Source organism: Ascaphus truei, chromosome 6 (genome assembly GCF_040206685.1).
Source record: "Ascaphus truei isolate aAscTru1 chromosome 6, aAscTru1.hap1, whole genome shotgun sequence".
NCBI lineage: Eukaryota > Metazoa > Chordata > Amphibia > Anura > Ascaphidae > Ascaphus > Ascaphus truei.
The window spans coordinates 66,304,721-66,446,862 of NC_134488.1; the positions used below are offsets into that span (position 1 = coordinate 66,304,721).

General features: G+C 44.8%; 2 protein-coding genes across 8 annotated transcripts; both read right to left on the reverse strand.

Annotated features, from left to right (window-relative positions):
* Positions 1-32,978: 32,978 nt before the first annotated feature.
* SPOCD1 (SPOC domain containing 1) lies at positions 32,979-85,710 on the reverse strand. 5 transcript variants are annotated; one of them, XM_075604654.1, is made up of 19 exons: positions 85,581-85,710; positions 83,375-83,479; positions 82,689-82,863; positions 80,880-80,932; positions 80,573-80,698; positions 71,144-71,524; positions 69,218-69,271; positions 67,022-67,180; positions 65,976-66,114; positions 61,371-61,530; positions 60,644-60,803; positions 59,551-59,667; positions 53,568-53,699; positions 51,394-51,505; positions 50,602-50,761; positions 50,247-50,385; positions 49,735-49,824; positions 40,700-40,886; positions 32,979-34,659 (listed from the first exon to the last, which is right to left on the reverse strand). In XM_075604654.1, the coding sequence occupies exons 6-19, from the start codon at positions 71,501-71,503 to the stop codon at positions 34,148-34,150; spliced, it is 2,481 nt and encodes an 826-aa protein (XP_075460769.1). In that variant the 5' UTR covers positions 71,504-71,524; positions 80,573-80,698; positions 80,880-80,932; positions 82,689-82,863; positions 83,375-83,479; positions 85,581-85,710; the 3' UTR covers positions 32,979-34,147. The 5 variants fall into 5 exon arrangements, with proteins under 5 accessions (XP_075460769.1, XP_075460768.1, XP_075460772.1 ...); XM_075604653.1 differs by adding an exon at positions 85,280-85,341 and having other exon boundaries at positions 80,573-80,932; positions 85,581-85,701; XM_075604657.1 differs by lacking the exon at positions 69,218-69,271 and having other exon boundaries at positions 80,573-80,932.
* PTP4A2 (protein tyrosine phosphatase 4A2) lies at positions 85,536-103,676 on the reverse strand. 3 transcript variants are annotated; one of them, XM_075604659.1, is made up of 6 exons: positions 103,522-103,676; positions 93,019-93,721; positions 91,634-91,726; positions 87,600-87,730; positions 86,686-86,760; positions 85,536-85,836 (listed from the first exon to the last, which is right to left on the reverse strand). In XM_075604659.1, the coding sequence occupies exons 2-6, from the start codon at positions 93,112-93,114 to the stop codon at positions 85,728-85,730; spliced, it is 504 nt and encodes a 167-aa protein (XP_075460774.1). In that variant the 5' UTR covers positions 93,115-93,721; positions 103,522-103,676; the 3' UTR covers positions 85,536-85,727. The 3 variants fall into 3 exon arrangements, with proteins under 3 accessions (XP_075460774.1, XP_075460775.1, XP_075460776.1); XM_075604660.1 differs by having other exon boundaries at positions 103,528-103,667; XM_075604661.1 differs by lacking the exon at positions 103,522-103,676 and adding an exon at positions 101,626-101,763.
* Positions 103,677-142,142: the final 38,466 nt, after the last annotated feature.

The window sequence follows — 142,142 nt, forward strand, 5'->3', positions numbered from 1 at the left end:
CGCCTGTATGGTCACTTAGTAGGTAAGAAATTCATTAACAAGGACTTTTCCTATAATAATTGCCATGTATAACATACCATTTCTGCATTCGCATAAAACTGACATTTAAATGTAAATGTATTTTTTTAAATACTCACGTGTGTAATATTTTATTGTATTATAAGTTATGTCCATGATCAATGTTATTGTGCTGCATATCTAAAGGCAGGACAGCATCATCGGTCAAAAGAGATTTGTGAGAACAGATTAGAGTTTCTGTGTCGGCATGTGGCAATTAGGTCAGAACTCATAGTAACTGCCGAAAATGATTTGATGATATAAAATGGAAATTGAAGTCGAAATTGCAAAGAAGCCATTTACATGCTTCAGGCACTGTAGAAGGACCTCCTGCCCCCATTGTAGATCTCACTCTGTTGAAGGAGCAGCTGAGTGCTCGTTTGACGCCCATCATGGTTGAAGGCTTGTCTGGGGATAGGGATATTGGTGTGTACGATCACCAGTTTCCCCAAGGTCAGTACTTTTACCCTAGTGTAATTTTAGTTCGTTAATTTTTTACATGTTGGCAAATTACACTTACTACTCAATTATGTTAGGATGTCATTATTTAATAGTCGATGCCAGTGGAATAGTGAATGTTAATTTTATTATTTGAGTCAACATTAACACTAATACACACACACACACATTCATACATAGATGCATTCACATAGTATGTAGTAATATTAACATTGTATTGGTACATATTTCATTACATTTTAAATATTTAAATTAATGACATACCATAAACAGCTGATGATGATCAGTGTAAAACTTTCCCATATACAAAAACTCAGTCATTAAATACTGTTATGTAGTAATCTAACAGATAATTGAACTTACAAATACGTTAACTAATTAACAACAATATTCTCTACATTCTACAACATAGCGGCCCCTGCATCCCATGTCGGCTCACAGGTGGCAGCAACTGCATCCCGTGTCGTCTCACAGGTGGCATCCCCTGCAACACGTGTCATCCCAATTAATTGAAGGTGAGCACATCAAATAATATGATTATTTTTTTGCACCTTGTATGCCACAACAACACATTCAATTGAAAATGTGCCAATTGCATATGTGACTGACAATAGAGTTATGTAGAAAAATTACACAGCTGATGTTGCAGTCAGCTACAAATTGTGCTTTTGTGTCAAATGAACAGCATTAATCATTACAAGTACATCCCAAAAATATTCTATGTCATGCTGCATGGCATACTCAATAGTTTAAGTTTCCATGTTTCCACAATTAGTGAGACACAATTGTCCAGCAGCAATGTAATTTTGTATTTGTTCTACGTCATAACTGAATGTGTTATTTAAATGTAATCCTCGCCCATTTTTCTAACACAATGAGAACGTTAGTAGTTCTATGAGAATCAATAAAAAAATTTTTTTGAGATATCTATCTCATCTCCTGGAATAAGCTCGGGAATGTCTGATTCTCCATCGTTATTGTTATTAATGTATACAGATCGTTTGGGATTAAGCCATCACCAACCTCCTCGTGACCATCATGATTGTGCCCATTAGTAACAGTTGGCTTCTATAGAGCAATCGGAAGACCGTTTGTTGCAAAGCCACATATCACGTCATCAAGAATTGATGGGGGTTCATGAGCAAATGCTCATTGAATTGAAAAATATCAAAGAACGTTTGCTAAAAAATTGTCTGAAATTTCAGATACATAATAGTTGTATGCAATCAATTGCTTCCAGCTTCATGAAATATAATGAACTTCGGGCCTCTGCAGTTGCTTCACAAGTATGCTTTACAGGCCCATCATCTGTAGGTTCATTAGATGCTTGTGTGTTTTCTCCAGAGACTTCTATTCCACATTCTCCACAAAGAATAATTAAAGTGTCTACGCCCAAACCAATGCAATTGTCACTGTCAAAAGGAATGCAATTGTCACCGCCAAAAGGAATGGAATTGTAACCGGCAAAAGGAATGGAATTGTCACCACCAAAAGGAATGGAATTGTGTGATCAAAAACTCAGTGAACCTTCTCCAAAAACTGTATTACCAGATACACCTTTGAAAAAAAAAAAAAAACAGTACATAAGAGAAAAATACTTAGGAAATACTGGTGGAAAAAACGTGGGGAAAAAATCAGACGAACACAAAGTATGAAGCCAACAGGCAACATTTCTGTACCAGCCTTTCAACAGCAACCTGCTATTAGGCATTTTCTTTTATCCCTTTCCCAAAATTCCAAATTCCCCACACTAACCAGATTTGAGTCTTTATGCATTAAAGGCACCTACCAGAGGGGTCTGATTTCGGAGATCTAAAGAGGGATGGAGTCGGCATCCGACCACCCGACCCACCATTACATGCAAAAATGGTCCGAGGACCTTAACATACCAATAGATATGGACAACTGGGAGGATGTCTAGGAGTCGGCCGCTAAAACTTCAATTTGTACAATAACAAAAGAGAACATCTCCAAAATTTTATTCCAGGGGTACCTGACCCCGGCTAGGCTGATCCAGATCTACCCCGGCATGCATGATCTGTGCTGGAGGGGATGTGGTCAAAAGGGAGACATGGCCCATATTTGGTGGTCATGTCCAGAGATCCAGGGGTATTGGACCATAATCCAGGCGCTTCTCCAAGAGACCTCGGGGCTTCTTTTCCCCCTGGTCCCTTTGACCTTTGTGCTGAGCAAACCTATTGATGACCTTCCCTCGCCACTATCCAGGTTGGTCTCATCCATTCTGACTGTGGCCAGATGCTCGGTCTGGCGGCCTGGAAGCAGACCAATGCTCCTGCGAGAAGCACGGTAATCAGAAGGATAGACAAAGTTATGTCTATGGAGAAGCTCACAGCCATGCTCCACAAAAAAATGCCGCAGTTCTGGAACACTTGGGATCCCTGGCTCGGACCGCAGGGTCTGGGCCTGCACTAGGCCCAGAGTGTGCGGACGCCAATGGGGGGGAGAGGTCGGAGGCTCCCAAGGACTCTTTCATCCTCCCCCCCCTTCCCCCCTACCCCTCCCTCTCTGTTCGTCTCCCCCCCTGCCTTCCTTCCTTCTTTCTTTCCTCTTAAAAGGAAAATTCTATTGGCCAACACCTCGCCGAACCCAGTTAAGTTATGTTGTCATGTGCCCATGACTTCAATGTACCCATGTCTGTACGTGTTTGTTGCCAATAAAAAAGATTAAAAAAAAAAAAAGGCTCACAAATAATAAGCAATACGAGTCCGCTCAAAAGAGTCCATGCTTAAAACATATGTAAGAGAGTTGCATTTTTTTCTAAATCCCATCTTGCCGTGTCTCGGCAGCTTCTGACCACCTTCTTGACAACTTTTCTGGTGAGGCGATTCGGAGAAGAAATCTCAATTCTACTAGGGCTACTAGAATTGAGCGAGTTTGAGAACTGCCGATAAGTGGCAATAAGTGGCTTATCGCCGTGTGCTTGGCTTTTTTTTCTGAAAACTTTTTTGCTGAAAATTTCTAGTATTGCCAAAATATCGGAGCTTACAGAATAGCAGTAGGCTTTTTTGATGAAAAGCTGTCGATAACTGACTTATCAGACCTTTCTGCATAGGCCCCAAAGTGAGAAATCGTTTGTGCAAGCCCAATATTTTCGTGAAGGTTTCCATTGGAGGATTGCGATGTTCGAACGGCACAATGAATAATTCACAGTTTTGGAAGATATCCGGTGTGTAGCTGCATCTCTATTGAGAACTGTATGATGGCGACTGGGAGAGAGCTGACCAGCCCGTTCACCCTAAGCAAAGACACATGTATGCGCAACCTAAAGGGTCACCATAAAAAAAACCCAGACGGCCTGACCATCAAGGATGTGGAACTGGTCCCAAATAAGCGAGGAGGGGACTCTTTCAACAAATTATGTCGCAGATAAACATACTGGATTCATAGGTTGGCAGCCCGAGTTCCTTGGGGTCTCTAGCTATATTGATTTAAGGGCATTCATCTCTCCGCAGAGATATACAAATACATATTTTTATCTTTACACAACATAACTATCTTCCTTTCTTGCTCCCCACACATTTTATATTATCTTCCTCTTTTTTTTTATTATTATTATTATGGTTTCTGATATTTTATATTTTATGGTTTATACATTGTCATTTTGTGATCGCCCTTTTTTTATATAGTGGTTGGTTATGTGCAAGTTATTTTTTTAGATTTTTTTTCTACTAGATTTTTTTCTACTAGGGAGTCTGTAGGGTTGGTCTTCAATTATTAGTTTTTATTTTTTTAGATTTCAGATGCCATTAAACCCAAAATACAATCTATATAATTATGTGTCCTGTTTAATATCCTATATTGAGAAATTGTGATTAGGGACATACATAAAAATCTCATAGGGAAGAAAAATGAAAATTGTCACGAAAATTATAAACGGAAGTGACGTCATTGTTGTTTGTTGGCTGCCTGCTGGCTGGGAGATGTAGTTTGGGTGTGGATGCCAAGCATCCACAGGCAATCAGAAGGGAAGGCCCAGTGACTACAAATCCCAGCAACCCCTGCTATAGCAGCACTTCAGTCTCTGTAAGCTGTCTCCTACAAAACACACGCACACACCCACTATATATACATATATATATATATATATATATATATATATATATATATATATATATATATATATAATATACACACACACACCCCGGGTATAAAAGCTGACACTCCACCAAATTGAGTTGTGCTATGATTAGGCTCTGTGGTGTGGTGTGATACCCTTTTCCCTACAAGAGGGTAAAGGAGCTAAGGAGGGACTCTTGGGGACTCAAGCCCCTGGGGTCTGCTCCAGGGAATGGAGATGATGCCATGCTGTCTACCCTATAAACATGCCGTTGTACCAGCTATAATGTGTGGTCATTGTGAAGGAGAATTACCTGTGGGGACCATCCTGCTGCACCCTGAGAAGGAAAAGCCTGCCCTGTTGCTGTTCCAACATAACATCCGTGGAGGAAGTCAGACCTCCTGTAACCAGCAGGTGAGCTACAGTACCAAGGAAATACCCCTGTAGTAGTCAGATCTCTCGTTGCAGGGGAAACAGGTGCTACACATTATGAGTCTTATGCAGTACGCAGCAATAAGCCACTTATTGCCAAAAAAGCCTACTGCTATTCAGTAAGCCCCGATAAGTTGGCGATAAGAGAGCTTTTCGGCCAAAAAAATTGTCAAAAAAAAAATCGCCAAACGTGTGGCGAGAAGACACTTAGTGCCGCATATCATCAGCTTGTCAAACTCGCGCTATTCTAGCTTATCAAGGCTAATCGCTGCTCTAGAATTGCGATTTCCTCTCCAAATTGTCTTGCCAGGAAAAGTTGGTGAGAAGGTGGTGAGAAGCTGCCGATATATGGCGAGACGGCACTTAGAAATAAAAATGCATTTTTCCTGCATCGGTTTGATGCCGGATATCAATTAATATCAGCACCAGAGACCCTCGGCATCAATCCCATGCAATAAAAATGCATGTACAGTCAACTTCATTACCTTAGCGACCAACCGCTATGGCAATGAAGGGGTTATGGGACCAACAGCAGCTTTATTGGGGGCGGTAGGGTTGAGTGAAGGGGGTACTTGGCCTTTCACTCACCTCCTCTGCCTCGAATAAACATTACAATATATATTAAGCACCAATACATAATCCACCCCCTGAACCCTCACATAAAATCATTTTCATTTGATTTCACACAGGATTGATAACATAGGCTGGCGGGTGTCCCCGGGTGGTCCCCATGGGTGTCCGGAGGTCCTCAGTTGGTCCCCGCGGGTGTCTGTGGGCCCTCGGCTGGTCCCCTGGTGGGTCATCAGGTGGTCCCTGCGGGTGTACGAGGGCCCCACAAGGGGTCCCCGGGTGGTCCCCGCAGGTGTCTGGGGGCTCTCAGGTGGTTCCCACGTCTGTCTGGGGGCTCTCGGGTGGTTCCCACGGGTGTCTGGGGGCCTCGGGTGGTTTCCACAGGTGTCCGGGGGCCCCAAAGATGTCCCCGGATGGTCCCCGTGGGCTTCGGGGAGTCCTCGGGTGGTCCCTGTGGGCATCCAGGGGTCCTCGGGTGGTCCCTGCAGGTTAAATCCACTATCCAACACATCACTTAAAAGCAAGGAGCCAACACAAGAAATCATTCCTTAAAAACGCTAATCAATTCAAAACAAAAATACAACATAAGCCAGCACAATGACATAGAAACACATTCACAGAATAATCACAAATAGAAAAAAGAACACTCAATACAAAGCAAGCATTTGCCCAAAAAAATGCATTGGCTAATAATGTATTTATCTGTACCCTAAATGGGTACAGATGAATACATTATGAGATAATGTGCAATGTAAAACATAAACAAAAACATATCCAATCGAAAAACCTGGAAAAAAATACATTTACATACATTCAATATTTAACTTCCCTTTAGAAGCGTTGGCCCTCCGAATCCAGGGTTATCAGGAAGCTCGCGTACCGTGACATCATTGTGACAGTGAGGGGGTACACAGGCCATTAATAAAGGTATTTGGCCCGGCTGGGTGCCCCTGAGCCATATGGGGGAATTGTGATTGTCAGGTCTTCAACCCAATCATGCATGTAACTGCATTTGTAATAAAGGTCTATGTGTATTGTTACTGTTCCCGGAGTGCCAACCAGCGGAGATGTGCAGGGCGTGAGTTTCAGGTGTGATTTTACAGTAAAATTACGTCAGGGTGTGTTTGGGTAGAAGGGGGCCAGTGTTGCGGGTTACCCGAAACATGTACTTAGGAATCCCCCCAGATTCCTGAGGACATGACCAATACAGACCACCGGATAAAATCCTCCATAGAAAGCAGTTTGCAGCTCACCGCCAAATCTCCCTGCTTCAGCACAGACCAGAACAGTAAGAACGGGCAGGGAACTGAATTACATTACAGGTCCCGGTATATGCCCAAACCCCAGAACCCAGTGTGGGGCTCAGTACATCTCTCACCAAGTATAAGGTGTAGAGAGTTATAGTTGTTTTAAGTTAAAGAGTGTTAGTTCTGTGACCCAGTGATGGCTGTAATACTGTAATTGTATTAAAAACCATCTGTGTGTCTCCCACCAGGGATAAGGTGGCGAGAATCATATCATGTTTTAAATATATGGGTTACTGCAACAGAGTTTCCGTGTAAACCGCGCAAAGTAAAAAAGGTTTTAAAAAAACAGCAGCTTGCAGCACAGCGCATAGCGTTTAGCTAACTTCGGCTAGGAAGGTCCTGGAGCGCTGAGTTTGGCTGTGAGTGCTGCTGGAGTAAAATCATTAAAAAGGTTATGCTGCAATTTTTATAAAGGTATATAAAAATTGATGTATAAAAGTCCTCAAGGGTTATGTTTTGTTAAAGTAATGTTCAGAGGAAGTCATTCAGTGTGGATGAAGGCCCATTTGCATGGGAGCCAGCGTGGCTACTCTGCCCCTAAGCTTCAAAGGACCAGTTTCAAAGGCCGTCCAAGATATGAAGGTGTTAACCATGTGTTAGTAAGGGTATGGAATGTTAGACCCTGTGTTAGCAAGAAGGGGTGAAGGAAGAGACTTCAATAAGCCATCCTGCCAAATGGCTGCTCTGTCCAGACTTTCCGGCGCCGAGCCGGCAGGGGGTCTAGCATGACAAATGGGGAAATATGGCGTTTCTCGCACATGTCCAGTTGCTATGCTGAAGCTCCCAGTGCCAGGTTACACAGGACTGGCAAACTCCAGGATAGGTGGGATAATTTATTCCCACACAGAGATTGTCTGGCCAGGTTAGGTATAGGGAGTTTTAACCCTATAATAATCCGTGCAGCCCATCAGGAGGCAGTTCCATCTAAGTTCCATCCTGTAACAAGACTTAACAGCGTAACTAGTAAGTGTATTTTTCGTTGTAATTGTAAATCAAGCTGTGTATGTTTATTCTGTAAATAAATCACAATTTATTTTATCTCTTGCTTTGCTCAATCAAAGGATCCGGATATTTTGGTGTTAAAAGCATTGGTCTCCCGTGACAATCATCCAACTCAATCCGACGCCATCCACCTTGAAGATCCTGGCCAGGTAACAAAATTCTTCTTTCTTTGATCTTCTAATATCTTCTTCTTTCTTTATCTGTAATTATTTATTGCTTCTCTTCATCTTCAATCTTCATCTGTTAATCCAAAAACCCCATGTAAGATCCACAGCACGATGTTGTCACGTCGGCTTCTTGAGCTCAAATGAGGCGTCAAGGCCTTAAATATGGCCTATGATGTCACATTTTTGGGTCAGATGGTACAGCTCCAATCTGATTGGACGCTGTATCATGTGCCCGCCTCTTTTTTTTTGGTGAAGGGTGTGACGTCATCTGCAAAGGAGGTATGTCACATCCTTCAAACCCCATGGCCATATCACATGGTATTACAGCCAATTTGATTGCAGACAATCCCAGCGGTTGCTGTACCATGTGATAGGTTACCTTAGTTCAAAAGGATGTGACATCATCCCTTAAAGTGACGTCACATCCTTGTGAACGCTGGCCTATGTTATCAATCCTGTGTGAAATTAAATAAAAATGGTTTTATGTTGGGGTACAGGGGGTGGGTTATGTATTGGTACTTATTATGTATTGTAATGTTTATTGGGGGCAGAGGGGTTGAATGAAGGGCCAAGTACCCGCTTCACTCACCCTCTCTGCCCTCAATAAAGCAGCTATTGTGCCTTAACCCCTTCACTGCCTTATCGGCTAACTGCTATGGTAATGAAGCTGCTTTAATGTAATTTGTATTAATACTGTGCGGGAGCAGGGGGTCTCATGAGCTGAACAGCATTGATTTCAGGCTCGGGGAACCCCTACTTCCTGAGTTACAGGCCCAGACTACCAACTAGCATGCAAGTTGACAAAAAATGTAGTAATTTTTGGAGATAACATCTCCAGTTTTCCTTACCACTGCTTGATGTATTTGGGCCATTGTGTTTCTAGGAGAAGTGTTGTTGCAATGTAGGTTGTGATATGTTTGAATGGGCCAACGTTCATCTTTACATACTGTATGTAATAAAGTGTAATGCAGTAGTTGAAGTGCCATTAAAAAGTAGTGGTACCGAAGAGACTTGAAACCTGATACACATTGGGATAAAGCTCTGAACCTAATTTGGGGAGGTTTTGTACAATATTTACATGCTGAAAACAGTAAATAATTTTTTTTAAAAAGGAAACAAAAGTGATGGAGCTTTTTTAATACAAATCTTCTTGTACATTACAAATTAAGTAGAACAGCAAGTTATTAATTTAAAAAAATAGTGGCGCTCCAGGTTTGCAAATGAAAAAGTATTACTACCCCATAATTAAAGCCATCATACTTCCACCATTGATTTGCAGATCTTTTCAAATCTCACGGGTCTCTTCTTTATGTATACATTGTTATTACATAAAGAAGAGCCAAATGCTGTTGAATTTTCAGACTGCAAGATAGAAATTTAATTTTCGTCGGTACGTCTTCTATGTAAGAATCTATCCATGCCATACAAGAAAAGATTATCTACCCTGCCCGTTCCATGAATGTGGCTGCACCACACTTTATAATGCTCCTCCTACAGATAATATCTAACCGAACAGCTCTGCTAACCATGCATTTCACAGGCCTGGATCATCGACGGGGTTGGGATCGATTGTTCAACAGGGAGTATTTACATCTAATAAACTTCACACTATGGTTTGCACAATAGAGAGGGATAAGCGAGGGTCTGGCTTGGAATTTGTATGAGCGGCTGGATTAAAAGATCAGCGTATCCCACGTCAGAGGCTGCAGCTGGCATTATCCATTTGTTGGAAGTTGTGATCCCCTCACAACGCTGATTTATGTACACCCCCCTAATCTACGGAAATCCTTCTTCCAGTCAGATGGCACTCCGTGTTCCAGCTCTAGACATGCATGTTTCTACATAGCGCTTTGTTGGCCTCACTCTACTGCCTGGTCTGTACTCCCTCCCGTCTTCCAGGATGCCTCACCAGGTCTTAGCAATGACTAATGAGTTAGCAAACAAGGGTCCGCACACAAATAGCTGCTGTCTGTTTTAACCTCAAAACATAGTTCAGGGGATAGCGTTGAAAACCATACTTCCAGAGATTGATTACACCCCACACTTTCATTCTCACGTAGTGTGATGGGATACCCCTGTGTGTTCCCATCCATGGTAGATAATTCATAGAAGAAAAGATACAAAAGGATGCTAACACATTTAAAAATTAGGCGTCATTTATTAATTATGTTAAAAAAACAGGTTTGGTCAAAAGATAATGTTGTTAAAACATCCCCATGTGAATGAGATTAAGAATCAGGGCAATGAAAGCTCCAGCGGGAAAGTTATACATGAGGTGCAGCAGAAACACACGCCACTTCTTTTGTAGTGAAAAGAAGGATTTTGTGGATGTACAGGTAGCCATGGCTGGTTCAGAATATACTTTCTGCCTCCTGACATATAAGTCCTAGTAGCTAAAGGCAGTGTCAGGCTATCCTGTGGGGTTGGGGTTGGGGTTACCCCCCTCCCCCCTCCCCCCCCATGCTGCTTCTCTGAGTGACAAGGGTGGAGGTGAAACTGGGTCTGTGTACAGCCAATCATGGTGCAGACCTTGTGCCCACCCCCTCAGTGCCTTAGAGAGCAAGTGTTCCAAATTATAGTCAGTCTAGCTCTCCCCCTCATGGGGTAGAGGAGTAGCGCTCCGAGTCTCTCCCGGCTGTGAGAGAGAGACAGGCGTTCAGCCCCTCCTGGGGTTGTTTGCCTCCCCAAGTTCTGAATAGAGCACAAGGCCTGAAGACTGCTAGAAGGCCGGTACCATACAGAGGTCTGGGACACATCCTAAAAGATGATGAATGCGCTGTAATATCAACTGCAGTGGCTGCCTCAATAAAGAATCCTTTCTATATACCCCTGCCTAAGTAACAGTCTATTGGGTAAGGGTATGCGAGAAGTCTGTCATGGTGGGGACTGTCTCCAGGAACGCTGGAGCCTGCCTACTGGAGGCGCTGACACCACGAGAAGAACCTGAAGGATCACCAAAAGCCTGTCCTGTTTCCCCTTACTATAGCGGAAGCTCATCTCTCCTAGACCCTCACAGGTAACAAGCACCAACACATCTGTAGCAATAGCAAGATCTCCCAGAGGGAGGGGGGGGGGGGGAGGTTAGCAGCGCTACATAAACATGACCCGTAATATTGGCTACAGCGATTCCACAACATATCACACATTCTGCACGCCATTTAACGGCAGTGATACCAAATGTCACAGATCTGCCATAGTGTCTAGACCCAATAAACTTGCACTGTATGTCTCAAGATACTCGGGGGCCTAGTTTTATTACAATGTTTATACTGTAAAGTTAAACGGAAGAAACGGTATGCTAGGGATTTTTCTAGTATGTGGCACTGCATCAGTAACAGACCTCTGTGTGTAACGTCTTTCATTGCCTTCCTTTTAAGTTTTATTGTCTGTGCATGGGGTGAGACTTTGGAATTAAAGCAGCTGCCCACACTCATCACCATTTTTTCATACTTTTTTTTAATTACCTTTAACGCACCTCTTCTTGTCAATTCCAACGCTGTTTTTATTTTCAAAATGTGATGCTTTGTTCAGGAAATAGAAGTGTTTGAAATATCAAGTAATCCGGGAGGTTAAAATGGAGCCCTCTCCAAGAAGGTCTAAAGGTTACCATGCTTATCTCAGAAGCTAGAGCTTTAAGAAAATTACTTTTCATTAACACTGGAATTTTGGGGGGTAATGAGCAGGAGGCAAGATACCAACATTTTATTTGTGAAGCTTCTGTGGGGATTGCAGCTTGAAAACAGCATCTCCCACCCGCAGCAGAAGTCTTCTGAGCCCTGCCCACTTCCTAAATTGCAAGCAGCAGAAGAATCTTCATCACTAAAATTACAGTTAACGAGGATGCAAATGGCTCAATGGTTTTACCATCGCTCCTCTCCAGATTCACAGCCAAGAAATCATAAAAAAAGATTTCTTACACTCAGCGACCGAGATGTCTCTGGCCCTCTAACTCAAACAGATGCTCCTGTCAGTGTCCTGCAATCACTAAACTGTGCCAGTGACATAAGAAATGCCGCAGCAGCTCTTGGCTGCAAAACAGGGCTGAAAATGCAACGCGGGAGGGGGAGAAATGGAAATATTTGAGGATATAACTAGATCTCTCTCGACAAAGAAAAAACTGTCTTCATAATAATGAAAATCATAAACAAAGCGAATAATTACGTGGTGTAAGTAAAGCCTATAGGTATAAGCAGGGAGTAAAGGTACCGTTGGTTTTACTACAGCAGTAAATAAAATGGGCAGAATGCTCCTAATTTGCTGTCACTTTGTGCATCTACGTAAGTTTCTGCGTCTTTTTATGTGTGTATTTTTTTTCCAGCTGAAATTGATCTGTGTTCAGATGGTGCTCAGTCCCTTGTTCTTTTACTTTGCTCTGCTCTTTAAATTGTTTTCAGACAGGCTCTGAGCCTGCGGCGGCCTTAGAAACCCGCTGAGAGTCCTTCTCTCCCCCTCCCCCCGCCCCGCGTACACGTGTATTATTATCTCGCAGAAATCAGAGCCGGCTCATTCTCTGGGGAGATCACAGCAATAACCAGACGCCCGCGCTCGTCACACTCCTGACACCGCTCCCATCTTCCCGAGCAGGATATTTCCAATTTTCCATTTCCCTTGGACACTGCAGATCAAATTCATACAACCTCCTCCTACAGAACACAGGGATGTGATACAATTTGCAACATTGTGCTACAGGGGAAACCTGTACAACTTGAAATCTGCAATAAATTAGATTGTAAGCTCCTTGGGACAGGAATTCCTATTTCACAATGTTTATGGCTTTCACTGGTGCACTGAGCTCTGTTGCATGTTCTGTATACATGATTGGCTCTAAATAATTACAATAAGCTCACATAGAGCAACCAACAGAGCAATAAAACCTGCAGGAGTTAGGTTACCGGGTGCTTATCTTATCTGACCCTTTAATTTTACATTATTTTACAATCATTTGAAGAAACAAAAAACGACATTTGTCTCCTTATTATATTACTGAAATCAGTGTTTATTAAGGAAAACCCATGCACATCCTAGTGCACCCTTCTTGGTTAAATTGTAAATAAAACAATGAATCAAACATTTTAGCGACACTGAAAATATATATATTTTTGGGGGGTCACGTAGGGCGGTTGCGAGGTCTTGGACATTTTGTCACGGCCTTTTCACGGTGACTAAATGGCCATCGACGCTTCGCCGCGACTCACCACACCGCTGGAAACTGCCGCAGCTAAGGTAAGTGCCTTAGGCTGCGTCCATAGGACTGCAGCCGTGCGGAGGCTGAGGGAAAGCAGGTGCTTTCCCTGGCCTTGGTCCGCGCGCCGTCAGGGGGGGGGGGGCGAACAGCTCACGTGACCGGCCCTGCACTCCCGTGAGCGCCAAATCTAAAAATGTTATAAGACGCACGCTTGCGGACGCGTGCGCGAGCCCCTGCTAAAGCCGCTCTCATTGCAGCTGCAGGGGCTCAGTGCCGAGCAGCAGCGCGCCCGAGGCCTTACCCTAAAAACCCGTACCCTAAATAAACCTTAAATTATCTCCCTACCCTAATCGCTAAAAGCCTTAAATTAACCCCCTATCCTAATCCCTAAAACCCCTTAAATTAACCCCCGACCAATAACGTTAAAACCCCTTAAATTAACGCCCTACCCTAACCATTACAACCCCTTAAATTAGCCTCCCTACCCTAATTGCTAAAACCCCTTACCATAGAAGCGGCTTGCGGCGGGGATTCCAGCGGCGGATCGACTGCGGCGGTGGGGTGAGTCGCGGCGAAGCACCGGCGGCCATTTGGTCGCGGCCACTGTCCCATTCCGCGGTTGCCTTCTTATCCCTATTACTTTGCACATACTTGGATTGTCAGCTCTTAGGGCAAGGATTCATGTCTCCCAGGACTGTCATTTCATGTGCATACAACGGGGAAAAGACAGATGTTCATCCTGTTTCCATTTCTAATTGGGTGAGATACTCATCCTCTACGTATAGATATATTGATCCAGAAAAAGGAAGAAAGGCAGAACCCCCAGTGATTCACTTATGATCATTTTGTACCAGATTTTCCCATCACTATAATGTAGTCTACAACTGTACATGATGGGCACTGCATATTTATAGCACAGTGCACAGTGACACGCTGCGCTACAGGATATTACTGGATGCTGGTACATGGATATGCTGCCCCCTGCTGGGCATATGTCAAATACTTATCAAAAGAACAGAAATACCTGTCAGTTCTTTACCGCCCGCACCCTATTTAAACAAAAAACAAAAACAAGCAAGAATGTCCAGAGACCTTCAAAGTAGTAAGAATCCCTGTAGGCCACATGAAAAGTGCGCGACTGAAATTACTGGTGGGGTTATTTGTTTCTTTTTTAATTAAATATTCACTTGTTCTCTTTGCAACAAAGGATTGAAGGAGGCATTGGACTATTTGTCCAAGTCCCGCTGCGTGAAACTGTTGCAAATTGTGATGCAAACACAGCATCTGATTTACACACTGGAAGAAATGGTTTTCTATACATCTTGTAGTACTTTTCGCTTCAGTGTTTCCCATTAATCAATAACCACCCCTGTGCCCTTAAATGTTTCTCGGACTGAAGGGAGTGCAGCGCAATGATTTCCAAATGTAAAGATGTTTTCCTCAGTGTGTTATAGATTGCTTTGAAAGTTGCAGATATATTGATCTGCAAATTATAGATGTATTGCTTGCATGTTGTAGATATAATGATCTGCAAATCATAAATATATTGCTTGAAATGTTATAGCTATATTGATCTGCATGTTTTACATACATAATATGTTGCAGGCACCTCTGGCAGAGAAAGACAGATGGATCGAGCAGAGACTTTCACCCCATGTATATCAATCAATACATACCTCTGTCATGTGGGGCACGATTCATTGAACCCATTCTAATAACTTTGCTAACAACAACAACCAGCTTTATCCAAGACACCGCAGACTTCCTTGGGGGGTGGGCTAATAGCCTGCAATCATAGCCACCATGGATGCCAGCTCACTGTATACTAGCATCCCTCACAAAGATGGTATTGCTGCCTGCCAGAGATTCCTACAAATAAGCACTCACAGAACATCCCTGACAAGACATTACACTCAGTATGTATTCCCACTCACAACTTCTCTTTTGGTGATAAGACACTTTCTGCAAATAGTGTGCCTTGCCATGGCACCACAATATGTCAATCTCTTTATAGCCAGCCTGGAGGAGGACTTTCGGAAAGCACAACACAATCCGCCAATGTACATGCAGATACATAGAGTACGTATTTATTATCTGGATAAAAGGTGAACATTCTCAGATAGTCCCACAAGGACTTCCACAGCTTCCTCCCCTTTATAAAACTGACCGTGGGATATTCCACTGCTCCAGTCAATTTTTTGGATAAAATCACCATAAACGAGCATGGTTACATTGAAACAGCTACCTACAGAAGACCCGCAGACCAACATACATTACTAACATAAAACCAGTTCTCATCTCAGCCACACAAAACAAAATGTCATTTTTACCCCGACCTCCAGGTACCACAGAATATGCCACTAGTACAAGGGACAAACACCTCAAAATCACTTCATAATACATTAATGTAGGGGTTCTCAACTCCAGTCTTCAAGACCCCCCGACGGGTCCGATTTTAAGGATATCCCAGCTTCAGCACAGGTAGCCCAATCAGTAGCTCAGTCGAAGAGCCTGCTTCAGCAGATGTGTCTCAAACAGTGGCTCGGTCGCAAACTGAGTCACTGATTGAGCCACCTGTTTCAAAACTTGACCTGTTGGGGGGCGTGGGGGTCTTGAGGGCTGGAGTTGAGAACAGCTGCTTTAATAGAAAAAGCCCACCCTAACTGCTAAATAGACAACGATATACAGGTCCCAAGAGAGAGGTTTCTACAGTACAAATGAATAAGGAAAACTGGAGAGATTGAGTCAATAACCTACAACCCCATTCTCACACGACTCAAAGGCATCATCAAAGATCTGCAAACTCTGCAATGTGGTATATCCTTTAAAATATATCACTATGTACTATGTTGGAGAAACCAAACAGGCCCTTTAGACCAGGCTGAATCACTACAGATTCAACGTTTCAGGCACCAATACAAGAAATACTGTTGGCCAGCCCCCTTTCCTAAGCAGGACACCCGCTGTCATTATTCATACCATTAGTAATGCAAATTTAACAAATATGTCTGGCCTAAATCAAGATACTGGATTCAAGACACATTATGGCAGGGGCGGCCAACTCAAGGGGCCACCAACAGGTCAGGTTTTAAGTATAACCCTGCTTCAGCACAGATGGCTCAATCACTGAGCCACCTGTGCTGAAGCAGGGTTAGCCCCAAAACCTAGCCTGTTGGTGGCCCCTGAGGGCTGGAGTTGGCCACCCCTGCATTATGGCAACATTTTATCCACGTCCTGCTCCACATTTCAGAGAAGTGGTGAGTGTAACAGCCTTCTTCAACACTTCTTCACACCTCAGTTATCCACTTACCTCTTGACACCTTGCATACTTAGCCCCTGCTAATTTATGCTAATCGTCTCACTACTCCACTTGAATAATCCCTTCAGAGTTTATCTCCCCTTCTCATGACTTTAGGATATACTGTATATGTTTCCTTCTGTGCTGCCACAGTACAGCTTCATTACTGCGAACACTATAATTTCATCTATGCAGATCTGTGATATTAGTCCTCTAAAAGGTATTACAACCTACAATAAATCTGTTTTTCTCCGGGACCAATAAGACCACTACCCTGGAAGGACCAAGAGACTCAATATATTTGGCTTCATCTTCCTATGCCGTGTTTCGCGGTGCTCAGAGTGACAGCAGAACTGGGCAGAGGGACCACAGGACAAGAGCATTTGTTTACAATTCTACTGGTAAGAGCTGAGTGCCATTTGGCTGCAGTACAAGGGATAGAAGGAGATTTATGAAAGGGGCCAGGCAGCGGATGTAACAAATAGCAATCTTGAGTGTCACACATGCCAAAAGGTACACAGTGTATTTTCTGTGACACACTGTGCCAGTATTGCACATACCGCCACTGGCTATCACTGGACTAGAAGCTTGAGTATACATTTCAACCTAGTGTAGGGAAGCATAGCAGGGGCAGGCACAACACAAAGTCATCACATTTTAAAGTGAACATTTATGTTTATGAAGTTATACAGGAGTTAAACAATAGGTGGGCTGGATTATTCAGCAACTTCATCTGCGTGAGGATATTACTGGACAGCTTTCGCTCTACCATAATATTGTACACTTGTTAGCCTGCACTATTAACACCCTCATCCCTCACACACTCATCAACCGCTCTCGCTCCCAAAACCTCTCCTTGTTCGCATACTCATTGCACCTTCCTCCCATCCTCCAATTCACTCTGCAACCTCTTTTAACACACTCAGGCACAGCCTAATCCTGCAAGCTTTTGGCAGTAGCCGAAGGGTACACACCATTTGCTGTTTGTGTACTGCACAGAGCAGCTTGAAACACTACAGCTTCATGTTAAGTAATTACTTCAGTCACCTCTCAGTTTTGGACTATAATTACTAAAGTAGTTCCCCTATTTGCCTCTGCTCCCTCACTTGCCTTTTTGCCTGTATCCCTAGCACCCACTTTCACCCCTATACCTTCCTTCCTAATTTCCCATTCTCTACTGCCATCTCCCTTAGGCTAAGGCCCCGGTCACGCCACTGTAACGCGCGCCCGCGATATTGGCGGTGCGTTCAGCCAATTCCCCAGTCTGCAGCTCACTGCAGGAGGAGACCGGGGGGGGGGGGGGCGTGGCGGGGGAGTGACGGGGGCACGGCCATGACGTCACCCGGCAGGTTCGCCCTCATTGGCTGAACCGCCAGGGGGCGTGCCTAATCGCTCGACGCGAGTCCTGCTCTCAATTCTATTGAGAGCAGGAACAGCTCTCGCCCGAGCGCTGCAGCCCCCCCTCGCAGCGGGCCCGGCGCCATTGAGGGGAGGGCTCTCGTCCGTGCAGCGTCCGCCACAGCGGACGCTGTAGTAGGCAGCGGGGGCAAGGCCTTACTCTGCAGCTATCAACTCCATCTGCTTCTCACATCAGCCCCTTCACCTCCTCCCCCCCACCCCCAAAAAAACAGACTCTTCCTTTCCTTACTATTACTCCTATTATGTGGCAACATGTACCCTAATCCTGGCCCTATCCCCATACCAATCCAGTCATGTCCTATACCCTACCCAAAAGTCTCCTTTTCACCATGTACTGTCCATCATTCCATTTTCCTGTACCCTATGGAACGCACAATCTGTCTGGAACAAACTTATTGCAATACACGACTTAAACATTTTCAACTCTCTCCACCATCTAACCATTACAGAAACCTGGCTCAACCCCTCAGACACCCCCTCTCCTGCTGCACTCTCCTATGGTAATCTCTCCCTCAACCAAACTACCAGACCAGGGAATAGACAGGGAGGAGTATTTGGCATACTACTTTCCCCCACGTTGCACATTTCATATCATACACCAGCGGTGCGCAAACTGGGGGGGGCGACCCCGAGGGGGAGTGCGAGACTGCCGGCGGGGGGGCGCGGGGTTTACAGAGGCCCCGCGCGCTTCCCGAAGGCACTTCAATTAAGTGCCGGGGGAGCTGCAGGGCCTCTGTAAACCTTCACTTACCTAGGCTCCGGCAGCTTCCTTCCTGCGTCGCCATGGCAACGCGGCGTCAAAATGACGCCGCAAGGTCATGTGACGTCACATTGCCACATCATGACGCCGGAGCGCAGGTGAGTGGGGGTTAGGGGGGCGCAGGAGTGAGGAGACTGCCGGTAGAGGGGCGCAGGGAAAAAAGTTTGCTCCCCCCTGTCATACACCACTCCCTCTCCTTCTCATCCTTTGAAGTCCACACTGTCAGTCTCTTTTCCTCCATTTCCCTCCGTGTAGCTGTCATCTATTGTCTCCTTGGACCTACATCTCAATTTCTTGACAACTTTGTTGCCTGGCTTCCTCACTTCTGACACACTTACTGTTATCCTGGGAGACTTTAACATACCAATTGACAATCCCAATGTAACTTCAGCTGCCCATCTTATCTCTTTAACCTACTCCTATGGTCTCGCCCAGTGGACCACCTACTCATTGCAATGGACACTCCCTTGACTTGGTTTTCTTCTGCTCCTGCTCTGTCTTTAACTCCTCCAACACAACCACCCTTTCCTCTCTCTGATCATCACCTTCTAACATTTAGCCTCACTCTACCCTCTGCACCCTCCACAACACCTATGTCCACACGCACATACAGAAACCTACATGCTTTAGACCCCCTCCAATTTTTAAGATTTTCACCTCTGCTCTCTCCCATCTCTACCCTTTCCTGCCCTGCCCTAACAACCCATCTATACGACAGCACACTATCTATCATTAGACTTAGACAGGACGGCTTCTGCCATCACACGTCTCTGCTGATAACCCAAGCCACAAAGTGGCACACACACTTTACCCGCTACCTCCAAAAGTGCTCACACACTGCGGAACGTTACTGAAGGAAATCCTGCTCTAAAGAAGCCTTCCTCCACTATGAATGCACCCTCTCGTCCTATAACACTGCCCTCTCCCTTTGCCAAGCAAACCTACATTTCTTCACTCATAGAAACTCTAGTCCTCAACACCTATTCACCACCTTTGACTCCCTTCAACCCTCACAGCCCGAGACCTTGCTCCCTACTTTAGCCAAGATTAAGTCAATCAATCAGACATGACATCTCTTCATCTCAAGCTCCACATGCAACACCTCTCAGGTTGTGTGAGAGGTGTTGCATGTGGAGCTTGAGATGAAGAGATGTCATGTCTGATTGATTGACTTAATCTTGGCTAAAGTAGGGAGCAAGGTCTCGGGCTGTGAGGGTTGAAGGGAGTCAAAGGTGGTGAATAGGTGTTGAGGATTAGAGTTTGTATGAGTGAAGAAATGTAGGTTTGCTTGGCAAAGAGAGAGGGCAGCTGGACCCATCTCCACGCTATGTAACTCCACATCCGCAAACCTCAATGGGATCAGCTTTCGGGCTGGACCATACTCCAACCTAAGCTTTACTCTATCCAACAGCCACTTTACCTTTTTGTTTCAACATTGCCCCTTATTCCCTCTAGATTGTAAGCTCTCAGGGGAAGGGCCCTCATCACCTCCTTGTATCTATTTGTCCTTATTCGTATTTGTATGTAACTCTGTTTTATGTAATTATCAAATCTCTGTACCCCCATTGTACAACTTGCGGTATATGTTGGCGCTTTACAAATAAACAATAATAATAATAGTGCTAAGAACAAATGTCTTTAAAGTGGTGAGCTTGGATCAAATTCAGTCTTCTAGTGTCCTTGGTCAGGTCACTTTATCTGCCTGTACCTGGATTAGCCAAAAGAAGAAGCGGTGCACTGAGGTAAGTAGAGAACCACACGCAGCTCTAACAAAAAACGACTAATTTATTGCAAAAAGGGAACAAACATCATGAAGCTAAGAACTTCTGACGCGTTTCATTCCGCAAGGGACTTTGTCAAAGAGTGACAAAGTCCCTTGCGGGATGAAACGCGTCAGAGGTTCTTAGCTTCATGATGTTTGTTCCCTTTTTTTCAATAAATTTGTCATTTTTTGTTAGAGCTGCGTGTGGTTCTTTACTTACCTCAGTGCACCGCTTCTTCGTTTGGCTGTTCCGGTTACCTTTGCTGGTTGCATGTGGACCCCAGGACACACATCACTGCAGGCATTCACTCAACGGTGGCTCACCTTTATCTCTTTGGTTACACCGGATCAAGCAGCGTGACAGCAGGTATTGTCATTGGCAGAGTGGTTGGTGGGTGACTTAGCGTCAGCCTGACTGTTCTCTGGATGGTCGGCGACTCTTAGCGTCACCTTACCTCACCCCACTCCCCAGCCTGCTCCACTGGGTCCGCTTAATACGCTTGTTTAGAGTGATAGTTATATGCTGCAGACGTGTGCCATTATGTTCTAAGAATAAGACATTCTACGCTTGTTGGCCCTTGAGCACTGGCAGCAGAATTCTTCTGTGTATCCTCTGTACCTGGATTAGACTGTAAATAGTTTGGTGCAGGGACTCATTGGGGGTTATTCGTTAAACTGTGGTTGGGTCATTATCGCACAGATACGCCAATCGACTTCCATGGGAGTTTCGGTGCAAGAGTGCCCCAATCGGCACTATCGCGGCACTACTAATGGATAGCCCATATTATGTTTGCGATATTGTTCAATTTCAAGTAAATTATGACATTTTTATTTCCATTAGAAATAACGTAATCGTTGCATATGTAGCACTCGCCTGCAAATGAGCTGCAGAATGGTCTGTTCAGCGCTAGTATTCAGCAAACATTCACAGAGAGCTGTGACCCCAACATGTATTGTAGCAATATTGGAATTGCTGACCAATAGGGAGCGTTGCATGAGTAAGTACCTTAGGGGCTTATGCAGAGAGGATAGAGAAGGGAAATAGCGCCATATTTTGGAGAAAATACTTCCCAGAGAAGCTTCTCCTGCAGAGAACATGGAGAGATTCATAAAATTCTCCACAGCAGGTTTCTTTACTTTAAAAATTGCCAAACACGTGGAGAGATTGGTAAATTCGCCATGTTAAAATAGGGTGGTATGCAGGTAGCATAGATGCACTGCAACTCGCCATTCTGCCCTATATTATAGTGAGTTCAATCTAGCCAGAAAAACTTGGCAATTTTGAATCTCATCAGAAAAATTAGGTAACGCAGCTTTCTGCATACGACCATAACTTGCTCCAATTCTGTGGCTATTTTCTTGCCGTTTTCACATTAAATAACGTTCCTCTCTGCATAAGGCCCTTAATTTTATTGGAAATCTAGCAAAACCGGCTATGAAGGTAAATTACGTTGCTGGCCTCTCTGGTATTGAAAGGGTTAACAGAGCAAAGCATTGCCACTTCTAACACTAGCAAGAGGGCTAAACATCCAGCAGCGTCCCCAACCCTGCGGCTGCCCCTTAACTCAGATACAGGAAGTGTCTCGTAAATAAACTGAAATAAAACAAAACTCTGTGCTAAGTAGAAAATCAATTCCTCCCTGACCTGTGACAGGCCAGGCGCAGCCTTAATGCAGAGCGAGGGGAGAGACTCTGCCTTTGAGCAATGAGTAGTACAGATCTGATACAAAAGATGGCTCAGCTGGGACAGTGAAAAAAAAAAGAATCATCTATTTACAGAACAGAAGGTCAGCGGCAGGCGATGTGAGCAGAGACAGCCTGCAATCTGCTAGGAGATGTTCTAAACTGCTAGAACAGATCTCCATTTCAAGCTGCCTTTTGAAACAACAATCCTCACAGTTTGTGGTTTTCTTTTTCTTTCCTGATCTGAGCCCCCAGGGCTGTCTCTGAAGCAGCAGTGACCCTCAGTCCTTTGCTTCAACAAATATTTCCCCCACCCATCCTGGAATTTTAGGGAAATGTTTCTTAAACTGCGAGTCACCACGAGTAAGAAAGATGCAATTTTTCTTCGGGAGACCCCAAGTTTAATAAAGTAAATATAATACCCAAGCTGTGCTCAAAAGCTGTGCCATGCAGAAAGCATAAGCTTATAGGGGACCATGTGATATGGTTTTGAAGCAAAAGGTGGCACTGTGTGCTCATTTGCATGTCATTTCCCTGAATACCTTGCTGCAGTGGAAGCACTGTATGCTGGGTGATAATGGTGAAAGTCGGGGTTGCAGACCTGTCTAGGAAATGCAAATGAGCACACAGTAATATTTCCATTTGATATATATATATTGAAATATATTGGAGCACTCCACCAACATATATATGCAAAAAACAGGTAAAATTGGTGATCTATAGAGAACTAGTACAATAGTGCTCGGAGTGGAATATTAACCCGGTACAAAGACTAAAGTTGTAGTCCATCCCTATTCTGAGTAGCTGCTTCCGTCTGAGGTCCGACACTAGGTCCTCAAAAGGGACAAAAATGCTTATATGGCTGACTGAAGTACTAACTCAGGTAGGTGGAAAGGGTGAAAAAAAAATCAAACGTTGCTGTTCAATAAAACGTGCTATGCAGTAAAATATTGTGTTATTTTAATTCAAAAAGAGTGAATTGTAGAGAATACCAAGAAGATAAGGGATGGAATATTCCGCTCTTGGAGTTGTGGGATGTTTAAAAAGTTAAGCAAATCAGAGTGTAGTGAAGTACTGTAAATATGTTTACTACGCAAAAAAAGGAGAGACACTTATAATTTGGCAGCTAAAATAGGCATGTTCGGGACAAATCCCAGCATACGAAGCAGCAAGTAGTGGTGCAGCAACAGGATACAACCAGGCTATATATAGGGAGAGTCAGTAACAAGAGTCATCACCCCTGACAAAGCTCGGTTAAAGTGAAACACGGAGGGTTAATTCCTTGGAGTTGTGACCAGATCCCAGAAGTCAGCTAAGTACAGCCCAATTGCTGTGAATGTCGGAACAGCTGTAACACCTCCTAGTACCTGCGTCATTCCTTGATGTCATTGGGTTGAGATGGGAAAAAAGGAAGGAGAGGAACGAGGGATGAGACACGCCATGGATAACGCTTTGTGCTCGACACGGATTTCAGTATTCTGTTGCTGCACCACGACCATATAAAACACAAATATATATATATATATACACACACACACGTGGGTGTAGTATGTGTGTGTGTGTGTGTGTGTGTGTGTGTGTGTGTGTATATATATATATACAAAGATCAAAGCAACCTCTTGTTACATGTGTGTATATGTGTGTGTGTGTATATATGTGTGTGTGTGTGTGTGTGTGTGTGTGTGTGTGTACACACACACACACACACACACACACACACACACACACACACACACACACACACACACACACACACACACACACACACACATACATACACACAATCATTGGATCATTAAGGAGGCCTTTATCCAGCAGTAGATCGACAAGGACTGAAGAATCAGTGGCATTTGTGCATCAAACTAATATCTTGCGCCAATGTTGCTGCTAAATTTGGATGCACAATAACAGGCACTTGTGGTTGTTACAATGAAGCAAAGTTAGTTAAATACATCAACGTTTCAGTCTGCGGTGGAATTATTACACATGTATTTTCAGAAAGGTCATAGTTTCTGATATAACACCGACAATGTATTTAGCGCTGCATGTGTAATTTTGCAGGCATGAATCCCTGCCTTGCAGAGATTACAATTTAATTCTGCTGCTTATGGCACAAGGTGATATGGTGACTTGCCCACGGTCACTAGTTTCACCTATTTCAAAGACAGTCACATTACACTTGAGTTAAGCATTGGTAGGCCCTGTCAGTTAACCGCAAGGACAGAAACCCTTCCAAAGCAGACATGGGAGCTGGAGGTTCAGGACTCTGCTATCACAGCCTATCTTTGGAAGGTTACTTTGCTTCTGCTTTGGTTTGTAAATGGACGATGCCCAGACAGCCTTTAACACACATATATATATACATACTAGCTGAGAGACCCGGCGTTGCCCGGGATGTAATGTTCCCGTTCCTCTCTCTCTCCTCCCCCCTCTCTCTGTTTGTCCCCCATTCACATCAATCCAGTCCCCCCCTCCCTCCCTCCTTTACAGCTTCATGTAGTGTGTGTGCGTCAGTCACTGTGTGTTTGCGCGCGCGTCAGTGAGTCTGAGGCAGAAACACAAACACACACAGACTGACTGACGCACACACAGTTAGTGTGTGCCTCAGTCAGTGTGTGCGTGTGTGTGTGCGTCAGTCAGGGTTTGTGTGCGCGTCAGTCAGTGTGTGCGTGCGTGCGGCAGTCAGTCAGTGTGTGTGGGGGGGCAGTGGACAGGAGGGGGGGGCAGTGGACAGGAGGGGGGGGGGCAGTGGACAGGAGGGGGGGGGGCAGTGGACAGGAGGGGGGGGGCAGTGGACAGGAGGGGGGGGCAGTGGACAGGAGGGGGGGCAGTGGACAGGAGGGGGAGGCAGTGGACAGGAGGGGGGGGGCAGTGGACAGGAGGGGGGACAGGAGGGGGGACGCAGTGGACAGGAGGGGGGACGCAGTGGACAGGAGGGGGGGGCAGTGAACAGGAGGGGGGGCAGTGGACAGGAGGGGGGGCAGTGGACAGGAGGGGGGGGCAGTGGACAGGAGGGGGGGGGCAGTGGACAGGAGGGGGGGGCAGTGGACAGGAGGGGGGGGCAGTGGACAGGAGGGGGGGCAGTGGACAGTGACACACACACACACACACACACACTTCAGTTGATGCGCCCTTTCTCAGTTCCGTTTGGCGCCGGAGGTGGGGGAGCGACACCTACCTGTACTTCCGGGCGCCGCCATCGTCTGACTCAGCGCCGCGAGGGAGGAAGGGGGTCCGCCATCTTACGCGCCACGTGGCAGCTGCGTTCCCCCGCCGGGGGGGGGGAGAGGTGATGCCGCTGGGGAGGGGGAGAGTTGAGTTTGAGCGCCACTGGGGAGGGGGAGAGGTGATGCCTCTGGGGAGGGGGAGAGGTGATTTGGAGCGGGGAGAGGTGATTTGGAGCGGGGAGAGGTGATTTGGAGCGGGGAGGGGGAGAGGTGATTTGGAGCGGTGAGGGGGGAGAGGTGATGCCGCTGGGGAGGGGGAGAGGTGATGCCGCTGGGGAGGGGGGAGAGGTGATTTGGAGCGGGGAGGGGGGAGAGGTGATTTGGAGCGGGGAGGGGGAGAGGTGATGCCGCTGGGGAGGGGGGAGAGGTGATTTGGGGAGGGGGAGAGGTGATTTGGAGCGGGGAGGGGGAGAGGTGATGCCGCTGGGGAGGGGGGGGAGAGGTGATTTGGAGGGGGGGAGAGGTGATTTGGAGCGGGGAGGGGTGTGTGTGTGTGTGTGTGTTTTTTTTTTTTTTTTGACCTTTGGCCCGTCACTCCGCCTCAGGCCAATGAGAGGTGTGGGGGGCGGGCCAAGGGGGTGGTGTGAGTGTGTGAGGCCAATGAGAGGTGTGCGGGGGCGGGCCAAGGGGGTGGTGTGAGTGTGTGAGGCCAATGAGAGGTGTGCGGGGGCGGGCGGGCCAAGGGACCAATGAGATTGCCCCTAGGGACACCGGACATCCAGGCAGGCAGGCAAACATACAGTGCTTTCACTAATATAGTATAAGATATATACATGTATACACACACACACACACACACACACACACACATACACACAATCATTGGATCATTAAGGAGGCCTTTATCCAGCAGTAGATCGACAAGGACTGAAGAATCAGTGGCATTTGTGCATCAAACTAATATCTTGCGCCAATGTTGCTGCTAAATTTGGATGCACAATAACAGGCACTTGTGGTTGTTACAATGAAGCAAAGTTAGTTAAATACATCAACGTTTCAGTCTGCGGTGGAATTATTACACATGTATTTTCAGAAAGGTCATAGTTTCTGATATAACACCGACAATGTATTTAGCGCTGCATGTGTAATTTTGCAGGCATGAATCCCTGCCTTGCAGAGATTACAATTTAATTCTGCTGCTTATGGCACAAGGTGATATGGTGACTTGCCCACGGTCACTAGTTTCACCTATTTCAAAGACAGTCACATTACACTTGAGTTAAGCATTGGTAGGCCCTGTCAGTTAACCGCAAGGACAGAAACCCTTCCAAAGCAGACATGGGAGCTGGAGGTTCAGGACTCTGCTATCACAGCCTATCTTTGGAAGGTTACTTTGCTTCTGCTTTGGTTTGTAAATGGACGATGCCCAGACAGCCTTTAATGCAATATTCATGAACGATGGAGCTGTGTGTGAAACGTATCCCAGAGATCACACGCATAAAAGCAGCAGCTCAAAACTCAACAAATGAACAACGATCAGCAGCAGTAAGGGACCGTGGTAGCTACAATCCCTCGCCACACACAATAGATCTTATTTATTTAGCTTTGTCTGTTTATTTATTTATTGCACTGCTGGGCCCTCCATTACAGAAGGGGTTAAAGGTTTTCTTAACTCGTACACACAAAAAAACAACAGGCAGATACTTGTAACAAGAGGTTGCTTTGATCTGCGAGCCAGAGGCTCCCATCTATGTCTGTAGCAGTCACTCTTATGTTCTGACTCAGTCAGTCGTATTTCATTTCGCACAGCACTGAGTACATGTTCAGAGCTACTGTATATATGAATAATTATGTATATGTCTCATGTCACAATGCAGGAAAAAGGCGAAATAAAGATAATTTTGCCTCAACAAATTAAATGGGACTGATAACTTCACGCCAGCAGGCCTCTCTGGCAGCAATGGGGTTAAGAAGGATACTTAAACAGCTAAAGACAAAGAAAGTGTGAGGTGAATAACCAGAGTACATATACAGAGCTATAAAATAATAATGTATGTATCGCTGGGACTGTAGCTTCTGCTCTTCTGCTGCTATATGGATGACAGGCAGTAAAACACATCCAAGTATTAATAGGAGTCATTACAAAATGAATGAACAAACAGTGGGCTACCGATGTGTGTTTATTGGCGTCTGACTCTCCTGGGCACGCAGACAGATCACTGGCACAGTAAAGACAGTCATAATTATTATGTCCCAGGTGGCACTCAGCAGACCGAAGAGAGGCAGGCCAAGCTGGGCAGACGGGGGCGGAGGGGACCCGTTTAGTGGATATGGGTTGCCTTATCAGACACGAGGCTGGAAGCTGCCCGCCAAGTGACTCTGCCAAGCAGAGCATTCCCATCCGGCCTCAGCTGGGTGCAACAGGTTGGAAGGGGTGGGTGTCACACTGGGATGTGGACTCATGCAAATAAGGGGAGTGAACGGGAAAGGGGCATATGGAAAGGAGGGGGATGTGAGCGCTGCAGAGATCCAAGCATGACAGTGAGGCACTTGTCATTGTGATAAGGTGATAGGAAATGTTGAAAGCAGTGACCGGAACAGAGCAGCAAGGAATGAAGTATGTGACAGCCTGAGAGGAGAAGATAAGTGTATCTTCCTCTGCAACTGTTGCAACACATCATGCGTGCGATTGTACTGCGAGGTACTTTATTTAGGATGATAGCGTGGGCCAGAGCTCTTCAACTGGGGACCCGTGGTACGCAAAAGGGTCTTGAAGTGGTCCTTGGACGGTCTTCTTCTTCTAATTTCATTGCACTTGCCCAGGCAGCCAAGTGCAATTTTGTTCAGACTAAAACCTGCTTCTAAAATAAAAATGATTATACATTTTGCAAGCATGTATACGTATTTAATTGTATCCTAAATTATATTATGCTACTCTTGTGGTCATTCAACTTTTAATTTATTTTGTAATCTAGCTCTTTAGGAAACTGGTTGACGAGCCCTAATATAGGCTTTGGCACCATACAAAGGAAAGTGGCAGATGAGGAGGCGGATGGGAGGGGAGACCGATTATGGAAAGTAAGGCCTCGCTAAGGCAGGCTGCTACATCCGCGCCTCCGCCGCGCGCTCCTGCAGCCCAGCGATCTGCGCTCATACTGCAGGAGTTGGGTCGCGGCGTTTGGGGGCGTGGCGGGGGGCGTAACGAACACGTCACAGATCTGGTTCGCCTTTATTGGCTGAACCAGCTCACGTGACGCGGCTGCAGCCCCAAATTTCAATTTGGGTTGTGGCGGCAAAATGTCGCAGTGTCAACGCTGTAGTTTGCTGCCACAAGCACTTTCTAGTGTGACAACAGTCATCCTCTAGACTGAAAGAGTGACGATTGTGTGCGCGCTTATGTCGCAACGCGGCCTGTCTGAGTGAGGCCTAATGCAGGCATGAAAGAGCGGTATTTATCGGAATTAGATGTTTGGCCGCAACCAAATAGACGCCGGTGCTCTGCCAAAATGGCGGCGGCACGCAGGTAATTTAAAAATGGCGGTGGCACGCTGGAAATTAAAAAATGTGTCCTGGCTGCTGTCGGTTACCGGCAGGCGAGCTGTGTCCTGTTAGATATTTAAAAATGGCGTCGGAGTTGTGGGTGCACTCAAAAATGGCGTTGGAGCAGTGGTCCTGAGGACATTTAAAGATGGCGGCATCATCGCACCAGCCAGCAGCGAGTTGCCCTGTGGCAAGGTGTCCCTGCGTAAACATGCATGGTGGCGGAATCAATTTGGCCACGGCCAAAAGTCATAAACCGGGTATTATGAGGTGTACACTTCCCATCATTGTAAGCTATTAAACTGTGGACTCTCCCTGCACTGAGAGGCTGCTCCATGCAACAGACATCACATAGTTCAGCATTATTTTGTATCACATATAGCAATATACAGCAAACTTTTTTTCCCCTTGTCATGCCCTTAGACCAGTTACTAAGGCCCTACAAAGCTTGTTAATGCAGTAGCTACTGGTGTAGTTCAGACGTAGTCACATGTCTATTTTAATGGAAGTCACAGGGCAGGAATACTGGCATCACGTCGCCTTGAATGTGTTTAACTGCTGGCCCTGCACTATATGGTGTCATGTTATATCTCCTCATATGAAACGGTGTCCCATCCAATCTCTATTAACATTACTATTAGTAGTTCCAGATTAGTTTTTCTCTGTTACTCAAGCTCCTAGATTCTTGCCTTACATCACAGTTTTCAGTTCCATTCTGTAAGTATTTTTTGTGATATTTTTATCTTGCTTTTACTAGTAATATTTTATTTTGTTTTGACTGTTTAGATTGTGTGCTGATTTAATCTCTCATCTCTCCGTTATTCATATTGAATGATTTCTATCAGTTCTTTTAGTTTGGTTAACATTGATACATTTTAGATGTTAATTTGTTACATTATATAAGTATATTGAATTCTTTTCATATGCTTTGAGAGACAAATCTAAATGTCTCCCACCCAGCTAGTCTTATACGACTTTAATTAATTGTTTTGGTGCATTTACATGCTGTACTATATAATATGATACGATGTTATGTGGTTTAATACATTTCCCACTTCTCTTGTTTCAGTATCGCATTATGATTGATTATTGCCAAAAAAATCTTTTGTTTTTTGATAAAATTGTATTTTTAACATGATTGTATTAAACTGCATCTATGTCTGATGTTTTTAATTGAATGCTATCAGCTTCACCCCATTTCCAATTACCAGAGTGCTTCTGGATTGGCTTTTATGTTTGCACCTATCACATATTTGGACCAATAGGATCCTTTTAGGGTGTTTAAATGTCAGCTTTTCTCAGATGTTTATTCCCTGATGAAGTAGGTTTACACATACGAAACGCGTTGCATATAACCAGATACCTGCTTTACTTACCAAATCTATGCTATTCTATGGTACTTTTGTATCACTCTTTGAGCCCCTATCAACGGCGACTAAGAGCAGCTATTGCAATTCCTGTGCTAATACATCTGTGGCTGTGCTGGTACGTCTTCCATGTTTACTGCCATGTTTACTGCACAGGTGAGCTTTGACACGCGCTGACATTCAAGTAGCCTATTAGCGTCCTTTTGGCATTATTATCTGTGACTCGCGTCACTAGACATATGCTATTTTCCCACACATGCCATTTATGTTCTCCTAACACTGCTGTACCAATTGTGCCAATTGTTAGCGGCTGTGACTCCTGTGCGGTGTTGCCTGCGACTATACCAGTACATCTTCCCATTGGCTGTACACACAGCGCATAGGTGAAAAGCAAAATTAGCACTGCTCATCCTCTTTTTGAGGATTGTCTTGGGGCAGGAGTGGCCAACTCCAGTCCTCAAAGGCCACCAACAGGTCAGGTTTTAAGGATATCTCTAATACCTGCCCTGTTGCTGGCCCTTTATGAATGGAGTTGGCCACTCCTGCCTTAGGGGGTTATTCTATATATGCCGAAGTGACCAATTGGGCTGTTTTGGACTGAAAATCCTCATAGACTTGAATGTGGATTTTCATCTGGAAACGGCCCAACCGTTCATTTTGTCGTGTGTGTGTGCGTATGCGTATGTGTATATATATATATATATATATATATAAAAAAATCCATAGGGTTTTTATCTATATTTGCTGAAGTGGGCGAATGTCCCCCATTGAAATCAATAGGGAGTCTGAGCGGGAAAATGACCAGATTGGCCGCTTCGGCGACTATAGAATAAAGCCCATAGTAGGTGGTACTGTAATAGGTTTTCCTCAGAGGAGCTTAAAGCATTAACCCCAGAAGCAACCCACTTAGCAACACAGGATTTGCAACACAATGAAAGCTCCCCTTTACTGCCTAAATCTGCTGAAGTAGCCGTTTTCAACCGAAAATTCCCATTTGTCTATGAGGATTTTCCTCCAAAAACGGTCTGAATGGTCGCTTTGGGAGATATAAAATTACCCCTTTACTGTATTTCATACTTCAGAAGATAAGTAGCGTCTCACATTTAGGAAAATGCTACAGTATATTATACAAATTTAGGGGTTCAGAACCATAATAAGGCACGAATTGTGCAGAGATTCATAAGCTGCAGTGATCTGAGTTGCGTTATTGGATAATTACAGGGGCAACCATATAGCTTTAGAAGTGGAAAGTGCAGGAAGAACTAACGGCGAAGAACAAAATGCAGGTTTTAAAAGAACAATAAGGGTTTGGCCTTCTGAGTGAGACATGTACCTTGAGTGAAGCAGCGGGTCCCGATCAGAGAGAAGTTAAGTGTTTCACAAGACCATGGGTTTGTCAACGTGTTCTGAGAATAACAGCTCTTCCCAGGGCAGACACACAATAGCTTTGTTTCATACGTCCGCAGCCAGTGCACACCAATAAGGGAGAACAAGGGACCCTTTCTCGGTTAAGACAAGGGATATACAGAGCACAAAAGCCCAGGAAGAGACTGTATCCCTTTGAATAAATCTGTGATCAGGGTCACGTACAGCCTCAGGTAAGCATCCACAAGCACAACAGGCACATGCAATGGAACAAAACATGCGCAACTAGGGCGCCACGTGACCCAGTGGTGCCTCAGACTAATCTACAGGGTGCCTTGTGGAATAAACTAAATATATGTGCTTTAGTGTATTAACTCAAATGCTGCAACGTTTTCTAAATGTATTGCTGATGAAAAATTTTGCATTACATTTAAAATAACAGAAAAACTGAATTTTACAAGGAGACCACGAGAACACTGTATTTGTAAGTGTAAAACTATATTGTAATTAGATTCAGTTTCTACTCAGTTTTACAATGGTGGGGTACCCCAACAATTAGATCATCTCAATAGGGGTCCCTGTGGAAAATAAGGCTGAGAAACACTGATGTAGTAAGAAACATTATTATAGGATTACTATGCGAGTGGGGAGGAATTGCCGGTCTAGGACCTTTCGCCAACACCGGCAGCACATTTAGCCGCCGTACGTTTCGCCGTCAAAGTAATGTATACCGTAACCCCCTAACCTTACCCAATAAGCCCCTAACCAGAACTCCTTGCCCAACCATGTTAAACCCTTACCCTAATGCCTTACCCTAACCTTAAACCCTTACCCCTAACTCTCTAACCTTATTCCTTACCCTAAAAAGCCTAACCTTAAACTCTTACCCTAACCCCTTAACCTTAACCTAAAAAGCTTAATCCCTTACCCCTAACGCTAAACACTTACTTTAGGGGCAAAACATTCAGCGGCTGACTGTTCTTGGCAGCTGAATGGCAGCGGCGGCGGCGAAAGGTCCCATTCCGGGAATTACCACATCTACGGACAGAAGAGGTCTGACATCAAAGCAGAATATACCAACAATAACACCTCATACTGATGTGTACTGTTATATTGAGATTAAATACACAAGGCCCGGCAAAAGGGAAGGATTGTTGCTATAAATTTTGCTGCAAATATGCAGATTTTAGATCTCCATCTATAATAAGGGAGTGAGAGAAAGGGAGAGGGAGGTGAGAAAAAGAAAAGAGAGACAGAATGAGAGGGAGAGAGTAGGAAGAAAGATGAATAAGAAACATGAATGAAGAGAGGGAGGGCGCGAGAAAGAGAGAAGAAGAGAAAAAAAAACACATAACAAAGGTTAACTTGAAAAACATGAACTTATATTGTTATTTTCAACATATTTTGTATCACATAAAAAAACCTGTAAAACGACAACATAACAGACTGCCATTGCTCAGATGTCACTTGCTGAACTTGCAATCCCAAGCTCCTGGCACAGGCTGCAGGAGGGATATGCGAGGCAAATGTACAATACACATCAGTGGACACTAGCAGAGATGGTCGGATCTCGGCTGCAAAATAGGGCAGAGAGATTACTGCAACAACCAAGCATATTTTCAGCCCACAGCTTGTTATCATTAAACTGATTTTCTGAAGGGTCACCTTTGCTTTCCATATGGGCATTTTTAACCCCTTTGCTGTGCAATGCGTTGCTGGCCTCTCTGGCAGAGGACGGGTTTAACAATATCCCACCCCTCCCATTCAACAGAGTTCTGTTATATAGACCGGTGAGAGCATGCCAAGCAACAGCTGTGCACCCGTATACACCTCCAGGGCCCAGAAGTCTGTATCTGAATTTAAAAAGAGCTATAAAACATGCAAAGTACAACAACACAAACATTTAAATACACAACATTAAAAGTCAGAAATCTGAATAATAAAAAAAATAAAAATGCTCTTGCAACTGTATCTTAAGAGTGCTAGACCTCAGCACACCCCATGGCTCATTCACTTAAAGTGCACTAGGGTATAACACTGTTCAGTAAAACGTGTTCTTTAAAAATAAAATGCAGAAAGAAAAAGCCACATGTGCTTCTATGTAGCCGTTAAGTAGAAAACATCCATAACCCCCCAAAAATGCCCTCTGATATCGCCCTACTAGATGTTTAATGATTTTCTTTACATACTTTGATAAAGGAGACCACCATGATTAAATCTTTATAAGAAAAGGACCACTGATTTTTAAGTGGAAAAGGTTTTTTTTTTTTAAATGTGGGCACAGTCAATGCCCGCTTTGTGCTCTGCCACGTCGGAGCTCGCACATCAACTAGTGATTCACAGTATTGTCCCAACTCAGGCTCCCAGTAATATCTGCCAGCTATTTTCTTCTCACGTTGCCTGGGAGCTGCACCCAAGAAACCCGAAAGATCACTTTAGATAAAGCTGGTGTCATTTATCACAACGTGTAACAAAAATAGCGACATAAATCACACAGGGATAGTCTGCACCTTTGTAACGGGATGTGTTTTACATCACTGGGTGATTCATTGTATCATTACAGACAGACGCTGGAGGGTAAACAATGGGCATCTGAGGGATTCCATACATGTTGGGCACAGCACTCATGGCGCAACAAGGGAACGCAGAAAATGGGGGCATTGCTGGCAGGGGATTAAACTGGTGGGTAGGTTGCATAGCACTAAAGCCCTGAGCCTCTCCAGCCCCCCCAGGGTATTGTCCCAGAAGCTGTAGGTTGCTTCCGAGAACTTGCAGGATGTTCATGAGCTGGGACATGCCCACCTCATCTCCGTCAAGCTCACCGCTCTGAGGTCCCTGCTCGTTGCTGAGGACACAAGGAGGAGGGAGACCCTGCTCCCTCTCCTCCCTCTCTATATCTGCTAAAATGTCAGTGAGAAAATCATCAGAAATGTCTTCAACCCTTTTCTGTTTTTTGGTGCTTCTTTTGGGCAAAGCTTTCCAAGACGAATGCTTTGGCAGGAGCAGGGCCAGCAACAAACTGGGATGATTGGCTTCCAGTCCTAAAAAAAAGCAAAGGATGAGCCAGTAGGAATCAAAGGAGACAGAGATGGACAAGGAGAGAAGTAAAGACGGTGTCGGCGGAATACCGCTTCCTGAATTCCCCAGAATATAATGTCAATTGCCTTCGCTGCCAGAGCTTGGATCAGAGGGCCGTGACCATTTCTGCTTTGTCATCATGATAACAAAACCTGCCCTTGTACATCTGCCGTGTTCCACCACAAACATGACAGTATCCATACACGCGATATGATATTTACACACATTACCAGACATACAAACAGATGTATTTCAATTGTACAATGATTTTTTTCCTCAAGTCTTCTGCAGTTTAATCCAGAATAAAAACACTGCAGCTATCATTGAAGCAGCAGCTGTACATTCCTACTACCTCCTTCCACATTACTGTTGGAACTACTATCATTCACCCAGTAGCCCAAGCACGCTGCCTTTGGGTCACACTCGACTCCTCTCTCACATTCGCCCCTCACATTCAAAACATTTCTAAAACCTGTCGCTTTTTCCTCCGCAATATAACAAAGATACGCCCTTTCCTCTGTTGCTCGACTGCTAAAACTCTGACTCAGGCCCTCATTCTCTCCCGTCTTGATTACTGTAACCTCCTGCTGTCCGGCCTTCCTGCCTCTCACCTGTCTCCCCTACAATCTATCCTAAACGCTGCTGCCAGAATCACTCTACTCTTTCCCAGATCTGTCTCAGCATCTCCCCTCATGAATTCCCTCTCCTGGCTTCCTATCAAATCCCGCATCTCACACTCCATTCTTCTCCTCACTTTTAAAGCTTTACACTCTCCTGCCCCTCCTTACATCTCAGCCCTAATTTCTCGTTATGCACAATCCAGACTCTTGCGTTCTTCTCAAGGATGTCTTCTTTCTACCCCCTTTTTATCTAAAGCCCTCTCCTGCCTTAAACCTTTTTCACTGACTGCCCCACACCTCTGGAATGCCCTTCCCCTCAGTACCCGACTAGCACCCTCTCTATCCACCTTTAAGACCCACCTTAAGACACACTTGCTTAAAGAAGCATATGAATAGCACTGTGGATATTCTGAACACATGATACATAAAGCTTGGCCCCCTGCACACGCACTTACCAGAACTCCCTCCTACTGTCTTTGTACGTTCTACCTACCAATTAGACTGTAAGCTCCTCGAGGCAGGGACTCCTCTTCCTTAATGTTACTTTTATGTCTAAAGCACTTATTCCCATCATGTGTTATTTATATTATCTGTTATTTATTTGATTACCACATGTATTACTACTGTGAAGCGCTATGTACATTAATGGCGCTATATAAATAAATTAAAACCAGAGAGCGTTAGGGACCCATGATATGTGGTCTGCCTTGGCGTTGGCTCAGGGGCTTACAACAATTTTGGCCAAAAATGTCAAACTAAAAGACCATTTACTTATTAGATATTTATCCATATCCATATATATTTAGGCACTGTACCGTGTATGAGTCTCACTAGATGTGCTAAAAACTGAGCTTTGTCTGTGTTTTATGTTATGTCTCTGGTTTTAATGCATATTGCCATGCTCAGTAGCACTCCTCTGACACTCATATGCTTATATATATGTTGTGGGTATTTTGGGGGTTTAATAGGAGCTTGTTAGGTGTCCAGTATGTTTTACAATTCTTGTCCAGCTAGTCATGGCTGATTGGAGGTTGGCAACCTCCTACTTAATTTAAGCTCACCCCCTCCCACATTTAAATGGTTATGGGCTCACTCCATAGCATCTTCCACTCAGGGGAACTTGCCTGCTTGCAGTTTGGCTGTGACATCTCTAATACAGAGTGCTTTTCCTGGTAATGTACAGGTTAATAAAAGCTTCAGTCAGACAGAACTTTGCAGCTAATATTGACAGATTTACTATAAATCATTCTTCCTGTTATTAAACAGGTTATTAAGAATTTATATTAGCGTTAGGGACCCCTGATATGTGGTCTGCCTTGGCGTTGGCTCAGGGGCTTACAACAATTTTGGCCAAAAATGTCAAACTAAAAGACCATTTACTTATTAGATATTTATCCATATATATTTAGGCACTGTACCGTGTATGAGTCTCACTAGATGTGCTAAAAACTGAGCTTTGTCTGTGTTTTATGTTATGTCTCTGGTTTTAATGCATATTGCCATGCTCAGTAGCACTCCTCTGACACTCATATGCTTATATATATGTTGTGGGTATTTTGGGGGTTTAATAGGAGCTTGTTAGGTGTCCAGTATGTTTTACAATTCTTGTCCAGCTAGTCATGGCTGATTGGAGGTTGGCAACCTCCTACTTAATTTAAGCTCACCCCCTCCCACATTTAAATGGTTATGGGCTCACTCCATAGCATCTTCCACTCAGGGGAACTTGCCTGCTTGCAGTTTGGCTGTGACATCTCTAATACAGAGTGCTTTTCCTGGTAATGTACAGGTTAATAAAAGCTTCAGTCAGACAGAACTTTGCAGCTAATATTGACAGATTTACTATAAATCATTCTTCCTGTTATTAAACAGGTTATTAAGAATTTATATTAGCGTTAGGGACCCCTGATATGTGGTCTGCCTTGGCGTTGGCTCAGGGGCTTACAACAATTTTGGCCAAAAATGTCAAACTAAAAGACCATTTACTTATTAGATATTTATCCATATATATTTAGGCACTGTACCGTGTATGAGTCTCACTAGATGTGCTAAAAACTGAGCTTTGTCTGTGTTTTATGTTATGTCTCTGGTTTTAATGCATATTGCCATGCTCAGTAGCACTCCTCTGACACTCATATGCTTATATATATGTTGTGGGTATTTTGGGGGTTTAATAGGAGCTTGTTAGGTGTCCAGTATGTTTTACAATTCTTGTCCAGCTAGTCATGGCTGATTGGAGGTTGGCAACCTCCTACTTAATTTAAGCTCACCCCCTCCCACATTTAAATGGTTATGGGCTCACTCCATAGCATCTTCCACTCAGGGGAACTTGCCTGCTTGCAGTTTGGCTGTGACATCTCTAATACAGAGTGCTTTTCCTGGTAATGTACAGGTTAATAAAAGCTTCAGTCAGACAGAACTTTGCAGCTAATATTGACAGATTTACTATAAATCATTCTTCCTGTTATTAAACAGGTTATTAAGAATTTATATTAGCGTTAGGGACCCCTGATATGTGGTCTGCCTTGGCGTTGGCTCAGGGGCTTACAACAATTTTGGCCAAAAATGTCAAACTAAAAGACCATTTACTTATTAGATATTTATCCATATATATTTAGGCACTGTACCGTGTATGAGTCTCACTAGATGTGCTAAAAACTGAGCTTTGTCTGTGTTTTATGTTATGTCTCTGGTTTTAATGCATATTGCCATGCTCAGTAGCACTCCTCTGACACTCATATGCTTATATATATGTTGTGGGTATTTTGGGGGTTTAATAGGAGCTTGTTAGGTGTCCAGTATGTGCTATATAAATAAAGACATACAATACAATTCCTGACAATGGGACCAAACTGGTCTTGTTAGCTGCATTTTTTAGACAATCAACCTCAGATATCCTCAAAACCTCCTTTTAACACATCAAACAATATGCGGTTTATGTGACTTTTCATAAATCTTCATATATATCACTGGGACGGCCAAGGGCTGAAGATAATGATATATAAATACACACACAAAATATATATATATATATATATATATATATATATATATATATAAAATTTGTGTGTTATTTATATATCATTATTATATATATATATATATATATATATATATATATATATATATATATATAGCAGAATACTGTAAATGAGTAGTTCAGTGTTAGGTGATACCTTTTTTATTTGGACTAACAATTTATGTCATAGGACAAGCTTTCGAGAGTTCTACTCTGGTCTTAATAAAAAAATAAAAAAGGTATCGCCTAATACAGGCATACCCCACATTAACATACGCAATGGGACCGGAGCATGTATGCAAAGCGAAAATGTACTTAAAGTGAAGCACTACCTTTTTCCCACTTATCGATGCATGTACTGTACTGCAATCGTCATATACGTGCATAACTGATGTAAATAAGGCATTTGTAACAGGCTCTATAGTCTCCCCGCTTGTGCACACCTTCGGTACAGATAGGGAGCCGGTATTGCTGTTCAGGACGTGCTTACTGGCGCATGCGTGAGCTGCCGTTTGCCTAATGAGCGAGATGTACTTACTCGCGAGTGTACTTAAAGTGAGTGTACTTAAACCGGGGTATGCCTGTACTGAAGTACTTATTTATTCTGCACTATCGCAACTGGACTAACACAGCTATTTTCTGCTATATATATATATATATATATATATATATATAGCTAGAGAGAGAGAGAGAGAGAGAGAGAGAGAGAGAGAGAGACAGCAGCAGGCACTTCAAAGGCTTCAAGGAGACAGGTGCTTATTCAATAGAAATGAATAGTGAACCAGATGTCCCACCAGGAGACAAGAACAGCACTCAAGATATAATGCAAAAATTGTATTGAAAACATAAAGCAGGCACAAATAAATCCAACGTTTCGGTCCTGTATAGGACCTTCCTCAGGGGTGTGCTGGAGAACACTGCACAAGGAAAATATATATACCCTCCACCAACCTGTGTGCGCAATCCAAATCAGCTGTTTATAATTAAAATCGGGAGTGTTGTAAACGCATGGGAGCCCCGTCATCACCGCGCATCAGCCCGGACTCACTGCCCCTCTGTTTACATCCGGCTGCAGTGAAGCCGGGCTGATGCGCAGAGATGACGGGGCTCCCATGCGTTTACAACACTCCCGATTTTAATTATAAACAGCTGGTTTGGATTGCACACAGGTTGGAGGAGGGTATATATATTTTCCTTGGGCAGTGTTCTCCAGCACACCCCTGAGGAAGGTCCTATACAGGACCGAAACGTTGGATTTATTTGTGCCTGCTTTATGTTTTCAATACAATTTTTGCATTATATCTTGAGTGCTGTTCTTGTCTCCTGGTGGGACATCTGGTTCACACACACACACACACACACACACACACACACACACACACACACACACACACACACACACACACACACATATATATAGCAAATAGAAATATTACTGTATGCTCATTTGCATGTCTTAAGACAGGTCTGCAATCCTGCATTTCACCATTATCACCCAGCATACAGTGCTTCCACTGCAGCAAGGGATTCTGGGAAATGGCATGCAAATGAGTACACAATGTGTCATCTTTTGCTTCAAAACCATATAACATGGTCGCCTATAAGCTTATGCTTGCTGCATTGCACAGCTTTTGAGCACAGCCTGGGTTAAGATGCATAGCCAGTAAACCTACGCACAGACAGCTGTTTCGACCTTAATGGGTCTCATCAGTGTAAGGTTGGTTATACTGGCTTTGCAAAATGAAGCTTGGGATAGGATATATATATATACACACACACACACACACGCATTTAATATGTATGACATGTAGTATAGCAGTTATAACTCTATGGACATTAACATCTTTGTATTCTTAACTACTACTAAGTAGTACAGGGTTTCTCCAAGAACCCATATGACATGAGCCATGAGACCCAGTTACCTGGGTGAGAAATACAACTCCCTTGTATAGAATTCAGTGTGCAGGCAGGAGGTGGTCTCTAATCTGGGGATGGGCAGTGTAAGGCCTCGTCCATGCTGCTTGCGCGCTACATGCGCATTCAAATCAATGTAAATGAATTGGAGCGTCCATACAGCGCGGTCACGTACACGAGCATGGGTAGGCACGATGCGTGCACAGAATTTTTTTTGTCTTTGCCGCGTGAGGGGCCGGTCATGTGCACTGTTGCGCCAATGAGGGCGAACTGCGCTCGTGACATCACGGACACGACCCCGCCATGCCCCCCCCCCCCCATCGCACAACCCCGCTACTTCAAGTGAGCGTGACGTCACGGCGCTCCGTCTCGCACTTGCTAGCAGGCAGCATGGACACGGCCTAAGGAGGCTGTTCTGCATCAGTAGGGTGAGAACACATTACTAAGTCCTACCTGGCCCTCCCAGCGGATGCAATCTGTGAGGGATGGGCTGGAAGGCTGGCAGTGGCACCACAAACATCTCCATGCAGTCGCTGCTTACAATGCCGTATTTCTCCTTCCGGATCAGATAGGAATACAGCCGGGTGTAGCTTGTGGCATCACTTGAGCTCCTGGGACCAAACCGGATCAGGCTCATGTCCTGTGTGGACACAACAGCACTCAGCCCAACCCCATAGAAGAGTCCATCTGCACCCTAGGGATTACTGTCGCATGAGCCATTTAATTCTCAGCTGAAGGGGGGGTGATACACAGTATAACTCCAGGGCCAAGATTCTCCATAGAAAACAATGTAAATACTTAGGAGTTTCTTTACAGCTACCCAAATACAGTGGCCAAAGTGTTATGCGAGTTAGCGTGCCACTATTTTAGCTTTAACACCACTACTTTCTATTCACATACAGGCATACCCCGCATTAACGTACGCAATGGGACCGGAGCATGTATGTAAAGCGAAAATGTACTTAAAGTGAAGCACTACCTTTTTCCCACTTATCAATGCATGTACTGTACTGCAATCGTCATATACGTGCATAACTGATGTAAATAACGCATGTGTAACATGCTCTATAGTCTCCCCGCTTGCGCACAGCTTTTGTACAGGTAGGGAGGTGGTATTGCTATTCATGACGTGTTGACAGGCGCATGCGCGAGCTGCCGTTTGCCTATTGGGCGATATGTCCTTACTCGCGAATGTACTTAAAGTGAGTGTCCTTAAACCGGGGTATGCCTGTACTTACAATTCCCCTTTTGTGTTGAAGAGAATAGTATTTATTTAGGAAAGCTCCTGCTTCTTTCTATTTTTACAACATAATTATTTCTTTAATCTATCTGGAGGGTGGGCTGCTCAGGGGGAAATGTGAGAAAGTAATTCTTCACTGAAAGGTTAGTGGATTCATGAATTAGCCTACCAGCACAGGGGTAGCGGCTAAAACAGTTCAGGAACTCAAAACTGCCTGGGATCGACAAAGCTTTTGTAATTATGCAAGAAACCAAAAGGATCTAAAAGTGTCTGATGAGGTTTCACAGCGTTTAGAGGGCTGTGCAGAGTAGGGGGGTCAAGTGGTTCCTATCGGCTGTCAAGTTCTACGTTTCTATTTAAAAACACAGACCATATATCTCTGCTCTAATGTTCAATGTCATTATTTTAAATCAGGCACAACTACGTTTTACACCTTTATAGCCAGCGTCCAAATGCCAATATTAATTTAGCCCCATTGGACCCCTGCAGGGCTCTCACTCACTGAATGATCAGCAGCTCTATTTAGCATTACATCATACTCCACGACTTTTCTAACTTGTAAACTGCATGCGGGATGAAAGAGAGACGGATCAATACCATATTCCCTAGGACAGTCCCACCTGGGGAGGAAGAGCGCGACCTTGAGGTCTTGAAGAAATGTTTTCTGTTTAAGCGATATTCATATTAGAAGAGATGAGAGGCTCCGCTCTGCTAAGACAATCTCTGGATCAATATGTCTTAGAAAGCAAGAATCTTTCAGGCAGGAGGGCCGAGCTAGACCAGCAGCAAAACCCCAGAGGTGCTTCTAAAAGCCTGTTACAATGTCACTAACACAGTAATAGGCAATCATTAGCTAATGGATGTCCGAAGAGCCACATGGTAACAATATAACAACCACCGAGTTAAAACCACCAGGGATGGCAGCCCCAAGCTACAGTCTTTTTAATTCGTAAAGGCCTTTTAGCAGGAAAGATACATTGCAATATATATCTTGTCTTCAAGTACATCCTGGAACGGCACAGGGTAATCTAAATGATCTGCCCAGGATCGCATAGGGTGTAAGTGCCCTGCGCACTTTGCTGCTGGAATTTGTAATACAGATTCTTTCTATATTCCGATAACTCTATGGCCTCATAACACAGGTGATCCAGGCTCCCCAGTGGTCTCAACATCCAAAAAAAACTTTAGCAGTTAAAAATGATCAGCATAGGGGCGTGCACGTGATGTCAGGGCACATGCACGTGTGCTAGTGAAGCTCCGTGCATCCCGCCCGCTATTCTTCAATAGAGCCTCCGATCTGCACCTTATATTGATCTAAAAACCACGGCGGCAGGCGGGGGAACATCAGGAGATGACCCTGAAGAAAGACCGGAAAGCCATGGCCCCAGATTTTTCCCGATTCGGCCAGGGACCCTCCATATCAGCGTAGAAAAAGAAAGATGGCACAGAGACGCACGCACGGGAGCGCCCGCCATTGGAATCAGCACAGGAGGGGGAGAGAGACAAGGAGCCTGCAGAGAGGCAGAGGGACACGGCTAGGGGCAGAACACTTCAGAGGAATGGGTCAGTGGCACAGCAGGGAGAGATACTGCACTCACCAAGCAGGACCTTCAGGTCATGCTCAAGGAACTGCAAGCTGGGTTCCATGGATCATTGGATAAAGCAGTGTTAGAGTTTAAAGCAGAAGTTTTTTCACTGTCTAAAAGAACCACAGAGCTGGAAAACAAGATGGACATTACCTTACAAAATCAAGAAAAGACGGACGACGAGGTCCTGCGTCTTAATGAAGAGGTCAGAACAATGAGAGACGGTATGGATGATTTGGAGAAAAGGGAGCGGAGACAGAATTTACGAATTCGCCATATTCCTGAGACGGTGTCCGTGGAAGCCCTGCAGCCATATCCTAAGAGACTCTTCTTGTCAATTGACCCCCAACTACAAGACAGTGAAATGCTAATGGACAGAGCAGGGATGTGGTATTGAGGCTTCATCAATACGCAACTAAGGATAAGATTATAAAGGGCTGCAGAAATAAAGGATCAATCAATTTCGAAAGCGCCCCTACTCAGATCTTCCAGGACCTGTCCAGACTATAGAAAGGCGAAGAGGACTGCGACCGGTGACAGCGATTCTCCAGGAAAAGGGGATTCGCCATCGATGGGGCTTCCCGTTCCGTCTAATAGTTAACCACGGAAGGAAACAGGTTTCGATATGCTATCCTGAGAAATCCGCATCCTTTCTCCCAGCGCTAGGACTGGACGCCAAGGATAGATCGGGTCAGCAGCAAAGATATCGAGATGGCTGTTTCGAGGACGAGCGATCGGCCGAAGGGGCGATAGCCTGCTTCGTTCTTGAGAGGGCTCTGCTGAGCCCCTTTTTGTTGTTCACCCAAAACTTTTGAAGTTTCCATATGAGCCCGCGGCGGTCTCGCTGGCCGTCGAGTCGGCGATCCATGGCGGTCCAAAGAAATTGATGTCAGATCCGCAGCTTTTGTTTTTTCTCTCTTCTCTCTCTGTGTTTTTTTTTTTTTCATCTCCCTTATATCTTTAGGTTCTATTATATGTATGGCTCTGTCTGTGATTCAGGGTCACCTTCTGTCTGATTAGGCGATAGGCTCTCTCTGTGGAGGGGAGAAGCCACCTCGTGGTATCTCTAAAATCGATTTCTGCACAGAGCTGGGAAACGTATGGACTGAGGGGCTAGGCAGTGGGTGAGTGGGCCCTGGCCCAAAGACTCAAAAGACATGGTTTATTTGAGGTGTTGCGCGCCACACTGATACTCAAGTTACAGATATAAAGGTCATTAAATCTCTACTAAAGGACAATAGCAGCCCCTGCCTGTGAAATTAATCTTAACAGTTATTGAATGTTTATAAATGAGAAATATTAAGTGCGATGTCTATTGTTTACCAAGTTATTTGTTTTTCCTTCTCTCCAACTGTGCTATACTATTTTAAGACAAGCCGTATATGTTTAGGGGTTTTAAAATTGGCAGGAATTGACCTATTTCTTAAAGGCATATCTTGTGCAATCTATAATAAAGGTGCGATAGGAGGATGAGAGTAAATGGGGGCGGGGTGTATGGGGTGGAAGGGAGCCCTGTATGCCTGGCGTCAAGTCGTCCCCAGTAGGGCCATATGCCCGGCAGGCCATTTAGGGAATGGCCACAAAAGTCGGACGAATGGCTGGATACACATCTTATTTTTCAATGTAACTTTTGTTTGTTGTTTTGTTTTTCTCCAAGTTCCCGGTACGGGAAATTTCCCTCCCCACTTCTTCCCAGTTGTCCATTACAACCGTTAAAATTTTTCGAGCACAACTTTCACGAGGGATAGACAGACACGTCACTGGGAATGGCTAGTCAAGCGCCACTGAAGTTAGTCTCTCTGAATGTTAAGGGCCTTAATAGTAATGGTAAGCGTAGATTGGCCCTTAAAGAATTTAGGAAACTGAAAGCAGATATTGTTTTTCTACAAGAGACGCATTTTGACACCCAAGAGCCCCAGAACACTCTCAGCGGGATATAACCTGTAACATTCTATTCTTCTTTTTCCAGTAAAAAAAGGGGTGTCGCGATTTTGATAGAACACGATATCCCGTTCCAGATACTGGAGGTTAAGAGAGACCAAGGTGGGAGGTCCCTTGTGGTTCATGGACTTCTTTCAGGTCTACATATCACACTAGTGCGACAGGGTATCTATGAGGAGGAGTTCCCTAGATACACAAGATTCGAAGATTTATGCAAAACACAAAAGTATCAAAGGGGGCTGATATCATCTCTGTACCAAGGTTTAATCCCCAAAAAGGATACCCCGGTCCATAAGTATATGGAACTGGACTTCCAGACTGAAATAACAAGGGAGGACTGGGAAGATATATGGGAGAATACGGGTAAAACCTCTATGTGTACTGTAACGAAAGAGAATATATACAACATTTTGTTACGTTGGTATTACACCCCCAAAAGGCTACAGCAGATGTTCCCGGAGACCTCTGATAGATGCTGGAGGGAATGTGGACAGATAGGAGATCTGGCGCACATCTGGCGGTATTGTCCAGTAATCCAGACATACTGGAAGACAGTTTTGAAATTAATAAAAGATGTTACGGATATTAAGATCCCACTAGACCCAACCTTAATTATTCTAGCCAAACCTATGGAGAATGTGAATCATTATACACTTAAATTGATCTTGCGTATTCTAACGGCGGCTAGTTTCGCTGTAGCTGCAGCGTGGGAAAGACACTCCCGCCCTCCAGAAGAGAGGTTATTAGAAGGCTAAATGAAGTCCAACTAACGAAAAAACTCACTTCATTTCTAAATCAAACTACCAGAAATTATGACAGGGTCTGGGACCCCTGGGATGTTGGATAGAGGAATGATCTCGGAAGGAAATAGGGTTCGCGAGTGATGAGTGTCGAACGTGTTTTTCTTTTTTATACAATGTTGTTTGACATGTAATGTGATTGTTGTTCCCTGTAAGAATTCTGATATAAAATGGTTGGTTCCCCTCCACCCCCCCTTCTCATCATCCATCTTTTTTTTGTGTGTGTACCCCTCCGCTTCCCATCTATGTCTGTAAATTTCAATAAAAATATACGTTGCAAAAAAAAAAAAAGAAGATCAACGTTTCGGTCCAATTTTTAGGACCTTTGTCAAGATGACAAACCATAACAAAGGTCCTAGATTAGACCGAAACTAATCAAGTGCTTTTCTGTATCGAGACCACTGGAGAGCCTTAAATTCTTGTGTTATATGGATTTTGCACATTTCCCCGTTGGGTGAGGATATCGCTGGTTGTGCACCTGTCGCCAAAGAAACGTCAGTATCGCGAGTGCATCTACTATAGGACATTATAACTCTATGGCCCCAACAAAGAATGTTCTTCAGAGATGCAAGAGCCGCCGAGCCCCAAACGCATCTGCAATCCAGTATTTGTGAAGAACGAGATAAAGAAGAGAAAATAAGGTATCAGAGCCTGTAAGATATGGGATTACTACATTAATAACCCTTTACTTGCAGAGGGGCTGGAAACGCATTGCAATGTCCTTCTGTGGACCAATGTGACCTGACAGTGACGTGTTTAATGGGTTACCGGTTCAGTCCCATGTATGAGCAAAGTGACTGAATGATAGGGATTCGTTTAATTGGTTAAAAGGCCATTCCCAATTATTGACATCATAGACCACGTCCACCTCAACAAAACCCAAGCCATGATCCTAAGCCTTGATGCCGAAAAGGCATTTGACCGAATTAAGTGGTCCTTTCTCGACCAAACCATGCTTATTTTTGGCTTCTCAGGCCCGTTTCTTGAGGGGGTGCGAGCCCTTTACAACAACCCCACCGCTTTTCTAAAACTCCCGGGTGGACACTCAAACCCAATAGCAATCAAAAATGGAACCAGACAGGGTTGCCCTCTATCCCCATTACTATTTGCCATCTCAATAGAACCACTGGCAGCCCTGATCAGGTCCGAACCTAGCATAAAAGGTATATCCCAATTGCAGATAATGAGTATAAAATCTCCCTTTTCGCCGATGACATCATTCTGACCCTGGCTGACCCCCACATCTCCCTCCCCAATCTACAGAAGTTATTAGACCAATTCAGTCTGGTGTCCGACTATAAAATAAATATGGACAAATCTGAAGTGCTCAACATTTCCCTACCAGACCCCACATGGAAACTTTTGCAAGCCAACTTTAAGTATAAATGGAATAACTCCCATATTAAATACCTAGGAATAAAAATAGCTAGCTCATACAGCTCCCTATATCAAGCTAACTACCCCCCCCTGTTCCGCCAGATCAAAAGAAACCTGGAGACTTGGCACACCCACCAGATCTCCTGGTTTGGTAGAATAGTGTACGCTAAAATGAACATCCTCCCCCGCTTACTCTATTATTTTCAAACTCTCCCAGTCCCAGTCCCGCTAGTAGAACTACGGAACATACAGGCCCATATCCTCCGTTTTATATGGAATCAGCGTAGACCAAGGGTGCCGAGATCAGTGCTCTAGCCTCTAGGACGAGAGGGGGATTGGGAGCCCCAGACGTGGTCAGATATTACCAGGCAGCCCAGCTGAGGCAGGTGGTCTGGAATAACCCCCCGACCTCTAACTGCTGGTTGGCAATAAAGACCCACCACACGGCCCCCGCCCCCCCTCCCGGTCCTACTATGGTCACAGGCACACAAAGAAAGGAGGCCCCAGAGATTTGAGCTTGGGGTGATGAGATGCACGTGGTCTACTTGGACTAAAACTAAAGGGAAACATGGCCTAGCTTCATCCCCCTCACAACTCACCCCCATCTTTGGGAACCCGGACTTCCCACCCGGGTGCTCCCGTACCCAATTTGGTCAATTTTTGGACCTAAACATTAGAATGGTTGTGGATCTGCTGGAAAGTGATGAGGTACTGTCCTTCCAAGAGCTCAAAAATAAATTCTCCTCTCCAGACCTCCCCATCTTCAAATATCTACAGATAAGGCACTTCCTGCGAGCCCTATCCCCAAACCATAAATTCCCAGCGCGGACCAGATTCGAAACCCTCTGCCTAAAAGGGGAATATCAGAGAGGATTAATTTCCAAAATCTATAGAACAATAGAGGCCAACTACCCCCCCCCCCCTCGCATTCATATATGCAAAAATGGAGCGCCGACTTAAACACCCCAATTGATCTGGAAGACTGGGAGGATATCTTGGAAGCTGCCACCAAAACATCTATTTGCTCTATCACCAAAGAAAATATATACAAAATCCTATTCCAGTGGTACCTAACCCCGAGTAGACTGAGCCAGATCTTCCCAGGCACAACAGACGTGTGCTGGAGAGGATGTGGTCAAAGGGGGGACATGCCCCATATTTGGTGGGCATGAACAGAGATCCAGAGGTTCTGGACCAGGATCCAGAGACTCTTGATTGAAACCCTAGGACTGGAGGTCCCCCTGGACCCTCTGACGTACGTGCTGGGAAAACCAATTGAAGACCTCCCCGCCCCATTGGCCAGATTGACCTCGGCGATCCTAACGGCCGCAAGATGCTGTGTCGCGGCGGCCTGGAAACAAATAAAAGCCCCCTCCAGGAGAACAGTAATAAAGAGAATAGACATGGTCATGAACATGGAGAGACTGACAGCCATGCTGAAACAGAGAATGCACCAGTTCTATAAAACCTGGGAACCCTGGCCAGGCTCGGGCGCTCCGTCACTATTACAAGCCCTGATCCAGCTATGACACCACCTGGACTAAAGGGGCCGAGAGTCCCACCCAGCCCAGTCCTCACTCCCTCTCTCTCCCCCCCCCCCCTCTTCACCCCCATGTCGTTCCCATCTATCCACCCGACCCCTGTCGTTCCCCATCTCTTTTTCTACAAAAAAGGAAAAATAAAGGTTTATTGTGTCTCATTGTACTTCGCAGTCATGTGCCTATGACCCAAAATCATCTACCAAGCTGTGACTGTTATTCTTACCTGTATGAACCTTGCAAGATACCAATAAAGTAAAATAAAGATTTTAAAAAAGAAAAAAAAAAGGCCATTCCCATGTAGGCGCAAAGTCACCAAATGACAGTGACATGTTTAGTGGGTTAAAGCCTGACTCTCGTGTAGGAGCAAAGTGACCAAATGGCAGTGACATGTTTAGTGGGTTAAAGCCTGAATCTCGTGTAGGAGCAAAGTGACCAAATGGCAGTGACATGTTTAGTGGGTTAAAGCCTGAATCTCGTGTAGGAGCAAAGTGACCAAATGGCAGTGACATGTTTAGTGGGTTAAAGCCTGAATCTCGTGTAAGAGCAAAGTGACCAAATGACAGTGACATGTTTAGTGGGTTAAAGCCTGAAACTCGTGTAGGAGCAAAGTGACCAAATGGCAGTGACATGTTTAGTGGGTTAAAGCCCCATACTCGTGTAAGAGCAAAGTGACCAAATGACAGTGACCAGTTTAGTGGGTTCATGTTTATATGGGCTCAGTCCCATATAGGAGCAAAGAGACCCACTAAACATGTCACTGTCATTTATTTGACTGGCTTTTATTAAAGGCTTGGTCCCGAGTAGGATCAAACTGTTTGTTTTTTGCTATAACTTGTTCACTGGTACAATACATTAGATTCTAACACACTATGGCCTATATTTACTGGGATGGGCAGTAAAGTGTTTTCTACCGTGGGATGGGGTCTTGTGGCACACTGCTGCTTATTAAATGAAGAATTAAGTATGTGCCCCTCACCACTGCCACTCTGGTGATATTCAATACCTTAGTGCATGCCGGCCATATAAGGTCCACGTGTTCCCAGACAGACACAGGACGGGTTAGGCCTCTGGATGTGATAACGGATGGTAAATCCTGTAGAAAGCACAAACAGAGGTTAAAGACCCTTTCAGCCCAGCACTGCGACTGAATACACATGGACTGTGAGAGGAGCAGCCACATGGGAGGAATTGGGGAGGGAAGCTGAATATTGCAGGGCAACTCCATGAGGATTCTATCATAAGCAGCATCTGATAACTAAATGAATACAGCTACTATACGTCCTGCTTTACTCAGAACACTTACGATTTACATAAGGTCAGTAAAAAACATCAGTGAATCAACAACAACAAAAAGGCCTCAGAATATCTCGTGTGTCCCCCCCCCCCGGTATGCACACCCCTGGGTTAAGTGATCCCACATGAGTTAAAGGGACAGATGTGGGAGACCAGTAAAATTCAGACTCTGGGGATAGCCCCCTGGTGCCGGGCCTTGGGAAGAGCAGCCATATAACACACCTGGCAGAGACAGTTGCTGTAACCGGCTACAGGGAACGCTGTGACTCTAAACTTTTTGATGGAGAACATATGAATGAATCCTTTCCATATGGCTGGATTTTCTGACGGCATCTCTGAAATCCCAACTCCCGGCACGTCACTGGAGGACAGAGAAGAAGCAGGTGATATAGACTCTCACATGCACCTCTAATGAGGTATGGCTCCTAAAGACCTGCCAGCATCAAAAGCCCCAGATCGGAGGTTGTGCACTGGTTTCTGCACTGTCCACACTACTCTTCCTGTATAAAAAGTTAACGTGTAAATGGTTCTACTTATATCTGGGCTTGCTGTCTTTCACATTATTGCTTCACTCCACCTGTCTGCTTCACTGTTCCCTGCTCCCTCTCCGCTGAGCGAGGGAAGATCATTCCCATCCGTCAGGATCCCAGGGGTCTGTAGTCTACATATGTCACTATTCGCCTTCTTTCTGGTTCTGTGCTGACTCACTCCCCTCTCATCTGGGGGAGCAATCTGCCCTGAGGCACAAGACAAGAAAACACTATTAAGTCACTGCCAGAAATGAAATTCCTCCTGTCAAAATCTGAATACCTGCATTGATGGCACACTGCAACTACAGTAGTGAGCACACTGGGAACTTTGTATTACACAGGATATAAGGTAAATAGATTAAACCCTTCATGTGCCTGTAGCGCATTGTTTGGCAGTGGAAATAAAATGACAGCAATGCATGCAAAACATGATACACCTTATATAACACACACATCAAGTAATCCCAGTTACTTCTGTTACTCAGTATAACTGCTGCTAGGTGTTTACCAGCACAGGAGGGGAATAATAATTGCAGAGTCTCTTAATGTCCCTTAATAACAGACCTGAATTCTAAATGCTTCTTTTAATGTCTGTATTGAGCCAAAATGGTAGTGTGGGAGTTGCACACACAGATACGTTAATATTTAAATGCAAAACAAGAAATCAGACCGTGACGAGCCTCACATGGTGTAGGGTTTCAATCACAACATTGAAAGTTAGAAGCCTCAATCTCTTCGGTTTTGGAAGAAAATTCATGAAAGCAATGGGTGGAAGGATACGCTGCAGGGTTTTATTTGTGAGTCTCAGGAGACATTGCACCAAGATTTGCTGCTCTTACCAGTGCAAATGAGACAATTGGGGTCCAGCAGGTGACTCTTGTGCTGGGATGTGGTATCTCTCGTCCCAGCCGACGTGGGGTGAGCATAGAGAGACCCCTTCCACACAGAATCCTAGCGGAGGAGAAAATATTACAAGACACTGTGCAGCTACATCCCCAAAACCCGCCAGTTAAAAAAGCAGGTCCGACTGTACAAGGACGTGACGATGGGTGATAGGAAGCTACGACGCCACGCATTGTGGGGTATTTAAATACCAGGAAGTACCGGCGCTACAGTCAACGTAAAAATCTCTGGAACCAGGTACAGTTTAGTTCTGGGGATCCCCTGCTTCCACTTCCTGGTAATAAAAAAGGGAGAGAACTGCTGTTTTAAGACCCTTATTCCAAATACTGCTACCCTGTGCTGGGAAAGATTTTAGTCCCTTGAATGTGCTGAACCCTTCTCCAGCACTGCGAAGCAGCTTCACAGCATGTTGAATATTGATGGACGCTCTGTGTTTGTTATTGTGACATTCATAAGTCAGAAGACAAAATGACACGTTCAAAGTCGGTGGTTTAGGGACTAATTCACTCTCCTATGGTAAAACAAGTAAGCTTTAAAAACAAGTAAACACCTGCCTCTTCATAACAAGACATAATACACAGATTAAGAGAAAACACTCAAGGCCCTTCCAGAGATTAATTAATATTTTTTTCTTTAGGTCACATTAAAGATGGCTGAAAAAAGATTTTTAGTGTCACTGGTCGAGCTGCTGCATGTTTGTTTAACAGTGCACCTGTGAAAGGAAAATAGTGTTTCACAGATGGATTAGGGAGTTCCACCGCAAACCCAAAGAGGACAAGTCTTCCAATCTAGGTTTTAATGTAATAATGAGAAGCTGTTAACATTTCCCAAACCCAGTTACTGGAATGCAAATTATTCCCTGGTAACTGTGCCATACCCTCTTCTCACCACATCTGCGGGGTTGGAGGTGACTACTGATCGCCTTAGTATAGGTCAGGGGTGCGCAAACTTTTTTTGCTGCACCCCACCCTGCCTGCTTTCCTCCGTTGTGCGCCCCCCCTCCTTACCTCGAGCAGCGTGAAATAACGCAGCGGGGTCGTGTGACGTCACATCACCCGCTGCGTCATTTGACATCACGATATCAAGGCAACTGTGACGTCACATGACCCCGCGGCGTCATTTGAAGCCTCGTTGCCATGGTCACACGTCCTGATCCCGGTAAGTAGAGGTTGCAGAGGCATCGCGCGATGCCCCGGCATTTAATTTAAATGGCTTGGGGAAGAGCGTGGGACGTCTGCAACCGCCCTCACCCCCCCAAAATAAATCTACCAGGTTTGCACTCCGCTGGTCTAGGTTTTAAAATTATAAACCCCCATGAAGACCCCTGCATTGCATAATATCTTTTGTGATCAGAAGCTAGGTATAAACCCTAATGTGACATCTATTGTCTTCTGATAATGTTACAGGGTACAGGAAACCGTCTCCTTCACTGCAAAGAAGGACCTGTAAAGCATTATGAAGCAATGTGGTGCTGGGGTTAAGTTATTGTACAAAGGAAACCGCTCACAAACGTGATCAAAATTGGATGCCCCGGTAACTTAACTGTATCAGACATCGGAATACTAGGATGAGAAATATGTGCATAGTGTATGTGTATTTGTTTTATACCATTCTTTATTACAGCATCAATCCCCTACTCGTTTTATTGTCTTCTACAAGATTGGAACCGCGAGGTCCACCAGAGCTGGACCACGTTATTTCCTCCGATCATGTGACCCCTTCTCCATAGGAGCGCAGGACACTATCTCCCCTAAGAAAACAAGCATTTTCGGGGGATGTAGCTGCTATGTCATGAAGCACCCAGGGTGCCAGTCCCCATGACGTAGTAGCTACATCCAAGTACATTCAAAGGGTTAAATCTCCATCCAGAGGAAACAAAATGGCTGTGAGCCAATAGTCATCCGTTGCATCTTCCAGTTGGACATAAATGTAAACCCCCCTGGAGAAAGCAGGAAGTAACACTGGTAACTTCCCTGGTGTGTATCCGGGTTCCCAGGAGCTAAAAAAAACACCGTTTAGCTGCAGAGGACACCCGGTTTCCATCCTGTCAAAAAAAGGAGGGTAAAAATGGCCGCTTTCAAGTTACTTCCTTCCACATGTTTTCACTCACTGTCAGATCCTCCAGGGTGAAGTTCTGATCAGGCTCTGTATCGATTTCGATTAAACCTTTGTGTGTGAGTTTGGTGAGCTGCGTCTTGCGAGTTGCATCTTTCCTCTGCTCCCTCTCTATGATCTCTAAAGCCTGGGGAGGAAGGAGAGTAGAGGTGGGTGTGATGTGTCTTTCATAAAGAGCCCAGAGTAGTTCAGCCGGGGGCAAAACAAGTGGGAGATACTGTATAAAACCAGAGCTGGCTGACAGTCACATTTAACTTAAATGTCCCCATGTCATTGTGAAAACTGTGACAGTTTAGTTGGGGGGGTTCTCATTAAGGGGATTAAATGACCAGATATAGCATAATATGGAGAGAAACTAGGAGCTCAAAAGTTAGGTTGCTATTAAGCCTTACAACAAAGTGATTAACACCTCTAGTTCAAGAGGTGCCAGCAATGGATTGCAAACCAGATTCGTTTATCTATGACCCACGCAGCGATACAGATCTATAACACACACACACACAGTGATAACACGCAGCGATACAGATATATAACACACACACAGTGATAACAAGCAGCGATACAGATCTATAACACACACACACAGTGATAACACGCAGCGATACAGATATATAACACACACACAGTGATAACAAGCAGCGATACAGATCTATAACACACACACACAGTGATAACACGCAGCGATACACATCTATAACACACACACAGAGTGATAACACGCAGCGATACAGATCTATAACACACACACAGTGATAACAAGCAGCGATACAGATCTATAACACACACAGTGATAACACGCAGCGATACACATCTATAACACACACACACAGTGATAACACGCAGCGATACAGATCTATAACACACACACACAGTGATAACACGCAGCGATACAGATCTATAACACACACACACAGTGATAACACGCAGCGATACAGATCTATAACACACACACACAGTGATAACACGCAGCGATACAGATCTATAACACACACAGTGATAACACGCAGCGATACAGATCTATAACACACACACACAGTGATAACACGCAGCGATACAGATCTATAACACACACACACAGTGATAACACGCAGCGATACAGATCTATAACACACACACACAGTGATAACACGCAGCGATACAGATCTATAACACACACAGTGATAACATGCAGCGATACAGATCTATAACACACACACACAGTGATAACACGCAGCGATACATATCTATAACACACACAGTGATAACACGCAGCGATACAGATCTATAACACACACAGTGATAACACGCAGCGATACAGATCTATAACACACACACACAGTGATAACACGCAGCGATACAGATCTATAACACACACAGTGATAACACGCAGCGATACAGATCTATAACACACACACAGTGATAACACGCAGCGATACAGATCTATAACACACACACACAGTGATAACACGCAGCGATACAGATCTATAACACACACACACAGTGATAACACGCAGCGATACAGATCTATAACACACACAGTGATAACACGCAGCGATACACATCTATAACACACACACAGAGTGATAACACGCAGCGATACAGATCTATAACACACACACAGTGATAACACGCAGCGATACAGATCTATAACACACACAGTGATAACACGCAGCGATACAGATCTATAACACAAACACACAGTGATAACACGCAGCGATACAGATCTATAACACACACAGTGATAACACGCAGCGATACAGATCTATAACACACACACACAGTGATAACACGCAGCGATACAGATCTATAACACACACACACAGTGATAACACGCAGCGATACAGATCTATAACACACACACAGTGATAACAAGCAGCGATACAGATCTATAACACACACACACAGTGATAACACGCAGCGATACACATCTATAACACACACACAGAGTGATAACACGCAGCGATACAGATCTATAACACACACAGTGATAACACGCAGCGATACAGATCTATAACACACACACACAGTGATAACACGCAGCGATACATATCTATAACACACACAGTGATAACACGCAGCGATACAGATCTATAACACACACACACAGTGATAACACGCAGCGATACAGATCTATAACACACACAGTGATAACACGCAGCGATACAGATCTATAACACACACACAGTGATAACACGCAGCGATACAGATCTATAACACACACAGTGATAACACGCAGCGATACAGATCTATAACACACACACACAGTGATAACACGCAGCGATACAGATATATAACACACACAGTGATAACACGCAGCGATACAGATCTATAACACACACAGTGATAACACGCAGCGATACAGATCTATAACACACACACACAGTGATAACACGCAGCGATACAGATCTATAACACACACAGTGATAACACGCAGCGATACAGATCTATAACACACACACAGTGATAACACGCAGCGATACAGATCTATAACACACACAGTGATAACACGCAGCGATACAGATCTATAACACACACACACAGTGATAACACGCAGCGATACAGATATATAACACACACAGTGATAACACACAGCGATACAGATCTATAACACACACAGTGATAACACGCAGCGATACAGATCTATAACACAAACACACAGTGATAACACGCAGCGATACAGATCTATAACACACACAGTGATAACACGCAGCGATACAGATCTATAACACACACACAGTGATAACACGCAGCGATACAGATCTATAACACACACAGTGATAACACGCAGCGATACAGATCTATAACACACACACACAGTGATAACACGCAGCGATACAGATATATAACACACACAGTGATAACACGCAGCGATACAGATCTATAACACACACAGTGATAACACGCAGCGATACACATCTATAACACACACACACAGTGATAACACGCAGCGATACAGATCTATAACACACACACACAGTGATAACACGCAGCGATACAGATATATAACACACACACACAGTGATAACAAGCAGCGATACAGATCTATAACACACACACACAGTGATAACACGCAGCGATACAGATCTATAACACACACAGTGATAACACGCAGCGATACAGATATATAACACACACAAACAGTGATAACACACAGCGATACAGATCTATAACACACACAGTGATAACACGCAGCGATACAGATATATAACACACACACACAGTGATAACACACAGCGATACAGATCTATAACACACACAGTGATAACACGCAGCGATACAGATATATAACACACACACACAGTGATAACACACAGCGATACAGATCTATAACACACACAGTGATAACACGCAGCGATACAGATCTATAACACACACACACAGTGATAACACGCAGCGATACAGATCTATAACACACACAGTGATAACACGCAGCGATACAGATCTATAACACACACACACAGTGATAACACGCAGCGATACAGATCTATAACACACACAGTGATAACATGCAGCGATACACATCTATAACACACACACAGTGATAACACGCAGCGATACAGATCTATAACACACACACACAGTGATAACACGCAGCGATACAGATCTATAACACACACACACAGTGATAACACGCAGCGATACAGATCTATAACACACACACACAGTGATAACACGCAGCGATACAGATCTATAACACACACACACAGTGATAACACGCAGCGATACAGATCTATAACACACACAGTGATAACACGCAGCGATACAGATCTATAACACACACACACAGTGATAACACGCAGCGATACAGATCTATAACACACACAGTGATAACACGCAGCGATACAGATCTATAACACACACAGTGATAACACGCAGCGATACAGATCTATAACACACACAGTGATAACACGCAGCGATACAGATCTATAACACACACACACAGTGATAACACGCAGCGATACAGATCTATAACACACACAGTGATAACACGCAGCGATACAGATCTATAACACACACACACAGTGATAACACGCAGCGATACAGATCTATAACACACACAGTGATAACACGCAGCGATACAGATCTATAACACACACAGTGATAACACGCAGCGATACAGATCTATAACACACACACACAGTGATAACACACAGCGATACAGATATATAACACACACACAGTGATAACACGCAGCGATACAGATCTATAACACACACAGTGATAGCACGCAGCGATACACATCTATAACACACACACACAGTGATAACACGCAGCGATACAGATCTATAACACACACAGTGATAACACGCAGCGATACAGATCTATAACACACACACACAGTGATAACACGCAGCGATACAGATCTATAACACACACAGTGATAACACGCAGCGATACAGACCTATAACACACACACAGTGATAACACGCAGCGATACACATCTATAACACACACACACACAGTGATAACACGCAGCGATACAGATCTATAACACACACACACAGTGATAACACGCAGCGATACACATCTATAACACACACACACAGTGATAACACGCAGCGATACAGATCTATAACACACACACACACAGTGATAACACGCAGCGATACAGATCTATAACACACACACACAGTGATAACACGCAGCGATACAGATCTATAACACACACAGTGATAACACGCAGCGATACCCATCTATAACACACACACACAGTGATAACACGCAGCGATACAGATCTATAACACACACAGTGATAACACACAGCGATACACATCTATAACACACACACACAGTGATACAGATCTATAACACACACACACAGTGATAACACGCAGCGATACACATCTATAACACACACACAGTGATAACACACAAACAGTGATAACACGCAGCGATACCCATAACACACATGCACACACAGTGATAACACACAGCGATCCAGATATCTAACACACACAGTGATAACACGCAGCGATCCAGATATATAACACACACAGTGATAACACGCAGCGATACAGATCTATAACACACACAGTGATAACACGCAGCGATACACATCTATAACACACACACACAGTGATAACACGCAGCGATACAGATCTATAACACACACACACAGTGATAACACGCAGCGATACAGATCTATAACACACACACACAGTGATAACACGCAGCGATACAGATCTATAACACACACAGTGATAACACGCAGCGATACAGATATATAACACACACAAACAGTGATAACACGCAGCGATACAGATCTATAACACACACACACAGTGATAACACGCAGCGATACAGATCTATAACACACACAGTGATAACACGCAGCGATACAGATCTATAACACACACAGTGATAACACGCAGCGATACAGATCTATAAGGCCTGGGGCATGGTCAGCCCGTGCTGAGGCGCGTTTGTACTTACCTGTGAGCCCCTACAGCCGCAATGAGAGCAGCTTTAGTAGGGACTCGCCTACGCTTCCGCAAGAGCGCGGAAGCGTAGGTCTTAGGTCAATTTTAAAATCAAGCGCTTGCCGGAGCGCAGGGCCGGTCACGTGAGCGGTTCGCCCAATGAGGGCGAACCAGCTCCGTGACGTCACTGGCCCGCCCGCCGACACGCCCCCGGACGACGCCTGTCTAAGGCCAGGGAAAGCACCCGCTGTCCCTGAGCCTCAGCGCGCCTCCGCACGCCAGCAGGAACCCTGGCCGAGGCCTAACACACACACACAGTGATAACACACAGCGATAGATATGTAAAACGCAGTCATAACGCGCAGCGATACAGATATATAAAACGCACAGTAATAACACGCAGCAATACAGATATATAACACACACAGTGATAACACGCAGCGATACAGATATATAAAACGCACAGTTATAACACGCAGCGATACAGATATATAAAACACACAGTGATAACAAGCAGCATCCTCTGGCATCACACGTGTAAAACCCATTAGATATGATAAAATGGAGCAAGTCACTCACATGTCGGCTCTCCTGGTTCCTCCACTCGGCCAGCTCCTGCCGAGCCATCTCAGTTGGACTCATCATCACCAAATATTGAGGCGTTATCTCCCCAAGAACAACGCGTCTGAACAGAACCTGCAGGGTCCCAGAACACAGAGAGGATACAGAGCAGCCACCCAACTCCACGTCTGATATTACAGGCCGGGCTTGCCTCTATGCTGTCAAAGCTATCACACCTGCTAATGACAATAGAAACCCAGTCCTGGATCGTTATTAAACTGCGACCTGGATTTGTCAGAAGGTATGGGAATTTATTAAAGAGAAAAATCAAATTGGCAATAATTTTTTTTTGTGCCAATGAAACTTTGAGACAGTTGTTCAATAGAACTTTTCTGTTACATTTTCCAGGGCCTGTGGTAGAGGAGGAGCAGATGCTATTCACCTTCGCTCCACCTCAACAGGAAGCACAGAGCTGAGTCACCTGTGCCCTTCTGATAAGACTGTTCAGTGATGTTACGTCGTGGGAGAGCTTAGCAACAACTTGAAATCTCGTTCTGGACATGCTTTTTAGGAATAAAAACACACAGGGGTCCATGTATGAAGGCAAAAGTGGTGCAATTCTGGGGGGGGAAACATACCCCCAGATGTAGCAAAGAAAAAATCTTATTGCTTTCCATGCTTTTTACTTCACAATTGCTCCTTGGCTTTATAGGCGTTTCAAAATAATTGTGCAGGGGAAAAAACTACAGAGGTGCAATCGGGCACTATTCTATAGTGTGGGGAAAAGAGGTCCCTAAACCCTAAGCATAGGTAAATTAATTGAAATTGTTTTTACAAATCCATCTTTAAATAAGGAAATACGGCAGAAAAAGGACGCACAGCATCTCTAGCCCTCCCAGGCATTATTCCAACCATTCCTAATAACTTCTAATTCTCCACATGAGGTGTCTTCTTTATCTCTCCAAAAAGCTTCCTGTGCGTTCCCCCACAAATATAATCCTGCGTGTAGTATAGTACAGTGAAGAAATGTTAATTACAAATAAATGAGTATGGGGAAACGTGGCAGTTTGTAGCTGTATATACAAGCCAGGCTCGGTACGCGCCCTCTCACCTTGTTTTTGGGGTCTTTCAGATTGAAGAGTAGACTCCGGTACTTGTTCTTGTATCTGTGGTCAGCTCGCAGGAATAGCATGAACAGCTCACGCTCCACGTTCTCAGCCACGCAGCTGACCGTCTCCTCCCGCACGTCCAGATCCTGCGCCTCTTGAACTCTGAAAACGCAGAGGCTGCTCTCGCTAATCCGAACGTGGAAAGGGGAGATTCTGGTGATATGTGAAACCCTTAGATGCCAGAGGGTATACAAGTTAGTGGTATCTATGTCTATCGGGATAAGAGGGTGTCTACAGCACTACATTCCAGAAAAGGTCCATTTATAATCTCCTGTGTGCAGGACAGGAGTGGGTGTGAGAACTGTGAACCAGGGATGTATTGTACTGATGCAGCCACGAGTATTCGAACACTTGCCTGGGAAAATCTGGGGGAATACCCCAGTGATGCTGCAACATTTCTGTGACATTTCTGCAGACAGACTAATGGCCCATCGGATTAACACAGCGGGGGTCCCTGGCAGTCTCATTCAGTTTGAATGGGACTGCCAGGGACCCCCGCTGTGCTAATCCGATGGGCCATTAGTCTGTTTGCAGAAATGTCACAGCATTACTGGGGTATTCCCCCCAGATTTTCAAAGGCAAGTGTTCGGATACTCGTTGCTGCATCTGTAGTTAGACAGGAGTGACTCCGTCCACAGAGAACATTATGATTGGTTAAAGTGACGTTACCTTTTGAGCAGGACGTCACGCAGCGTCTGCACTGCAGTGACGCGCACCTCTTCAGGGAACATCACTGCAGCTGTCAGGGCAGAGCAGTACAATGCTTTCCCCTCTCCTTTATGAACGGGTTCCCTCTTTCTTTTATTTGCATGCCACTTTCTTTTCAGACCTGTCAGGAACACAAAACAACAAAAATACACAAAGATTGTAGATGTGACAAAAAGAAAACACTTTTAAAATTGTCAGACTCCGTGGAGATAAAATAAGAAAATATCTGGTGCAGTTTCTTGCACCAGAATTAGCCCAGTTTTGAAGATGCAGGGGTTTGATGACTAACCTACTTAATTGTGTAACTGGCACATATTGCTAAGTGGTACTGAGGTGTTAAGTGTTTACGCGACGTACTGGGACTACAGCGGTTTTGTAAATGAGGCCATCAGAGTTTCTATCAACACCCTGAGACACATAGAGATGTATTTACTAAAGACACCTGCCTGCAAAACTGGGGCAAACCCAGTACAAAGAAACGGCATGTAATTTATCAAGGAAAATGTATCCTATTGAAAGCAGTTGCAGATTTTCCCTTTATAAATCTGGCGCGGTTGTACTGGATTTGAGTCGGGAGACTTTAGTCAATAACCCCATTAGGGTTTTTTGTGTGCAGGAGAGTTGTGTGTGCATGCACCGGCTGGGGAGAGATTAAAAGGAGCCTTAGCATGGAAACAAATACATTCTGAGTTGTATACATTACAGTGGAAGGACAGAGAAGGGAGGCATGGTGGATAAATGTGTAAAACATTCTCTTTGCTCGTACAAAGGCCTTTGTTCCATGACTTTTATGAGCTGGAGAAGAAGAGGAGGATATATTCTGAGAGCAAAGCTAGTGAGTTTATTTAGGGACAACAGGGAGGGAGATCACATGGTCTGGCCACTTGTGGTTTAGGAACATTCTTTATGAGATATAAACACATCAAAACGACAAGGGAAATGGAAGACTTGAAACCTTGCCATCTTGACAAGGAGCGCGGAGAATACAAAAAAAACACCTATTAACAAATCACTCCGAGACACAGCAGCCCTCTCCAAATAGCTCATAAAACCACAATTCCTCTTTGCTTCCAGCAGTGACAGAAAATTATCCCTGGTAAATCCATTACTTTCTCACAACCTCGCTCGCCGTTTACCGAGGCAAAGAACTCCGGCACACTAAGGAATAAATCTGAGAGCAGCACGGGGGCAGAAGGTGAGCAGCAAGAAAAGCCAAACAAGGCATGGAAATGAATACAAATGAGTTAACAACAGCGATACTAGTGAAAAACACCAGCAAAAAAAGCTAAACTTATTCAAGCTAGTAGTCTTGCAAGGCCTCTCCTGTTCAGTGCTGACATGTTTCCTGTAAATAACACCATGCCCAGTTTGTGTTTACATTTCTCATGCCCTCCTTTACCCTTGTAGGTTTACTATCTCTAGGTAATTATCCCCCTTAAAAAAACGTGATCACGGCTGCAGAGGAAGTAAAATGCATGTCTTGCCTGATGTTAACCGGAAGTACTATACCTGCCATGATTAGTCTTGAGGATAATAAAATAAAGGAATAAAGTAAAACATGTACTTCCGTGTACTCCTGCCTCTGTACATCTCCAAACACACAAGTTAGATTGTAAGCTCTTCAGGGCACCCATTCCTATCTCCGCATGTTTACTTACATGTATTATGCACTTATTTGTAGTATGCGATTGGAAAGTGCAGCTGCATACATGCCTGGTGCTAGATACATGAAAAAAAACTCCAGATGTGAGCAGCAGAGCATAGTGCAAGAGAGGTATGAACCAGTGATGAATAGCAAGTATTTCTGCTCTAAGGCCAGTAACTTGGTCACCATAAAGCATGGGCGGCCAACTCCAGTCCTCAAGAGCTTCCAACGGGGCAAGTTTCCAGGATATCCCTGCTTCAGAACAGGTGGCTCAATAAGTGGCATAGCTAGATATGTGCGGGCACCCGGGCAAACATTTTTCCAGGGCCCCATTAATATTAATACGGACTGCAATTTTTTCTCCCTCCTTCCTCTCCATGATCCTCTCTCTGTCATCATCCCTCCTCATCAATCCCCCTCATCATCATCAGCTCTCTCCCTCATCATCAGCTCTCTCCTTCATCATCATCTCCATCAGCTCTCCCCGCATCATCAGATCTCCCCCTCATCATCATCAGATCTCCCCCCGCCCCCTCCTCCTCCATGCCTACTTGTGGTAATGGAGACAGGCGCGGGGAGATGGTATGCTGCAGCGGGCGACGGGCCCCCGGTGTTAAAGGATAAGCCGATAGAAGAATTGGCACTTGAGGCAGAGCAGGACGGCACGAGGTGAGGAGCGCGCTCTAGCAGCAGACACCGGAAGTAAGAAAGACTTCCGGGTCAGACCGCTGGTGAGCGCTCCTCCCTGTCGTCCTGCTCTGCCTCTGTAACAAGTGCTGATTCTTCTACCGGCTTATCCTTTAATGCCGGGGGCCACCGCCGCATACCATCTCCCCGCGCCTGTCTCTACAGGGTGGGGGAGAGCGTGCCCCTCAAGAGTGAGAGCCCCCGGGCTTTGCCCGGGCTATAGCTGCGCCCCTGGGCTCAATTGAAGACTGGGCCTCTGATTGAGCCACCTGTGCTGAAGCAGGGACTGATTGAGCCACCTGTGCTGGAAAAGGGATATCCTGAAAAAGTGATCCTATTGAGGACTGGAGTTGTCTACCCTGTAATAAAGGAATACTCCCGCCTGCTCTTTTCCATAGCACTTCTATTGTGTGCTTTGGCCTTCTTACTGAAACTTGCTTCTTCATGGAAACCTTCCTTTCATTTTATGCTACAGAATTCCACAAAGAGTCCCTCAAATTAATTTGCTCTTAACCCAGACATGTCACCTCTCTGATTATCTGTAAATCTCACTGACATGGGGTCAGTTTCTCTCATTTTTAGCCTCAGCATCTCACAGACTTCAATGGTGTCTGTCTGATAAAAGAAAAAACCCCCGCACTTTTTCATTATAATTACAGGGATTTTTTTGGCCCTGAACATTAATATCTCAGTGATGTAAGTCATACTGCTGAACATAAGTATGGGGGAAGAGACTGAGACTTGTTGTGCAAGAAGCAGAGTTGACAGGACAACCAGTCCTATAATGTTAGTAACACGTGGCTGCCTAATGATGTCTCTGTGCTCCCTTCAATGGGCAGACAACAGAAGTCCTGATGCTCTAATAATCCAGCACAGTGTCTGTGCTGCCGGCTGCAGTATCAGGATTAAGGGCCGTAGCTATTTATAGACAAGACAGGACTGTGCGCACTGACAGAGAGCCTGACGCCTCTTGTCTGTACCCGGGACACAGAGAGGCCAGTGAAGGCAGAGTGACAGCAGCAACTCATTGCACTGACACTAACACTCAATGATCTGTGGCTGAATCTGGCTGCACGGGATATAAATGTGTTATTCACAGTCTACAGGAGGCAACAAAATCCTATGGAGAGTTATACAAACCTAGCAGGAGGAATTAATTAACCCGTTCACCCCTGCAGGGGGCCTCAACACACTGACTTGCATACTGATGTGTGCAGCTTTGCAATGTGCTGTGTCAGAGCTTTCAAACAAGATTCAGAGTGGTATATATTTCAGTCCCAGTTATGTCTAGGTATAAAATATACCTCGAGCTCTAAAGTTAAAGCATTAAAGTTAAGAAAGTGAGTGCAGGAGATGTATCAGAGCAAAGAAAAGTGTGTTTTGGAGCAGTGTTTCCTTTTTTGCTTCCGGTAACTAGCGCGTTTCACACGTCTGGCATGCTGTGAAGCAGACAAGTTTACCCTGCCTCCAACCTGGTAGATGTTATTGTGCCAATAAAAAAAAAAAGAACAGGACAATGAAGATAGGCACAGAATTTGATCCCATTAAAATATGTGCGCTGGGTAGGTTCTCCTATTGACACATGAAATTACCAAGTGGTACATGCAGAGAAAAACTGGAGCAAGTAGCACGATACATTAAATCAAAAAAGAGCAAGATACCAATGCTTCTGTCCCAGTTCCACTCGAAAATTGCATTGATACATCTCTCTCAAGAAAAGAGTCAGATCAAACTCTCTGCTTAATCGGTTAGATTAATCTGTAAAACTCCAGCACAGTCTGATTATCAGATAAGGACATGAAATATTACAGTTCTTAAAGCTGCAGTCCAAGCAATATCCTGTTTTTTTTTTTTTTAAATAAATCAGTTCTGTACTATGAGAAAATACTTGTAGCATTTTTTTTCTTTTAGTGCATCAATTGTATCTAGTGACTGCCTTGTCACATGATCTTCCCCAGAGAACTTTGTCATATTAATATGCAAATGCATCAACTGACTGCAGAATACACCACTTCAGCCATTTAGTGAACCCCCGAGCCGAATCTTCGCCAATCGATCACAGGAGAATGGATCGATTGGTAACTAGCTAATTACTTATCATTGTGTGGATTGTATTCATGCACATAGTAAAGGAATTTTTTTTAATTTAAAAAACACAGCAGCTTGGACTGCTGCTTTAAGTGAGTTCTGTTCTCAGAGTATGTCTTTGTCAGACAGGCAGGGATTTCACTCACACCCAGGCTCTGTCACCACTGGCCGGTGGCTCCTCACTGTCCTCTCCTTGAACAAATGTGCTCCGTACGGCCTAAAGAGACCCCTGGCATCTTCACTTGTCATGGAGGGAATGTCATCGCTGTCAAGTCTCTCCTGGTGCTAGAGGGGAAAAGTCCAGATATTAAAAGATACGATGAAACAACGCTTTCATTTAATGGAGCGGTCTGCAGCACACTGCTATCTAAGGCTGCGTCCATAGATGGACCAGCCGTGCTGAGGCGTGCAGACGCTCCGCGCTGAGCCCCTGCATCCTCAATGAGGATGCCTTGAGAGGGGGCTCACGCGAGCGTCCGCAGGCGTGCTGAAGAGTTGGAGGTTTCAGCCGAGCGCCAAGCTGTTTTTCAGCGCGTTGTCGGCTGAAAACCTCCAATCACAGCACAGCAGCGTCAACGTCACGGCGCCGTGACGTCGGCGCCGTGACATTGACGTCAGTGCGTCGCGGGCGATTGGCCCAGCGACGTCACTGCCCCGCCTCCAACCACCTCCCCCCGGCTCCCCCCGCGCACGCTGGCTCGCCTGCAAGTCCGAACAATCGCGCTGACTGAAGCAGGCGAGCCTCAGCGTTAGCTCGCCTCCGCTCTCCCCACCCCTCTATGGCCCGGGTCTAACCCTGAAAGGGATAAAAGCAATCTGCACTGTACAATCCCCCCCCTCCCGTTAACAGTTATGTACCCCCTCTGGAAGCATAAGTGTAAAAGTCACATATTTTATTTTCTCTGAACATGGGGACCTATGTTTCAAAGTCTCACAGCTGGAAAACTGAGACAAAAAAACAACACCAGCTTTGTCAAAGAAAACCGTATCCCCGGAAACCAGTGCGATTTTCCTCTCTAATTTATGTAGCCCAGAGACTTTGATAAATTACTCCTTCAGTATCTCAAGAATGTAAAATGTCATAAAAACAGGAACCAAGAGATTGGGACCAGCAGATTCAAATATACAAAAAAAAAACATTATTCTATCAGGCAACGTGTGGCTGCTTTAAATCGTTCTTGCTACTTCATACATTTGATGTATCTGAGCTCCTCTGTTGGTCCTCTGCAGGCAAGATCTGGGGACACAGCTCTGCTGGTTCTAAAAAGTCCTCCAGCTCTTCCAGCCTGTGCACCTCTCCGGAACCTGCCCCCCAGGTCCCCAGGAGTCTGTACAGGGATTCATCTCTCTTCTGTGAGGTGGACAGAAGAGAGTCTTTAGAAGAGGGAGAGAGCAGGGACTGTTTATGTCAAGAAAACAGAAATCACAGTTTATAGCGGGAGCACCAGTCCATCATATATAACAATCGATGCTTATGGACTGTGCAGTATATAGAACACTGCAAACTGATGTCTATAGACTGTGCATCATATACAGTATGAAACAGCAGACCGATGTCCAAAACTCTATATAATATAGCAAACTAATGTTTAGCATACACTCAACCCTGGAAAGTAATATCTATAGATAGTGCATTATATATAATTCTGCAAACTGAGGTCTATATACACTACAAGATAAATAACAAAGCAATTTGAAGTCTGTGCATTTCAATATGTACTGTATAATATAACAAACTGACATCTACAGTATTTGACATGATATCTAAATTTGGTCAAAGGGCCCACGAACATACACCAAAAGTTATAAGGGGCTGGCACGCGGCAAACATGATTACCCCACTCCAGAGACAGCGTCACTTCTCACAGAGTGGCCAACTTGGTGGGACTGCTTAAATGATGTGATGTATAGTTTCGCTCTGATTGAAAGGACCCCGAGATGTCTCTGCACACCGCTTCTACTCCATGACGGACAAGCACTGCATCTGCCCCGGTGCTGCATCTCCAACTCCCTGAGCGTTATACTATACAGACCGAAGCGACCAAGACGTTTTTGGCTGCAATTTCACATTTAAGCCAATGGGGAATTTAGCGTGAAAACGTCCCAATTGGTCGCCTCGGCGGATAAAGAATAAGCCCCTTAGTGTCTCATTAAAGAAATATGCAGATTTGTTTAACCCAGTTGTGGCAACCCTGAGGGCAGACCACCCCCTCCTCGCTTCGACACTTGCACACATACCCCTTTCTTACACACTCCACATTCACCCTCACACATTATACTCACTCTTATACTCAACACACACTCCACATTTATTCCCACTTCTCGTAAAAGCACTCACCCTTTCTTAAATCATAAACAGCACATTCCCCTTCCTTCTCTTACTTTCACCGCTTACTTCCCTTCACGCCACAAAAAGCACTAGCCTCCCTCACCCTCCCCACACAAAACACACACACACAAATCAATCACACTCTCCTCCCCACGCACACACAAATGCCTCACCCCTCTCACCTTCCCACACACCTCAAACATGTCAGATCATCAGTGGTTGCATCCTGCATTGTCTGGAGATGTAGAGGCTCCTCTATCGCGGGCTGAGGAGGGACACATTGCAGCCTCTACGTCTCCAGGCAGCACTGGAGGTGCCCACTGAGCAGCCAAGTGAGTTTTTTTCAATGGGGCCGTGGCACCCTTGGGAGAGGGTCGTGGCATACCACTGTCCCTGGCACCCTGGTTGAGAAACACTGGTTTTCCCCCATCATATCCGGAGTAGCCTGCAACTCACTGTGACATACAATGTATATAGCAAGTAACGCACTGCTGGCCCCTCTGTGAACAAACTTATTAAGATAATATTCTCCTTTGCAGCCATCCCCTTGCTCCTGAGAAAAAATATGTTTTTGTATTTGTTTTACTATTGTGAAGTGCATCTGTTTTGAGATCTAGTGACATGAACCTCTTTACATTCGGCAGCTGCGATCTTGAAATATCCTTTGAGAATTTTAAAAATGAAAATGAAAAATGGCAGCTGTCAGTCACCCATACAGTATTAGGCCAACAGAGGTAGCCATGTTAATCCCTCCTGAGAGAGAACTAATAATTTTAAAAAAAGCGAAAAATGTCTTAATACACAGTAGAATAGGTTACTACTTCAATTTTAATTTGTGAGGGAATTGATGCTTTTATTACATTTAATTAAATGTAAATGCTGTATTACTGTATACACAGGATTCCCTGTTTTGGGGTCAGTTAATTGTAAATCTTTTAACCTATCACTGCAAACAATAACATAACCTTGACATAGTTGTTTTTGCAACAACACATATGAACCAAATACATAATGCAAAAGAACAACAGACAGAAAATGGTAAATAATAAATAAACATACATAATATACAAGTTTGACACCATTCGGCTGACGAACAGAACATTTATCTTCATCCTGGGGCGCAAAAAAAGTAAGAATATTGTCATATAACCACAGACCTAAATACATAATATATTTTTGTTTATTTATTTATTTTTAAATATTTCCCTTGAAAGATATGGACAAGGAAAATCATTAGTGTAAGCAGTCGCATTTAAGCGTAGATCCCACAACACAGTTAATATAGTCAGGTACATCAGAGGCAGTGCCATTTAGTCAAAGTGAACTAAAAGGAGTGACATATTTAAGGGGTTAACTCGTAAGTGAGTCATATTTTATATATATATTGAGACAAGTAGAATTTTCTGAATAATTATTCAAATTCGGTTGCTTCCACCCCTTCCTCTAGTTATTCCCTTTATTCTTCTTTATATGTAATTATGATGCCTCAATAGCAAAGCAGCTGTAATATGATGACAGCAAGTGACTGATAAGATAGTGAATTACAGTAAATTACAATGTTCCCATTGCAATGGGGGGAGGGGAAACATTCAAAGGGACACAAAGATGTGTAATTGGATTATTACATCCTTTTAAAAGAGACCAATTATATTGGTTAAGTCTACATTAATTATTTTTCTATCTTGTACTGCCTCTTTAAAAACAGCAATATGGCCTGCCTGGTTAAAAAAACATAATAGGGAGCATACAAAGTGCTGCTGGCAGCGAAAGGGTAAAAAATGCCTGTTTGCCCCAACTGGTGCTACATGTGCACCACTGTACACTTATATTCCGCTTCCTGCACTCTCTCATCACTTATAGTTACTTCCCAAAAAGAGAGATTTCTGTTCCTCTGGTTCCCAATTCCCCCCTCGAGTCACACCAGATGCACATGTGACCGCTGAGCAGTAAACCTGTGGCCCCTACAGCCTGTTTGAATATGTATTCTGTACCTTTAAATGCTGCATCTTTCCTGTAGACCTTGGCAGGTTATGTCATATCTTAGGGCGGTGGCCAACTCCAATCCTCAAGGGCCACCAACAGGTCAGATTTTAAGGAAATCCCTGCTTCAGTACAGGTGACTCAATCAGTGGCTCACTCAGAATGACTGGGGCTAAGATTATGGTCGGCGCGCAACAGAGCACATGGCATCGCGCGCCTGTCGCCCCCGAGCGATGGGGGAACTGAGCTGGAGGCGATGGGGAGGCGTGGCGGATGTGTCAACAGGCTGGTTCATCCTCATTGGCTGAACCAGACACGGGACGCGGAAAAACAAAATAGTTTGTCTTGTGAAAACATTTCCGCGCGGTCGCTCTGCATCGCGCCCATTATGGACGGCCCGTAAAGCTGCCAGACTTTGTTCTCGCAGCGCACGAAATCGCACACACCATCACGCTTACTTACCCACCTGTACTTAAGCAGGGATATCCTTAAAACCTGGCCTGTTGGTGGCCCTTAAGGACTGGAGTTGGCCACTCATCTTAGTGGACGAAGTAACGAGGAAATTGAAAAGCAAATTGACGCATGGAGGCATCTTGTGTCTTGCATCACTGAATATTTTGCTTCAGAGAGGGGAGTGTCAATTGATATGTAGAGGAGGGTCCAAGACACTTATTATAATGCGATATTCTGCAACTATGTTCTTCCCTTTTACAGAATATAAAATATGACATTTAAACATGTTTCATATCTGCTGCAAAAGCAAAAAGAATACAATGCATCACAGCAAACATTCCTGTGTATTAATACATCTCTCCTTCACTGTGTTACAGTGGATTATAAATGTAAATGCCGTGTTTTAGCTCATGCAGATAGGGCTAGTTTTGTTGGGTAAGCCCGAGTTCCTGTACCTTTTAAATTATATATAATAGGTTAGATATAAATAAAGGTTCTTCTTTGGCTAGGGTCTGGTACCTTTCTTCCCCAGCCCCCTTCAATGTCACTCACATTAATGACAGGGCAGAGCGTGTCAGCGCTCACCACCCACAGCATCTTTCTTGTGCACTGCGGGGCTCTATCCTCAGGTGTCCTGCCCTCTGGAGGAACGGCACCCCAGAGGCTGCTGCCCTCTGCTGGATCCTCTGTCTCTCTCTTAGATATGAAGTCTAGCGATTCCCCCGGGGGCATGAGCCTTATATCGGGGGCCTGGTCATTCCAGTTGTCAGGAAGATCTATCTGGAACCTCTCGAAGAACCCCTGAGAGCTCTGACCTCCAGGCTCCTGCAGTGATCCTGCAGGGGGCTCAGCCTGTGTTCCTTTGTGAGTTGGTGTCACGATGAGTGCAGGAGCTTTATGAACCAACTCCATGCTCAGCACTTTTTATATACCCTGTAATACAACAAAATATCACCCTGTGGTACCGCATGTTACCCCCGGTAATAACACTGTGCTTGATCATGCTGCATGTTACGCCCTCTAATAACACTGCACTAGAACAGGGGTGCGCAAACTGGGGGGCGCGGTGGTTAGAGGCCCCGCACTCTTCCCCAAGGCATTTAAATTAAATGCCGGGGGACAACGCAAGGCCTCTGTAAATTCCCTTACTTTGGCTTCGGGCGATGAGTAGCCATGGCAACGTGGTACGGGGGTCACGTGATGTTTTGCCATGGCAACATGACGTCACATGACACCAGAGCCAAGGTAAGGGGGGGGGGCGAGCAGACAGGGGGGCGCAGACTGAAAAGTTTGCGCACCCCTGCTCTAGAATATTGCATAGTATCCCCCTGTAATAACACTGCTCTAAAATACTGCATGTTACCCTCTATATAATAATTCGTTATATAACCACCCAACAGCATTATCATTGTCACCCCCTGAACACATAGGCTGTATTATCCCCTGCAGTAAACATCATATTTTCCCTCTATAGCATATTGAGGCACAATGAGTCCCTGTCCTGCAGAGCTTACAATCTATGATTTTGGTGCCTGAGGCACATGGAGATAAACTAACTTGCCCAAGGAGCCGACACTGGGAACCATACCAGTTTCACCCACTTCAAAGGCAGTGACATCACTCAATCCCTATAATATCCCACTCTGTGTTACCACACCCTGTTATATCACCCTTTCCCTATAACCTGTAACCGCGTCCCTGGTGCTGGTGTTATATCACCCTGGCTTCCTCCTATTAACACCCATTCATTTCACACCCGGCTGTCATAACACAGCCTCCAATACCACTCCCTGACATATCTGCCCACCATAACACCCCTCACACTTTGTTATATTAAACACCTTTATCACACGACATATCACCCCTCACAGTATCACCCTTACCCCGCTATATAAACCGATTCCCCCCCAACAAAAGCCTAGTAATAATATCACCCTCTTCACCCTGATATTCTCTCCTCCCCACGGTGATATCCCCCCCTTCACCCCGTTACACCCCCTCTCCCCGGTTATATCACTTCCTTCATTATTACATCCCAATAACCTCCGGTCACATCACTCTCTTCACCATGTTTCATTCTCTACTCTCGGATATACCACCACGTCACACCCTCTCCCTCCTGTTATATCCCCCTCCCCCGGCTATATCACCCCAGTTCACCTTGTCACACCCCTTTTCCCGCCTCACACCTCACGCGCCACTTCTCTTCCCGCCAGCGCCCGGCACGAGGGTCTCCTTCGCTCACGTGACGTCAGCTCGGGCCCCGCCCTATCCCGCGAGTCACGTGGTGCCCACGCGGACATGTACTAAAAACTCAACCCCCCAACCTTATTATTGTCATTGCATCATTGATATAGATGCAGTGGGGAGGTTCTCGGGTACTCTGCCCAGCAACACATGTTAAATATATATTGCACATTCGTCTTTGCATTGTGTGTTCTAGGCAAATACATTATACTGAGTCCTAATTCCCACATAGTCATTATTAATCAGTGTATTTTAATTCCCGGGAGGGGAAGTCATGATGATTATTATTATTATTATTATTAAGCTGTGTATTCTAATTGTCAGGATGTCCGTGTGTATTTATGTGCTTTATTGTTTGTCATTTCTGACCAAATGCATTCTTGTAACCTTAGCTCTTCCATTAATATTATTTATTAGCGCTTTCATTATTTATTAGCTCTTCCATTATTATGCATTATTAAGCAGCATGTCTTCTTACTCCTGACCCCATACAGTGCAGGGAAGTCACACTCATAATCATTGGGTAATCCTGTTAACAGTCTGTCACCTCTCTGAGCTCATAATCTGTTTAAATAGCATTCCCCTCATCTGATGATAAACCCTCTGTATCTGGGGACTTAGATCTGATCATGAACATTTCCTGTAAAGTGATACACACCCGTCCATCTTTAGGATTGTAAACTCATGGGAGCACTTCACATTGTACTGCACTGTGGTATAGGTCAGCAATTTATAGATCGGCAATATTAGACCATGAGTTTAGTTCATTTTCATTTTTTGGGGTTAGAATGAGGATAGTTCTCCCTGGCGCACAAACAGTCCTGGGTGTTCCCAATCTGTGTAATTTTCATGTGCATGTGTGGGGGGGGGAAAGAAAAACAGACAAAGCGTAACTGCGTCAAGCATTATTTGGGGAACAGAATCTTGCTGATTGACAACTCACTTTTCACGTGTCTTTTAACCAGCATGTAGTCTTATTTAGAGTGGTGCCACAATCATCACTTTAAAACAGCGATGTAAAAACTCAACTATTTGCTTGAAAAATCTCTACCCACATAAAAAACATGCAATGGAATCTAGTGCAGTTCGTCTTGAAAAATGTATTTAAACATGAATACAAAGGTAAGTATCACATTCACAATTTGAACATTTTGGGGGCGCCAGGATGGTAAAACTGCATACACCAGCTGCCTGGGCTGAGTCCTCAGTGGTTCCGGACAATGATCGCTCCCTCCACCTCTCCTTCCATCTCGCACAGCAGGACGTCTCGACTCTCCCGTGCTCTCGCGTCCGCCAGGTGACATCACAGAGCTTCAATGAGAACTCAGACTAGCGTCCCTATTAGCTGGAGATGGTCTTTGCAAGCACCCAGAAGAAACGCTCTCACCCTACGCGTTTCACAACTCTACAGGTTGCTTCCATACGGGGTCATGATAGTGGCACCCCCCTAAATAAGACTATATGCTGGCTAAAAGACATATCAAATGTTAGTTGTCAATCAGCAAGATTCTGTGAGAGTTGCCCAAAGCATGCTTGACTCCGTTACGATATGTCCATTTTTGTTTTTTTCCCACACATGCATTCCTCCCCTGATGACGCGTGGCTTAACACACAAAACGTGCGTCGGATAGAAGAGGCGTCACAACGCTGACATCAGTGGAGCGGCAACACATCCATGGACTACCCCCACTATACGGTTGTATACGGGTGCCTTTTTTCCGCTCTCGTTGAGAATCTGTGTGGTTGAGAATCTGTGTGGTTCATACATTGGCAGTGCTGTAACGACATCAAAAATATGTCAGTGGAATGCGTTCTCCTTGGATGGGACAGACAGGACATTGACGTAGGGATACACTAGTTAGGGCATCCAGCAGTTACAGTAAGGTCAGCGGCGCCAAGAAGCAGTCGCCTTGGATCGCACGGACCCATCTCCAGAACTCCGCAAGAGCACCCCCCCCCTCCTCCCCCTCCCACCCTCTGTGTCCTCCCCCCAGTCCGGTGAGTCCAGTATGTCTTGTCTTGCTTCCCTTTATGTCGTTTGTCTGATGCTGTTATTGTTGACGGCTGTTAAAAGTGGACTATCTGTAATGTACGCCTATGGGAGGTGAGTTTCTGTATACCTGATATCCACAAATAAAAAATGAAAGTTGAAAAAAAAAAATATGTCAGTGGACTATTAATACCTGTTATATGCCACAGGAATATTGACAAGTAATAACAGCTGGCTACAACACTGTGGACTGCCTGCATAATCTATGTATATACACTCTTTCACCACATTATGCCCTTTCTGATACATAGGGGGTCCATATGAAGGCTCAGTCTCACAGATACCTATATATAGTGAGACACTAATTACCTTCCATTTATTAAGTGTATTATACATACCAATATTGTCACTAATTAGGTCATTTCTCCTACACCGACCTATATATCGGTTCATATGTACCCTACCTAGCACTAGGCTATAATGGTGTCTGTGATCTATTGTGTTTACAAGACAGTCTGATATTTATACATGTAACCCTGTTTCCCCCACCCAATCTCACATAGGGTGTCCTAGGGTGTCTAAAGCTCAGGCTACATGTCTCTGTGTGGTGCACACCTGCTGGCAACAGGGGGCCCTGAGTTTCCCGTGATGACATGGGGGATAACAGGACAGGCTTCTGGGGTTGTGCCTCAGTCTTCTCTACTGGTGCAGCGCCTCCATCTCCTGCAGCCCTCAGCAGTATGGGGTGAAGTATCCACAGAAGAAATACCTTCCCCTCCTCCTGATACACTTCACTCTCAGGCAGGAGTTTCCATAAAAGTGCAATCTCTTTATTGTCCTTTCTTATTCACAGCAGACAGTTGCACAGCAGGCTGTCCTCCTTTAGGATGTCCCTGACACCACTCCAGGCCTAGGGCCACCCAGAGTGGGTCTAGCTCTTCCCCCTACCCCCTAAGCAGGGAAGGAGGTATGGGGTGTGCACTCTCCCTCCCCGGAGGGAGGCCTCAAGCTAGCCAGTCCTGGCAGCTCAGTCTATGCCACCAAATCTCAAAGACCACACTGACTGACTTCTCCAACTGACACTAAATAGAAAGTGGCCATACCCTTAGTAGCTCCAACAGGCACCGCCCCTGTGTCTCTTGATTGGACACAGAGTCTGGTGACCTGCCTTCACTGCCAGTGTATTACCTGACGTGGGGGAAACCCATGATTACTCCTGGCAAACCTGCCCTGACGCAGGGATTACTGCCAGGAGGATAGCATAACCCAAATTTACCAGGGCTACATACTATTGCATGATATCCATTTCTACACCACCCTGAGTACTGCACAGAGATATTATTAGGTCACCTATCAGGGAGAGCCCTGACTGTATTTTATACACATTACATACCTTGATTATCTACTCCAAAATAGGATGTGGTATAGACTATACTGAGATATATATATATATATATATCAGTGATAACTACATACATATACCTATACGTGTGATATTGATCTCAGTATACTACCATGTTGCCACACCACTACGGGGATTTTAAGATTCCACTGTAAATATTATCACATTGTGTATATTGTTTTGATGTAATAAATTGTTAAAATAAAATAATAAGTGTAGCTGATCCTCTAAGTCACATGACTGGCTATATAGACACTATCTCCTGGACCTACATAGTCCTATATATCTTGATTCTACTCACATTGAGTGCAACTTAGGGTTTCTATTTTGATCCTCTTTGGATCAACCTTGCCCATTGAGTTGTCAATCAGCAAGGTTCTGTGAGAGTTGCCCAACGCATGCATGCTTGACGCTGTCACGCTATATATATTTTTCTTTTTCCCCCACACGTACATGAAAATTCGAGTGGACGACTGTGATGGTGAAGGGGTAAGCAGGCTCACTAATAAAGGTTAAGCCCACTTGGTTGCCCCTGATCCGTCTTTTGGGGTCCAAGAATTTCAGCTCTTGGACCCGACTGTCGTATATGCATTACTGTGACGGTGTGTCAAATTATGCGACAATAAAGAATTTCTGTGTTTTTACCTTTCCAGGGGTGCTGGGACCAGGAGATTGCTAGGCTATGAGTTTCAGAGTGGCTTTGACGGAGGAAGTCTTTGCAGATTGTAGGTAATGTAGCGGGGTTCCTGAGTTACAGTATACCCCAAAGATGTACCCGGGAATCAGGTAAGATTCTCGGATACATTGAAGCACACTGCTCTGGTCAAACCCCTACCCTGAAAACATTCTTGTGACTCACCACTAGGATTCCTGCTGCAGCACAGTCCCGCAAGGTAAATGGGGACTAAGGGGTTAATGTATCCCTGCAACATACCAGGGGTCCCTAGTATAAGGGGGGTGCCCAGTTCATGCCCACACCACCCTAACCCTGCTATAGGGGTTCAGGGGTTGCTCCAGTCACGTATAAGACTGTGAGGCTTTTATTAAAAAGAAATCTAAGTTTGCAGAGTAAAAGGGATATGGCTAGTGGGGATGAAACAGTTCACATTTTCACTCTATCCCTCACACCAAAAGACTTAGGACATTTTAATAAGAAAATGTATCAAGTATATTTGATTAAACTGATGGGTTTTAAAATATAGTATGCTGGTACATTGAAACCTAAGCTGGGTCTTTCACTGTTGGACTCTGAAGGGGGCTTATGTGCTACCAGAGTGCGGTGCCATTAAGTCTGCCCTAGGCCCATACATGAAAGTCACACGTGTGGCCAGAAGTGTGAACGCCATCTAGACAGGATGGCTGAGTGAAGTACCCACGTCCTGGGATGAATACAGGCCGGTCAGGCCAGTAGTCACCCAGCTAGACGTGGAGGCACCAAGCCCTGCAGGGGGTTCTGCATGGCAAGTAGGCAAGATGGCGGTTTTCGCACATGCCCCTGTGCCCTGTTGAAGCTCCAGGTGCCCGGCTTCGCAAGACTGGCAAACAGCTGAGTGGCTAGCAGTAAAGTTCCCACGCTGCGGGTTGGCGGTAATGCGGCGGGGCTGGCTTTGGAAAGGATATAAAAACGTTAGTAGCCAGCCCGGAGAGTGTCCCAAGTTTTAAGTGAGTTCTAAGTACCCCATTTCCTCAATTCTAAGACGTACCTTTTTTTCGATTTTCACATGTCTGAAATCGGGGTGCGTCTTAAAAAAAAAAAATGTAATACATCGATTCGAAGTGTCTACAGTACTAACCCCCTCTTATCACTTAAGATGTTTCAGGAGAGGTCGTGTGTGTGCGGCGGCGGCAGGAGAACTCCCACGTCTGCTGATGGTTGAAGATGGACAGCGGGCAGGAGTGCGATGGCGGTGGCAGGACAGGTCCCAAGTGTGCAGGTGAATGAAGATAACAAGACAGCGGGCGCGCAATGGCGGAGGCAGCTAATAGATCATAATAGCAGGAGCAGAGCGGCATAGGGGAACGGCTTGGGAGGTGCACACTGTAACACCGGAAGTTGACCCGTGTCCGACTTCCCAAGCCGTTCCCCCTATGCTGCTCTGCTCCTGCTCAGCTCTCCTGCTATTATGATCTCCTCCTGCCACCGTAACGCACTCCCGTCCGCTTTCCATCTTCAACCATCTGCAGACGTGGGACCTCTCCTGCCGCCACTGCTGCCCGCTTCATCCTCCGCAGACGTGGGACCTCTCCTGCCGCCACCGCCGCCCGCTTCATCCTCCGCTGACGTGGGACCTCTCCTGCCGCCGCCGCCGCCCGCTTCATCCTCCGCTGACGTGGGACCTCTCCTGCCGCCACCGCCGCCCGCTTCATCCTCCGCAGACGTGGGACCTCTCCTGAAACATGGTAAGTGAAAAAGTAATTTTTCGCGATCCAAATCGATGGTGCGTCTTACAATCGAAGGCGTCTTACAATCGAGGAAATACGGTAAGTCATCTAAGATTCTCAGAGGCTAAGTGTCCAGTTTCAGTCTCCAGCAAGAAAGAAAAGGGGCTTCAGCACAAAGCTGGCTGGATATTTTCTGTCCTGTTTTGCAACTGTGATCAGGGTGAGGGTTCCTTGCGCTTAGGAAAGTCTAGTTTTGTATCCCAGGTCCAAGTAAGTGTGTTTTCTTCCTGCTATTTGTAACCCCATTGTGTGTATGTGTTTCCACAAAATAAATCACAATTTGTTTTACTCTCTGGTGTTGCTCAATAAAATGATCCTGGTTATAAAGGTGTAACGTCCTGGTCCCCCGTGACAACGATGTCTGAACTTATCAAACAGGGTTTGCAGCTTACACCGATTGGGAACCCCCAGGACTGTTTGTGCGCCAGGGAAAACTATCATCATTCGAACTTCCACGACATACAGACTTTGAGCGAGTCTGCAAGGGATCCAGGCAGCAAATATAAGTTAGCGATAATGTCTCGTCACTGTATGCACTTTATTGATGTTTAATTTTTAGCACCACCAGGCAATCACTAGTTAACTTTATTATTGTTTTAGGGTAGAGTGCTATTAGTGTAATACACTTTTTCCATTTATTTTTTTAGGGGGGCTGAGCAACGCAAGGTAATAACTAAAGTGCTGAAAATGAGCCATATTATTTTCACCCCCGTTTTGCAGCCGATACCAGCTCGTCCTCTGATAGCGAGCCCAAAGCTGCACAGTGACCAATCAGAAATCAGCGCATCTCCCCAGCACTGTCCCATCCAGTTACCTACATTCTTGTTGGTTTATAGGTCCAAACTTCAGCTGCAGGTAAAATAATGCAGACCTTTAAACAACCTTTAAAAATACCATATATTTTCACAATAAGTGCAGCAGCTGCAGTAAACACGACTACTGCAGGAATGAAACGAAGCTTGAATTAATTCGCTGCACCACCGCCTGGGAAATGAGGCTCTGTCCTTGAACGCCCTTGTTCTTGATAAGGTTTAGAAATTAGAACAATCCTCTCTCACGGGAGCCACGCTTTGAAAGGTAAATCCTACAGCACCGGTGTACGTTATGCAAAACTCTTGAAAGCTTTGAAGGTGCTTTCCCCGACTAATAAATGAAAAAAATATCTCAGTTACTCTCATCCTCTAGATCTATGTTAAGTTTTTTTTTTTTTAATTTAAATAAGCAAAGGGGGCATCATGAGGTTTTCCTTTTAGATGTCAACCTCCAGTTCTCCTCCTGAACACATGACCACACGCTAGTATCATCGTAACATGTGAGTGTTTATAACGGAGAATATAGAGAATGCAGACATCTTAAATGTGACCAGCAGAAAATTAGTATGGATTTGTGTCTCAACATTTTGTACAGGAGTAAAGAAACTACAGTAAATGTGTTGTCAATATGTCATCACCTAGGACTCACCTAATAGGAAAATAAAAAAAAATATATTTTTTTTTTTAGTAGTAAGGACAGGATAATGCTAGAACAAAAGCAGCATTATGATATCAACTTCCCTCCAAAATATATTTTGCATTTATTGCTTCAATTCTCACCCGCAGATATATCATTTGTAGCTCTGGTTCTCCTTACTTAAAGATCAAGGGAACACGGCAAATTAATGGGTCAGTGTCATGTATACCCCGATACAGACACCGATGTGAGTTTATCCCGACTTCACACAATGGGGAAAATCGAGGGACTATTGCACAGAAACACTGCAGTCAATAGAAGTTTCAATACAATGGTGACCCATTCAGCACCATCACAATTTAATGAATAACCCCCAATATGTTGCTTGAACCAAAGCGCAGTTTTTTTAGTGCTCAGCGAGCGTCCCTGCCATACGCTTATCTGCACTCACATTGTGGGGCTTCGGTCAGGTTTCTCCGCTCCAATGTTCAGAGCACATTGTGAGGATGACGAGCCTCTTTGTTCTGTGACGGTGATAATTCCAGGAGCCGCTGTTCCATTGCGTACCCAGCATGTCCTTGAGCAGAAGAAATTCCTGCCGTTTTGATAATGGAAGCTTCAAATCTTAACACAATAACCAAGCTCCTGCAATGCAAGGATCCTGTAAATCCCCCCTAGAGATTGCATATTAAGCCTTTGTTATCAGTTCTGAGACAGATTCTTAGAATTGCATTCAGCGTCTCACAGAGGGAACATACCTTTCATAGTTGAAGGATATTGCGTCCTCACCCTAATGAATATGCACGTCCATCTGTATAAATAGAACAGCCAAAAAAACAACACAGGGACAAAGTGGGTATGATAAAGATGTTCAACTATCTCGACAAGGTCAAAGTCGAGGAGAATGTATATTGTAATAATGGGCAACGAGCAAATGACTAGGGACAAGGGACAATATTTACTATGCTATAAAAGACATTTAATTATATGGAAGACACCTTACAGCCCATTCACTTAAAGTCTGGAAGGAGTCTCATGAAATAGCTTTGCTCAGTAAACGCAGCTCACATTGTTTGTTCTTCTATGGCACGACCGTGTACTCTGCGCTAACATAAAATTGTGTAGGCTCAATAAGTTCAATAAGTCCCTGCCTCAAAGAGTTTACACTCCAATGTTGGTGCAGAGTGATAGTGACTCTTCCAATGCCACAAGGAGATGAAACTGGAATTGAAAGAGTCCACCTACTTCTAAGGCAGCGTTCTCATCACAAAGCTACTACATAAAGTTATTACATTTGCATTGTGATTGGCAATTGGTCTGGGGGAAAAAACCCAGTTATACATCAAAACAATCATAAAGAGCCTGAGGAAACAAAAACTACTGCCAATTCAGGTCATAGGAATAAAGTATGGTTTATATGTATGATGGAAAAATAACTAGTTACCTGAACGACATGCCATAATTTCCAAAAAGTCTGGCTGCCCTGGATTTCCTACGCAGATAGCCTACATATAGACTCCGGTGCCGACGTGTTTGTAATGGTTCACCGTTTTGTTTTTATTTAATACGCAGCAGTGGTATGCCGTGGGGACACACTGCTTGAAAACAGCTGGAATCAAATTGAGTTCTTGTGAAGCTTTAGGTTTCATTGAAGTGGACCCCGTTGCGGGGCTAATGGTCCCAGACTGTCACCACAAACCATGACAATATTGATTAATTGTACAATAAATTGTTGTTCACCTGGCAGGCTACCTATCCCCCCCAAATATGCATTCTGACACTTTATATCTGTATATTTGTTCAAAAAACCCAATTAAAAAAAAATGTCCGGTTGGGGGGGGGGGGGGGGGGTGAAAGAAGGAGGGAGAACGCCATTCCATGAAAGGTTATCTTTAAAGAGGAGAGGACATTTGTCTTGAGTAGCGTGCGATGCTGGGGCCATTTGTATTTATTTATAGATCTTGGCAGCGGTGAGAGACCCTATTCTGGGTTAAACCGTACTGACAGCGCTGAGTGTGTGAGGCTGCATCACATTTAACAGGAAACACGCGATCCCAAATCGCAACCACTTCCCTTATCCAAGTATCAGGAACACATGACATACCACTAATTATATGAACATACAGCACAGGCAACAGATATACATTATACAGGGAATAATGATTGGTACGAGACTGCCGCGTCCCAGAATAAAGCAACCTCAGCTCACCAGGCGTGGAAGGTTAAAAACTATTTATTTGACTACATAAAAACGAAAAAAAAGAGACAAATACAAAAAAACACCTCCTATGCGTTTCAGGCTCCTTGAGAAAGGGCTGCTTGGACGCGTGGTTTTTTTTGTTTGGACGCGTGGTTTTTTTTGTATTTGTTTGTCTCTTTTTTTCGTTTTTATGTAGTCAAATAGTTTTTAACCTTCCACGCCTGGTGAGCTGAGGTTGCTTTATTCTGGGACGCGGCAATCTCATACCAATCATTATTCCCTGTATGCTGTTCTTCTGATTGGAGAGACGCACTGTGGCCTGGAGGACACGTCATATGTTATTTGTTGCTGCACGGAGATCACTCACGGCACTCACGGAGTGAGGGGAGCGTTCCCGGACGGACCGGAAGTAGGTGTACATGTCACCGGCACTCGGGAGCTCCAGCAGCTTGAGAAGGAAGCAGACGGCAGCAGGTTGGAGATTTCGTGAGGTCTGTACCAGGACCGGATCAGACGGACTTGTGGAGGCAACGGAGGCTACACTGAGGGATCCAAAAGAGAGGTAACATACATTCCCTCCACGGTGTATATATCCCAAGTAGCGATATCCAAAGGAACTCCCACTCCACATACTCCTATCTCTGGTCCTATCTCCAATCAACATAAACCGCATCCCACGTCCTTTATTTTACCTCAAGACAGACCACAGTTGTCCCATATATTATTGTTCATTATCTACTATTTTCATGCTCTCCGTTTAGAGCTTTGGGTAGCTTTCCTTTTGATTCCAACAGATATACATTAGCAACAAATATAAAAGGAATAGTGACAGTCTCACCCGTTTTACCTCCTCTAGCACAATATAGCATCAGTGATTGCATGAAACAAGCATTCAGAGTTTTAAATAAATAATTTTGGTTGAAAAGCATTTAAAAAACACCAGCAAGTAGAGTGTGTAAAATAAATACTTTATTGAATTTTTTTTTAATGAGATCAGGGCATTTACTTGTTTTGATCAATTTAGGTTTTTTTCCCGCGAACAAGTTTCCATACCTCCGTTTCTTTTCCATTTACAAGCAAGCACCAAAAACACGCAGGCTCAGAAGATCAAATGACATTTTCTGAGCACCAGTTTTCCTCAACAACTCTGCAGATATTCTGTTGCAAGTGGGAAACATGTTAGACAGGAGTTAGTCGTCCCGCTGGGGAAAAAAAGAGTAAGTATTTCGCATTCTGACAAAAGAAAAGTTTCACATGATGTAACCTTTGGTTTGAGGTTTCCGTTTAATGGACAGTCACATGGGGGCTGGGTGTAATACCACCCTATGGAAATGCATATTCATAATCTTAATAATTTTGGGCAGTTTAAAGCAATACTAATCTTTGGCACACCATGTTTACAAATGTGTTCAAAAAATTTTTTTTTTTTAAATCACAACATGCATCAAGAGTTCTATAATTAGAATAACAACAGGTGCTCATTGTCATGAGAGGGTGAAGGATTTTTTGGGGGGCCAGATTAACCAAGAACCTGTCCAAATTAGTGCACCCGATCCGGCGTCATCTCCCATTGACTAGAAAGGGAGTTAACACCGGATAGGTTGCTCTAAAATGTAACAGTGCTTAATGAATCCGACCCTTTGTTCCAAGAATGTGAAACACCAAGTTAACTTCTTCAGTGCTGGAGAACCCTAAAATGCATTGCATCCAGGGGTCCCTGAAAGCACCGATTGGGTCATGCAGTTCAACCCGCTTGATTTATGTACATTACCAAAGTTACAATGAATGTCTAGTATGCGCAGACCAGCCCCATTTATTCACAGATTGTGTAATGGGATTTGTACAGGAGTAAACTGTCCCTGCCTCAGAATACAATACACCTCTTCACAACAGCTCGCAGAATAATGTATAATGGAGTTGCAATAAAGTAAATTAAACTCATCCAGGTTTCACATTTGTCGATTTGAATGTGTGACTCAAGCTAGGATTAGTCTAGTAACCGGATTGCCTACCTCCATAGTGCTCTCCTGCGATGCTTGTGTTACACAGCAGCGGCGATTGCGTTCTACAGGCGAAACAGCCAATAATAGTAATTTGGTGAATACGGCAGATTATTTTACAATGGCAGAACAAACTACCAGGTCCGTATGTGGAACTGTAATATGCACCAAGAGAGACACATCCTGGTGCTGCATTCAAATGACTAGAACTAAAATCTTCTCCAGTACAGCTACACAACAATATTTAATTGGTGCCTAATAGTGAAGTCTGCAGCCTGGACCATCAGGCTGGCACCAGTGCAAACTATAAGGGTAACAGGTTCAAACCCTTGAAGAGTATCTGCCTTGTGCCGTGAAAAGAAATACCAATCTTGCAAAAATAAGTAGGGAAGGGAGGAGTGCACAGTGGGGGGGGGGGAAAGATTGCAGGAACACTTTCATTTTTGTTTCTTTTTCGACAATTTACTTAACATTGTGGCTGGGTTGTGCGCTAGCAGAATTTTTTTTTTAGCTAGATATATTGGTTAAGGCTGAGACATTGTCCATATAAACAAGCACATCATTAAAGTCCTCTCTGCACTGTGAAGCGATTCTAAAAGTCAGGGGACGAAACCGTTGCCAAGAGCCCCAAGCAGCACAGGCGCTGACAATTTACACAAACTGCCTCTCAGTCCCTTACTCTGCGCTCTTCACACCACCCAATTCAAATGTTTCATTAACCATTTTCATGTTATGGAGACCTGAAGCGATACATCAACAACATGCAGTGATTAATCCTGGAGTAAGAGGTGAAGGGAATGCGAGACCCTAATCCATCCGCAAACTCCTGTAATCCCCCTTCACGGTCAGAAGCCCATAGCAAATTAATCTACATATATGGCTTTACGTTATAGATAAAATCAATTTGCGTTGCACTGCAGGTGCCTCTACCAGAGACGTGAAGGACAGTGAGTTTTACCTTTATCTGAAGTAAATAGGACTTCTTGCTGCCCCCACGCAACTTCCTACATTTCAGGTGATCTGCAAGTGCCAGAGTATATACATGAGCTGCGTTTGCAGAGTCTGCGCCCTGTGTTTCTCTCCTGCACACACACAGTTTTACACTTGCTTTATCTCCTCTTAAGATAAAAACACACATGAGCATTCAGACAGTATATCCACGCAGCTTTTCAACTGCCTTATTAGGAGGGGAGGGAAAAAAGCTTTCACGGAAACAGGTTTTCCATGTCATTTTATTTTTGCCGTTTGTGAGCATTTACTTATCGACGTTTCTCATGGGACGGAGGCGGCGGGAGAGATCAGTCTTTATTTCTGGTCCGGGGTCTTCACAAGTTCCTAACTTCACGCCTCAGGGCAGCGGGAGTCCGATTTAAAGCTGCGGTGTACACGTTTGTTCCCAGCCCATGTTACTGCATGCAGCAGTGAACGTTGGCATCTTTGAAACGCAGTCGCATCTTGGGCCTGTACTTCTCCAAGTAGAGCAGTTGTTTTGAATTAAAAGCTCCTCTCCGTTTCCTATAACCAGACAGAATCAACCGGTTATAACTATTCTCACAAACCTTCCCTGCAGACAGACTAAGAACACACAGGGAAGGAACCTGGGAGACTTGGAAAGCCATGTACACAGGTACTGTACATCCACTGAAACCTGGGAGACTTGGAAAGCCATATACACAGGTACTGTACATCCACTGAAACCTGGGAGACTTGGAAAGCCATATACACAGGTACTGTACATCCACTGAAACCTGGGAGACTTGGAAAGCCATATACACAGGTACTGTACATCCACTGAAACCTCTTGTTGCTCCTGGAGAAGCCAAGATTTCTTGCAGGTTGACACCCTTGTAAAGGACCAATAGAGCTACTACCACTAACCAACGCCCTGCTAATGTGATCTTACATGACTCTCACAATAGGCTTCACATCAAATGAATCTTCCTACTGCCCATAGTGTACGGCATTAAGGTAAACATCAAGTTGCTCAGAGAAGGGAAGTTTATGTAGCCATATTATTCTCTGTACAATAATAATATTTACACTGGCTGTGCTAAGCAAATAGTACGTTTTTAGCTTTCATTACACACAAGCTATATACAGTTTCAATGATTAAGTGGAACTGCACTGTTAGGCAACAGATAAATACAGGTATGTGCAAGTTGCATGACGCTGGTATAATCCCTTCTCTATGAAAAAGTTGCTAAGAAGACAGCTTAGCTTGTTCTAACGAGATGCGTCTGAGGAAAAAACAGTTTTTAACAAGCGCCTTCTACAGAGCCTAGTTTAGCAGGAGCAGAAGGTCTCAGGAGGTAAAGAAAGTGTTTGAGCTAGCGAGAGAGAAAGACTGTTAATGGTCTCACTTACTGCCTAATAAACTGCACAGCATCCTCGTACTTCATTCCGCTTTCAATGAGCGCCAGAGCGACCAGCACAGGGGCCCTGAAACAATAGCAGTTTGTTTTATTTTAGTTTAGTGTTTATTGAAATGTATTTGCGTTAGGACGCAGGTGCCAGAACAGCATTCTTAAGTAGATTAAAAGTAGGTCCCTGCCTTCACCCCCTCACTGCCAGAGGCCATCACTCCACAGCCGTGTCAGCAGTGAACATGTTAATGTATTATATAATTAAGTCATTACCGTTTGTTTTTTTACCTTTCCACCGGGTATTTAAACCCATTCTCAGCCCAGTGTAGATAATTTCCACTAACAGCCTACGCTCCTGCTCCACTTAAAATTAACATCCAAATCCATGTATCCTGGCAGTGGCTACAGCCTAGAACAGATAATCCCGAGCACTCTCTCAATCACCGATGCCAGGGACTTTATCATCTCTATCTTGCCATACACTTTAGTACTGGGCACTGCTGCCAGCTTGAGCCCTGTAACAGTCCCTTCTACAAACAAAACAGCCCTGTGTCCACAGGCAAGACCCGGGGCATGTGCTGCAGCAATGCTATAATAAGCATCCCACACCAATTAAACAGGGATTCATGGTACAGCAATTATCTGTCACAATCACACCAGATGCTGTTCATTGTCATGCACTTTCATTCTTTACCACGATATTCTTTTGTAACCGCTCCCAACACTGCTTTGCATGCAGATGCTCCCCAATGCATCACTGAAGCCCCTTGCGCTGAAAGTTAGGTAACTGCGCACACAAAATAAAAAAAGAGATGTGCAAGAGAGCCCAGCAAAAAACCCTGCAGAGCAACATGTACATTATCTGTATGTAAAAACCAGTGCACATTCAGCATGATGGTACAGAGCAGGGCTCACCTCCCAAGCCCTGCCACGCAGTGCACAGCAACGCAGCATCCCGCCTCCTCGCGGAATTTGGTTTTCAATAGGTTCAGCCAGTCGTCAACTATTTGCGTTGGGGGTGGGGCACCATCATCAAATGGCCAATCCTGAGAGAGAGAGCATGAGAGCGTGAGGAGAGAGCGGACACATGCATACGCATGATGAAAGAATATTGCGGAAATTAATATACTGTTGAAATGGATGATATATTACTGAAATGGACAGGGGGGGTCTCTGGAGAAGAATTGAAGGCGATGTTCTATTTCCATTTTGTCTATTCTGTTATGTTTTTAAGTGTCCATTGTGTGTGTAAGAATTTGTGTGTGGGGTGTGAAAGATTCGCTCACAGTAGATTTACGACTGTCTGACATAACGCCCACATTCCTGGTATCAAGTAGTACCTGTGACGGTAGGGGGCAGCCAGGCTATCAAATAAAAGCCCATTTGATCCGTGTGTTGGGTTTATATAGAGTGTCAGCTCTTGGACCCAGTGTTGTATCTGCATAACCTGTAATTGTGCAGTCAATGTATTTTATATGTTTTTACCTTTCCAGGAGTGCCAGCAAGCAGAGGTAGCGATGGTATGAGTTTTAGGGGGGGGTTGGTTTGAGGGGAAAGTGTTGGCAGATTGTGCCTAACTAGACAGGGCCCAGAGTGGCTGGTTCCCCTATAAAATTTACCCAGGAATCAGGTCGGATGCATGTAGTCACATGGTCCCTGTAATATCTCCCCTTGAAAACGCTTGTGCGACTCACCACAGGGTTTCCCTGCTTCAGCACAGACCAGAAAGGTAAAATGGGGCACAGGGATGTGAGGTGTCCCTGAAACAGTCAAGGGGTCCCTAGATTAATGGGGAGACTCAGTAAAGGCCCCAGTTAACCAGAACCGGTACAGGAATTCTGAGGTACTCCAATCATCTAAGGTTGTGAGGGGATTCTTAGAATTCGTAATAAGTTTATTAGAAAGTGTGTGGAGAATATGGCAAGGGGGAAATGACGTGCAGTTTCTTCTTCGATTCCCCATAACTAGAAGGACGCAGGATTGTTAAAGCGCATGGTTTATTAACGAAGTGTGTTAAGTACATGTATGCTTTGTGCACAGTAAAATGAGGCACAGAGATGAAGTGTTCCTGTAGCTGCGAGGATCCCTAGGTAGCATAGGGGTTCAGGGGATACTCCAGCTAAGTTACAAAGCTGAGAGGTTCTGGTAAAATAACAGGTCAGGTTTTTACAGAGTGTTAGGGATAAGGCTAGTGAGTATAAAGTACAAGTTCTCATTCGGTCCCACGCACCAGAAAAGACCTAGTTATTTTAGCCAAGTGTAAAAGCATATTTTATTAAAGTGTACATTTAATAAAAGGTATGTTTGATGCACTGTATATGAACTGAGGGGTTTCCAAGTCACTGACCCCAGAGACCAGATGGCTACCAAGTTGGTGCCACTCTATCTGCTCAGAGGTCAGGGCTTGAAAAGGCCCAGCTGGGCCAGAAGTGTGAGGAGCATTTGGGTGGGAGGGCTAAGTGAAGCACCCACATCCTTAGATCAAAGGGTCCATGTGGCCTACCCCTGACAGGCAGGAGTCAATCACCGTGGGGGTGCATGGGGGGGGGGGGGGGGGAGAAGAGCCAGAGGGGAAAATTTCACCTGCCCCTGGGGACACTCAGGTGTTTAAGAAACCCCATTTTAGTTGTCTCCGATTGGTTGCTAGGGACATTTCTGAGGCTTCTTGATTGGGCAATAGTAATTTGGGAATGAAAGCGAGAGGTATTATAACCCCTTGCGCACCTCAGATTTGGCAGTTGTCTAAGGTTCTTCAAGATCCACTCAAGTTTTTAGATTCTCAGGATTTTCAGTCTGGAGCCAGGAAGAAAAGGGGCTTCAGCAGAAAGCTGCCTGTATTTTCTGTCCCATTTTTGCAACTGTTCTCAGGAGGAAATCCTTCAGTAAGGCTTACCTACACCTAGGAAAATTAGGTAGGTATCCCAGTCTCAGGTAAGTGTGCCTTTTCCTGTATTTTGTGTAACATTGTGTGTTTGCCTATTTTAAGTGAATAAATGACAATTTCATTACGCGTTTCGCTCAGTGAAATGATCCTGGTTAAAAAAAAAAAAAAGTACAAGTACCTGGTCTGCTATAGAGAGCTGTTTTAATCTAGTTTTAACCAGGTTTTAATGATCTGTAAGATGATTAGTTTAAGAATTAAGGAGTGGTTATTCTATTCTGCCTAATAACCTATTTTAGACAAAGGAAATCAAGTTGTATATAATGCCTGCTTGGACACTCCCTAGTAGAGTCTCATTGACTTGAATGTGTATGATCATAACCTGTGCTTTATTAAGCAATAAACTACTCATTATCTAGAACCCGTGTTTGTAAACAATGACAAGTGCCTCCAGCTCAATAGTTGAAAGTCACTCAGAACTTAAAAGAATATATTAAAAAAAATGTAAATATCAACAAGCTGGCCACAAAAAAATAAAAAATAAAATAGTCTAGTTTAGTCTGCAAGAGTGTGGCGAAGGTCACTTTAGAGAGTATTAGGGATGACAGCGAACACAGCCTTTCAGAGGCAGCAGTAATACTTCTCCAGCCAGGGCAATGATGCCACCATTAGTAACATGTTGCCGCCTCTCAAATACTTCAATGACTACACCGTCATATAGGCAGCTAAAAACCGTAAAGAAGTCATGGAGCGAATGGGGTCAGATGTATTACAGCCGCTCAGGAAAATGGTCAGACTGTGTGCCACCAGCTTTCGTGTTTTCCTGTGGCGTCTGAAGTGGGAGACGCTGCATTGAGCGCCTTGATTTTTGGGTCTTGACCTCGGTGCGCATGCATTATTCTCCCATGTAAGGCACAGTAGAGGCCGAAAATCAGTAAACAGTCCTCACATTTAAATTTACCGTGAGGTTAGCGTGAGCAGAGACATCGCCGGCTTACAGTATTTACAGAGGATCTTTACACACTGTATTTGCCTTCTGTATGAATACATATTTGAAGGGTTTTGGAGCTATTAAAACCTTTACAGAGTGCCTGCTCCTGCTACCTTAATACTTCAATTACAGCAGATACAGCAGGGTGACAGCAGAAGAATGTTTTGAGTCGTCATGTGCCTATCACACAGCTTTGAGCAATGTATTAGCTCTATTTAAAGGGCTGGCAGAAGTCCCAGCACTGGTATTATCTACTCTAGCCCTCCCCCTTTACTTGAATCTTTTCACAGACTGCTCATGTTTACCACTAACACCAGCTGAAATTGGGCTGATGCTAATTATCAAACTCCCTACAATTCAGCCATCTGTCAAGTAGTTTACTTGTCATATGCCATTCCTGGCACCAAAGTGTCCCGTGTCCCCTTCTTCCCAACACTAACCTCACCCCCCTCCAGTTGCAGATGGAATTCCTTTGCTGTGGAAATAGGGGTGTGTGAGGGGGTGGGGGAACAGAGTGCTGATCGGATTTATACTCCAGCTCTAATCTTTGTTCCTGCCTTGTAGTATTTCAACATACAGCAGGTTAGCTTTAAAAATAGAGTTAGGAGAGTAAGTCGACACACGATCATCAAGTCACCCACTCCAACGCAATGAAAGCCGAGCCCAAGAACGGTGAATAAGGGAAGAAAAAAACCCCACCATATTTAACAAATCAGGCTGACCACAGCTGAAAAGCTTAGCTACCCTTTATTTTGTTGAGGTGGGAGAACATGCGCGGCTAAGAATTATCATTAAAGAGGTCACATCAGCGCCCCCCTCCTTGTCCTTTTTTGGCTTCTGACAGAGCAAACCCTCTCTAGCAGTAGTATAGAGAATTTCAAAAGCCCGATTGCAGGGACAACCAGTCAAGCGGAGTGAGTGACACTTCAGTGTTTAAAGATTTAAAAAAAAAAAAAAAAAAAATAATAGGAACACTACATGTTCATCTCCAAGTGGTGCAACAACCTCACATTATAACAACGCCAATGAAGTCTAGATTAGACTCAGCAGGTAGACCTGCTGGGTGTATATACTCACTACGACTTGGATTCCTTCCTTTTCTACCGGAGCCTTGTCATAGGTGGCATCGCAGACTCTCACCAAGGTGGTGACTCCATACTTTTTAAGCTCCTAGAAGACAAGACCGTTCAAAACAAGCTTTGAGTGCGCTGAACATCTGGAGGTGCCTCATAAAAAGATTAAAAATTATTGTAAGCTAAAATGTATGGGACTACAGGGGTCTCTCACACTTATGGACTTTTCTGGAAGTGAGCAGAGAAGCAAAATGGAGCGATGGTGACATGAATGGGTTGTCAAGTGCCGTAGTGCACAAGAGGATGATCCACTAACCCTGACAACCTATTACTGTGGTGGGTCAAGCGCAGGAGGATGCTCAGCTGTGTAGGGAAAAGTATTAGTAGCAGTAAAAGGAGGAGGTGATGCCACTTTAGAAATCAATGGTCGGACAGGTAGGAAAACAGTGCTGTTATAACTGAAAGTATGATGCAAGCCACATCTAAATACAGACATAGCCAATATTATTACACCCACAGGCGCAATGCAGCAGGACAGACAATGCACAAGCAGGAAATGCAACTCTTGTTTTGAATCAGAAGCGGGCAAGAAAGGGACAGGCTAACAGCATTTAGCCCGCCAGAGGGTGCAATACCCTTGGCTACATCTGTATGAACCGTGAGTTAATGCAGACATTTAAGAGCTGCTTTCACAGGTATTTGTGCAAACAGGATCATGGAAACAGCATAAGATTGTTTTCCATGTGTAAAATTTCAACATTTGCGACGCCTCTAGTGGCAAGATAATGGTGTCTATGGCCCTTCATAAATGCTAAAAATTAGGCTTCCCATCACTGGAGAACATTTTAGCCCGCTTCCTTTGAATCGTGTTGATCTCTTTCCCAGCACTACTAAGTAACTTCACAACATTAAATAGGGGCTTGGGAGCTTTGCTGAAGGGACCCAAATTTCCAATTCTTCATCCATTGACTTTCACAAGGTCATTTTGCCAACAACACCCATGTGACACCTATGAAGAAACTCACCAGTAGGTGCAATAGGTGACATCGCAACACTCACAAATCAGAATAGTTTCAGTACTTCAAAGCAAGACCTGCAGAGCTTTCCTTACCACTAGTGTCCACAGCTAGTTTATACAACAAATATATTAACGCAACAGTTAAGAAATACAAACCCACCAAAGTATCATGTACATGGATAATTAAGGATATGGCCGTCTAGAACCCAAAGGTTTTGCCTGGATCCCATGGCTGTTTCAATATTCCAGCTTTGAATCGGTTTCCAGGTTTAGACAGCACCCTTAATTATCGGTCTGTGGAAATATGTGGTGTTTCTTTCTTTAAGCAGAAAACAAATATTCTTGCTCTTTTCATGCAACAAGACGCTTACCTCTGTAAACTTGATGAGTGTGGCATTGGTCGGATTGTGGGTGATTAGAAAACGCATACACTCGGAAGAGATCTCCACTGGAGCCGGACGGTTCATTATGAGCAATTTAAAAAAAAAAAGTTTATTACTTAAAAAAAAAAAAAAAATTCACAGCAGAAAAAATGTTAAAAATCTAAGAAAAGAAAAAAAACCAAGGAGACCTGGGCGGGGAAAAAAAACCCTTGTTACAGCAAAGTCCCAGTGGTGAGTTGTAGGTGTCGTCAAACAAACACAATGCGGGATTCAGCATTGAATGTAATCCCTTTACATTAGATCCGGGAAGTGTACAGAATTTAAAAAAAGAAAAAAATGGCAGCAGGTCTTTACTGCAATGAGGCACTCGTCAGGGAAAAAAAAAAAAAAGAAAGTTACTGCAGTGCTGATCTTGGCTCTGCTTTTCCCCTTTGTAAAAATGCTTCCCCTTCACAAAAAGAAAAAAAAATGGTGAAAAAGAGTAGATTGCGGTGAGAGAAGAAATAAATAAAAACTCCCATATGCTTTGCTGCAGCTGGCGGTGTGCAGGGGGGACACAAGGCAGGAGTCAGCGTGGCACGAGCGCTCCCTCGACTCACTTCTCAGCACCAACGCGGTGCTGGGCTTGGCAGTAGTCTGCCCTTACACTCCGAATCGCCATAAATGTCCGACGTATATTCCAAAAGGAAACCTGCGGGAAGAAGCGACAAGCATGGGATTATTTGTCTACACACAATTATATAAAAGCCATTAGCTCCTGGCAATAGAAATAGATATCTTATTTTCGATACACACACACACACACACACACACACACACACACACACACACACCACACACCTTGTTGAGGGGAGAAAGGTGTATGGGTAGGTATGAATTTTGTAGGAGTTTTTAGCACTATTTTCTGACCCATGGCTGACCAAAGCTGCTCCCAGAATATCCTCTTGGGGAGGTTTCATGCACTAATCAGCACGGTGTCAGCGCCGCACACTGTTGTACAGACTAGGAGGATTAGAGAATTTGCAGGGAGCAATCAGTCTCACAAAGCTACACTATTCACATGTCTATGTCTCAGATAAGACTACAGATAAGCAATTTAGGCTTGAGGAGTGTGCACTAAACAGATACCAGGGGTCCCTAGTATTTCCTGGAAGTAAACGTGCAATCCCTACGGTTGCTGTGGTCCGTTTTGCTACCCGAGTCCTGACACAAGCCTGACATCTAGTAGCGTTTGTCATAATCCACAGTAACTGTCACAGCAGACTGGTCCCGAGGTTAGAACAACAATACGGTTGGGCCCACGCACTGCACACAGGCCAAGATGTGAAATGATTAACTCTGCATCAACATATTGAAGTTACTGATGTGAATAGGACTTCCCAAGTCCATAACGCCATTAACCAGACCATCCTTTCTACTTGCAGTAAAACCTTAGACTACCCCATGAATCCACCACCATTCCAATGAAGGGCCATCTTAGAGCTTGTCCTATCAAACTGCAGACGGTAACAAGATCCCAGTGCACCATACACGTGTATCCTAAAAGGATGAGAAATAAAAGTAAACCCTATACCCACACTAAGTGCACTCATGTAGAAACCAGTAAATCTCTGAGGGGTACTTATCAGCACCAATCTTTTGCCAAGAAGGGTAGAGAGAGAATAGTTTGTACTCGTATCTGATTGATCCTTTAGTGAAATGTTTTGCAGTCTGAATATATCAGTTATACCCTGCGATAGCGAGGTAAGGAAGAACACACCTGTAGTGTTAGTGAAACTTGATAGACCAAAAACATTTTCCTTCCAACAAAACCCGACTAAGATAATTCAGTCCTAAAACATTTTACCAGAGAACAAGTACAACCGTTCCCCAGAGAACAAGTACAACCGCTCCCCAGAGAACAAGTACAACCGTTCCCCAGAGAACTCCAGTACTTCTCTGAATACTGAACACACTCCAATTTTTCATTCCCATTTAGAAAACCATAGTAGACACGATTTCTGAATTACAAAAAGCATTATAAAAATTTAAAAAAAAAAGAGAAAGTATCATTGTGTGCAGTATACATGGATAGCAAAAAGAGGATGTAGTTCAAGAATTACAGATTGTACCTCTAGGCACTTTACTGATGGAAAGACCATATGCCTTTGTGCACTTAAGATTCCTCCAGCAGTGAAGATAATAAAAAGAGGACTGATCACGCTGACAGCAGCAGCTACAAGGAAGTAAAATGGTCAGAGACACGTGGGTAGGTAGCGCTGTGTGCGTCATCGATTTACAGAAGACAGTAAAAGGAGAATTCGGGAACACTGCGAGCGTTGTCCACCAGAGAACTAAACTGACAAGCAACAGGGTAACTGCTTTGACTCTGCAGCTCTGACGTAGAAGGAATTTAATCTGGTGCGAACGTTCAGGTTTTGGTGACAATCACTTACTACTGTACATAATGAATTGACAGCAGATTTCTGAAGTGAGGGTATCAGAGGGGTTAACCTGGGACATCAGGCTTTTTTCCCCCTCTGACTAGGTTACTCGAAAGATTGCTGTAAATTCCTGCCAATCTTCCAGACATGCTTTATCTGGAAGTATTACCTTCGCAGTTGTACATGCGGTCCCCGAAACCTTCAAGAAATCCAGATCATGCTGTGCCTTCCGAAACAGAGTAGTTTAAATTACTTGCGAAAGTCAGGCTGTACCTGAATAATCAGGTTTCCTCGTGTTTAATTCCATTCCAAACATGTGAGTGAAGCTGGGCCAGAGACATTCCAACCCAAGGAATAAATATCTCTGCACAGGCCCCTTCCTCCCTAACCTCGGACCTCTCCCAAAACATGCAGCTGGAAAAGGTTACATTTGCTGCATTGAGTCACTTGTACAGGCAGCAACAGCTGAAGCTTTGATAGGTTGCAAAATGCAGATACTGTGGAAAAGGTTACCATGATCGCTTTTCAAAATAATCTGGGACACAAAGCAGCACGCGCACACTGAGTGTAACGTGTTTTCACAGACTGCTCTGAAAGAGTGCCTTCATGCAGAGGGAGATCTGGGATTCAGGCATGTAATTTTCCTACACTGGTCTGTGTTTTTTGGGGGGGTTTGTATTCAACATTGCACTCAAATGTGTGATATTAAGAATGTCAATGGTACAACCATGATCAACATTTTATGAGACTACGACAAAAAATCCTTTTCACATATCCTGCCTCACAGCATTTTATTAATGCATCTTGTTTCTTTGCAAAGAGAAAGCCTGACCCAGACGCATATCAATATAGCCATGCAGTTAACTTTTCCATCGCGTTCTCATACAGCATCAATTTATTTATAATTGTGATGTCCAGTAAATCAAATATTTTGTTACTACAATCATATGGAGAACCTCTAGTTTTGTTCTAATTGAGAAATATTGAACGTAAAATTCATAATACTTGATAAACAAATAGAAAATACTCTAGGGCATCTTAAAGGCCATTATCGTGAATGGTGTCGGAAATTGTATATAAAACTCAGTCCTGATCACTACAATGCTAGAAATCGATGAAGCCTTCCTTCCACAATTAGGTTTCAGTAACATAACATACAATGCATGATGTGCAATATTTATTTATGTTGCCTGAGCATTTGTTGTGGTAAAGAAGTTTCAGTAAGCAACAGGGGGGGAGGGGGGTACACTAAGCTCTGGTACAGGTAAACACACTGCAATGTCACAATAACAGAAATTCAAGTCAGTGGCTGTTACCACAGAATCATAGTGCGTTAACCTGTAGCCGAGGTTGGGAATCTCCCCCAGGGTATATTAACCTTTCATTGCTATGCAGTGGATGTCAGGCAGCTCGGCGTACTACGAGGTGTTTCTCACGATACTAAACAGCAACTTCTGAGAAAATTACAAACCACAGAACCACGCACAAAAAGGAACGAGCAACCTGTTTTCTGAGAAGTTCTGTTCGTTCCTTCACATGGTAATGACCCTGACAATAGGAGATATTGACTTCTGGCTGCAAGAACGTGCTTAATTGAACAAGAAAACACCCTTGGCTGCTCTGCAAGTCAAGTCTACTAGTGACATGTCGTGGAGCAGAGATGGCGGGTCCAAACAAGACAGTGAAGCTTCAGCTTCTACTGCCACACTGGCAACATTCAACTGCCACACTGGTGCAAGAACAGAATATACGTACTATTTCCACGGTGTGGCCAACTATCGGCCTTTTGCTTACATTCTCATCATTTGAAAAACAACGGAACACAGAAGTGTGAAGGATTTGTGTTGAATTTACAAAATGTAGGATTATGTGATCACTTAATGCAAGTGTCTGAAGGTGCAGTGTCGGGCTCCATGCCGACTGAGGGACAAAACCTCATAGGATTAACTAAAGCAAGGCTGCATCTCACCCAAATGCTATGTACATTAATGGCACTATATAAAGACATACAATACAATCAGATAATTAAAATAACCAGCGATTGGAGTTTGTAGCACATTTTTTCATTCTAGAATTTTCCTGTCCGATGACTGAATTAATCCAAATCATCAATTGGTAAACAGTAAAAAACAAAAACAAAAAAAAAAAAAAAATTTAAACCCACTAAATTCTCCCCGGAGAGACAAGACTGGTGATCATGCAGGTGGCTGATTTGGCCAGTCATGTCAGAATCGAGTTGGAGAGATAAATCCCTTTACATTTCCCTAAACTCAAACAGTATGGAGTAACCTAGGAGATGTTGCTTTGCAACACTGAACAAATTATCCCAAGGCGGATATGCTTAAACAACCTATTATTAGCAGGTACCTGTGCAAGGAGAAAGAAAATCCCTTTTACCATCACAGAGGCTTATGAATGCCTATTCAATATTACAACTAGCAGGTGAAAGCACAGCTCATGTGCGGGGCCAACAAAAGAGAGATGTGGTTTTTTTTTTTAAACCTAATTATTCACTATAACACAAAGCAATGTTGTGGTTAATTTGTAACATTCAGAGTTATGGTTGCCTTGGTAAAGAAAAGGCATTTATGGCAATGTCCACATGGTAATACACCATAACGCGTTGTCCATAGTGCAGGCGCACGCAACCGAGCGATCTGTGTACTCGGATTCACTTTCGACAAGGAGGCGTGGCCGTGACATCACCAGGCTGGTTTGCGCTCATTGGCTGAACCGCTCAAATGACGCAGCTGTGACCCCCTCCCCCCCCCCCCCAAAAAACAAAATAATTTGTCTGTTCAAAACTCTGCTGCGCCGTCGCACACACTATGGCTGGCCCGAAAGAGCTACTGTATTTTAGTCTGCATCCATAGTGCAAACAAGACTACTTTCACTCCATTCAGTTGAATGGGTGGTCCCAAAGCATCTTCCTGCCTTAGATGGCAGCACTGCTTGGTAATTAGGACCAACATTTAATTCTGTACCCAACAAGGAAGGAGGGGGGAAGGGGAGAGGGGAAAACAAAATAAATAATAAATAAAAAAAACGGTGGGTTTCCAGTTATGAAGAACCAGCAGCACAGCACAAATTAAACATATCCCGAGAACATCAATGTATATTCAAAGACAGTAAACATATTACAGGGATACATTATACAAGTAGCAACTGTTCTACCAACAAGGAGCTTTATCAGGTCCAATTTTTCAGTAAACAAATTTAATTAAAATTGTTGAAACCAAAAATTGCTCTGTAAAGCACTTCATGTTCCAGGGTTTTTTGTTTGATTCATACAGCCCAAGATGCCAAGGGGTCAAAACAGTAGCCCAAGCTCTCTGCTGTGCCAGTATCATAAGCTCTGAGAGTCTCGTATACATCCCCTGGTCTACAAGTCACTCAACAGGCTAGACAACTTGCCTATTCCCAGTCACTGCCAGGCATGCTGCATGCTGATCCCTGTGTGTATTAGCTCTGTACATGAATTCATATTTTTCTAAATTAGCCAACAAGTGAAAACCGAAAATAAAATTCTCATGCAACAGGAAGATGTGACGGTATGAAAAATTTAAAAAAAAACAGAGGAATGTGTCAATCCTTTTCCTGCCAGAGGCCAGCAATACATTGCTCGGCAAGGGTTATTAACCTGGTCATTTGCATGCACCTGCTCCAGCAAAGACCAGGAAATGAAGAGTGATTGCAAGATCAGCAAAGTACAAACACACAAAAGTGCATTGAATCCCTTTGTCAAACGCAGCCCAATTTACTTACGAATCCCACCGACTCATTCCTTTTCACATGAAATAGATCACAGTGTTTGAAAAGGCCTCGCAATCAATAAATAAATCAAAAACAAATAGACGATACCGTTCTGTGGTCACAGAATGGTATAGTCTATTCGTTTTTGATTATTACATTTGGCCAACACTGTTGAGATAGAGATAATTAAAAAAAAATTTTTTTTAAAAAACACACCTTGTGCGCGCGCACATCTGTGAAAGTTTCCATGCCAAACAAACAAGGACGCTGTGCTGCTTCATAAATGGCAACAGGGGAAGGCAGAGAAATTTGAGAACCTCTGCATTAAAAAAGAGAACACATTTACTGCCATAGGGGCTTGCAAAGGAGCATGGCGAGCCTACCAGGAAGGCATTGCTAACATTCCCTGCTCATACACTCATCGCTTGGCCTTTGGATTTTCACATGCAACATAAAATGCCCTGAAACACCTGAACATCAGGTCAAACATGTTGTCCACCTCCACTGCAAACACTTCTTACCAGGTCATATGTGATTAGTTACATATATAATAAAAAGGAGCAAAGGGCAAAAAAGCCAACAGAGATGACGTTCTGACGTACACAGTGGGCAGATTGTTTACCGTAAATGGATTACAACTGAACAGAATAGCATACACAGCCTTAGTAAGCTCAAAACCCAAACCCACCATGTACAATATAAATAATTTGGCATGACTTTGTGACCTTATGTATACAACAAGAGACAAAAAGATCCCAATGCTACATCTAACATGACACATCATTTAGTACATTAATATGAATTTAATCCTTCATAAATATGGGTTATCTAGTTCAATACTTTAGCCAAAATATTTTAAGCCTACAGCAAAGTCATGGTAGACACTATAAGGCTGTCCCCGCATGCTACTGCAGCGCCTGCTGTGGCGGACGCTGCACGGACGAGAGCCCTCCCCTCAATGGCGCCGGTCCCGCTGCGAGGGGGGGCCGCAGCGCTGTGGCGAGAGTTTCTACTGCTCTCAATAGAATTGAGAGCAGCACTCGCGACGGAGCGCTAGGCCACGCCCCCTGGCGGTTCAGCCAATGAGGGTGAACCTGCCGGGTGATGTCATGGCCGCGTCCCCGTCACTCCCCCCCGGTCTCTCTTCCTGCAGCTCACTGCAGACCGGGGAATCGGCTGCGGGCGCGCGTGCAGAGGCGGCACTGGGACCTAAGCCTTAGGTTCTCTTTGCTGCAGAAGTTTACATGCACTTAGGAACTGGAGGGTTGTGTGGAAAGGCAATGAATAGAAACAGTGTAAAATGTTTTTAAGACGATAACATGATCAGTCCTGAGGCATGAAAACTATTTTCAAACCATTAGAGCAAGAGCCAAGCAGACTGTCCCAATGAAAGTGTCAGCAGCAAGGAGGGGAAACAAACTCATTGTTCTAAAGGAAATGTAAAATCAAATTGTTTAGGAGAGGAGACATAGATATATCACCTATTAATGTATGATTTCCCTGGTATGTGAAGATAGTTGGATGTATTAACCTATCTAGAATGAAGAGGATTCTTCTGAGAAATCTTTTTTTTTTTTTAAAGAACATATTTGACAGCTGTTAGCTAGTTAAAAACCCCTTTGACAAAAAAAATAAAAAAAAATAACCTATGATCACTGCAGGACAACAAAATAGCAGAAATAAAACTGCCCTTGCAATAAACTTTTCTTTAAAAAAACAAAAATGATTACTCCCATTTAGGACTGGTAGAAGCAACTGCCCCTGTAGCAGAACCACCAATCCTATATGTGCAAGAAGAACACTCGCTGTCACGCTGAAACTAAAGTGCAAACTAATAAGATGTCTTGTGCTTGTGAGGCTGCATGTTAACTACTCACTCTGCAAAATAAGCTCAGTTTCTTGTGATAGGAGAGAGGTTAAGTTAGTTGCAACACTATGGGGCAAAGTCCAGTATAAACTAAGGGCAAAAAAAAAAAAACACACATCATTCACTACTTTACCCACAATGCATTAAAGAGAGACTTGAAGCTGCTTTTTGGGCACATTCAGATTTTATGTATGAATAATATAAGAAATGTTTGCTTTGTCTAAAACATCCTTTACATATAGGCATTTGCCTAACTTTAAACAGGTGTGCCAGAAGAAATGTCAAATGCAATAATATCTATACAAGTATATATAGCTATGGTGGACAGATACATACGAAACATCTTACAAAACATTTAGCAACCTTTGATAGATAGACACGATATTATACTAGTGTCATATTCAGCAACATATTTGGTATGCTTATGAATACATACACATGTAAAATATATATATATATATATATATATATACACACGATACAAGATATGAATGTTGCTGCTGACTAAAGCCTTAAATAAAATGATAATAATAATTTAAAAAAAAGACTTACACAGAAAGGTATGTTCCAAGAACATTGTGATGAGTAAAGTCACATGTCCCCATGCTCTCAGCTGGGGTGTCTGGATAGTGTGGGAGGGTGAGTAATTCTAAGTGCTGAATGTCACTTCAGGGATATTGATTTAAGGCAGCAGTGAAGACACCTGACTGAGGTTTTGTTACTGAATCACTTCAGAAGGTCAAAGCGTTCCCAGGTAGGATGTGACTCATCAGCAGCAGGGCAAACCCCAGCAGCTGTGACTCTGCCTCCCGGGGGAATTGGGTGGAGGGATTAGCTCTGCCCCAGGGTGGGAAGATCAGTGTAATCACTCTGCAAGGCTGCCTTGCACATTACAATATCAACCTTTAGCTGGGAGTGGATGCGCATGCTCAGCCTTTGAAGTGGGTGAACCCTGGTTCAGTCAATGTTGTTTAATGTATACACAAAGCCAAAAGTGTAAGGAGGCACACAAGAAACAACATGTAGTAAAATCAGCTTACTCCATTTGAAAAAGATTCTCACGAGCAGGCAAATTGAAGTACAGCAGGGCCCCACTCATACAGCAGGTTCCGTTCCAGGCCGCCGCCGTAAAGCGGAAATCGTCGAAAAGCGGGGCCCTGCTGTACTATATTGTACCTTTGAAACAGAGATGCAGAGCTGTAAACAGACTGTTTCGCTGACAAATGGCACCTGACAAGGAGTTGCGCACGCGCTAAAACTGTTGCTTAGTGACAGCCGGATACTCAGCTGCTGAGCGCGTCATGCCGAAAATCACCGGAAAAAAAAGGAACAAGCGCCAAACCTAATGAATATGGGTATGCATTGGGAAACGCTATATGAGCGGAACGCCGTAAAACAGGGCCCTACTGTAATCATGTTTCAGTGGGCAGAGCTCTGTGCACCCATTACCTAGTGAGTGTTTCAGTCTGTCAGTCTCTTGTAATCTTGGGCAAGTCACTATCTCACCGTGTACCACAATAGACATTAAACTCTTGTGGGACAGGGGTTATTATGCTTGTAAGTCCACGTGAAGAGCTGTCCAGACTGGCAGTGCTATACAAGAATAAAGCTGATTATTATCAACCAGTGAGTTGATTCAGCGAGTGATCTGATTGACACTGACAATGCTAAAGAATAAATAGGATTATATTGATCCAGGGAACGATCTGATAGCGTTTTATTGGACCCTGGATTTTTTATTTATGTAATGGATAATTACTGCACTGGGGTCTCTGGATCAAAAATGTAACGTATTAGAGTTCAGGAATAAATTGAAGGGATGTATTTTGCCCTTAATACATAATATTACACACACACACACACACACACATATTAACTTGTATATCTCAGAGCCAATGAGACTGGAGACGTACAGTACTTAGGGTACACGGGACTTGGATAACAGGGGCCTGACAGAGGTGACCCCGCTCGGAACCCCTTGACCCGAGTCCGGGTGGAGACATTGTTCCCGGTACCATGGAGACGGCGGGGGTTGGAGGAGGAGGCGGCGGCTCTAAGCGTTATCCAGGGCTGGTCCTGTAACATGACCGGGAACCACAGAGCCGTCACCCCACGGCGGGGTCTCGATACAAATCGTCTCAATGTGCATCACACCCACACTGGGCCTTCCCGATACTCAGACCTCTCTCCCCCTGTCCCCTCAGGTCTCTCTGCGCCCTTTACTCCCCAGCACCGGCGTCTACCGCCTCAGGGAACGCTGTCCCCGGCCTCCCCCTCTCTCCGGACCCGCCGCTTCCCCTTCTCTCCACCACCGCAGCTTCCCCCTCTCTCCACCCCGCAGCTTCCCCTTCTCTCATGACACGGGCGGTCTCTCCGGACCCCAGGCCTCGGATAGTCTGTCCCCGGCTTTCTCCTCTCTCCTGCCTAAATCAGGCTCCGAGTACTCACACTCACGGGCGGGCTGTTCATTGAAGTCTGGGTGTGGCGGGCTCTCTCCGGGTGGTATACAGCGGGCAGCTCGGGGATTCCGGGAGTCTCCAGGCGGAATGTCCGGCGCCTGACACACTCTGACAGAATTCGGGCCCCAGCCCCGCCCACTTAGCAGCCAGCCAATCGGGAGACTCTTCCCTCCCCGCCCCCGACCAATCAGAGGCGGCATGGGCTCCTTGCGCGAGACTCCCGCGTGGTGGGGGGCGAGAGGGGCGGAGAAGACAGGAGCCAATCAGCGAGGGCCTTGGCAGCTCGCGCTCCCCTCTGTGACTTGGCTGGGGGGAGTGACAAAGAACAAGAGCAGGACGCGAAGGAGAGAGCCAATCAAAAAGCAGTGCGTGCCTGAGACACCCAATGGGAAGCGAGCGTCTGGAAATTACTGGAATTTACGTCACGTCTATACAACAGTGACGTTTTTCACATCTTATCTGGGTGATGTCATTATATAGCATATCGTTTCTTTGTTTGTTTTCTTCCACTTGGGTAATATTTTTGCTGAGATTTAAAACAATAATCAGGAACTGCACAGAATGAAATGAGACACAAAGTACACGCCTCGCCTCACAGGAGGCGGCCATCTTTAAATGTTTGCTATCATTTATGACTGGAAGCCAACGCATTGCTCTGAATGTTACTACTGTATATTGCTTTGTAATGCTTTGCAGGTCTATCTTACTGTGAAGAGGGTTCAGCAGAGTGGTTACCAGCCTGGGCTCAGTGTCACCTGTCACAATGTTAAAGCAGCAATCCTGCTTTCCTTCTTTTTTTTTCAATTATAGCAGGGGTGCGCAAACGTTTTAGTTTGCACCCCCTGCCTATTCTCCCTCTCTGCTCTTGCCCCCTCCTTATCTTGTCTTCAGCGTCAAATGGTGCTGCGGGGTCACGTGACAATGCAGCATAATTTGACGCTGCGTTGTCATGGTGACTCGTCGCTGAAGACAAGGTAAGGCAAGTTGCAGAAGCCTCACGCGATCCCCTGGCATTTAATCTAAATGCCTTGGGCCTTAGGGAAGAGCGCGGGGCTTCTGCAACCGTCGCAACCACCCCCCCCCCCCCTAAAATCTTGCACCCCCTGATTTGCACATCCATGCATTACAGGATTGAAGCAGGGTAGCTACAGAGCCGAACTGTGTTAGTTTGAGCTCCGGGGACCTCCTGCTTCCCGAAATACCGCCATAGGAGGTGCTGGTAGCAGCTCTGGCTGGGCTGTGTGGGGCTATTCAAATGGCGGATTTATATGTCACTAGGGTTGCCAGGTAGCTTCTCCAAAATTACTGGACACAATGGTGAAAGGTGCGACATGCTCGAGAGACACACACACACCCCTCTCCGCTCCATGCTATTTCCTCCTCTCCTTGGCTCCACCTCAAGTCTCCTAACACCTCCTCCTGATTGGCTGCATTACCCAGCAGCAGCCAATCCGGATGGCGGATGCTGCCCAGCCCCCTCGCAACAGCCCTGCTCTCTCCCTGCTCATGGAAATCCCCTGGTCCCTGCAAGCATGACAGGTCACTATATCCAGAGAGGTAATACCAGACACATACATGTCCAGTGTTACCTCTAATATTTTACTGGGCAGTGTCCAAATACAAGACAGTCCAGTTCAATACTGGACACCTGGCAACCCTACCTCATCCCTTGCTGGTTCCTATTGACCTGTGTGACCGGGACCTTTAAACCTCCGGAGCTGCTACAAACACCCCCTACGGATATATGTATCTCGGGAAGTGGGGTTCCCGGAGCTGAAATTAGTACAGTTTAGCTACGGCGACAAAGATGACGGTGTAAAGCTAAAATGAACAGTGTTTGCACATCACATTCAATTTACAGCCACATTCTTTGGCTTTGTGTAACATCAAAGTGTCACATTTAAAGTGTCTGTGGAGTTATCATCTCTGGATGTTTTCTTTCTATTTCTTTAATCATGGATGCATTCTGAATATCTGGATTAACATTCTGATTCATTTCTTCAACACGGTATGTTTCTGTGAGCTGAATTCTCCTATCATCAATTGCAACAGAATTTAAAATCTAATTAACTATTTGGTATGTTTCTGTGCGTTGATTAGGCAAATCCCTCCCTTAATTGATAGTCAAATGCATGTGATCAGAGTATTTAAGGCCGTCTATCTTGGCTGTGAGCTATATGGCTGTGTGTAACTTCAAAGTGTCACATTTAAAGTGTCTGTGGAGTTAAGTTTGGAGTTGAAATTGGAGGTGAAGATTAGAGTAAGATCTTGGCTCTGCACCACAACAACAACTTTGCAACTGTGAGAACTTGACTTTCTACATACTGTGATTATTTGTACGCTTCCTAACCTCCAATAACTGGGAAGTCTCTCCTCCTGCATCTCACTATGCCGTCCCTATTGCTTTTTCTGTTTACCTTTGTGAATAGCTCTGTTCTCTCCAACTTCCCCACTCCACCATTATTTATACACCATTATATTTATCTCCTAACAACTTCTTTACCCCTCAATAAAAAAGCACCCACACAAAACCACTATTCACACCCTCTATCTACTCCTTCCTGCTGCTGGTGATCTCCCCTAAGTCTGAACCCAGACATACACACCTGCTCTCACCCACACCTCCCTGCCATCCCTTCCCCTGTAAATGGTGTTAACCTTCTGATTTAATACTGATTAACCTTAAAACTCGCCCACAAATCAAGCATCCCAATAGCCTGCACTCATGGCTATTGTCCCACACCCACAGTCACTCCTACCACCCATTGTGGCCAAGCACTGCCATCTACAGCACATATTCCCTCACCTGCTGTCTCTGTAAGTTCCCCATCATACCACCTAGATTGTTAGCTCTTTGGGGCAGGGATTTCCTTTCCTATTGTCTGATTTTACTGCGCTTATTGTATTATTATAATTCCCCGTATTGTATTATTTGAAGCGCTGAGTACACTTGGCGCTATATAATAAAGACATACAATACAATTTAATACTAAAACATTTACATTGGTGAATTTTGAAGAGCAAAGCATTCATTTTTTTCCTTTATCTTTGGGTAATACCCAACATACATCTCTTCATACTTCTTTGCGTTGTCTGCAACTTCTGAATTATCTTCGCATTTAGGGCATAAGTTTTACATCCATACGTGAGCACGAATACCCCTGAAGAAGCCGTTGGAACGGTGAAACGCGTAGGGTTTTGCATCTGAACTTGTGAGCTTGCCATAATTTTGGCTACAGTTCCACTCTTTGCCTTTTTGGACTGTTGCACTTGCCATACTTTGTGGGTTGGCGGCTTTTTTAAAGACCTTATCGATCTAGCTGATTCTGGCACTCGGAAGGACATGGCACACAAGCGTCTTTAAAGCACAACAGACACCTGTTACGTAGCAGATACCAGCTGGCTGTGAAAGCCACAGAGCCGTTCTTGTAAGGCGTGGGTATCCTTGTTCAAACAACACCCACCGCTCGTTTGATTCTGATATCTTGTGTGTTTCATATTTTGTACATGCATGTTAGTGTAACGGGTATTTCCCCCCCCAATCGCAGATTCTACTGTGTGGGTGCAGGAACATATATTGTTACTCGGTGTGTTGCTTAACCTGTTGGCTCACAGGAGGGCTGAGCTTCCGCCACGGAGAACCTGGGGCAATTACACTAGTACAATACTTACAAGAACGAACGATGCAGCGCCTCCACCTGCGATGGCTCCCACCAGAGGGGGAGTGGTTCCTCGCAGGACAATACAATAAACACATACACAGTGATTATATTAACTAAGGACTTTACTACATGCCAGAATAACATATCACATGCATATAACCTGTGTCCCTCTCTAGAGGCGACACCTACTGCGTCACGCAGGACGCTTCCCCAACATCAAGTGAACCCACCCAGTGTCCAGAACCCCACCCAATGTCCCGCACTCTTGCAGAGAGTCAATGGGTGACTGCGCAGTCACAGTTAAGCTAAGGGCCCGGTGGTGCACTTATGTTATAGATACCTGCCGAGCACTCCGGTGCTCGGATCGGCAATATTCGCAAAGGCTCAGTTGGCGATGACTCCTTTAACCCTCCAACCGAACTTCTGCACGTGGACCGCTCGAGCGGTCCCACTCCGGAACAGTCTCTGTGGACCCCAACGTGGGTCCAACCGCTTCACGGAACAGCACTCTTCACTGTGTCCCTATCTTCCTAAGGGGCACGTGCTACACTATAGGCCGTCCCTATAGTGCAGCAACCTGTGGTGGCTTGGGAAACTCCTATGGGCCTAAAGGGGTTAAGGACCTGTCTCACTCCCCTAACTACCCACGTCCCTACAGCCTCACTAATGCTGACAGCCAACGTGCTGTCAACTAGGTGCCTGCCAGACCTCACAGCACTGACCGCTGTGACTCTGACAAGGCAGCACTCTAAACTAAGGGCAGCGTCCCTATCTTGGGCCTCCCTAAGCAATTAACCTACTACCCTAGTGGGGGTTTGGGGCCTATCTGGGGTGCGGGTACCTATAGGGCCGCAGGAGCTGTACTCGCTCCCCGCGCCCTGCCTTCCCTCACAGATCCCTTGCTCCAACTGTAACTCCTGAGTGACAGGGTCCCTCTCTCTAGAGCAGTCCCTGGCAACACTCTCTCTATCTCAGAGTACTAAGCTACCTCAGTCCCAGGGGGTGCTGGCCTAGTACAGCGAGTCCAGAACTCCTGTACCCTACCTCCTTCCTTGGGCTGCTCCGGTCTCTCACTGCTCTGCCTCTGACTTCCCTGACTCCTCTGACTCTTCCGACTGTAAGCCCGCCAAATGTATCTATTTCTCCTGGGCTCACTAAGCCCTATTGGCTCCCTGGTGTCACATGGGGCGTGCAAAGGCTCTTGGGATATGTAGTCCCAGCTCAGAGCCTTCCCTGGTAGGCTAGGGGTTCGCGGGCTTTCTCTCCCCTGCGCTGCGCGTGCACAAGCTTTCCCGGGCTGTCTGTACCTTCTCTCGGCTCTCGTGCGAGCTATCCCTGTCTCTGGGGCTCTCCCTGCGCCTACGCGTCCCTGCGCATGCGCAACCCACATCCTAATGGCGGCGCCCTGCTCCACCGGCCGCCGGGACCTCAGAGACGCGATCGCGGCCTTAGCAATGGCCCGATCGTGTCCCCGGCAACCGGCCGCAGGTAGGGGAAGCCGCACTGCTCCCTGCTCCAGCCCCCACCCTTGGAAGCAGCCGTCGGGTTTTTCGGCACCCGCGATCGAGCTGCACCAGGGGAGGGGGGTCTCCAGGAGCCACGGGAGCTCCAGGCTATATTAGCATTAAATAGTTCACACTGTGTCCATTTTTTCTATGATGTCTTATTTACAACGGAACCTGGCGATTTGAACATTGGAAGGAGTGACACGAGTTGGAGAACGTGGATTTAATTACCTCCATCACTACAATATTTTATTGAAGCACCTTTTCATACCTGAGGGTGTTTGCGCCTCTATAATTTATACATCATATGTGAGCACAGGCAGAATATAGTGATCAAAAAAATTCCTTTTGAGGCACAATGGAAGATTGTCTTGTCTCTTCCAAATGCGCTCCATCCCATCTTCCTTCTATTGATTTAATTTCATCTATTGATACTAGTTATATTCCATTTATTTCAATCTTCGTAAAGTTGACTCATTTGTTGGACAGGCGAGTGCTCTGATTTGATGCTAGACGTCTTCTGGACTTGTAGGACCACGCGAGGCCCCTATAACACACTTACCTTACAGCGACGCGTCGTCATGGTAACCCGTCAAATGACGCCGCAGGGTTACGTGACGTCACGTTAGCATGGCAACGTAACGTCACATGACCTTGCGCGTCATTTGACGCCGGGGTCGAGTAGGGGGGTGCACGAGCCGCAGCGGAGAGCAGGCAGGGGTGCGCACGGGGGAAAGTTTGCGCACTCCTGCAGTAGATCATATTCATTACTTTGGCAAATGACTTCCTGAACGACTTGGATGTATGTGGTCCATTCTGTTTTAGCCAGGCCGAAATCCTGCCTGTTCTCTGGGCTGGGAGAGGTCCAGAATCCATTGCAGCCGATTAGTTAGTAAAAATGGAAGTAGGCAGATTGGTCTGTATAAATAAATATATAGACCAAATAAAAAGTAGTGGTCATGTTTGCCTGTAAATACCCTCACACTGTGGCTGCTAGAAATATATGGCTAAAAATCATTATTTTTCGTGCTATATTATATCTGTGTGCTTTCCATTCCCTCACATATTGCACCCGTCCTACACTATTTGGCAGGGCACCAGGACTGGGATTGTTTTTGCCATATGTTTGCAAAAAGGTTGATGAGAACAACCCAAAAAGACACCTAACAGCACTCTATATTAATATAGAGTGCAGTTAGGTGTCTTTTTGGGTTGTTCTCATCAACCTTTTTGCAAACATATTACTATTTATCCCTTGTGCACCATATTAATATTAGGGGTTCATTGACTTGTAATAGGTGAGCAACAGGTAACATTTCTTCAATATTGTTTTTGTCATCATGAATCTGGTAGTATTATTTATTAGTTTTTATTTATTTTTAAAGCTGGAAAACTTTTGATAAACATCCCTACGCTCATAATGACCGTGGAGGGGGGGGGGGGGGGGCACGGTGACACCAGTGTCACCTTTGTGCAGTACAAAGCAGCGTCTATCGCCCTGTGTCACAGGCAGGTCACACGGTCACTGTGTCCTTTGATGACATTTGTCTTTCTGAAACAACAAGATGTTACTGGCTGTGCACCCTGCCCTGTGTACACTGTCAGCAGGAGTCACTGCTTGACAACACAAATGTTAACCTCTTTACTGCCAGAGGGTCCAGCAACATAGAGTATAGCAATATAATGGGATGCAGAGCGATATAATAACATGTACAGGAATAAAACAACATGCAGAGCGATATAACAAAATATTCAGAGCGATATAATAACATGCATAGGTAAATAATAACAGGATACTCCTTGAGAAAGCGCTATTACAGCGTGAAACGCGTGGGAGGAGAATCCCTTTGTTTTGTTCACTTTATTTTATTTTTTATTATGTAGTTCAGGCCTGCACAACTCCAGTCCTCGAGGGCCGCAAACAGGCCAGGTTTTCAGGATATCCCTAAATCAGCACAGCTGACTCAATTAGTGGCTCAGTCATACTGAGCCACTAATTGTGCCAGCTGTGCTGAAGTAGGGATATCCTAAAAACCTGGCCTGTTTGCGGCCCTCGAGGACTGGAGTTGTGCAGGCCTGATACTGTAGTTCAATGCATTTTTTTTGTATATTTTTTTTAAAACGGTGAGTTGTAAGTGCATTCTTCGGCTCCGCTGACCAGCCAATCCTTTACTTCGTTCTTGCTACTGATTTCCAATTGGACGGACGCATTGCAGCCTTGCAGGACTCGACATACGGAGAAACCACACTTTACAGCGTAAGGGAGACAGTGTTTCATTCTGGGCTGTGCCACGCTTCACCGGGACCACAGAGGAACGGAATGTGAACTTCCAGTCGAGCGGGGAAGAGGTAATTGATATTTTCCTCATTCATATAACTCCCCGCCAGTTGTTCCAATAGAGCCTGGGCTGAATCCGCACACAAACCCTGCAAAGTCCTTATTTTCCCTTTTTGCGATGAAGTGGTTCCGTTTAAACTATTGATCTTACCTGCATCCATCAGCTGCTTTTACCTGAACTGTTACATAGATATACAGCTGCGTTACTTAAAGCTGCAGTTCAAGCAATATCCTGCATGGGTGTTTTTTTTAATAAATCAGTTCTGTAGTAAGAAAAAATACTTTTAGCATTTTCTGTTTTTAAAAAAACAACTTTGAAAGACCAATTTTCTTGTATTCTATTTTTAAAAGCATTCTTGTTGCTATAGCAACCATTTACATTCCCCATATTTAAAGATGTCGCCAAACTTTGCCGATCAATAGACGGAGAACGAATTGACCGGCAGCTATGCAGTTTTTTAGGTAAATAGAGATTGCCCACATGAAACTATTGAAGTAAAAAAATAAAAAATAAAAAAGACTGAACTGCAGCTTTAAATATGTTTATATAAGGATGGGGTATAACAGGTCAATAAGGCCAACAAGTAGTTAGGAAAGCTAAAAGTTTATTAGTCAGGCATAAATTGAAGGATGTATATTATATGGCGGAGCGGGAGGAGTGAAATATCATACTAGCATGGGAGGCAGGAGCTGCTCCTGGAAAAAAGGAAAGTCAATACAAGTTTTTTCTTTCTGTGTGTGTGTTATGTGATATTATTGTCAGATGCGTTTCAGTTCATGGAATTAAGGTCATCAGCATGCATGGTGCACTGTAGCAGAGAGAGTAAGATACCCACAAAGGCAGCAGGAGAACCGCAAGTATATAATCACAAACACACAGTAAAATGTACATGAAAATAGTCTCTTGTAAGTAAAGGGCATACATTCTCCAATAAAAAGAAACCAAATTCTAAGACACCCGAAAAAATTAAGGACAGATATTGCACTAGTTCAGGAAACCCACCTGAATGAAGACGAAAGTAAAAAACGTAAGCAGGACTGGGTGGGAGAATGCATTTATTCCCCAGCAGTGGGAAAGAAGGGAGGTGTAGCAATTCTAATTAATAAAGCACTGCCCCTGGAAATAATAACTTCCTCTGGGAACACAACGGGGAGACTGGTGCAATGCAGAGTAAAAATACACAAAACAGAATTAAACATTTATAATCTATATGGCCCCAATGAGAATATCCAGAGCTTTTTCCAAAGCACGGTGGAAAACATATTGAAAGACAAAAGTAACAATACTATAGTGGGCAGATATTTTAATGTAGCTCAAGATCCATTGTTAGACAAATCAGAGCAAAATATACAACAGAGGGGACTAAATCCAGGACAGAAGAGTATTAAGGCTCTACGGGAAGCGCTAGGGGTGACGGACTGCTGGAGGTTACTAAATCCCATAGAGAGGGAGTACTCCTTTTTCTCCCATCCTCATAATACCTTCTCAAGAATCAATTATTTTTTAATAAGTGATCATCTAATCCCTAAGATGGGTATGGCTTCCATTGAAAACATTTTGATTTCTGACCATGCTCCAGTAAGGATAGGGCTAAATATTGGGCAGAAAGAGCACAAAGATAGGATATGGAGGTTCCCTTCACACTTATATCACAGTGAGGAGTTTAAAGCTTTCCTTTTAACAAATGGTACCAATTCAAGGACAATAACAATGCACACTAAAAAGAAGGGAAATTTTATAGGGAAACTGCAAAGGCTCTGCTAAGGGGAGATAAAATTGCCTTTTCAAATAAAAAAAGGAAGGAAATAGACACAGAATTCAGGAAAGCTGGTGACGAGCTGAGCGAAGCATACAGGAGCTTTAAACTAAAACCATCTTTGGCCACAAAAGAGGAATATTTTTTTTTAAAAAGGGACATATGCGAGATATGGCTGCAGAGAAAGGAAGTAAGAAAAATGCAACATAGAGACTTTAATCTATATAGATATGGGAATAAAGCTGGCAAACTAATGGGGAATTTAGTGAGGAACTACACATCATCTAAACATAGAACAAAAATACAGAAAGCTAATGGGGAAATCTCAACTGAACCCAAAGAAATATCTTTAGCATTTCAAGAATACTATCAAAAATTATATGGAAAGAATGAGGAAAATGCAGAGGTAATGGAGGATTTCATGGGAACATTACAATTGCCTAAATTAAGAAGGGAAGATCAACAAAGATTAAATGACCCAATTTCCATAGAAGAAATATCAGAGTCGATTAAAAAATGCAAAATGGCAAAGCACCATGGCCCGATGGGTTTGGGGCCGAATTCTATAAAACTTTAAGTGCGGAAATAAGTCTACCACTTAAGGAAGCGTTCAAAGATATATTAAAAACTGAAGAATTCTTAGAAACGGGCAAGATGGCTTTCATAAAGATTCTTCACAAAGAAGGGAAAAACCCACTAAATCCATAAATAATATTATAATATCAATAGACGCCGAAAAGGCTTTTGATACTGTAAGATGGAAGTATCTGTTCCAGATACTGCAAAAAGTGGGGATTGAGGGACCTTTCCTTTGGATAATACAATCAATGTACGCAGATCCAAAAGCTAAAACAATGGCAGCGGGGTTACTGTCTCCCGAGTTTAAATTATACAGAGGTACAAGACAGGGGTGTCCTCTGTCACCTTTGCTTTTTAATTTAGCTATCGAGCCTTTGGCCGAATATCTGAGACATATGGAAAGTTTCAAGGGAATCAACATAGGGAAGTATGAGGCTAAATTAGCTCCACTTGCGGACGATCTGCTGCTCCTACTATCTAATTCGCAGGAGGCATTGCCCAACATATTTAAAGCTATTGGGGAATTTGATCAATTTTCAGGGTTCAAAGTTAATGTTACAAAAACAGAAATATTAATCCTCACAAATAAGAATGATATAATATGGGATGAGAAGTTACCCTTTAAAAGGACAAGGAAATCAATAAAATATCTAGGGATTAATATTGCAACAGACCTGGGAAAACTCTAGACAATTTTAAGAGTATTTTTCAGAAGGTAATAAAGGAACTGGAAGGGTGGCAGAACCTCCCTCTGAACCTGTCAGGGAGATGCCAACTGATCAAAATGGTCAGCTTTGCCAGAATTCTCTACCCCTTACAAATGTTACCATTACTAATAAAACACACAGATATCAGAGAATTGAATAGAGCATTTAGTAGGTTCATTTGGAGAGGAGGGCGACCCAGCATAGCATTAAAAAAAATACAACTCTGCAGAGAATCGGGGGGACTACATTTCCCTGATATCAGAAAGTACAATTTAGCATGTGTTATAAGGCATGCGGGCAAGGTTTTTTGCTCGCCCCCTTATATTGTCTCCGGCGTTTCTGACATGACAACATCATGTGACGCTGCATTGCCATGGCCTTCCCCTCAATACCCGACTAGCACCCTCTCTATCCACCTTTAAGACCCACCTTAAGACACACTTGCTTAAACAAGCATATGAATAGCACTGTGGATAATACTACACAGATGATACATAAAGCTTGGCCCCCTGCAGACGCACTTACCAGAACTCCCTCTTACTGTCTCTGTACGTTCTCCCTACCTAACAATTAAACTGTAAGCTCCTCGGGGCAGGGACTCCTCTTCCTTAATGTTACTTTTATGTCTGAAGCACTTATTCCCATGACCTGTTATTTATATGTAACGGGTATTCCCTGTGAATACAGACGCTACTACCTGCTGTGTATACCTGTGTGGCTCTCAGGAGCCTAAGCCTCCGCTCAGGGAGCCTGGGGTACATACATATAACACAATCTCGTGGTGCAACGCCTCCACCTGCGATGGCTCCCGCCAGAGGAGGAGTGGTTCCTCGCAGGACAAATATATATATATCACTCCACACACCGCATGTAAAATAACCAATGACTTTACTGTAGCAATACTTATTCAGATATCAACAGGTGTCCCTCTCTAGAGGAGACACTAACTACTGCGTCTCGCAAGACGCTCCCACCTGCACCGGGTGATCCAACCCCGTGTCCAGTAACCCCATACAATATGTCCCGCACCCTTAAAGGGAGATGATATGTGTGACTGCGCAGCCACTAGTCCCGTATGAATATAATATATATGTAGGATCGTTGGTGCACTTGGTGATGGTTACCTGCCGAGCACTCCAGTGCCCAGGCCTGCCAAGGAGCTTCACAAAGGATCCGAAGGCTGACGAATACAGGAACTACCGTCCGGGGCGATCCCACCCGGATGGCTGCTGCAGCGGAGGTCTGAGCCCAAACCTCTGGATGGACGCGCAGCGTCCGCTGTGTCCCTAGCTGACTCTGGGTAGTAAGGGGCAGGGTCCCTAACCTGGGGCCTGTCCCTACAACACTCAATACTACTGGTGACTCAGGGCTATCTGGGACATAGGGGGCTGCTGGCCTAGTGCAGGGAGTCACTGACTCCTGTACCCTACCTCCTTCCCCTAGCTGCTCCTGACGCCGACTAACGTGCTCCTAAACCCCGCGAAATGTATCTATCCCTGAGCAGGGAGATACTGTAGCCCTATTGGCTCCCTGAGGTCAGGTGGGGCTGCGGAGGCTCATGGGACATGTAGTCCCCTCCAAGAGCCCTCTTCTGATTGGTCCGGGTTGCCGCGCTAATCAATGCGCATGTGCGACCTGTCTGTGGGCCTCCCTGCGCTTGGCTCTGACTGCGCATGCGCAATGCCACTGACAATGGCGGCGCCTCGCCGCCCTGCTTCGGGAGCGCCGGGAGCCCTAACAACGCGATCGCGGCCCTGGCAACCGGCCGCACGCGTCCCCGGCAACCCCCGAGTAGGATCCTGACCGCCCCCACTCTTGCGGTCGGCCGACGGGACCGCCATTGGGCTCGGCGGCACCCGCGATCGCCAGCAAGGTGAGGGGGGGCTTAACAGACAGGGGGAACCTGGCTACATCTATTATCTGTTATTTATTTGATTACCACGTGTATTACTACTGTGAAGCGCTATGTACATTAATGGCGCTATATAAATAACGACATACAATACAATACAATGTGACCCTGCAGGATCATTTGATGCCATGTGGCCATGGCGATGCGTCGCCAGAAGCTGCCGGAGCCAGGAAAGGGAACTTACAGAGGCCTTCGCCACTCCCCCAGTGTGACGGGAAGGGCTAACCAGACTCTATAATAAAGGTCAAGCCCGTTTTGGTTACCCCTGCTCCGTGTATAAGGGTCCAAGAGAGTTAGTTCTTGGGCCCAGTAACATTGTATTACTGCATTATACTGTCTGTAATAAAACCATTTTTTGTGTGTTTCCCTTTCCAGGCACGCAATAAAGCAGGGATTGCTAGGGTATGAGTTTCAAGGGTTTGTTTTTTGGTGGAACCGGTGACAGAATGTGCCTAGGAGGTTGAGGTCCGGAGTTGTCGGTTCCCCAATAAATGTACCCCGAAATCCTGCCTGATTCTCGGATACATGTAGGCACATTGTCCTGACAATACCTCCCCTTGAAAACGTAAGCGTGACTCACTGCTAGGGTACCCTGCTTCAGCACAGCCCGGAAAGTAGAATGAGGCACAGGGATAAATATGTATTCCAGTAGCTGAGGGAATCCCTAGGTTAAGGGGGGTACAAAAAAAAACACAAGAAAATGTAACCTACTGTAGTTTGACACTCCAAAAAAACTGGATGATTGGTGAGAACTTTAAAATTAATTTTATTTAATATCCAATTAGAGATAAAATATAGCTGGTTAAAACAATGATTAAACGCATATGTGATCCAGTTAAGAACACTATGTAAAATGTTCAGGATCATAGGAGATAAGTTGTGATAGGGCAAATATATATCCTGTTATCAACAAATGTGTGGATGTGTATGTCCACAACTAAGAGGTGAATCTAAATATCCCCTGCCCTTTTGTAAAGAACATGGACTGTATGGTCTATTGATAATCAACTGTAGCTGAATAAGTGCCTAATGGATATACTGTAAGTCCCTGGTCACGGGTAGGTGTATCGTAACCACGTACCCTTGCCTGGTCTGCCAAATTGTTATAATTGTATGTGGTCTTATGCCTCCATAGATACAAAGGATAGAATCACTATCACAACAAGCCGGTGCAACAATGTGCAATGTAGGCACACACCGTTGTTGTGCAGACATGGACTCTGGCACTAATCTAAAAATAGTAGCAGGCTAGCGAGCGGACTCCGCGTGAGTCTGATCGCGATCCTGCAAGTAGAGAAAACAACAAATCAGCCGTTGGGTTAGGGTCAATTATCCTATTGTACCCTAATGATTTCGACTCAACATAGGTACAGTAGGTTGATCCAGTGTATAGAGCAGGCAATCAAGCAGATTTACAGTGGGTCAGATAATAACCCTAATAGGTCTGGAGGCTACTAAAGAAGCTTGAGGGGCCAGTTGTGAAGCAACCTATAGTGCCCCACACGAGCTCGCTTAAGCACACATGAGGCAGCCGTGATGCAGGTAATATGTTATCGTGTACTAGGAGAATTGTAGAAAGTATATAGCCCAGTGTTCCAGACTCAGGGGTCAACAGGAATAGAGGTACAGATGCAGCGGCCGTTATTGAAACACCACGCGGTGTATACCTCGGAATACCCATGTCATGGCGCGGGATTTCTTCCAACCGTACCGCCTTAAGACGCGAGTACAGAAAATGAAATTTTAGTGTTCTGGCTTTTAAACACCTGAAATTGACACAGTAGCACAGTACTGTACACATTACAACTCATTCATTTCATTGAATTTAATTGCACACAATCCATGAAATTCAAACAAAGCAACCGCGATAAACACGTGTGCCTGGGGGCGATTGGCCGCGTTAATGCCGTGTGGAGTACAGCAGCGCACACGAAAACAGCGCCGTGATTTGTTCGAATAACGACCGCTGTACCTGTACGAGTCTTAAATTACCTGCTGTGGTCAGCAATTGAATTGATCGATCGGCTAATCCCTTATTAAGCTCTTAAACCATCAAAACTAGTTTACCTGGAGTAATAGTATAAACCGGGCAGGTAAGTAAACAGAATCACACCGAGTCCCTACAGTCTAGCGGCTATTGGAGAAGTATAAGGAGCTGGTTTGTAAAGCAACCTATAATACCCTAAGCAAACTCACTAGCGGACACTGAGAACAGCCGTGCTACAAATGCTTGCATGTCAGGGCTGCATAGCCTCGCAGGGAGCCTTGTGTTAGTATATGCAATAAATAGTTTTTAGCCAAATTAACCAGAAAAACGGAATACTCAATTGTAAATATGTGAATCTTCGTTGCCTGCTGTAGTCAGCAAACAAATCAGCTGGACCCTAATTGCGCCCTTAAACCATCATATCTAGTTTACTTAGAGCAACTGGATTGTACGCGTGTAGTTGCCGGCAACAGTGTTGCCAGCTGGTTCATTGCTCGTTAGCGTGTGGGCCCTGAGTGCGCACCCGGATCATCGACGCGGGCGTTTCGCCTAATGACACTTTTCCAAGACAGGTGCAGGGGGAACAAGTGCTCATATTTATAGCACTGCATTAATGATGTGCTAATTCGTCCCATTAGCCAATGAAGTTGTTAAATACCATCTCATCATGATCTTGTACCTGTTTTCCTTGATAATTGTGCAAACAGACGAGCTCGCCGCAGCCTCCCATATCTCTGCCCAATCATCCCATGAAATGTATTTTTCTATGTCTTTCTCCCACAAAATCATATATGAGAGCTTTTGTTTCTTATCCAGGAGGCTCAAAATAGAATATGCAGTATACTTGAGATCGGCTCTTTTTGATGGGTTTCTGCTATGCACATCTCTTCAAATACGGGCAGGTGTGTGTATCCCTTCACGAAAACAATTTCAAAATAATAAAGTGCCTGATTTGTGTGTATCTAAAATATTCTGAGTGTGAAATATTGTATCTCTCCTGTATTTCTTCAAATGTGTTTAATTTCCCCAAAAAACATAGCATCTTTAATCCTAACTATTCCTCTTGCAATCCAGATATTATTCCTTCCTGGGGGGAATTCCTCATTCCTCCATAAAGGGGTCATGAGAGAGAGTTGTCCCCTTAACCCTTTTTTTCTTTCTCCCATGTATCCCAAATATGTATCCCAGTGAATGTAATGACCGGATGGTCATACGCCTCTCTAGGTTATTCTTTTTAGGGATTCACAGCAATGAATCTAAATTCTGTTCATGAATCTCACTCACTTCTATCTCCACCGATTTAGTTGCTTGCGTGGGTCCATGCCATACCGGTAAATGACTGAATTGTGCTGCAGCATACAGTAGTATGTTTAATGACGACAAGGCCAGACCACCATCTATCTTTAATGCACTAAGTACACTTCTTTTTACTCTTGTTTTTTTCTTTCCCCAGATAAATGTATAGATCTTGCTTTGCATATCATTCATAATTTTGATTGGGATATTAATTGGAAGACTATGAAACAGATAGAGCAGTTTAGCGAGATAATTCATCTTAACTAATGTTATTCTGCCAAACCATGAAATACAATATCTAGTCCACTCCTCCACATCTGTTTTCATTGACAAGAACATTTCTGGGTAATTAGCTTTGTAAAGCTCTGAATACCTGGTGGTCAAATATAACCCCAGATATTTCATGCTGTCCTCCTTCCATCTGAAGTAAAAAATTCAGTTTCAACTTATTTGGAATGGTAAAAAACAGAGGGTCCGATATAAGATTATGATACGTTCACCCGGCTCTGGATTATGATACGAACACCCGGCTTAAGATACGTTCACCCGGCTCTATCGTGACCATGCCTTTACTCATATTAAAAGGCAGCACAAGTGAGTCAACTGACACTGTGACATCTGGAAAGAGGGGAACGGGTTTGGGTGAACATTGAGGCAGCAGATACTAGAACCCTATCACTAGCGTCTCTATTATGGCTTCCAGCCCACTCTAGACCGAAGGCTTTAGCATTGAACCCGTTGATCTCCCCCTCTTTGACCATATGGGACAAATAAATGTAAACACAAATTTACCTTAAAACATTCAAACATGACCCCACTTTTTGGAAATCCAGATTTCAAACCTGGATACTCGGGACAAAGCTTCCACTGGGGGGAAACTGCGGGTATAACTAGAGTGGGAGATTTCCTGCTGGACACCAAAATTAAAACATTCATCACATTTAAGGAGAGCTATGATGCACCTGAAGGGGAGCTATTTAGATATCATCAGTTGAGACACTTTATTAGCTCACAAAGCCCAGGAGTATCTTCAATCAATGGTATCCTTTTCGAGTCTATTTGTAGGGCCATTCCATTGAACACGGGCTTGGTATCTACACATAATCCCAAGTGGCACAAACTTAAAAACCTATTTTATGAGACAGTGGGAGGCAGACATAGGCGAGGTCCTGGAGATGGACGAATGGGGAAAGATTTGGGATGAGCTGGCAGCAGCCTCGATCAATGTGATTACCAAAGAAAATGGATACAAAGTTTTGTACAGGTGGTACCTTTGCCCCTCATGGATACAGAAAATATATAAAACACTCTCCCCACTATTCTTTAGAGGCTGTGGGGGTGAGAATACAATGAAGCACATATGATGGAGATGCCCTGAGGTGAAGTCTCTCTGGAAAAAGACCTATGACCTCATATATGTCTTATTAGGCCTTAGAATCCTTCCAAATCTTTGGCAAGCCCTCCTTAATAAACTGTGAAAAAGAACTCAGGTGCTAACTCTATGTGAGATGGGTGGGAGAACAAAGATGTAAAATATTACTGTATCGGTGGAGGCCAAATGGTCCCCCAAATGTGGTAAAGTCTGGAACGGATCTGCCAAATGCTCTACCCCTGGAAGGATTTATCCATGAACCTTAATCATGGAGTAGAGGATATACTCCACTCGGATAGGTCTATGTTTGACCGAGGTGTGATTTAATTTACCATTCCCACACGGCTTGTGGTTCCTTCCATTTTTGCTGTTGATTTGTCCCTTTGCTCCCCCTTTTTCTGTTTCACTTCTTAATAAACCGCAAGAAGATACACTGAAAACTGCACTTAAGCTAATTAAACACATCCTAACAGCAACTAGATGTTGTATTGTATTGTACTATCCCCATGGCTCTAATAATCAATTACTTACATTATAGGTATCTGTAAAACCCTCACCGGAGAGGCCCCACAAATAAAGCCAGAGTTTAAATAAAAATAGCTCACCAAACCATGTGCCCAAGACAAACATATCAAACTGTCGATGACTTGTGTTTCGGATGAGTGTGATCGTGACACAAAGTACCAAGCTTCCAATTAAGTATATATACATGAAATTGCAAGACAGGGGTATCTGGGGCACTCCCCTAAATAATACAAAATATCTTGAAAAACTTTTAGATTAATTTTAAATTAGAGGAGAAAAAAACATATGGTGAACAAAAGAAGAAGACCAAAAGTATCAAGATATACTGGCCCTGGATTTTTGCTGCTGCTTCAACTGGAAAAGGATCTTTCCTGGATCCTCATATGGTAGGTAGAAGTGGGATAACAGTGAGCGCACAAAAAAGAAAAATATAGATACATTGGAAAATGGTGTATCTAAAATAACTCCCGACTGACGTGTGTAATGCGACGTGGAAAAGGGGGAGGGGGTGGGGGATGAAAGAATAAATGATAATAATAATAATCAAATGTAACACTCACATGGCCATGTGTGAGTGACTTGTATATCTGTGGCAGAGTTTAGCAACTCTGTTGCTGCATACGCTTCCACTCTTGTGGTTAGGCACCAGGACTCTTCGTTGCTTCAGTATGTGTCCCAGAAATGAAGAAACAACAGTGGTTTGTGCCAGAATAAAGGTTCAGGGATGTATATATATATATATATATATAAAATATATAAATGGCACACACATGGCCATATGTGAGTGACTGCTCATCACAATGACCCAACTGCGGTGACCTCGGGTGATTCTCTATCTCACTACGTCCCCTCAGTATGGTGGTAACAGATGGAATAGAGGTGGTGTGATAAATAACTATTTATTGTTAGAAACAAGTAAGTAAACATACACTTACAATTAAAAATGCTCGTTGGGGCTTGCCGGTGTAGCTTTCTGTCTCCTGCTGCAGGTGATTCTCGCTTCCGCGTCCGGATCACGGGACTGCAGGCAGGCGGGTTCCAGGAACGACGGCGATCAAGATTCTCTCAGGAAGTAGTTTGTTGCAATAATTTTACTGTAGATTTTAATATCGGTATTGATGTGTAATGGGACGATAGATACTATAACAGTTATTGTCTCTGCCAGGTTTTGGTATCACAGAGATTTGTGCTCTCAGCATTGGGAGGGGAATTTCTTTACCTTTCATGAAAGAATTGGAGAGTCTTTTTTTTAGGAATGGTGCTAATCATGTTTTAAATATTTTGTAGTAAATATTTGAGAGTCCATCCGGGCCAGGTGTTTGAGTTTTTAAGTTCTTTACTCACTGCCAATATCTCGTCTTGTGGAACTTCTGCATTTAATAAGACCCGAAGATCTTCATCGCTCAAAAACGACAGGTGTCCAGATATGTTTCTAATTGTTGTTTAAATATACCTAGATTTTGTTTATGCTTATTCTGTAAATTATACAGGGAAGAGTAATATGCTATGAACTTCCCTTCCACAATCTTCGGATCATGTGTGATGTCTCCATTTATCATTTTGGTTGATTTAATAATAGTGGAAGTTTGGACTTTTCTTAATATATGTGCCAGTAGTCTATCCGCTTTAGTACTCTTTTGGTAAAACTGTTGTTTGGTCCTTTTGAGGGCTTTTACTGCTTTATTAAATAGAAGAATTCTCAGGTCTCCCCTAGCTTTAAGCATTTTTTGATCATTTGAGCCTGTGGAGGTTTTTTTTTATATGTGGTGTCTGCTTCTGCAAGTTTTATTGAACATTTTCTAATTTTATATTCCCTTAGTTTTTTCCTCAGCGAGGAGATAGCAATAAACGTTCCCGTAGTACACGCTTGTTGTGCTTCCCAGATCATTGAAAGAGAACAACTCTGTTAAATGTGTATTTATCTCTTCAACGACAGTGAGATCTCGCAGAAGTGAATTATTTAGCTTCCACATCGGTCTCATCATGTTAGGGTTTATATCTCTAAATGTACATGTTACTGGTACATGGTCAGACCAGGTAATTGCATTGATCTTTGTATCTTTTATTGCTGGGATAAGTGAGTATTCAATAAGAAAAAAAAATCAATTCAAGATAAAATGCTGAATGTGGTGCCGAATGGAATTTGTAATCCCTCTCTTTAGGGTGCTGTAACCTCCAAATATCCCATAATGCTATATCTTGTATGCATCTCGCCAGGTCTGTATCTTTTGAGTTTTGTGTAACAAGAGTCCCTTTTGGGGGGTTCGATTTATCCAGTTTTATATTATATACTGAACAAGAAAAAACCCGGGCGCTCCCTGATGTAGTTCTAGAACAGGGGAAATGTGTCAATGGATGTTACAACCTTATAAACAAAGGTTCCCTCTGGTTCGTCTTCGTGTCCTATGGCTCTGACCCCAATAGGATCCTTATCCAGGATCCTTGTTTGTACAGGGATATAGAGAAAAAGAGGGGGAGCACAGGTTGAAGACTTTGGGATATATATGGTATCTTATTAGATATTAGTGGTTGTGCTTGAAAAGGTATATAAAATCACTTACACGGCCTTGTGTAAATGCTCTCACAGCAAGGTTTACTTTTCTTTGTGTTCCCTTGGTTGATTTCCTTCTTCTTTTCAGGGCTTGGTTTTCCTCATAGATTTCTTCAACAGTCTTCGGCTTGCAGTGAGGATGTCTCCCTCGGAGTGAACAGATTGAAAGACAGTTGTTTAGAGGGGGATACAGCCAGTATTTAAATAATCCAAAACTTTATACTCCAAACAAATATAAATATATATAAAGGCAGTAAATACTGCCAGTACTCACACGGGCAAGTGTGAGTACAATCCTAGGGGAAGGTATCTTTATATCCGAAATGATCTTCACAAGTGGTAATCTATAGGTGTGATTTGGGTCCTGTGTGTAATAATAGATGTAAATCAAATGTTACTCACACGGCCTTGTGTGAGTAGGTACACAACAAGGTATCTTTAACTTGAAATTTTTCCTCTTTTATTCAGGTTCCTGATCTTCTTCCTGGTCTTCTTCTATGGTGTTCAACTCCCAGTTTAGGAAATCCCCCTCGGTGTGAACAAATTTAAGAACAAATGTTAGTAGGGAAATATCAACATAATTCTGTGGTGACCCACTAGCGAACCCGAGAAGATATATAAAAGCAGATATACAAAAGCAGATATACAAAAGCAGCAAATGCTGCAAGCACTCACACGGGCAAGTGTGAGTGCAATCCTAGGGGAAGGTATCTTTTTCTTTTTCTCTCTGCAGGTGTGTTTACACCTGCTGCCTTATAAGGGTAATGGTGGTCTAATATATAGGGATCTATAGAATTAAAAATACAAATAATACTCACACGGCCTTGTGTGAGTAAATGCGCTCTCATCATTAAGCAATTTTAATCCAGCACAGCCACCGTCAAGGAGTGGATCAGAGAGGGGGCAGCACTATATCCGGACGCGGAGCAAGTTAGCTGAGCTCCACGAGATCCACGAGCAATTCCCTACTGACGGGCTGCTTTCTCTTTTTATGCATTTCTTTTTATGCATTTCTTTTTATGCATTTTTTCTATTGTCTTTATACATGTGTTGTTTTTAGAGCTTTTGGAAATAAAATTCATTGTAGCCCATTAGCATCGTGACATTGCTCCATTTTATATTCACACCAAGGAGGGATCATCTTTATACACTTATCCACTTGGAATTTTACCTTAACAGTACTGCAAAGGATTTAAAGACACCATGATGTGCATTTACTCACACAAGGCCGTGTGAGTATTATTTGTATTTTTAATTCTATAGATCCCTATATATTAGACCACCATTACCCTTATAAGGCAGCAGGTGTAAACACACCTGCAGAGAGAAAAAGAAAAAGATACCTTCCCCTAGGATTGCACTCACACTTGCCCGTGTGAGTGCTTGCAGCATTTGCTGCTTTTGTATATCTGCTTTTGTATATCTGCTTTTATATATCTTCTCGGGTTCGCTAGTGGGTCACCACAGAATTATGTTGATATTTCCCTACTAACATTTGTTCTTAAATTTGTTCACACCGAGGGGGATTTCCTAAACTGGGAGTTGAACACCATAGAAGAAGACCAGGAAGAAGATCAGGAACCTGAATAAAAGAGGAAAAAATTCAAGTTAAAGATACCTTGTTGTGTACCTACTCACACAAGGCCGTGTGAGTAACATTTGATTTACATCTATTATTACACACAGGACCCAAATCACACCTATAGATTACCACTTGTGAAGATCATTTCGGATATAAAGATACCTTCCCCTAGGATTGTACTCACACTTGCCCGTGTGAGTACTGGCAGTATTTACTGCCTTTATATATATTTATATTTGTTTGGAGTATAAAGTTTTGGATTATTTAAATACTGGCTGTATCCCCCTCTAAACAACTGTCTTTCAATCTGTTCACTCCGAGGGAGACATCCTCACTGCAAGCCGAAGACTGTTGAAGAAATCTATGAGGAAAACCAAGCCCTGAAAAGAAGAAGGAAATCAACCAAGGGAACACAAAGAAAAGTAAACCTTGCTGTGAGAGCATTTACACAAGGCCGTGTAAGTGATTTTATATACCTTTTCAAGCACAACCACTAATATCTAATAAGATACCATATATATCCCAAAGTCTTCAACCTGTGCTCCCCCTCTTTTTCTCTATATCCTTATATTATATACTGCATTAAAATCCCCAGCCATAATTACTTTCCCTTCAGCGAATTTTGATCATCTGGGGAAAAAGTCTCATAAAAATGTGCCTGTTTCTCATTTGGTGCATAAATGTTAGCAAAAGTGATGGTTGTTTTTCCAATTTTGCACCTCGTGGGCAAATGCTACCGACCTTCTCACCACTATGCCTACTCCTCTTTTCTTCACATGTGCTGATGCAAAAAACACAGGAGGGAGGGCTTTATCAAAACAGTCTGGGCTAATCTCGTTTCATAAAATGAGTCTCCTGTATAAAAGCAACATCCAACAATTGCTTATTAAAATCCTGCAATGCCATTTTTCTTTTCCTGGGTGTTACGGGGAACTCCTGGAGCGGGTAGAACCTTGGTGGCCGAAACAGCAGGGGGGCAAGGATTGTTGGGGTCACAGGCTGAGGTCGGAGGAAGGCCACAGATAGCGTGGTCTGGGTCAGAGGCAAGCAGCAAGCAGGATCGGCGTGGTCACAGGCAGGTAGGAAGGAAAGAGCAGGGCAGGGGAGCAGGAACTGAGACTAGGGAACAAGGACTGAGACTAGGGAGCAGGGAACAAAAAGGGACAAGCCAGATTACCAGCAAGGGCATTTAATAATGTACAGGACTCCAACACGGAACAGGAACAGAAGGAGAGGCAGAAGACTGGGCATAGGCATAAGGAGTCTGACAACAAAACTTAGGCAAGGGAGGAACAGGAAACAGGAGCTATAAGGACAGAGGACAGGAGCACCAAGGGGAGATAAACAGAGGAACCCCAGCGCAGAGCAGACAGAAACCAGCAGCACACCCGGTGGACAGAGAAAGGAACTACGGCTACGAGCAGGATGTCTAGGTGACCCTGACATTACTCCCACCCTCTCAAGAGCGTTCTCCGGACGATCCTCCAGGCTCTTCCCGGAGGCATTGATGAAAGGCAGACTCAGGGTGACCCACCTCTGGTGGTTTGTTGACTGACAAAATACTTGTCCCCACCGCGACAGCACAGGAACCAGCAACCAGCACATCGGGTGCTGCAAGCAACCTCCAGATGGGTGCATCCAACTTAAATGCAGGGGCATGGACATCAGGAATATGGGTACCAGGAACGGGCGCACCAGGCTTTCCACATGAGGCAGTGGGGATATCGAATCCACTCTCCGTGGTCTCCCCTTGTGACCAACACATCTCTTTTAGTCCTGGAATCAGAAACTTCCCGATGGGCACGCTCAACTCAATCGCAGGGGCATGGACATCAGGACCATGGGAATCAGGAACGGGCACACCAGGCCCTCCACACGAGTCAGTGGGGACACTGAGCTCACTCTCCGTGGTCTCTCCTTGTGACTAACATATCTCTTTTTAGTTTTGGAATCTCTTTCTCCAACTTCATCTTTTCAGACTTCAGTTTAGCACTAAATGTCTGTTCCTTGTAACCCATGCTCAGGTCTTGCAAAACATCTGCCAGCTTGCTTTTGAAGTCGGTCTGATATCCGGAATTTGTTTCTACTGTGCCAGTCTCCTGTCGTTTCATGGTATCACTTAATGAGCATTTAAGACCAGCTCTTTGAGTCTTCAGCTCTTGAAGCTGTCCTTTTCTTCTGCATTTCTTTTCACACTCAACACAGTTGCCAGTTCAGCTTCTTTGGAATTGAATCACAATTCCACATCTCCTAGCTGACTCAGAGCAAGGCTTAAATCTGTCTCCTTTTCTTTATTTCCGACCTGCAGCTGCCGGTACTCCTCCACCTTGTCCAGCTCCAGCTGCAGCCCGGCCTTCTCCTGGGCAGTGTGGTCCAGCAATTCGCAGGCATCAGCCATTTTGACCTGATAGTGCAGTGTCAGGCCGGTCACTTGACAGATGGACAACTCCTCTCTATCTTCCTTTTTGGCGAGCTGTATCTTGAGCTCAGCGATCTGCGCCTGCAGCGTTGCGAGTTGTTGGGATGTGTGTTCAGCTGCCAGCTTTAGCTCTTCCAGTTCTAGGCTTTGCTGCAAGTTCCACTTGCTCCACAAGTTCTCCCTCAGCGAGAGAACCCTGTTTGAGTGCATCCTGCAATTCTCTGCTTGTGTGTGCTGCTCCAGGGAGACACATTCTTCTTGCAGCCCTCTCTCTACATTCAGTAGTGCTGCCTGTATGTCTAACTTTTCCTGGTCCAATTGTTTCTTTACTTTTTGGACTTGGTGAAGCTTCTCAGTCTTTCCACTGACCTGACTAGTCAGATTCATAACCTCTTCCTTCAGGTTTATATTCTCTTTCTTTACCAACTCTATGTCCCTCAGAACCATCTCATAGGCATCTCTAACTGTACACAGCTCAGTGTTTAGACCATGGCCTTCCTGGCGAGAGTGTTCCAGCTCGGTACTAAGCCCGTGAACTTCTTTCTGAGATGCTTCCAGCGCTGCGCCAACTTGATCCATGAAACTCTGAACATGGGCAGAATCAGTGTATGCCTTCTCCGGCTTACTTGACAAGATCACCCTGTCACTTTCCAACTGATCCTTTTCTTTTACCAAGGCACCCTCTGCTTCAACCAGTGCCAATTGCATCCTTGACCTTTCTTCTATCAACAGTCTCTTCTCCTCTTCTCTGGTGCTACCCACCAATCTCCTTGTGTATCGGAAGAAATACCTTCCATGGGATCAGAGTGCTCTTCCATTAAGGCCTCTGGGGCTCTACTGGAATCTTCCTATTCTCGTGAAGGTGTTACTGCCGAGGGCTCGGAGTCACTCTCCCTTACTTGGGGGTTAGGTAGCAAATGATTTAGGTGCCAGACATTTATCCGGCCCTCCGAATCCTTGATGCAGTAGACGGGAAGCCCAGGCATTTGTGACTCCACTTTAAAGGGAGCCTCTCGCCATCGATCAGCTAATGTGTGCTTCCCTGGTATTCCCAGGTTCCGAAGAAGAACCTTGTCTCCATTCTGAAGTTCCCGATACTGTACTTTACAATCTTACCTCCGCTTATTGTTTTTGTTTAGTTTGGCGGTGGCTTCTTCCGCCAAGCTGTACGCTCTCTGGAGGTTGTCCTTCAGCCGCTGCACATACTTGTAGTGGGTCATGTTTGGTACCCCATCAATGGACACCCTTAGGCGGATATTTACTGGTAGTCTGGCCTCCTGACCAATCAGAAAATAGGGTGAATAACCAGTAGACTCGTGTCTGGTGCAATTGTAAGCATGCACCATATGCACCACGTGCTGCTTGCTCCATCCGACCTTCTCGGAGTCCCAGCATATCTAGTAGGGTTTGGTTTAACCGTTTTGGAAGGGTCTCTCCTTCAGAATGGTAGGGAGTTGTGCGAGACTTCTCGATATTATGCCGAGTTAGGAGCTCCTGGATCAGCTTGCTCTCCAAGTCCCTGTCTTGGTCGGAGTGCATACGATTTGGTAGGCCGTAATGTATAAAGTATTTCTCCCACAGTATTTTGGCTATGATAAGAGCTTTCTGGTCCTTGGTGGGGAACACTTGAGCTTACCGGGTGTAATGATCCGTTATTATGAGAACATTCACGATACCACTAGAGTCTGACTCAATACAAAGAAAGTCCACAGACTAAGTGTCACGGTTGTGCTCGCCACAAACTCGGGTCGGACCGCGTGGCTGAGGTAGGGTTGTAAAAGCACCGACCTTAAACCTCGCAGGCTGATCCGGATTGCGCAGTTCATAGTCGTACGTAGCAAGATCAGGATAGGAGAAGACAGCATCGTCGTTGGGCAAGCCAAGGTCAGGACAGGAGACATCAGGGTAAACGTAGTTCAAGCAGGAGTTCAGTAACCGGTAGTCTGGGGAACCCCGTTTCAGCTTATCAGCTCGGGGTATGACTCTGCGCGTGCGGCGACCATGGCCCATGGTACTGGTCTCAGGAGGTGGAAGACAGACCAGATTTACACACCGCCTAGCTGCACGGTTAAACCAGTGCGACGGCGCAAGAGTCCTGAGCGGGCTAGGGAATCCTCTGTAGCAGCGCAGGAACCAGGACACGGCCTCTCTAGATTAGGGAAAGAGTAGGCCCCAGGAACCAGGAAGCTGTAGATATACAGGGAAACCTCCGCTTCAGTGCAGGAATCCAGGAGACTGAAGGACGCAGGAGCGAAACCTCCGCTTCAGTGCAGGAATCCAGGAGGCTGAAGGACGCAGGGACGAAACCTCCGCTTCAGCACAGGAGAACAGGAAGCTGACGGACGCAGGGACGAAACCTCTGCTTCAGCACAGGAGAACAGGAAGCTGACGGACGCAGGGACGAAACCTCCGCTTCAGCACAGGAGAACAGGAAGCTGACGGACGCAGGGACGAAACCTCTGCTTCAGCACAGGAGAACAGGAAGCTGACGGACGCAGGGACGAAACCTCCGCTTCAGCACAGGAGAACAGGAAGCTGACGGACGCATGGACGAAACCTCTGCTTCAGCACAGGAAAACAGGAAGCTGAAGGGCGCAAGGGAAACCTCCGCTTCAGCACAAGGGAACAAGCAAGAGCTTGTGGCAGAACAGTTGGTGACATCCGGTAAGGGCTATGCTCGGCAAGGAGCATTATGGGAAGGCAATACTTAAAGGCCAGCAGGCCAATCCCCAGCGGGGGTGTGAAGGTATTGCTCCAATGAATAAATGCAAGTCTAGGTTGCATAATAGGCTGCACAGCTGCAGTAGATACCTGAGGGAGTGTGTATAGCTTTTGGTGAGTGAATCCAGGCTGCAGCAAACACCAGGAGAGCTGCTCCAGAATTGCACCGGTCTGCAAGGTAAGGTAACCAGTAACCCGCGGAGCGGATTCCTGACAGTACCCCCCCCCTTCACGTGAGACCTCCGGGCGAACATGAACACTCATAGAGTTGGAGGACCGGGAATTGTTGCTGAACCGTCTAGGATTGGGGTTAGAGTCGTGGTCCAGGGACTCGTGGTTAACCCTTAGTGTACTCCCACCCCCCGGTGAGAACTGCGGCCAGACAGGGACATCCATGGGTCTTGTGGACATTGAGTTGTTCCTAAAATTCCTTAGGTGGAAAGGACATCCGTAAACGAGCAGTTCTTTGGTGAGTAAAGTTCTAGGATATGAGATAGATGGAAGACACATCCTTGGTACATGGCTCGCCTCGCAAAATGTCTTGGAAATCCAGGGCTGTGAAGAACCAGAGGGCTCCAGAGCAGAAACGGAGGAAGGACCCCCACTGAAAGCCCAGTCCTTAATAAAGGAATCGGAATCTAAGATCAGCGGCCCTGCTAGTTGATCGAATATACCAGGAGGTACTTTGTAACAGAAAAAGTCTTGGCTGACCACTGTATGTTGGAATTTGCGAGGAATTTCTCCTCTAGAAGGCTCCCAGGTAATGGTTAGTAAGGGTATAGGCTGGTTGGAAGCTTCTCCCGGTATAGGTATGGAAGGTGACAAGGCAAGCAGTAAACCAGGCATAGGGGCCGAAATCTTGGGATACGTACAGAGTATTTCCAACTGAGAGGAGATAACAGGGGCAACCGAAAAATCCGAGGACCCAAACCATGGTTTTGCAGAAGCAGATAAGCAAACAGTAGCGCTCTCCAATACTGGGAAATCTTCATTGGAAGATAGTATTGTCAGTGGATCAGGAATAGACCTTGGAATTTTCCTATCAGGAACTAGAGAAAAAGGCAGAGCCAGGGTAGTGGCGGGAGGGAAACTAACATCAGAAGCTGAAATTTGTACCTCAGTGACAGAGACCTGAGAATCAACAAGCAGCAAGTATGAACTATGAAAACTCTTAATGACAGGCACCTTAAGAGTACAAGGAGTCTTTTCTGAAACTGCAATGGCCCTAACCACAGGGGTGCCTAACCTGACACAAACAGGAATAGGTGTGTTTTCTAATGCAAAATCTCTGACCCCAGGACTCCTAACAGATAGTAAGGGTGTCTGGGTTTGATTAGAGAAAAAATCAGATGTATTGATAAGTGACTTAGAAACAATTACAGAGGTTCTAGATTTGCTGGACATGTGAGAAAAAATACCCTTTAAGACAGGAGCTTTAATCTCCTCCCAGAGTAAGCCCATGTTAGCTGGGGCATTTTTAGACACAGTACTGAGGGACTGGGTCTCAGCAAAGGCAGGACAGCTAAATAGCTTAGATTTAAACCCTAAGACTTGTAATATATGCATGGTGACCTCAGACAGTACTAAGGGAGTGACTACAGATATGCTGAACCCTGAAGGATTAGCCTGGACAGAGAAATCAGGGGGACCCCCAGTCAGGCTAACCATTGTAGGAAGAGATTCAGAATCTGAAGGAAAATCATTACCTCTCAGAGTCTCAGGGCCAGTAAGACACAATTCAGGGAGAGGGGAAACAGTGTGCAGGCTTCTTACTAGTATAAATGAAAAAGCGTCACTTTTGAGAGAAAGCCATGTGTCAGCAAACCCTCCTGGAAACACAACATGAACCCCAGGAGAGACATATAGACTACTGAATGCTTTTAATCCTAAGCTTAGAGACGAGGAGAACCCAGACAGTACACGGGGTTTAAACCTAACAGTACTGGTCTCTGAAGTAGGTATTTGGTAAGGAATGTCTGGGAAATCAAAAATGACTGCAGATTCCACAATGTGGGAACTATGCACTGAAGCAGGGATCACAGCTCTCTGGGCGACAGACTGGTTCAGTGAAATACCCGGGAGGAGGAACTCTGTGGCTAAGCTTAGGGGAAACCCTGACTCCTGAATACATTTTACAGGAACCAGAACTTTAGCTGAAGTCTCCGCAGGTGAAACTGCGGAAACTTGAGCTGAAGCAGGGGATTTATAGCAAAGAATTTCTAAGGAATCCTTAAGGTTAGGGGAATCCTTCAATGCAACCTCTGCTGTCTGACTTGTGGACTCATTCTCTGAGGCTAAAACAAAGGCATTAACTTGGAGGCAGCAAGAATCTACAGGGGTTAATTCAGACCATACCTGAGAGTAAAACATAGCTAGCCTTCTCTCTGAATTGGGGAAGACCAGGGATCTCTCTTCTGGTGCTAGGGGCGTGACCTTAGCTGGCAGAGAACAGGGAATTACAAAAGGAAACTCAGAGAACTGCCCCACAGGGGTTAATACAGAAATGACCCTGGGAACAGAACTTAGGGATTCTTTCTCTGACGGGGAAAGCGCACAGGCCTGATTGGCTGGGGTTACAATAGACATATCATTGGAATCAGGGAACCCGGGCAAACAATCAGGGCTAGGAACCGTGGCAGTAACTACGTTGGAGAGCAATGCTAGTGGGATAGTTTTGGCATTTCCTGGAGAGGAAGGTATGTCCCCAGGTTTAGCAACAGGACTGGCAGCAGAGCGGGGCCGCCAAGCGTCAACGCAGCTGGCGAGGAGGGAATCCTGTTCTCTTATGCAAAGGTCCAATGTCATGGAAAGTAAGCAGAGTATCTTTTGTACGTGAGCAAGTATGAGCAGAGGATCCTCTGGTACTACGTGAATGTCAAATGATAAGGCCAGGGCATGGAGTGTATTACAGGCGTTGGCCAGTTTCACAGGGTGCACATTATCCCAGGATAAAGGGGAATCAGGGAAGAGAATACTAGCGGCCAGAAGCTGTTTTAAGTCCTTGAGGCGATAAGCCTTCAAAAAGAGATCCTTACGGCATTTTTTTTGCAAAGGGGTTAAACCTTCAAACATAAACGGATCTTTCATCTGAGGTAGTATTTCGCATAGGAACTGGTATTCACACTGGGACTGGTTTTCAGACAGAAACTTACCAACCCACACCACAGGACGGTCCGAGTTTGTGGGGCCGAGCATACTGTCACGGTTGTGCTCGCCACAAACTCGGGTCGGACCGCGTGGCTGAGGTAGGGTTGTAAAAGCACCGACCTTAAACCTCGCAGGCTGATCCGGATTGCGCAGTTCATAGTCGTACGTAGCAAGATCAGGATAGGAGAAGACAGCATCGTCGTTGGGCAAGCCAAGGTCAGGACAGGAGACATCAGGGTAAACGTAGTTCAAGCAGGAGTTCAGTAACCGGTAGTCTGGGGAACCCCGTTTCAGCTTATCAGCTCGGGGTATGACTCTGCGCGTGCGGCGACCATGGCCCATGGTACTGGTCTCAGGAGGTGGAAGACAGACCAGATTTACACACCGCCTAGCTGCACGGTTAAACCAGTGCGACGGCGCAAGAGTCCTGAGCGGGCTAGGGAATCCTCTGTAGCAGCGCAGGAACCAGGACACGGCCTCTCTAGATTAGGGAAAGAGTAGGCCCCAGGAACCAGGAAGCTGTAGATATACAGGGAAACCTCCGCTTCAGTGCAGGAATCCAGGAGACTGAAGGACGCAGGGGCGAAACCTCCGCTTCAGTGCAGGAATCCAGGAGGCTGAAGGACGCAGGGACGAAACCTCCGCTTCAGCACAGGAGAACAGGAAGCTGACGGACGCAGGGACGAAACCTCTGCTTCAGCACAGGAGAACAGGAAGCTGACGGACGCAGGGACGAAACCTCCGCTTCAGCACAGGAGAACAGGAAGCTGACGGACGCAGGGACGAAACCTCTGCTTCAGCACAGGAGAACAGGAAGCTGACGGACGCAGGGACGAAACCTCCGCTTCAGCACAGGAAAACAGGAAGCTGAAGGGCGCAAGGGAAACCTCCGCTTCAGCACAAGGGAACAAGCAAGAGCTTGTGGCAGAACAGTTGGTGACATCCGGTAAGGGCTATGCTCGGCAAGGAGCATTATGGGAAGGCAATACTTAAAGGCCAGCAGGCCAATCCCCAGCGGGGGTGTGAAGGTATTGCTCCAATGAATAAATGCAAGTCTAGGTTGCATAATAGGCTGCACAGCTGCAGTAGATACCTGAGGGAGTGTGTATAGCTTTTGGTGAGTGAATCCAGGCTGCAGCAAACACCAGGAGAGCTGCTCCAGAATTGCACCGGTCTGCAAGGTAAGGTAACCAGTAACCCGCGGAGCGGATTCCTGACACTAAGTCCATGTGACCAGAGCTCTTCAGGTGGCCCATTGGGGCTGTGAATGTAGGCAGTGTTTTTTGCTGTATGCACCGCAGACATCTTCGGCAATGGTTCGCTACCGATTCCCGCATCTTTGTCTAGAAGAACTGATCTCATAAGTCCGAACATTTTGTCCACTCCCAGGTGTCTGTGGTCATCATGTTGGGACTGTAGGACCTGGTACTGTAACCTTCTGGGTAGAACTAGTTGTCTCCTATCGAGGTGGTTGTGATAGGGAACAACTCGATAGAGGAGGCCATGGTCTATGTGGAAAATGTTCCATTCCCTCATAACAATAGCGACTGTGTTGGCAGGAGCACGCTTCATTAAATGAGGGGTTATTTTCTTGAATGGCCCGGCATAGGGTTTTAGCCACTGGGTCTCGCGTCTGGTACACCACTAGCTCTTTCCAGCTCATTATAGAATCTTGGGTTATGGCCATGCCTTCTGGATGGCAGTATGCTGCAGGAAGTGCCTTTTACTGGCATCCCAATGAGTCCGCCACTGAGTTCGGAGAAGGCAACTTTGTCCTCCATTTTCGCCGCTGTGGAGCACATTGCCCGAATCCCAGGACCAGGAATCTCCTCTTCCCATTTGCTACCGTCCGATGCTAAACTCAGTCCGGGCCTTCGGGACATTCAGGGGCCCTGGCTTGTACCTCAGAATAAACTGATAATTGGACAGAGCAGCCAACCACCTGTGGCTGGTTGCATCCAACTTGGCAGAAGTCAGAATGTATGTCAGCGGGTTGTTGTGGGTTCGCACCTCGAAGAAGACCCCGTAGAGATAATCATGTAATTTATTTACTTGAGTGCTAGGAATTACAGTTTATAAAGCTGGGTAGTTCTGTTCAATTGGCGTCAGACTGCGGCTTTCATAGGCTACAGGCCAGAGGCCCGCAGGGTATTTCTAGTGTAATACCACTCCCAATAAGTTGAAGCTGACGTCCACATGTAGGAAGTACGATAGCTCTGGGTCTGGATAGACCAAGACAGGAGCTTCATTGAGGCTCTTCTTAAGTTCCATGAAGGCCTTCTCACTGTTGGAATTCCACTTGTCCCGAACACGTTCGCGGGGGTTGCTGCTTTTTGCTGAGGATATTCTAGATAGATCCGCCACAGGTTGTTGAGAACTTTGGCCTTGCTGGAGTACCCCTCCACGAATCTACGGTAGTATCCGTAAAATCCCAGAAACGATCAGAGCTTCATCACATTCTCTGGTTGGGCCAGTTTTCTACTGCTTCGACCTTGGCTGAGTCGGTAGCCACTCCTTCTGCAGACACGATGTGGCCCACATAGGTAACTGAAGGGCGGCAGAATCGGCATTTGTCAGGGACAACTTTAGACCTTCTTTCCCTTGTCTATCAAGGACCTTCAGAAGGCGTCATTCATGCTCTTCTAGTGTCCGTCCGAAGACGATGATGTTCTCTAAATAGACCAGACACTCCTGGGGATTCATATCTCTGATGGTCTTCCCCATCAGTCTCTGGAAGGTGGCTTGTGCCCCACAGATACCTTGAGGCATCCGAGTGAACCAATAAAACCCAAGGGGGCAGACAAACGCTATTTTCTCCAGGTCTTCAGGGCTCATGGGGACCTGGTAGTACCCAGACCGCAAGTCCAGCACGCTGAACCACTGGCTGCCGGACAAGGCACTGAGGCGCTCTTCAATTTGTGGCAGAGTATACTGATTGGGAATGTGTGGCGATTCAGGGTGCGGTAGTTCACACATAGGCGCACAGATCCATTCTTCTTCTGTGCCATCACAATGGGTGATGCATACGGGCTGCGGGAATCAGTCACGATGCCAGCAGTCTCCATCTCTTTAAGGACGTCCCTCACATCATCCACATCTCTGGGAGCTATTCGTCTTGACCGCTCTCGAATTGGGGTGGCATCGTTCAGTCGAATCGTGTGCTGAGTGCTCTTGCTACAGCCCACATCCATTTCGGTGGTGTAGAACACCTTTTTGCACTCCGCCAGCTTGTCGCTCAGTCGCTTCTTCAACTCGGGTGGTGAAGACGACTCCCTGAAGTTGAATTGAAGTTCAGAAGAGGCTTCACGCACTGTAGTCACATTCACATGAGTCAGGGATTCCACTTGCTCAACGGGGTATATCGACCCAGGGCTTGACCGATGTCAAACCGGATAGAGTGAGGCGAGATATTCTGTATAGACATTCTGAACCGACGAGGTAGCGATGACTTCCACTCCTTCATTTCTGGCATCACTTTGAACCCTCTCATCGCGTCCTCTTCGGGCATGGTTTCTAGTGAAAAGTACCAGTCTATCTCATCCCGACCCGGATAGTTAGCTACAGCGGCCATGTGTCTCACTCCCCCTGGTGGAATCTCTGTCAACACATTTTCAAGGTTGAAGAATTGTCCAAACCTCTCTCGAGCAGAGATTCGATAGCACTCTTCATTGAAGACCGGATGAATCCACAGGGACAATAAATGGTAATTCTCCGGCTTCTTGAAGGTAGGCCCAGGTCAAGGATCACACCACATCCGCGTTGGTCCCTAATACGATAGGGGAATTTGGATGTTCCCGGGGTTTGGGACATACCAAGGCTTCTACCTCCATGGAGTGAGTTTTGTTGGTGTTAAGCTGTGGTATATCCAACTGTACTTGAATCACACCATCAATGGGGTAGTCTTCGCTACTGAGGCCCCACAACTTCATTTTCTCTGCCGACTGCATAGGCAGATGGTTGAGTTGTAGATCATAAGAGTGCCGGTAGATGATGGTCACTTGATAGCCAGTGTCCAGCAATGTGGGGGCGTAGATTCCCTCCACTAGTACTCGTATTATGGCCACATGTCCTACTCAATTGTAGGCCTCCGGTTGGGGCTCCTTCTCGGGACTAGGCGCAGGGGCATTATCCAATGACATCGACGGTTGCTCCGCCGAGTGAATGATGAAGGCCATAGCTCCAGGGGTAGAAGTGGTTGACTTCGGGCATTCCCATGCAGTGACCTTCTTGGTTGCAGGAAAAGCAGCGGTTACTTCGGGTTGCACTGGGACCAGGGTTGGAAGCCGAGCCACGAGGCGTCTGCGGGTTATGTTGTGGAGGACCCTGGGAGGTACTTTCCTCCGAATTCTCCTTCGCAGTAGGCTTTTTGGATTGAGCCACCTTACTCTCTCCTTTGGAAGAACCCGAGACGTTTTGGGAGAATGAAACCTCAGGATAGTCTCTTGGTCTTGTATTCGATTAATTAGGTCTTCAAAATTTGGTGAATTCTCGGTAGAGATAGTGCAGCTGATCCTGGCAATGAGTGGGTGTGTCACCAATGCTCCCCGCAGGAATTGCTTACTTTGGAAGTCATCTAGCTCAGACATGCGGATGACCTTCTTGTTGATCAGGGTCCACAGTGCCAATTGCAGCAGTCAGAGGATCTCAGATAATTCTTCCCCCTCCCTTTGTTTGAGGGCGTGGAACTGGGCCATTAAAGCCCGGATTAGTGCTTGGGCATCGGCCTCCGCGTGACACTCACAGTATAGTCACACTATATTGGTGATCGGGGGCCGCAGGCCCTCTACTATCCTCTTTACTGCGTCAGAGCAAGACCATTCTGGCAGCACCTGCACGGCATGGTCCCTCCACTTTTCAAACTCCTCTTCTCCCAGTGGTGTAGGCCGCACGCTAGAGAAAGCTTTTAGCTGTGAGCTACCTCTGGACTAGCGTCATTCTTTTTAGGGCTATCCATGGGGTACAGAACCTCAGTCTCTAACGGCACCTCAGGTGCTGGTCCGGGGCTGAAATCTTCCATCCTTATTGGGAGATTAGGGTATATGAGCAGGCACCCCCCTGGTGGGGCTCCTGGAAAATGCAAGGCCCGAGGGGCATCATCTTCGCTTATGTCATCGCTGGTGGCCACAAGAACTACATTCCATCTGTAGGTAGGGTCCCATTTTCGGCCTAGGGATCGGGCCACGGCTAGCCCAGGAAAGCGCCTCAAGGATGGACATACTTGTGTGGGGGAGTAGCTCATGGGACATTTCCCACAGCGACCACGTGGCGGGGAGACTCATGGAGCTCCACGTCCCACTTACAGACCTCCTATTTGGACGGTACGAACATGCCTTCCTATCATTTGGAGAAAAATGTGTGTGGTGCTCTCAAGACAATCCATGTTGTAGAAAAATGTAGATTTAAATGGAAAACAACCCTTAGTACATAATGTAATGAAATGTCTTAAAGGATGCAGCCCGGTTGAAATTTTATCCCACAGAGCAAGGTAGTAAGGATAATATCAATAACACCTGCAGGTGACCGGTAGATGAAACATCCTTTTGGGCAGACACAATAAGCATAGACAGCATGGAATAAACTCACTTGGGAATCTTCATCCACCATAATCAGCAAGTCCAAATGTATCCAGTGTCCCAGGGTTGAATGTGCATCCGTTGTAGGAAGATCTTCAAACAGAAATGGAGGAAGGAAAAACGAAGCACTAATATCCAGCTATGAAAGCAGCAATGAAACTAGCAGGAGTACGTACCCAAATAAAAGCTATTTAATGGATCAGAAAAGGTTACAAGACACACCAAGACAGGCAGGCCCAAGGGATCGGGCCGCGGCTAGCCCAGGAAAGCGCCTCAAGGATGGACATACTTGGTGTGGGGGAGTAGCTCATGGGACATTTCCCACAGCGACCACGTGGCGGGGAGACTCATGGAGCTCCACGTCCCACTTACAGACCTCCTATTTGGACGGTACGAACATGCCTTCCTATCATTTGGATTCTACTTCTCTCTGGCACCCCAGGTCTGAATCTCAGCAGCGCCTCCAAATGTAGCCCCCTTTCCCTATGCCTAAACGAAAACCTTGGGTGATTACGCGTGCTGCTGTACCTGTATGCTCACAGGAGGCCTGAGACTCTGCTTCTGGGAGCCAGGGGTGCACACTTTCTCTCTCTCCATGCAGCGCCTCCACCTACGAAGGATCCCAGCGTGGGCGGGATGACTCCTCGTAGGACACAATACATCCGTAATAACAATATAACACGCAAAAGCACAATATTACTCTGACAATCTTCTCCAGAATACATCAAACCCAGCTAACTTCTGGAAGGTTATCAACAATATATTCCAGACTTCTAACCATCAACAACCAAGTAACATCTCTAAGGAGGATATTACTCTGACAAACCTCACTGACATTGCAAATGCATTCAATGATTATTTTGTGGGGTGTGCTACTATCTTATTAGCGAAACGCATCCCAAACCACAAACATGAATCTCATTCTGTGAGAACCCCATATAGCCCCACCCTATCCCAACACTGCCCACAATTTTCAATGTGTCCTAGTATCCAAAGAGGAGATTACACAAGCGCTCCTCAAATTAAAACTAAGCAGCCAATGTGGACCTGATTTACTGCAATCTAAGTTCATAAGACTTGGTGCCCCAGCCATTGCCAAACCAATTACTTCCATAGTCAACTCTATCCTGTCTGCAGGTCATATCCATAAGACCTGGAAAACTGCCAGAGTTGTCCCAATCTTCAAAAGTGAGGACAAAAACACTGTCTTAAACTACAGGCCAATCTCTCTTCTCCCAATACTATCCAAAGTCATGGAAAAATGTGTTCACTCCCAATTAAGTGATTACTATACCAAGACAAATTTCCCTAGCCAATTCCAATCTGGCTTTCGCCCCAAACACGCCACAGTAACTACCCTGCTAAAAGTTTACAATGAAATCCAGTGTGGAATGAAACGGGGACAACTCACCGGTGCAATATTCCTAGATTTTGCAAAGGCTTTTGATACTGTTGATCATGTTATCTTGCTTAACAAACTCCAGTGCTCTGGAATAGGGAAGCATGCTTTAAACTGGTTTCATTCCTACCTAATCAGGTAGATCCCAACTTGGGTCCATCTCAGGCTCTAACTCCAACCCCTTGAATATCACCTGTGGTGTCCCACAAGGCTCTGTCCTGGGGCCACTTCTCTTCTCCCTGTTCATCAATGATCTTCCTACAGCTTGTAATGGAGCTTCAATACACATGTATGCAGATGACACAATCTTATATGCACACAGCCATAGCCTCTCCGACCTTGAACACATACTTCAATCTGACTTTTTGAGACTTGAACATTGGATTTCCCACAACAAACTATTTTTAAACACTGACAAGACTGTAAAAATGGTATTTGGGACCAAGGCTACATGTTTAAAGCTTCCAATGACTGATCTCCAGATCAGAACCAAAGCCAACACCAACATAACTCCTGTTACTAGTTTTAAATACCTGGGCATATGGTTGGACTCACACTTAACATTCAGGATGCACATTTATACCCGGACATCCAAAACCTATGCCAAACTAGGTGTACTTTACAGGAACAAATCCTCCCTAATTCTGCTGGTTAGAAAGCGTATCGCGCAGCAGATGCTAATGCCAATTATCGACTATGGAGACATAGTATACGGCACAGCACCCCAAACCCATCTTAGCAAACTTGACACCCTCTACAATTCAATATGCTGCTTTGTTCTACAATGCAACTGCAACACACATCACTGCGAAATGCTCAAAGAACTAGATTGGTCATCACTAGAGTCTAGGCGCAAAGTTCATCTTTCCTGTCTTGCCTTCAATTACTTTCTGGGCAAACTACCCAGACTACTATCTAAACAAGCTCCTCACCCCTACCACATGCAACACTTATCTGAGATCTGACGCAGAAAGACTGTTCATGGTCCTAAGGTTCATCAAAGTATCCGGACGCTCCTCCTTCTCTTACCGTGCACCCCAAAACTGGAACAATCTACCGGAGACTCTCTCAGCCTCCACTAGTTTAAGTTCTTTCAAAACTAAAGCTCTCACATTTTAACCTGGTTTGTAACTGCTACATACGTCTATAATATATATTACCTCTAACTGTCCATGCTATGTCTTGTATATAATGTATACCTTGTTCACTTATGTAGCTATACTTGCCATGTATTATTTGTCATCTTAACTCTGTGCCCAGGACATACTTGAAAAAGAGAGATAACTCTCAATGTATTCTTCCAGGTAAAACATTTTATAAATAAATAAATCAGCACCATACAGCAACTGAAATAGATGTTTCCCCAAAAAAAATTTGGGGTGTAAATCATATTTTGTATTGACTTGATTACAATAAATAATTTTTTAATTCATGAAGCTGCAGGAGCAGTGAAACGCATAAGGAAGTTTGAGCAGGTTTGTCCCAACCTTCTCCCTGTAGTCGTTACCGGGACAGTTTAGAACCACTGGCAACACAGGAACCTGACAATACATGAGGATGTATGAAAGGGAGCAAGGT

What these genes read in the sequence shown, in the direction of transcription:
- SPOCD1 (XM_075604654.1), bottom strand. Translation starts at nt 71,503, where the DNA reads ATGGAGTTGGTTCATAAAGCTCCTGCACTCATCGTGACACCAACTCAC. An exon ending in GTGTCAAACTTGTATATTAT is followed by an intron (nt 67,181 to 69,217) that starts GTATGTTTATTT and finishes TCCACCTCACAG; the next exon opens with AAGAGAGATGAATCCCTGTA. An exon ending in ACAGCAACTGTCTCTGCCAG is followed by an intron (nt 49,825 to 50,246) that starts GTGTGTTATATG and finishes TGCTTTCTACAG; the next exon opens with GATTTACCATCCGTTATCAC.
- PTP4A2 (XM_075604659.1), bottom strand. Translation starts at nt 93,114, where the DNA reads ATGAACCGTCCGGCTCCAGTGGAGATCTCTTCCGAGTGTATGCGTTTT. An exon ending in CACTCATCAAGTTTACAGAG is followed by an intron (nt 91,727 to 93,018) that starts GTAAGCGTCTTG and finishes CTTGTCTTCTAG; the next exon opens with GAGCTTAAAAAGTATGGAGT. An exon ending in AGGAAGGAATCCAAGTCGTA is followed by an intron (nt 87,731 to 91,633) that starts GTGAGTATATAC and finishes TCTCTCTCTCAG; the next exon opens with GATTGGCCATTTGATGATGG.